At 43.4% G+C, this 144179-nt stretch overlaps 1 protein-coding gene across 1 annotated transcript; it reads right to left on the reverse strand.

The window, feature by feature from the left end:
• Positions 1-31136: 31136 nt before the first annotated feature.
• LOC135884230 (A-kinase anchor protein 13-like) lies at positions 31137-78071 on the reverse strand. Its single transcript, XM_065411486.1, has 3 exons — positions 78035-78071; positions 48529-48676; positions 31137-31444 (listed from the first exon to the last, which is right to left on the reverse strand). The coding sequence occupies exons 1-3, from the start codon at positions 78065-78067 to the stop codon at positions 31137-31139; spliced, it is 489 nt and encodes a 162-aa protein (XP_065267558.1). The 5' UTR covers positions 78068-78071.
• Between the last annotated feature and the right edge of the window lie 66108 nt (positions 78072-144179).

Here is a 144179-nt window from a genome sequence, read left to right on the forward strand (position 1 = left end):
AATGCTGACCGCAGCAATGCCAATACTTCCAAAATTCTGGGCCCCGGTGATTATAAAAGCCCAGCAAGTAGCCCAGTCAGGCAGAGAGATGTCAGGAGCAGGGAGGCTCTGGCAAAAAGCCCCTAGGTCAAAGGGGAAGAACTACAGGAAGCAGGCTGGCTCCACTGGCAGGCCCTGGAGCAGGGTGACTCTCTCAGGCAAACAGCCAGTAGAGCAGAAACCTGTAGGGACTAGCTCCCCGCAGGAGACTCAAGGTTCAGGGGAAGGGACAATGGATGTACTGTACTAGTTTTATGTGGAAGAACCAAAGCAGAAGCCTTGAGGAAACAGGACTGAATCAGAATCTGCACATGATGTCACTCTTTCCTGGGCTGGAGAGACAGGCCAGCAGCCTACAGGCTGCTGTTCTGGAAAGTAAGAACCTTGGTTAAACAGCTAGCCCTGATCCCACAAACACTTATACAAGTGCTTCGTTTTAGTCATGTGATTAGTCTCAGTAACCTCAATGGGACTACCCACATGCTTAAAGTTAAGCATTAGAGTTAAGCATGGGTACATTTGCATTAAAGTTAAGCATGGGTACATTTGTAGGATCGAGGCCTTAGTCTGCAGTTCACTTTGGGGTTTTTTGCCCTCTGTCAAGTTTCATTTTGAACCAGAAACGAGTTCCGGGAACTGATGAGACATTGGCCTGTCAGCGAGAAGCACTTTCCATTAATGGCCAGATTTTGGCTCATCTTGTCACAGTGGCATATGGTGGCCATGCTGGCTAATCACCCTCTGGGTAATCGTATCACTTTCACAATAGAGAAAACAGCCACTGTGGGGCTGATACTTTCCCCTTCGGTGCATGTGGGTGGGAGTGGACAGGCAGGAGTGGAGCCTTGACTTTGTCACATTGTGTGCCATCTAGGCCAGCTGCACTGATGTGCTGGGGACATATGATGTGCCAGGTATACGGCTCTGCAGGGTACATCCCTGCCTGAGCAAGTGTGTCAGGGGGACTGGGAGGCGGGCAGCTGAGGCAGTTTTCTTCACTCGGAAAAAAGATGTGTAGTTAAGTTGAGTCAGAAGCACAAGTTAAAATCCTAGAAGAGACAAGGCCATTTGTAGTTCTCACACAAGTTATCAGGTGAAGTTCAAGGCTGTGGTGGAGCTTAGGGTGTGCCTCAACCTGCTAACTCATGTAAAAACAAACTGCTTTAACTTCATAAGGATTTTATCTTGTATTAGGCCTGGCCTACACTACACAGTTAGGTCGACATAAGGTAACTTACGTCGACCTCATTATGTCAGTGTCTACACAACAGTCTTGTCCCACCGATGTAAGTGCCCTACTGCAACGACATAACTCCACCTCCACAAGGGGCACAAGGCTTATGCCAGTGTAGTTAGGGCTATGCAGTGTCCATATAGACACTGTTATTTACATGGGCTGTTCACTCTCTTATCAATTTCATGGCTCCAGCTGCGCTGTGAAAATTGACAAGAAAGCAGGCAGCTAGAGCCCAACTGCCCCCCCCCATACCCCTGGAGAGCTGGAATGCCTGGACCCCACTCCCATCTGGGAGGGTAAGAATGGATCCCACTCCTAGCTGGGAGCCGTGGGCAGCAAAACCCCACTCCCAATGGGGAATGGGGTGGGGGCAGCTGGGCTCCCGGCAGGGAGCTGCCAGAGCAGCTGAGAGACCGGGCTCTCCGCTCCCCACACTGCCCCTCTTAGGTCAGTGGAAGCGCTCCTGGTGAGGACACACATCACTGACTCATGGAGGGTAGTGTGGACATGCACCATCACAGAAATTACTGTGGTGGCTGTAAATTGACTTAAGTTTTTAATGTAGACGTACCCTTAGTTAACTGAAGTTAACACCACACCCTTCTTCCCTAGCGAAGACAAGGCCTGAGCCACACTCTGATTCCCAAGTTTCTTCGGGGGCAGTGAAATTACAAACTACTTCATACGTCAGATGCATGGCAAAGCTATGGTTGAGCCCTAAATGATGAAGGATTTCAAATACTAGAACTAACGCATTCTATTGAGAAGTATGTCCATTAGGCCTCATAAAATTACAGGTACGTTTACGAACACATGCCACTTTGAGTCCTTATGATAAAAACAGTAACTCTTTTACCAGGTTAATGAGTACCCAAGGAAACTACTCGAGGAAAGCAAGTCCACTGGATACTGTTATATAAGTTACCATGCAATTTAAAAGAAACACCTACGTCTTTGAAGTGGAGCAGTATTGAAGAAATGGATCTCTATCAACATTGGTAGTAGATAGTGGGCATGGTCGGGTGGGGCTACCCTGAGACAGTTTTATACACTATATATATTGCAAAGAACAATCCTGTACTGACAGTGGCTGATGGACTAGCTGCCCTAACAGATTTTTTCTAATTTCTATGACTCACTTCAAATTAATCTATGATTCATCCAAATCAAACCCAGTCTAAATGGACCTGATTCTCCTCCCTATTTCCACAGTGTAACTCAATTGACTTCAATGGAATTGCTCCTGATTTATTCAGAATCAGAATCAATATTTCAATAAAGAAAGAGAAGGTAATGTACGGTTTTCTATTATAAATGGCTGTTTCAACTTCTGTAAAACCAACCATCAAACCCCTGCAATCTAAGTTATTTTATGCTTTTAATAGCTCAGTTAACTGAATAAATGGCCCTTCTTTATCAAGGAAACACAGACATTTCTGTCGGAGCTATTTTTCTTTGCAGCTGTCATATATGAGAAATCACTGTACTTAGAGCAGCTTTCGGAACACAATGAAGCAGTCATGGTGAAAAGCCCATTCACCAATTCATGAGAGCAACATCAGCGAGATTAAAGAGAACTAAGCGCAGCAGCCTTTGTCAATTTCCCATCAGCTTCAAGTATATTTGCAAGCATCTTCAAACAGGCATCCACAAAGCAATCTGCAGAATTCAGGATTATGAATGACTTCACAAACATCAAAATTCAGAAATGAATTACAGAGTAACTACGCCTACCTGTTTGCCTCTAATGAAATTCACCACCTTCACAGAAGTATGCCAGATTTAGTCGAATAATTACTTCCACATACAAAGAAAAAAATGTCTTTCATATACAAATTTCATGCCGAGTGTTAAACTGAACATTTCTATAATGGTGCGTAAACCTTGTTAAGTAGCAAATTACATCTCACATCCAGGCAGTCGCAGGGGACTATTGGCTCAGTATGCAATAACAGTCATCTGTACCATGCCCAAATGAAACAAAGATATAACTGATGGCCTGCATCTACCACCCTTACTCCACGAGTTGTCCCATTGAGGACCGTGATGAGTCTTCAGCGAATGGGACTCCTCCCAGAGGAAGGTATTGCCACAGTTCAGGGCAGGGGCGGCTCCAGGCACCAGCGCACCAAGCGTGTGCCTGGGGCGGCAAGCCGCGGGGGGCGACCTGCCGGTCGCCGTGAGGGTGGCAGTCAGGTTGCCTTGGGCGGCATGCCTGCGGGAGGTCCGCCAGTCCCGCGGCAATTCGGCAGGCATGTCGCCAAAGGCTGCCTGACTGCCGTGCTTGGGGTGGCAAAATACATAGAGCCGCCCCTGGTTCAGGGCAACTGCACTTGTAGTTCCCCTTTATAGTCCAGCAAAGGCAACCATTCTTAGGCTTCCAGCTCCCCAGCTGTCCCTCTCTTGAGCAGAGACCTGCATCTCACTCCCTGCTGACGGGGGTTTTTCCAGGCTGCGAGTTCCCCAGCAAGTCAGACTCCCTAAGCAGGCCTGCTTTGCTTTCTCCTCAGAGGCTATAAACAGAGTAACTGCCCATAGGCATAAGGTACCCATAGCTTTTCCTAAGCAAGCAAATTTATTCTCAAGGTGAGAGCATTACAGAGAAAGAAAGAAAAAAAAAACAAAACCCAAAACCTATGCACATGCTAAGAAGCTTACCGGAGATCACCCCAACTCTGACAAGGGCTCTGGGAGGAGTTAGTCCTTCAACCCCACTAAAGGGTTTTTTCTGTGGTCACAAGTTCATAAAACCTTTTGCTCAGAACCAGAATGCCTATGAATCTGAGAGTCACTTTTTATATAGTTTGGGCCTCTGATCTTGCCCTCATGTAACAAGTGATCAAATTACAAAGGTTCCCCCCCCCCCAGGGCAAAGCTTCAAAAGGCTGGTTTCTTGCAACCAGATAGGGTACATTTGCACACCTTTCCTCCCTAGAGACTTCCTGGGAAACCAACTTAACTTTGAAAGCTCATTTTTTGTCTGGCACATTGCTTCATATAAAAACATAATCCCCTCTTTCCACTCAGTGTGTAACTATAAAGTAGACAACACTAGCAATGGGGGGAAAAGTTTAAATTTACTGTGCTAGTCTCTTCCTCATCTTGGAATTCCTCATCTTGGAATTTTCATTTTTATACAGAATCTTTAGTTTTTACATTTTGTGAAAAAATAAAAACGTATATTAACTATTAACTAAATTTTACTGAAAGTACCAGTGTCACTCATTCAATGTGCATAACCTCTCCACCTGTGGTGGATATCTGAATGTGCTTTAAATTTACATAGCTAAACATACTCTAATAAACCATTTCTGGGGTATAAAAATTATTCAACGGTGTACAGGGGTTAGTGTTTTAATGCATCTCAAATTTTACTTCAGCCTCCAGATATGAGTAATTAAAGTTATGAAGGATGCCGAAAACCTTATAAATCACTCCTAAAGATGGTGTCACTGAGTTTGGCAAGGACAAATTTGACGGTAATGTGCTGTTCAGTACTGTAGGAGCAAGGCTGTAGATACAAATGGCAATTTATTTTATTTTATTAGAATGATTGATGGCACTGGTAGGCTTTGAACTTGTTAAAAAATTGTAAGTAGATCAATAAAACATTGTGTTCAACTGAATATGGTGGCTATGGATTTTTATGTTTTTTTAATCAGAGAATTTTGTGTTTTTTTTTAATCATGGAAAACTAGGATCCCTGTTGATCAGATCTACGCTGTGAGAGTATCCACACAGCACTGAATAAAGTTCCAGGATAAAAACTGGGATGAATTCTCTGCTCTCAGTCCCTGTTTTGGTTTGTCCAAAATCCTAGTCAGAAAAAAAATATTCCTGGAGGGAAGAAATTTGTTTCTTTAGGGATGAACAGTGTTTGCACCTAAGCAGGAAAAATATTTACCAGGCCATCCTGCAGCTACAGAAACATCTCAGATTAGGATGCAAGCCCAAAAAGGAGTGATAGCCAAAGCAAATAACCCAAATCATTGCTACCACCAAAGTAATTCAGGCCATGACCATGACGTACTGAATCCAAGAAACTAATTAGACTGGTCACACCCTAGTGCAGTTAGTACATTTGAAATGTAAAACAGCACAATATATTTTCATGTCCAAAGGCTGCCCAAGTAGATCATTTGCTCTTCCCTGGTGAAGAGCACTTAAACAAAATAACAGATTTAACGCAGCAGAGCAAATAGGATGGCTCTGCGTCACTATCTTGCAACGGAAAGAGATAGAAATCTGCAGCTATACAGCAAGTCTTAGAACTTCCTGCAACTACTGATGAGATATTTTTAAAAAGAGGGAAGAAGAATGAAAAGAGGAAAACAAAATCTGTTTCAAAAACAGAGAGATGCATTTGCAATTGGACTCTGAGGTCCTAAGTGCAAAGTTTCGGATACTGATTTGCACAGGTTTGAAAATCATATGGAGTCCTGTCAGGGTGCAGGGGTGTGGATAGGGGTCGGGGCAGTGAGGGGACAGGGAGCAGGGGGGGTTGGATGCAGGTGGGGGTCCCGGAAGGGGGGGGTAGTTAGGGGCGGGGAGTCCCAGGAGAGGGCGGTCAGGGGGACAAGAAGCTGGGGGGGTTGGATGAGTTGGCGGTTCTGAGGGGAGTAGGCAGGGGGCAGGAAGTGGGAGGGGGCGGATGGGGGCGGGGACCAGACTGTTTGGGGAGGCACAGCCTTCCCTACCTGGCCCTCCATACAGTTTCGGAATCCCGATGTGGCCCTCGGGCCAAAAAGTTTGCCCACCCCCGTACTAGACAATCTATTCAGATTTTAGTGAGTGCTCTGTGACAGAACAGTGCAAACAACTTCAATAAAGGTCACAGTTAGATCCTTCACTATTGAAATTTAATGACACTGATGACAGGGTCGCCATTAAAAAGTCAACATTTCCCCAAAGTTACCACAGTGGTATATCAGATCCCAGAGTATTTCCCTAGTCCTAGAAGGGAATTCTATTATGTGGTTGCTTTAATGGTAAGAACCATAGTTACTGTGTTACCTTATTCTTGCAAATACTATCACTGCTGAGAGGACACAATGACCTCACAGCTGAAATGGTATTCACTACCATCGTGCAGAGGCAATGCAAAGTAATCTGGAAATATAGCCTCTCAGAACTACAATAAAACAGAACTTTAATACTCACCAGTGACATTTTCAAATAAGTTGTATGGGTTAAGGCAGTGTTTCCCAAACTTGGGCCGCCGCTTGTGTAGGGAAAGCCACTGGCCGGTTTGTTTACCTGCCGCGTCCACAGGTTCGGCCGATCGCGGCTCCCACTGGCCGTGGTTCGCTGCTCCAGGCCAATGGGGGCAGCGGGAAGTGGCGGCCAGTACGTCCCTTGGCCCGCTTCCAGCAGCTCCCATTGGCCTGGAGCAGCGAACTGCAGCCAGTGGGAGCCGCGATCGGCCGAACCTGCGGACCCGGCAGGTAAACAAACTGGCCCGGCCGGCCAGGGGCTTTCCCTACACAAGCGGCGGCCCAAGTTTGGGAAACACTGGGTTAAGGGATCTACCGCAACACGCTCAGGTGATTAACTTTTCACCAACTACCACACCTGACTCTGTGTGGGTGTGGGTATGCGAGAGTTTGTGTATGAGGGAGAGATTTTCACATTTTAGGTGCCTCCAGAAATATGCAGGAAAGCAGCAACGAATACATTTGTTAGCGCCGTAAGAATATGTTATGGGCCACTCGCTAATTTGAATGTTTTCTGAGGTGGCAACAAAGAGTTAAAAATTTACTTGTGTAATAGTGACTAATTCCTTACCATACTGCATATGGAAGTGAACAGAAGCAGGGTAGAAGATTAGGACACTAATAATTCTGGATTGTGTAACCAGCGCTCCCCAGTAAAAGGTGAAATGTTCAACAAATGGTTTCAAAATGCCTTCCACTGTAATTTGGGAAATGTTCAGACCACTGATCAAATACCAGACAATATAAAATTCCTGTCAGAAAGGTGGTTTAATTTGCATCCCTTCTTTAATAAATGTTTACAGATTTTCATATCCTCAGATAGTATGAAAAATTATTCTCAGTGCAATTCAAACTATACTTCTTCCCACAAAGGGACTACACTCTTTTAAACCAAGCATTTTTCAGGCTTCAATGCGGGCTGTAAAATAAGAAATCAAAACAGCAACACTGATATTATATATACTTGCAGGCAAAGCAGTTCACATACTATAAATTCCATAAGACATAATTGCCTGTTATTAAATTAATTCTTCCTTTTGGTTTATATTCACACCAACTATCTTGAATTCAAAAAGATTGGTACCTCTTGGCATTCACCTCTAGAGATCCAATACTGTAGCACTCAACATTACTTAAGGAACCAAAATAGCCTATTAAAGGTAATTAGTGAAGAAAAGGGATGGCCGAATTTTGCATCGCTGATGGTCTCATTGAAAACTTAGGGTAAGTCTGGGAGCTGCAAGTATTTAGGATAAAATGGAGCAGATTCACCCACCCTCATCTTTAATACACAGGTGTGGCCAATGGAAACTGCCTCAGCATGCAATGTTCTACCTGTATCCAAACAAAGGTTTCTCTGGTCAAGATGAGCGTTGCATAATGGGACATGTTGTCTCTGCAGGACACAGCTACATAATGAACATGCGCATGATTACAGGCTATGTTAGAACTCTATGGAAGGCTGCATTTTGCCTGTAAGCCACCCCTTCGACTATATCTTATTCTTACTCTTGCGCGCCCCCAGCCCTCTCCTTTTCCTTGCGGAAAGTAGGAGATCTTCCTCTCACAGTCTTTTTCGGCTTCTTGACTGGAGCCATGGAGGGAGACCAGTGCTGGCTTGTGGACGGCACTGGCGGAGCACTGCGCACGGAGGCCACAGTGTTCGGTGCGGAGTCAGACCGCTGCTCTGGTGCTGGAGTGAGTGTCAACTCCATTAGGAGTGCTTTTAGAGGGATATTGCGCTACTTCTTCATCTTAGGTTTGAAGGACTTGCAGATACAACACTTGTCGCTTATGTGTCCCTCGCCGAAGCACCTTAGGCAGCAGTTATTTGGATCGCTGATGGGCATAGGCCATTTGCAGCGATCGCAGAGCTTAAAGTCTGGGGACTGGGGCATGCCCTGTCCCCCGGCTGAGTCCCATTTGGGACTACGAGAACTTCAAGAACTACTACTAAGGGTAACTAACTGTAACAACGATTATCTACAACTATACTACAAGTTCTACGAACAGAGAACGAGACAATGCTAGCCGAAGCAGACGACGTTCCAGCACCGCCACTGGCGGCAAGAAGGAACTGAGGGTGGGGGGAGCTGGCGGCACCCCTTATACCATGGCACGTGTGCACCGCTCCAGGGGGCACCAGAGCCAGTCCCCTATGGATACTGCTGAGGGAAAAACTTCCAGCACCGGTGCATGTGGCAAGCTCACACACCTAATATGGAATGGACATGAGCAAGCACTCGAAAGAGAACTGCTCTTCTTGTATATTGGTTAAGAACCTGTAACGAACTTGTTTTCTATCTACAAGGTAGCCTTTTGCTGGACTAAATGGAATCCTGTGCAGACAAAACTTTGATGGTACACTGGAATGCCTATTCCTAAGTTATTCCATACCCACAACCCAAAAAATCTTATTAACTCTATAACAGATAAATATTCAGAGGGTAATAGGTAACAGTGTTACCAGCTTAAAATAAGGAAGTTTTGCACAATAAATCAAACGACACGGAAAGCACTATCATAGCCTGTATAAATTCTAGTACAATATGAAAACCAAAAGAGAGGGTGGCAATCAAAGCTATTAAACAGCTGAGTGAGAGTGGGCATTCAAGGGGATATATCTATCCAATAGGACACAAGGGAATATGAGCTACCCGATAGGACACCAAGTTTCGTCTGTTGTGCATTACATTTTAACAGGATAGTTTCCGAGCCATAATTGGGTTTGACGTAATGTTTATCCATTAACTGGAAGAAATGCTGAGAAGCTGAGGTGCTATGTTAGTTGCAAACATAGGGGTTCAGGGCAAGGAGTAGACTGGAAGTTTGGGGAGAGGGAAGGTTTGAGTGCAAACAGGGGGGGACATCATTTCCCCCACTCTTCCCATTTTTCTTACGATCCTGGTGCCTCCCTCAATGTGAATGCTTTAAAATGGTTACTCTGAATCAGCCCAGTCTAGTAGGGACAAAAAGATGTTCCCAAATGAAAGACCTTCAGTGACCCATATGGAATAAGATAGTACTCTGCATCAAGTTTCTAGCAGACAGCTACACACCTCACAAAAATAACTTCCTATAATTATCCCTCGTTAGCATGCTCAGCAGAAATACTAAAGAATGAATGGGCCATAGAGACCACACCCCCACTAGGTTAGGGCTGTGACAAAGGAGATGTCGTGTTCCAGATTTGTCAATCTGGCGCCTCTTGCAAACAGTATATTTAATAAAAATAGATTTTAAAAATATTTTAAAAAGTGTTACTTTCTGATGCTGAACATTCTGTGGATTCAAGCTATCTGCCTAATTAATTAATCATTCTCTCTCTTCTAGATAACAATGAAATTAATACCCCAATTAACCACTGTCTGTGTAACCTCTACATTCTAGGTGTCACAATGGCAAAAAGCCAGCCATCACCTACAATTACGGAGCTTTGAGGGCACCATCAATACTGCTACTATAGAAATAAGCACCTAAACACTCACAAATCTATTAAAGGAGCATTTCCAGGTCAAATTAAGCCGAAAATTCAGTTTGTAAAAGCCTTTCGACATATTCTCCACTGTTTTGCACCTTGTGTCATCATATATACCTGTGCAAACTGAGTGCAAAATGCCATAAAATGCTACTACCCTGATTCAGCAGTGTTATATAACCACTCTGCACTCACTATACACAGTTGTAAATGACAGCTAAAGATACAAGAGAGACAAGGCGGGCGAGGTCATATCTTTTATTGGGCCAATTTCTGTTGGTGAGAGAGAAGCTTTTGAGCCACGCAGAGCTCTGCTTCAGATAAAAGATATGAGACAGAGGAGACTCAAGCCCAAATCATGATAATTATGATGATTTTTTGGTTTGTTTTTTTAAACCTCTGATCATATATAAATGTTTCCATGACTCCACTTTTTTAAATTGCAACTTAAAAAAAAAATTACTGTGTAGTGTTGCAAACACAAATACTCCAGCATTGTATTAGGGCACAAGACCAGGAAAGTTTCACTGGCTAGGAAGAAAAACTATGACTAAAAGTTAGACTGATCAGCCTGCCCAAGCTAAGTGAAGTGCAAAATAGGAAACAAACAGCAAAAAGGGTTAAAAGTATATTCTTATTCTTTCTTGCCATGTCTCTATTTGGGGTCTTTTATAGCCCTCTTCCAAAACTCATGATAGTACACCTGGCTGTCATGCAAATTGGTCTCTCTAAGGCCCAGTAATATCCAGCTCACATACCGAGTCTTTGGTTTCCCCCTTGAATGTCTTCTATCCACAATCATTGCAATGGCCATCCTACCAATATAACTCTCAGGTCTCCACTAGACGTGCCCTTACCAACGTAGCCTTGTCTTCAATTGGGGCAACCTGCATCAGGCCCCTCACAATCTCATTTCTTTTTGTCCAACCATTTGACCATCCCAACAGAAGTATTGGTGGATGGACTGATTTCTTTTTTTGTGGCTGGCCAAGTCTTTGTCCCATACGTTAGGAGGAGCCAAATTACAGTTTTATGCACTCTAGCCTTTAACTTTATTGCCATATTTTTATAAAGGAGAGGGTCAGCTCCTACAATTTGCTCCACGTAGCTTTGGTACAATGCCGAGCATCACTCAGGAGGACACCACTGTCAACAACCACTAATCCTAGGTATTTAAATTTTTACTCTCTTCTAAGCTCTCTGCCTGTAATATCGTTAGGGGGTGGGTCCTCCTCCCGCAGTCAGCACAGCCTCAATCTTATCAACATTCACTCTAAGTGCTGCCTACTCAAAACTGTGCTGCCAATGTTCAAAACAATGTTTTGTGCATGCCACTAAGCCATCAACAAACAGGATTTCCAACGTGGCTCCGTTTGTACACTCTCACTTAGCACATCTAAGACAACTGTAAACAAAAAACGCTGACTCCTGGTGCAGGACAACATTTACTGGAAATTCTCTGCGTAGCCCCATTTGGTTTTGACTACGGTAGTCACGCCATCACACGTAACCCAGATAAAATGAATATACCCTTCTAGCACATCACAAACTCTAATTATCTTGGTACATGATCATATGCCTTCTCTAAGACCACAAAGACTATGCCCAGTTGCCATCTCTTTTTGCTGAACTTCTCCATGAGGATTTGAAGAGCAAATATGGCATCAATTTTATTTCTTCCTGGCCTAAGTCCATATTGACCCTTCCAAATTTTAACTGTTCCATGCAAATACTTTTCAATAATCTTCTCCCATACTTTCAAAGCATGTGATGTCAGCTGAACTGAGTAATAATTAGCATACAGTGTAATATCTCCTTCATCTTTAAAAATGGGCACCATGAAGCTTTTATGCCTTTCATTAGGCATTTTCCTCTTTCTTAAGAATATAATTCAACAGACTTGTAAAATACATGACACCTTCCCTTCCCAATGACTTCAGTCCATCCACCAATACTTCTTCTGGCCCAGCTTCCTCCTTTTTCATTCTCCTATGTGCCTCTCAAGCCTCTTCCTCCTGCATGTAATCTTTCATGCCCAAGTTTGGCTTATGTGTTCTTAGTTCCTCCCTTCATCACTCTTTCAAAATAATCACCCCAGACTTTATTGATTGATTCACCATTTGTCTGCAATATACCATGTTCATTTCTAATATACACAAACTGGTTCACATCCCTCATCATTTTCTCTCTTGCTTTAATGAGTTTGCAGATTGTCTTTTCTCCCTCGTATCCTCATAGTCAGTTATCACAAGCCTAAATGTTATCTGTCGTAACACTTCTTTTAGCTTCCTTTTTTGCCTTCATATACACCATCTCATCACTGTTCAAGCCACTGGCCTGCTGTTTTTTAAAGGTTACCTTTTTCTTTTCAACGGATTCTTTATTTTGATGATTCCATCACAAAAAGTGTTCCTTCTTATCCTTTTCAGCACTGATTCCATCACTCCTAGGACTCCTTGTGCCATGTCCAGCAATATTAACTTTAGTTTGTACCAGTTATCTTCCACACATCCCTGTGTGTAGTCCGGAAGCCTATACATTACTGCTTGTTCAAAGATTTTTTTTCATTCCCATCTTTAAGTTTCCACCACTTCGGCCTTTCCAGTGCCCAACAGTTCAGATGTTTCTGAGGTCTCTGCATTCTGAAGTCCATAATAAGTCTGTGCTGGTTCACAATGCACTTGCCAGGTATTACCTTACAATTGATTATTCATGAGCTATTGCTGCTTCTTGTCAACAAGAAATCAATTTGGGACTTGTGTCTGTCACTGGCATACCTTATAATGTTACTTTCCCTCTTCTGAAAGCGTGTGTTAGCAATCACCAGACAAGTCTGTAGGGCCATTTCCCCCTTGGAGTTTCTGGTTCCAATGCCGGGCCTTTCATGGACTGTTTCATACCCAGTCTTTGCGGTTATAACATGTGTACTTAGATCTGCTTGATAATTATCTTCTCATTGGGTAATATGTTTTCAGTAAGGCACAACAACTGATCCAAAAACTCCACTTTTACCTTTTGATCCTCTCCTAACTGTGGTGCATATCCACTTAATATATGGACATGTACGTCAGCTCAGTTTAATATTCAACTCATCAGCCAGTCTGACATTATGGTAAACTCTACCAAATGCCTCTGCATGGTTTCATCCAGAATAAGATTTTAGATTTTAAAAATTCTTTTGAATTTAATAATATAAGGTGATATTAATACAAAGAGACAATTACTTTTTAGTATTTTTTTAAAACTGGACAGTGTCCCTGTAATATCAAATCTACTGAGAAAACTTTAGGAGAGGGAAAGAAAATCAGTAGTCGTCTAGTGAAAGAAGACAACACTGGGAGGGAAAGAAATTTGATATTCTTATCAGAAGGAGGAAGCATTTCATGAGCTTTGGAGAAGGGCATGAGTCTCAAAGCAACCCCCACTCTTTTCCAATTATGGTCGCTCTTAGCCATTGGTAATTGAGATGCTTTGCATTCTCCTGTCCACGTGCTTAATATTTATGCATTTCACTCTGCCACCATCCTTCCTCCTAGTTGAAGGATCAATAAGAGACAACCTTAGGAGAACATGGCACCTTTCATCTCGAAGTTATCAGTTCACATCTGGCTGAGGACAAGCATGTAGGCAAAGATATTTCAGCCTGTCAGAGAAGAAGTACCTGCTTACATATAACAGCCACAAACCTGGAGCTGATATGAAGCCAGGTACTTACATCAGTACATGCGTATAAATGGTGATTCTGGGAGTGCATTTACATAGTAGGCAATTTTCCTGCTAGGAATAGGTTAAGTTTAATAAAACTACCTAGCCATGAAAATAAATGAAAATGTCAAGTGACTTATCCTCCTTTTTGTTATTGTTGTTATTATATTTGGAGATGAGAGAGGGGAAGAGAATGTCTTCAGCTTCTACCCTGACCACAGTTAAAGCCCTTAATCAGCAAAGTATTTAAACATATGCCTACCTTTAAACCCACACTTAAATCCTTTGCTAAATAGGAATGGGATTTAAAATTAAGCATGTACTCAAGTACAGATACTTAGAAGAGTACCCATCTCAGAGGCACTACTGAAAGCATCTCATTGGGAAACAGCACAGACCTCATCACTTACGTATTTTAGATCAAGGATTGCAAAATGCTCACAAAACAACTGTTTATGTTAGTTGGGTCTGGGTCAGTATGAACTTGGAAATTACATCCATTTTCTGATAAGAACCACACTTTGTCCTGCCTCTCTGTGCACTGATTTACATCTTCACATGCTGAGCCACCTGGCTATTATCAGAACATTTTAAGGAAGGGTAATACTCTCCCTATGATCCCTTAGCTGCACTGATGACTTTATTAATAATAGAGAAGGAAAGAAACCCACCAGACAGTTATAATGCCACAGACGCAGAACTGACTCAAATGAAAATCCTGCAAAGTTTTCTAGGAGAAATTAGTGACTGCTTAAGCTTTGAATCTCTCCTTTCTCTCGTAGGCGTCCAAAAATAAGAGCCAGACAGAAAAAGAAGTGTTTTCCTTGTGGGTCTTTTCATCCTTCTCACCTACTTCTTTCTTTATGGTGCCACACTCATGATTGACTGCTGAGAGATTCCACATGTGTAGCTCACTGAAGATTTTTGCACTTTTCAGTCATTAGACTAAGAGATTTAGGCTACTACGAAGCAAATCAGATTATGAAGGTGGCATTGTTAGGTTGTTTATAGACACATACACACAACAGTATTGCAGATTTTAAAAATAATCAACAACAATTGTGTTGCATTACCGAACATATTCAAGGAGAATAAAAGAAGTGGAGATGATACAATGAGAAGTCCTGCAAAGTGGCCTGGGTGATCTTCCCCTTGCTCTAGTCTTTGCCAGTCACAATCTCAGCTGCTAAATTTTAAACATGTTTATATGTTTTCTTCCCCAATTCCTCCCCCACCCCCCAAAAGGGAGGAGGGGCTTTCAATCAACTGGCAAACTGAATATCAGACAGTCCTTGGAATCTCCTCCTATACCTGCTTCACAAAGCAATGAAGAACATGGACCTGGATTACTACACTACATTCTATTTGGAAACATCAGCTAGTGCAAAATGCAGCTGTCCTCTTACACTGCCAAGTTACTGCCAGGAAGCAGGCGACCCCTATGTTCCAGAGTGAACTGGCTCTTAGTGTATAATCTACACAGCAACTGGGAGCCTGCCTCCCAGCATGGGTAGACAAACACACGCTAGCTGTGCTCGAGGCAGCTTGCTAAAAACAGCAGTACGGCCAAGGTGGCACAGACCGCTGCTTGAGCTAGCCACCCGCCTACCTACTCAGGGGGTTGGGCAGATTCATACTCCCGCAGCTAGCCCAAGGAGCTGCCTGTGCCACCCCAGCCACACTGCTATTTTTAGCGCACTAGGTTGAGCAAAGCTAGCATGTTTGTTTACCCATAGTGGGAAGCACATTCCTTTAGAGGTCATCTCTCCCTTTGCATGATAACATGGTCACTTAGGTTAGCTGAGGCTCTAAGCTAACAATGGCCAGAATTAAACATGAAAGGGCTACTGGCAAACCATTCTCAATGAAGGGACCTTGAATCTGGAATTCACTCCCACCACTGCTCTAAGAGACAGCTGGCTTTCAAGGCCGACCTATTTTCCTAGCTGTTTTCAGAAGAGGATGGATGATTATTTGGTCACTGATTTGTACCCTGCAAATTAGAGAGATGCATTTAAAATGTCTAGTAAATAGATAGATACTTAGCAAATGTGGATGAGCTCCAGTAACGGAGGATCCTGATGGGATGTTTTGGAAAATATCACTGCCTCAGGCAATAGATTATTCCATTTTCACTAGGAGAGAGGCAAGGTTTATTTTGCAAACCTTATTTATAGATAAAACAAAGGTGCACAGGGGTGATTTATGACTTATTCATCACACTCCCAGTAAGATCCCACTTCATTTTAGTGTGCTGTCTGGTTCTAATCCAGTTCTGTCTTTCACTCTTGAAGAATCTGTGCTTACACCTCTCATATCAAGAGAGATGATGCAGGGACCAGTTAACATAAGAAAGCAACAACTCTCCAGGAATCCAGGGGTTATAAGAAAGAAAATGTTAAGGCTGTTTTCATGAAGAACTGCAACAGCTTAAAAAGGAAAAGCTTTTTTCATAAACAGGGAGGAATCAAGGGACGGAGAGAGAGGAATCATGGGATTTTTTTAAAATTTGACTACGTCCCAGAATTCCACTGGCTTCCGCTATGCATCTCAACACGCAGTGAGAAAAATCTGAGAACACACACAGCTCAGCAGCAAAGCAAAAAGGACCAAGGGATAACAACAGAGAATACAACACACTTAGTACACGTCAAGCCCACGCCATGAACCCAATGGATATGTCTACACAGCAAGCGGCAGTGAGTCTCCAAGCCCAGGTCAACAGACTCAGGCTGATAGGACTTGTGCTACCTCACTAAAAATAGCTGTGCGGATGCTGGGGCTGGAGCTTGGACTCTGAAGCCTATCCCCCTCTCTAGGCTCCAAAGCCCAAGTCGCAACATCTACACAGCTATTTTTAATCACAGTAACATGAGCCCAAGTCTGTTGACCTGTGTGCACGTTATTCGTATGGCTTACATATTGCATGCCAAGTAGTGTCAATTCAGTGCAAACTAACCCCTCCATGTACACAAGGCCTGAATTCTCTTTGGGGCAGGGACTGTCTTTTTTGTATTATTTGTTTTAACACAAAGGGGTCCTGGTCCACAACTAAGGTTCGTAGGCACTACGGTAGTACACATAATAATATATCCACAGGTGTTATGTCCTCACTAGTCAGGCTAAGAGGGGGATTCAGTATCTTGTTGCGGAAGCTAAGTAATGCTTTGAGGAAATAATATGGATAACAGGAATTCAGATCATATTGGTAGCATAATTGAAATTTGGTCTTTTATTTTCACAGGTGAACTACAAGGCCATCACAAAGCCTCTTGTCTTAGGTCAGAATCACTTTCCAGGGAAAAACAGTAACACTAGGGGGATACTTCCAGAAATCCAAGGACTCAGAACTTTTAGTTTTCACTCCAACAGAGATCTGACACTCCAATACTTGAACCGATTGTGAAATATTCGTCAAGTACACTGCGCAGCTGTTGTAATAGCTTTATTTCCCCATTTTTACTAAATTACCAGCTCTACTCCTATTTGGGTATAACAGTACTTACGGTACTTGCTGCAAGCTATACAACCGAGTTTTGAGTGATGTAATTTTCTTGACTGCATCCTTTCTTTCTTGACTATCCTGTTATGTTGCTAACCATCTAAACATTTAGGAAAGTTTCACCTTATTTCATGGTTAACTAACCACATTATAGGATTGATCCATTTATTCCAACTTTAATTCAGTATACAGGCACGGGTGTGTGGGTATCAGAGAATTATGGGGATTGAACATTGTCACAGAATGATTCATATATCAAAAGATCACTTGGGAAAGCGGGTGTAACGCCTACCACCATGACTCCATATTATTCCCAGATGATGGGTATTAAATGAAAGCTTAATGCAGAGTTTCTTTTCCCCCTCTCTCTCTACTTTAACATGGTGTTGATAGAAAATTTTGAAACTTGTGAGATGGAAGATTAATTTCAACGACTTCAGCAACATATATCACAAGACTGACTTTCAGCTTTGAGAATTATTCTCCCCCATCTCCTAAAACAACAACAACAACAACAGTAGTAGTAGCAGTAATAATAATGGAGAACAAAGACATTACGCCCAATAACATGCACTGGTGTTTAATAACATTAGCACAATACATGGCATTGGGCAACTGAATGCAGATTTAAAAGGAGTCTAAAAATTCAGAGCAGAAAAGGAAAGTTAATGACAGAAGAGTTTAAGATGACAAGATATCAAGATAATAAAAATGGATAACAATATAGATTAAGTGTGCAACCGGTTAAAACTTTTTCTCCTGCTTTGACAAACATTCCACTCAAAGCAAACAGATTAAATAAGTGTTATCAGCCTTGGCTTTCAAAACTAGATCTCTCAATATACTGTTATTTTTGATAACTTCTAGTTCTCCAAAACATTCTTGTAAAGCACTTCAATAAAGAAAATAATGTGAAAACACATACATGATTGGTCACTTGGGACTAGTCAGTATGTCTTCACAAACCTCTCATTTTGTTTTTAAACACACAAGTTAATTTCAACCCAGACCTTCAGGGTTAAATATCTTTTCCATAAATGATGATATTTTATTCTATAGAATCAGCATGGCTTGTTTTAAGCAAAAACTGGTAGAGAATATTATTTAATAGAAAGAAAAACAAAAAACCTCACCCAAACTCCCAATATCAGCTTTCCACTGGGGGATCTGGCACTTGTGCAAGGAAAAACTTCTTCACTTGTGTTTGCATAAGGTTTAACTCTAACACTGTTACAAAAAATGACGTGACAGCTGTAAACAGAAGACTGTGCAACAAAAACAGAAATGAGAATATAACATGACTATTGCATTTCCCATAAATCTTGAGGTCCTGCCCAACCCTTTCCAGCAACAAAGGCAAAAATAAAGAGTTAACGACAAAAACTGCACCTAATTGCAAAGAACAGTACTTGGATTCGTGTTATTCAAATAACTATGCACAATACAGGCAAGGATGCTGCAGGGGATGGAAAGCCAACACAGGAACTCAGAAAAATTATTCTTACTCTGTCAAAAGCTGATGCAGCTTCTGATAGCCCCGCTCCAAGGCCAAGCTCACAGGTGTAGCCCCTTCGTTGTTGTGGATGCAAAGAGCTCCTCTTCCGCCTGGCTGCTGTAGCAGAAACCATGTCAACCTCAGAAGGCCCAGCCTCACTGCAAAATGCAACAACGTCTCCCGGGGGCTACTCTCTGGGAAGAAAGAAAAAAGAAACTGAAACGTGCAGATTATGGATTAGATGAATGCCACTTCCCCACATCCTAGCTACTGGAGTTGAGCCACACTGATGCAAAATACAGTACAATGGTTGGCACAAAACTAGCAGTCTCTCAGAGCCAAAAAGCCAGGCAACCCAAACACTGAAGCACCTGGAAAAACATATGCAAAGGCTGGCTGTTCACATTCAGGGGAGGCTGGCACTTCAGAGCGAGGGGATCACCACAGTGTAGGGCCCTACCAAATTCACGGCCATAAAAAAGGCATTACGGACTGTGAAATCTGGTCTCCCCCTGTGAAATCTGGTCTTTTGTGTGCTTTTACCCTATACTATACAGATTTTACGGGAGAGACCAGCATTTCTCAAATTGGGGGTCCTGACCGAAAAGGGAATTGCAGGGGTGTTGCAAGGTTATTTTAGGGGGGGAGTCACAGTATTGCCACCCTTACTTCTGCACTGCCTTCAGAGCTGGGCAGCTGGAGAGGGGCGGCTGTGGGTTGGGCACCCAGCTCTGAAGGCAATGCCCCGCCAGGAGCAGTGCAGAAGTAAGGGTGGCAATACCATACCGTGCCACCCTTACTTCTGCACTGCTGCCTTCAGAACTGGGTGGCTGGAGAGTGGCGGCTGCTGACCAAGGGCTCAGCTCTGCAGGCAGCAATGCAGAAGCAAGGGTGGCAATACCATTCTATGCCATCCTTATTTCTGCACTGCTGCTGGCAGCGACTCTGCCTTCAGAGCTGGGTTCCTGGACCGCAGCTGCCGCTCTCCAGCTGCCCCGCTCTGAAGGCAGCGCCGCCACCAGCAGCAGCGCAAGAGTATGGGCAGCAGTATCGCAACCCCTCTACAATAACTTTGCGATCCACTCACAACTCCTTTATAGGTCAGGAACCCTACAATTACAACACCATGAAATTTCAGATTTAAATAGCTGAAATCATGAAATTTACGATTTTTAAATTCCTATGACTGAAATTGACCAAAATGGGCCATGAATTTGGTAGGGCCCTACCACAGTAATTTTAATGGAAGTTGTGAGTGCTCAGGACCTCTCAGGATCAGACCTACTGCAGAAGCAAATGAGAAAGGGTGCAGTTCCTAGATGGACTTGATATGTAGACTATTTAACTACCTCTAAATAGAAGCTCAGTAAGTTCAAGCAGGCTGTGTTTGTCTGTACGTACTGGTACTTTTCTCCCACATAAGACTGAATTAACTTTTTGGCACTGCCAAATTTGGTGTTTAATAACACAGATTCCTCCCTGGGCACAGCAAAAATTCTAAACTGAAGACATAAATCTGGAGCAGCTATAAAAAGAGGACAGTCTACACTTTCTCAAAGAAAGTAAAAAGTGAGGACTTTCTTTTTCTAATTTGATTAGGGCTTAGACCAGCTTTTACAGTGCCCATCTCAGCAGACACAGCATTACACAGAAGCTGTATAATTCTGAGTAGCAGCATTTGTAAGATGGGTGTACTCCCTCCCCCCGCCTTTTACATTTAACAATCATGGTCTTATAATTTGATTTAAAAAACCACTGTCTAAAAGCTTTCGTCTCTGAAAGATAAACCCTTATTCAAAGAACTGAAGCCCTAGAACAGGGGTCGGCAACGTTCGGCACACGGCTCGCCAGGGTAAGCACCCTGGCGGGCCAGGCCAGTTTTATTTACCCGCTGACGCGGCAGGTTCGGCCGATCGCGGCCCCCACTGGCCGCGGTTCGCCGTCCCGGGCCAATGGGGGCGGCGAGAAGCCGCGGCCAGCACATTGCTCGTCCGCGCCGCTTCTCGCCGCCCCCAATGGCCCGGGATGGCGAACCGCGGCCAGTGGGAGCCACGATAGGCCGGACCTGCAGACGCGGGAGGTAAACAAACCAGCCCGGCCCACAAGGGGCTTTCCCTACACAAGCGGCGTCCCAAGTTTGGGAAACACTGAAATACAGTATTTGGAGATCAAAGCATTTGTGATATCTGTACCCAGAACATGGACATTTGGATTTTAAAATCTGCAAGAAGAGGTAAAAAAAAAAAACCCTAAAGATTTGTTCTTGAAAATTAACAAAGGGTTTCAGCATTGACTGGTGTAGCTTTAAAAGGCACCCTTTACACTGCAGTAAACAATCGCGTGAATAGATTCAGCGAAACACCCTGAATATTGTAGTAAAAATTTATACGCTTATTATTTGGTCGACAACCAAACCAACAGATCAGGTTATAACGTGAGTGCATAATGCTTCTAAGATTTAATCAGGTAATTTCTCTCAAGCACATTTTTGAAGGATGCCACAGTACAAACTGCTAATTCCTTTGTTCAGCTGGGTTTTAAGGGACATCATTAAGGCGTTTAGTCAAAAAACAAAACAGTGATTTCTCTGCTTTTTGCCATGTAGCTTTTGCTGAGTTTCTTGGCTGGCTCAGCTCCTGCAGAGCCTAATCTGTATTCAAGTACCAAAAGCTTCCTGGCACAGTCTAGCATACAACTCCGAATTAGGGCTTTGCCAACCTGCTTTCTCCCTCCTCCCCTTCCCCCCCCCCCCACCCACTACACACTACCCCAATCCCAGCCTCCTCCTGATTAGAGTAAAGGAAAATCACACCCTGCCGAATATATGACCATGTGTGAATGGTGGTTCCAGCTGATTAGAGGAAGGACATAACCGAGCTTGCTCAGACAAAATATTTGTAGCCTGTGAAAGAGCGAAGAGAGGGACATTAGTAGAACATGCTACAGCATGGCACTTTATAGATGAATGAGAAGACAAGGTATCTTAAAGATGGCCGACTGTATGGGAAGGGAAATGGGGCCTGAGGAGACAACAGAAAAGTTGCTGTAGGAGGAACTTTTCCAGAGAGGAGAACAGTAGATTCAAAAATGATCTTCCTAGGGGCTTGTCTACACATAAATATTGTACCACTTTAACTGCACTAGTATAATAAAGCAAAACAACCCTCCTATTGTGGATGCAGTTACAGTGGTATAAAATCATACGAGTATAGCTTATTCCTGTACTGAATTGGGGCATCTATGCTACTTCTCTGAAGACAGTTTTTATCAGTTTTTTTTTAAATGGGTACAATTTTCAAACACCTAAGTGATTTAGGAGCCCAAGTCCCATTTTTAAAAATGACAGTCTTCTTCCATACTTAAGTCTTTTTTGAAAATTGTACCCAACTTATTACAATACAAACCGTCTTCCAAGCAGCAAGTCACATAGAAGAACTTGGATTTGTGTGTTTCCTGTGTTTGGATACTACCCTTACATGCAAGGATCCATATACTGTATGCTACACTAATGCTTCTGAGTACCAACATGAGGGAGTGCAGTCTTTTACCAGAAGAGATGGCACTTGCCGTGTCGAGCACATTAAACAAAAAAACTCACCATCCAGCCTCAGAGCCTGAGGATCTGACTACCGTGTGAACTGGCATCAAGCCATCCTAAGAGAGACAAGTATGAATGATGGCAGCCAAGAGACAAAGTACTGTACACGCAACAACTGTGAGTGCTCAGGGCAGGAGTCTGAGCTGAACACATTTTCAGCGACAGACGATACAGAACTTACATGGCTTGTGTTAAAAGGGATGTGCCATCTGTGAACTGGATTAACTTTCCAAAATAAAAACGCATCTGTCACTGTGACGGCTGCTTAAAGCAAGTTTATAGCCTGTTTGCATCAGACCTTGGGAGGAATGGGGAAAAAGGGGAAAGGCAAAAAAATGAAGCTATTTCTAACTTTTTTTTTTTTTTTTTTTTTTTTTTGCCTACCAACAAGGGAATCTTAGGGCACTGGACTTTAGAAATTCAGGCAGAGGTTTGTTTGAACAGGTTGGCATGGTGCAGAATGACCATCCCAAGCATGGAAGAGTTACACAACCTTTAGCATGGATTAGCTGTAGCTGTTTTCCATCATAAATGGCTGAAAGCAGAAATTTAGCAGGGGTCTGCAGAATCACCAAGCAGCCCATAAAGTGGTAACACAAAGCCCTTTGCAATTAGAGAATTACAGAAATAAAGTACATGCAATACTGGGAGGTCAAGGCTATTTTGTTCCTTCTATGTTTCCTAGTAATAGGCAAGGTTCAAAACATATGATTAGTGCCCCATAATGAAAGAGCACTTTAATCCAGCTGGCAAGGAATGCAAGATTTTAGAGTGCTGAGGGTTTTTTTGTTTTTTGCAGTTGTGGCAGATAAATAAGCAGGCAGTTAAGCTGGGTAACTAAGGATCAACTTTCCACGGAAAACTGTCAAACTCACTTTGCTAACTGACAGGATTAAGGTTTAAGGTACTTTTAACCAGTAACAAATACCCACTGAGGAAGAAAATGCTTGAATATGACAGATCTGAGAACATACACGGTGTTCCCTGAGCCAGGAGCTTCATTTTTAATTAACTTGATTGAAAGAAGGGGAAAAAAACCACCCACGCTTCCCATGAAGAGGTACAGAGTGAGTGATTGTGGAACTCCCCATCAAATCTGGCTTCCACCCCTGCACCCCTCCCTCTGTGGGAAACTGCCCTCTCACCTAGCTCAAACCTCACGTCAGTGGGACAGGGAAATGGAAACATGTTATCATCACAGATCAATAAGTCCCAGATGACCACCTGAACCGGAAACGTTAGAAGAGGAGGGTCAAGACAGAGGGACGTTGTGCCTTAAAGTGTTGAGAGATGAAACACCAACTCAGCTGAAAATAATTGATTTGTGGGTAATTTTTTTAATCTTATAAACTGTGATTTTCAAAGCAGCGTAGGGGACTGAAATGCCTCAATTCCTACTTATTTTAAAAGGAATTAGGAGTGGCTTTGATATCTCAGTCACAGAATCTTTTATTGAGCAGTAGATTTGGGATGGATGGACTAGGGGGCAAAGACCACTTGTACAAAAAATAATTTTATTTTGCTTGCAACTTTCCAGTTCCCCGCTTTCTCCTCCCATTGCTGAAGGTATCTTGCATTTTGTTCTGAAAAAGGTTTTCCTTCACTGTCCAGGTTCTCACTGGTTTGAACTGATAAGACCATGTGCACAATGCTATGCTGTTGATACAGGAAAGATGATATATTCCACACAGTTATTTTACTGCAACATACAACAAAAGGTGAATGTGAGGGAGTGGACTGCAAATTAATATGAAAGTCTGTAGTTAAAGCTCAAGCATTACTGGTAGCCACTCCAAAGAAAGGGGTCAAGGGAAACTATCAAAACATGTGGAAGATGGATAGATTTAAGCCTCTGAACCTGAAAGAACCCAATTACAATATGAACAACGACCACTGATCCAGAAAGCCCACCGTCCCTTTCAACCACTAACCACGTCTGTTTTACTGCTGCCACAATATTCTGTCTTCTGTAGCGTAGTGGTATCACCAGAGAGACTTCTCTTGTCTCAGCTTGAGAATTGATTGTACAGGCACAATCAAGACAAGCATCTCAGTAAGACCCCTTCCTTTTTTGTGGGAATAAGGTTAGGATGATTTCAGCCCATCAATTCCCATCCCAATTTCTGCCCCTAATCCACGATTGCTTCTTGCTTCGAATCAGGCAATGCCACCAGCAAATACTTTGCTGATGCAAATGTAACAGTAGAGAGGTACACTGTGTTTGCATATTATCTCCTTTTAATTTTTTACTGATGGCTGTATTTATTCTTATCAGGACAATGCCATTCATACAGCAATAGGTATAATCTATTCTGGAAATAGCTATATTCAAAATGTTTGCTTTTGCATAATCTAACAAAGGACATTTAAATCTGGTAACCTTTTATTAGAGCTTTACTTTGAGTACATTCACACAGATGATTGACTCAACGAGTCCTATAAAATTTATCTTGCTGGTCATATTAACCACACCTCTTTTATGCACTTGGACAAGGGTCAGTTGCTTCTAAATGATTCTCATTATTCTAGCCTTGTAACATTCCCCTCTCTCTTTTCCCCATATCATCTTCATACTCATCTCTTCTGATTTTCTTTCCCTCTAGTATTTAAAAACAAAAGCTTTTAAAGGGGTATCTCCTTGCCACTCTGACACTAATGTTGCATTATGCGCTTACGTGATTTAGGACAGTCATATACTGGTGAATTTGTATGCTTGGTTATTAAAAGCTTAATGCAATTCTAGTCAAACAAATTATTTGGATAATTTCAGATGACGCAGAGAATGAATAAAAGTTAAAGTATCTTGTTGTAGACTTTCCCCTCCTTCCTGGCTATCTCACAGCATCAGTCTGTGCATTTTTCTTAAGAAAATATTGCAAATGAACGTTTATCATGCAGAGTTCCTGGAAAGTGATACACATTCTTGAAGTCAATGGGACTTAAGCACGTGCTTACAGTTAAAACATGTTCAAGTGTTTTGTCAAATAAGTACAGGCTTTGAGTCAGCAGTCCACAACCAGGGTCCAGTGTTCTGTAGTTTATAAAGAGGAACGTTGTCTGGCTCTCAGAATGGTTTCCCCTTATCCTCTCAGTGAGGAGTTACCTTGTCTCAATGCTGTTCAGTAACCACAAGGAATCTCCAGAAGTATTACGAATCTATTGAAGGTACTACTGAAGGTACTACCTTGAAAGAAGTCAATATGCAAAATATCCCTCATTTCTCAGACTTTACCTATAGGGTTGGATCTTTGTCATTAGTTTACTACCCATCAGAATGGAAAGAAAACCTTTAATATTGTGAAAAATCTTTGCACATATAGCTTACAAGAAATGTATTTGATAGAAACAAGAATCAAACATACAAGGCTGCACCTAAATTGCTTGTAAACCTCCCGAATCAAGCCGAGTGCAGGAAGAAGGGGAGGGAATCAATTCATTTATTGATCTACTCAATGTCAGAAGGTCTGGTTGTGAGTCTGTTTCTTTGCACTTCCTTCACTACCAGAAAGCAGGCTGTCTAGTGCTTACACAACTCTTACCAATTAGCAGCTGGCAAGGCTGATGTCAGGAGAAGAGTTTGCATTCTGAGATGGAAGCCCATTTGGTGGGGGGCAGAAGTAGAATAGTGATTGCAAAAATAAACCATTTTGCAAAAACATGATCAACTCATGCTCAAAACTTACACAGGACTGTGCATTAACAGTCCCTCTCCTACTTTCTAATTGGTTCTGCAGGCTATAGCTTAGTGGCAAGTTATTGTGCCACCTTTTCTCAAGAATATAGTACTGACTTGAAGAGCATGAAACATGATTACACCTTTTAAGAGCATTTATCATGAGGAAAGGCTAAAGAGATTGAGTTTTTATAAATGCTAGAGAGAAAAATATTTTTCAGGTGATCAAACCGTAGCATTCAAAATTACTGAAAGGATTATTGCTAAATATCTCGCCCTGGTGAAGCAGGATCAGAAATAAGAGGAGAAAATTAGGAACAAATCAGAAATTTGGACAGGAACACTGCCTTAAATAAGAGTGGACATTAGGAATATGTTACAAGATAAGGCCATTGATAAACAATTTAGAGTTGCACTGAAAACCTTTGTTATTAGGAAGACTTCAGAGCTGGGTTCCCCTGTTTCTCCTACAACTGCTATTGATATAATTAATGATACTTAGTTATACCACAGTATCTACAGTTCCCAATCAGGTTCCATGGTCCATTGTGCGAGGTGCTGAACAAAACATATGAAGACATAATCCCTGCCCCCCCCCAAAGGTTTTACAATCAAAGGCCTTAATCCTGCAAAGACTTGACTCCCCCTCCCCCTGGAGCAGCTTTATGCACTGTGAATAGTGCCCCACTGAAGCAGTGAGGCTACTCATGGTGCATAAAGCTAAACATGTGCAGGATCAGGGGCTAATCCATAGCCTACTGAAGTCAAAGCCAGTCTTTTCATTCACTTCAATGGGCATTGGATCAGGGCCTAAGTGAGCTTGTAACTGCGGGTTGGGTTTTTGGGATTTCGTATTAGTGATGTGCTAGATCAGGGATCAGCAACCTTTGGCACGCAGCCCGTCAGGAAAAGCTCCTGGCAAGCTGGGACAGTTTGTTTACCTGCCGCGTCCGCAGGTTCGGCCGATCACAGCTCCCACTGGCCGCACTTCGCCGTCCCAGGCCAATGGGGGCTGCGGGAAGCGGCACGGGCCGAGGGATGTGCTGTCCGCCGCTTCCCACAGCCCCCATTGGCCTGGGACAGCAAACAACGGCCAGTGGGTGCTGCGATCGGCTGAACCTGCGGACACTGCAGGTAAACAAACCGGCCCGGCCCGCCAGCGGATTTCCCTGGCAGGCTGCGTGCCAAAGGTTGCCGATCCCTGTGCTAGATGTACATAACATTCTAAAAAACTCAATTAATTAAAAAAACCCAACATTTTATTTAAGTGTTTCTTTAACCTAATGTCTGGAATACTGATTGATGTATTAAATTAAATTGTGTATTTGTTTTGGGGCTGTAGGGTTTTTTAATTTTATCATATAGTTTGGGGGGGGTTGTATTTTAAAAAACTAATACAGCATTTTTTTAAAAATAAGAATGGGTTAATTTGCAATATTTTCAGATGACATGCATAATTTATGTATAATTAATGTGTAATCTTTTTTAATGAAACTTTTAAGTTAACCTATGGTGGAGAAAGATAGAAAAAGTGATCAAAAGAAAGGTGAGTGAGGGATAAAAGAGAGGAGAGGAGAGAGGCAAGGTTGAAATAAATTAAAATTACTTTCTTTTTTGGGCTAAATGAATTTCTCCAGTGCAACAATTTGAGATAAAATGGGTACATATTCCATCTTTAAAAAAAAAATCTTCCACTGGAACAGTTTCAAATCTCCTATGGCCGCTGCAAAATTCATACTTTAAATAATCCTATTAGAGGTGTTTGTTACCTGCAACTGAGAAAGATTTTTTTTTTTTTTTTTTTTTAAAGATCTGGTTATTTGGGAAAGCACCCCTTTGGCCTTGAATAATGGGAAGCTCCCAGAGAATGAAGAATCTAACTTGGCAAAAATGTAAGACCAGTGGGAAAACCATTAACACTAATCCTTAAAAAGTCCCATGGCGTGCTCTGTCTCTTTCTCATATTTAAGTAGTCAAACATGCTGACATACTAGGGAAAAGAAAAGGAAGAAAAGAAACTACCAAAATACAGGAAAGAAAAATAATGTAAGATTATGAAGCACTTTAGAATGTGTACATAATTACTGCTCAGTTTGTTGAATGTGCATATACTTTTTTAAGATCACACAGAATGTAAATGCTATGGTGTCTCATCACTGCTGGGGAGGGTGATCCAAGTTTAAGCACTAACACAGGGGTAGGCAACCTATGGCACGCGTGCCAAAGGCGGTACGCGAGCTGATTTTCAGTGGCACCCACACTGCCCAGGTCCTGGCCACCGGTCCGGGGGGCTCTGCATTTTAATTTAATTTTAAATGAAACTTCTTAAACATTTTAAAAACCTTATTTACTTTACATACAACAATCGTTTAGTTATATATTGTAGACTTATAGAAAGAGATCTTCTAAAAACGTTAACATGCATGACTGGCACGCGAAACCATAAATTAGACTGAATAAAAGAAGACTCGGCACACCGCTTCTGAAAGGTTGCTGACCCCTGCACTAACGTATACTGATGCAACAGATTAGCTGGAAAATTTTGACCAGCTATAATTGGACATCACTCTTCAGTGACTTTTCTGTCTCCTCTGGGAGTGGTGGTGATGAGCTCCATGACACTCTCCTCAGTTCCAAAGACAGTTGCACCTCAGGCCAATGAAAGAGGGAGGAGCACAGTGAAGAGAAGAGATGAAATAGGGAATTCTCCACAGACAACCCTACCATCTAAAAACAAGCAAAGAACTTTACTGGATTGAGAGGCCAATATCCAAATTCTGCCTCTATAGAAATGCTGAGTTACTGCATCACTTCCTTAATTGCTCTTAGTAGGAAGTATGAGTCATTTCATTCTCTTGTCTATCTTTAGACACCATCAGGAAGGGTCAGATTATAGAATCATCTCTGAATTAGAGACATGTCCTCTTAAACGGCTACAGTTAAGAGCTGGTTGATGCTTTTATCAGTCCTGCTTTTCAGGAGCTTAAGCAAACAAACAAACAAAAACCAACAACACTGGTAGCATCCAACAACCACTAGTCCAAATTCACATAAAAAAAATCCTTTTTCTTTTGTACTGCATCTATGTTAAAGGCACAGCTTCTTAGACGAAAGGCTAGTTACGCAAGGATCAAAGACAGGAAAGCAAGCAATAAACTGCCTTTAAACAGTTAAGTGCAGGAGGACTCATCACAAGGGAATGCTTGTGTGGCTGCTAAACACATTTAATCCCATTACATAAAACTCATTTATTCATCTATATTATCTCAGGTTAACAAACATCATTCCCACCCACTTCCCAGCAGACACCTCTCAGAAAGGTCCCATTACACTGATGGCCACCAGGAGCGCCTCTCTTTTTACTGGAGGTTGTAACAGGCACTCCACAGGTGCCATTCAGCCATGAAAGTTCATGGCTTTCTGACACAATCGTTTTTCTTAAGCAGAACAATTTAAATGCTATGGGCCTGATTTTCACAAGTGCTGAACTCTCACGAATGCAACTGAAGTCGAAGAGAGAGACTGGTTGCCAGTATGTCTGAAAATTAGGCCCTAAGTCACCAATGATTCAAACATGATTTTCGACTGTCTGGCTAAGACCACTGTTAGTCTGTTAAATGTACTTCGTTATTTACACAGCAGCATGTAAATGCACGTGTTAGCATTATCTTTAAACTGAGAGGGGGATAAAAAAAAATCTCACAAAACCACAACAAGAATGTAGGAGCTATGCAAGTAGAGGAAAGAAATGGCAGCATTGCTTGTTTAGCTACCTGTAAGCGAATGACTCAATGGTTGAATTTTAATGCGGAAACCACCAAATATGTACAAAACTGTGAACATTTACTAACCTTGGTTCAATTGCCTGCCCAGGCATACATGTTTATAATAAAACCAAACAGCGGTCAGCTATTCACTGAAAGACACGAGAGCAGCAACCGCAAAACACTACAGAAAACCATGCTGTATGAGAACAAAGTTGCCATGCTAGTCTGCACAGAACAATTCATGTTCCACCACACGCAAAGTGTTCATTGCCTCCCCCAACCTCTCCCCCCCTTTTTTTTTTTTATAAAGAGAAGGGAATTCATGTAGTAATATAGTACAGATCTCACAATCACATTCTCTGTGTGCAGGCATATGCCATAAATCACTACAAAAAATATAATGCACCGTGAATCTGTATGTGTTCTCCCAATTCCCATGTGACACCCAATGAGCACAGGGCTCCAAGCAGGTGTACTTGTCGTAAACATGTAGGTCTTCGTAGTTCTGTTTCAATATTTGGCAAGGACTCTATAGCTCTGTCTATGCTGCATGCTCTCTGCAGATGAAGGTGTGCAGAAGTGCCTATACCCTCCATCGTCCACACTCAAAGCCATTAAACCCACACCTAGTAAGCAACTACATTCCGAGCTGGTGAGCTTGTCTAGGGTGTGGATGGGTGCGTGGGTTGAGCGATGACCTGCCCACCTACAAGCCTGCTTTGCAGTGTAGAGGTAGCAAAGGTGCGAATACCTGGGCTCAAGCCTTACCAGTCCTCTACTGTCATTGCTATAATTCCCCATGCCCTTATCTTCTGGGCCTTCTACACTTGCCCTCTATGCACTGGAAGCTGCCTCAGCATTTAACCCTTCATTTCCCAGGTACCATGTTCCACTTTCTTATCACTCTCTGAACAGCGGAGCACAGCATGGAATATGCCTTGCACCCTGCATGCTGCTAGCTAGCCAGAGGATCATACCAGGGTACCAGTTACACTGAGTACTCCCAGGAGTATGTTTTAACAGGACTTTGGACCAGGCTTGATATTTATGTATAAGCCTTCCAGTCATCACTGTAATACTGGTACACACGCTCCCCATATAAAAAAAGAACTCTCCACGCATGATATTAAAACACTGGATCACTGAAGCCAATTTGTGCTCTTGTATTACAAAGGAGGTAGAGAAAAGCACTAGACTGTGTGCCAAGAAAAGAAGACACGACCCTGCTCCAAACTCTGTGGATATGCATGGGGTGTTGGGGAAAGTTGCACCAGGGCATCTTCAGCCTGGCTAAAGCTCAAAGCACAGGTCCTTGATCTATCTGCTGGAGAATCTCCTCACACATCAGAGGAGCTCTCCACAACAGAAACATTGCAACACATGCAGTGATCCTCTCTCTCTCAGACATACACACATTACTCAGTTGCTACTAGTTCTCACCATTAAGCGTCTGGTCTGTTCCCAACACATTCCATTCTGCTGGCAGTTTCAGATGCCGAAATGCCAAAACCACTTTCTCATCCAGAAAATCCACATCCCCAGAGGGAGGCCTTGACCGGTCCAGGAATCTTGTGAAGTTCAGTGCTTGCTGGTTTCCAGCGCAGGTTGCTAGGAACTGAGCTGCATCATAGGCCTCATCCTGAATGAACTGAAAACTTTCCTCTGCCACCACTAGAACAGGAAGCCCTTCCTTGGCAGCGCAAAGTGCCACCTTCACTGTCTCACAGCAGTCATGGCCTGTAAAATAAAACCAAGAAAATGAACATAATTGTAATGGAGAAGAGAAATGACTAAGCTAAAGCAACATGGGTCTGGACATTGATCACCCCATAGTATATACACACCCACACGTGGCATCCCTTTACACATTATTTTTTGCGTATAAAGGAAAACACCGTATGGCAAAAAGTTCTCAGTGATGCCTCCTGCATGAGAACCCACTCACTCTCTTATCTAGTGATCACATTACAGCCTTCTTGTTCGTGGGCTAACTTCAGCCACCAAGAGACAAATTCAGGACCGCTAATCGACTCAGGGGAAGGTTTTCAGAATCAAAAAGGGGAGTAAGGCTCTTCACTCTCATTGAAAGTCAAGAGGAGTTTGACACTTAACTCCCATTTGGCCTTTGAAAATCTCCCCCTTAGTTCATAGAGCCATATTTTAAAGAATACTGTGAGACCATGGCAGCCCATCAGAAATAAAGCACAGGTGTCAGCATTCGGAGCACCTTGCCAGTGAAGACAATGAACTAATTGCACTTAAGCAACCAAAAAGCAACAATTAATACTGGAACATAACATGCTTCAGACATGTTCTATGTGTGCGGTTACACCTCTTTTGTTCAATGCTGCACCTGCCATTTGGATTTGATTTCACATGACAGAACTAAGCTTGCTGCATTCCAGAGAACAGGGAAATTGCTGCTTTTCATAGTTTCCAAAAAAGAGAGAGTGAGAGAAGCTTATTTTCACAGCTCTGCTGACTTTTCATTTACTTATTTTAATGAAAGGCCAGTGCAACAGGGCAGCAGTTCCCTAGACCCAGAAAATGCAAGATAAACTCCCCTGCAATTTAAAAGGTGGGAAAAAAAATCTCATCTTTTTAGCATGACCGACACTTAAAATTGTCTGACAAGCCCCTTTAATAATAAGGTTTATGTTTCAAGTTCAATGTTCTCTGCAGTCTCAGTCTCTCGCTCCAATGGTAGACTGACGTCATTGCTGTTTTTGCCAGAACAAGCACAGACCCTTCACTAATTACTGGAAAAGCTGCTCTCTCTACCCATGACCTCAGCATCTTACTACGTTGATCAAACCCTGTTTATTTATTTATTTTATCAAATAAAAGAGATGACGGATTTTTCACAATTGGGCTTGAACATTTCATTTTCCCACAGACATGGATGATGAGTGGGTAGCCTTCCCTTGTGTTTGGGAGTGGGTCTCAGTAATCACTTTTATTTATAAAGAAAAAAAGTTTCTAGCCCTTATGGTCAGGAAGAAAACCTTCCAGATATAACCAAATGCAGGTTTGTCTTCCCAGTCTGAAGACAGACTGCTCCAATGCCTCTGCTGTTGCTCCTTGATTTGTCAAGCATCAGCCAAATAGTCAGTTTCAGTAAAAAGGTCAGTTTCATCAGTGCTATTCAGGACTCTGTAGTCAGCAAATTGTCAAGTATCAGGTTAATGTCATGCTGCTTCTGGAGAAAAACATGTGCAACAGGGGCAGGCAACAGAGGCTTCCACAGGAGAGGAGGACACACAAAAACAGAGGCTAGGGGAGAAAGAGTAGCGGAGACCTCTCCCTGCAACCTGAAGGCTCTGGAATTAGCAGATGAAACACAAAACTCCTTCTCCCTTCCAGCAGCTAGAATGGAGTGGAGATTCAAATGTATCCAACACCTACTGATGTGAAAGATGAAGCAGTGGGTGTGGCAGAACCAGTGCTAAAATTGCTTAACTGCAAGAGAAGACAAAACCAATTTCAACACCATTTCTGAAACCTGTGGCTGAGCTCTGCTCAGAGCCAGGTCTGGAACCTGGTTTCTGAAATGGTGCAAATTCTGGATTTGCAGTTTAACCATCCTTGCCACCAGTCTATGGCACCTGTTGTCAGCAATAAGTACATTACTAATATAGACAAGTCTCCCACTCTGCCTTTCATTTATTCCTCGGGCTGCAGGCTTAGTCCTCTGGACAGCAGGCATCTGGTAAGCTTTTCAATCCCTATTACCCAAAAATATTGATACAATGTACATAATACAGTAATGACATGGCATCATCCCATGGAAACCAGCTCAGGTGCTGCACGCTTTCTGTTTTCACCAACACAGACACTGTTAGAAACCTGCGGTGGCTGTTTACTAGGCTGTAAGGTTAAAAATAATTCATAATGAAAGACTCTCCATGACATACAGGACAAGTATGGCTTTCGCTGCTGCTATTTTTTAAACTCTAATTTTCTCTTTATTTCCAGAAGCGTCTCATCTGCAAAATGTGCCTATAATACCCCTGTGATGCTGACAGGCCAGCTCAGGTCAGAGCAATAGGTCAATTCACTTGTGTGAGAATATCAAAGAAATGTTACGTGTACTAATTCACTCAAGTTTTAATTTAGTTCAAAGGAAATGTGAATGCTATTGCCTTCACTTATCTATTACTTGCTGATTACTATCGCATTACATCATTATGTATACCTTGTAATTGGATAACCTAGACCAAAGTGTGTGTGAGTGCTAAGATGAGATGATGTTTGAGTGTAAACTGCATGAAAACTAATGAAATGTTACTTGTATTGTTTTCACTTATCTATCCCAATTAGAATTGAATTTTGTACATCACTGTAACTAAATTACTTGTGAATACAATAGAAGCAAAATGCTAACTTCAAAGCAAGGGCTGTTGTGTTCAAGAATGGAAATTCACAAACTAAGTTTTACAATTGCTACTCATCAAAACCCACGTGGGTGAAGACACTGGTCAGATTGTCCTCTGAGAGCTGGATCTATAAATACTTGTCTAAGGGAATGATCCTGCATCTCTGAACTTTTTGGACACTCACAGGAAAGCATTCCAGACGCAAGACAGATCCCCCAAGTTACTTTGTGTAACCAAGAGAGACTTATGAAAACTAGCAGATTACTACATCTCTGATATCATTTTGGACTTACAAATTTTGACTCACCTGTTAATGTATTTTACCTGATTTAACCTCTCAATAACTCATTTATTTTTCTTACCCAATAAACCTTTAGTTCGTTTACTAGAGAAATCGGCTGCTTGCTTTTGAGATCGAGAGTATCCACTGATGTGGGGTAAGCGACCAACCCTTTGGGATTGGGAGTAACCTGAGGTGGTGTGATTTTTTATTTTAATAACTTTTATCACTAAGTTCAGTTTGTCTGCATGGCAAGACAGGCTGGAGAGTCTAAGGGGACCGTCTGTGACTCCATGTAATACTGGTATAGTAATCCAGGAGTGCATATTTGTTATTGGCTTGGTGAAATCTAATTATAAAATATACCACCAGTTTGGGGTGTCTGCCCTATTTTCTGACAGTCTGATCTGAGATTGGCACTTAGATAGTTGTGAGCCTCTCCAGACAGTGTGACAACCCCTACTCTAACAGCCTGCCGTCACTCAGAATTCAGTCTGAACTCCCCCAAGCAACGCCAAGTAATAGTTAAGGGAGTGAGGTAATGCACGGACAAATAGTTCAGGTCATTCACTTCTTACAATTCCTCTGCCTATCTGACACTAGTACAGGCTTTTCAGTTAGGAGAGTAGCAAGAGAAATCCCAGGTGTGATATTTGGACTCCCGTTGTCAGATAAACTGGCACTGCACTCATGTTCTCATAGCAGACATCCATTAGCCATGCTGAACTGAGTTCCCATGAACAGAACAGGGAGAGAGAGAGAGAGAGAGAGAAAGCCCAAACATCAGAGTTTCTGCACCCAATTTAAAGCAAAACCAGATGGGTGTTCAGTGCAGTGTACTGCAAACACTTTATGCACTGATCTGCAGACAGTAAAGGCCTCTCAGAACTCACACATAAAATAGCCAGTACAGCTTTCAGAGAAGCAAGGGAAGTGACAATTCATTTATATCTAATGGGATCAAACATGTGTTCTGCTAACCTAAGGGGCATGTTCTCCTAAAGGGTAACCGTATTCTATCCCCTCAAATGCTCTGATGTTCTCCTTCCCTCCATCTGACAAAACATCAGATTCAGGGGTGAGTGTCTGGGACAGGTTCTGACTTTGGCAATCAGTTCAAAAGAAAGAGGAGCAATTAAGTAACAAGCATGACAAATGCTAAGATTGCTCAAGAGGACCCTGCCCCCTGCTTTGAAATGTCTTCAGGAATGGTGCGTGCGAGTATGCTTCAAAACATGAATGCACACATACGGCCTTCTGAAGGGACCGTCTCCAGTGGGGTAACATTTCTCTCAGCTTCAAAGAGCCCCTTACAATAATATCTGGACTGCAACAACTCCTTCCCCAGAGCATGTCAAATAGCATTAGAAATGTTAGCTGAGTTTCCCAACATTTCTATGAAATAAGTGATAGTTAATGCGATTATGCTCATTTTACAGGTTGCAGAGCAAGGTTAAGTGATTTGCCCAAGATCAAACAATCAGTGACACTGATGGCATACTCAATTACTCCTGGTCACCTGTTCCCTGCTCTAACGACTACGCTGCAGGGATTTCCTTTACGTATGATAAGTACCAACTCATTTACTCTGAAAAACACGAACATGCTTGGTGTATGGAACAGTTCCCCTATGCTTACTACCGGGAATACTTACAACACTGCAGCCAGCCATTTGGTTATCTGAGGCACCCAGGGCCAGCTCCACGCACCAGCAAAGGAAGCAGGTGCTTGGGGCAGCCAATGGAAAGGGGGGGCACATCTGGGTCTTTGGCGGCGGGTCCCTCAGTCCCTCTCAGAGCGAAGGACTCGCTGCCAAATTGCTGCTGAAGAATGAAGCGGCGCGGTAGAGCTGCTGCCAAAGTGCCGCCGATCGCGGCTTTATCTTTTTTTTTTTTTTTTCTTTTCCCCACTTCGCCGCTTGGGGCGGCAAAAAAGCTGGAGCCGGCCCTGGAGGCACCATCTCAAAGCAGTCTCGCTCAATCTTTTCAGGTTCATCATCAACATCCAGCATGCATAGACTACTGAGGACCATTGTGCCAGCCAGAATGACCACAGCTGATGGCATCGCACCAGGCATTGTATACTGACTGAAGTTCCCAAATCTGAGTCAATACTGCAAATCCAAGAATCAATGGGGTAGCCCAGTGAGCAGTGCCAGGTAGGGTCAGGGCATGTACCCCTTTGCTCATCAATGGAGAGTTTGAGAGCACAGTGTGCCGGGGTGTTTTTATCCATCCTGGTGACATGGCCAAAAAGCATGCAATATGGCTTTTGAATATAGTGAGCAATTGAAGGAAGGCCAGATCTCTGTGAGATGTCGTAATTTTGCAGAGATCTGGCTCTCCTTTCAGGTTGACAACTGTCACAGATCAGGAAAACTGTACCTGTATTCCCCCTCCATGGCCCATCACCGGCACCTACTTTTAGGCCAGCCATTACCTTTCTTGGGCAGAAACCTGTATCTCTCCCCGTCCTGACTGCTGTTTTTCTCAGACTACATTGTGATATTCCCAGCAAACGAGACTTCCTAAACAAGCTAGCATCTGCACTTCGGTTCTCTCTGATGGGTTATGAACAGCATAATTGAAAGCAGTTATAAATTAATGCACAGACCCTTATAAGCAAGCACATTTATTCTTAAGGTGAAAGCAATACAGAGAAAACATATAAAAACAAAAAAAGATCCTACATGCATTCTAGACGTTTACCAGATGTCATCCATCACTCTTACAGGGCCTCAGTAGGTCAAAGTCCTTCCAATCCTTCCCAGGAAGGATTGGGGTCCCCCTTGGACACAAGGTTCTGACCATTTGCTGGCTGTGAAACATAGCCCTGCGACAGTAAGACTATTTATCCAAAAGTCCTTTCTTTGTCTGTTGGTCTCTGGAGAATCCAGTTTGAACAACTATATGCCTCTCTAGATGGTGGAACTTCTCTGGAGGTATCACAACCTGAGTCAATTAACCTAATCTTAGTTCCTGGAAGACCTGTGGTCATCCTTCCCCATGGAATTACATACAATTCCTGACCCCAACGATACATAAACTTAACACTGTAAGATCTCCAGGAAATTGCAATATCAGCCACAACAACTCCTTATTGGAAATCAAAAAACTTCACGACTCCCATTCACTTTTTACTCTTACTGCTTTATTAAAGTATCAGTAACAACAACAATACGCCTATATAATTTGAGTGTGTTTCAAGAGGTCAAGAATACTTGTCCTTGAAGGGAAAGGGTGGGCAGGGAGTGGAAGAGAGTGCATTTAATTGTAGTAAAATGTTCAATGTCTTGTGACCCCTTGATTGCCTTTCATGTCACCCTGGGGAGTCATGACCTAAGGGTTGAGAAACAACGATCTAAGGCAAACGATAAATCGTTAAGCATGACCACTGTATAAAACCAAATAATAGTCTAATAGGAATTTTAGCTGCGCTGCCAATGACACCAGCCTTCATACCACATTTGCCCACTACTTTCGCAAACGGTTTTGTGCTTTCCTCCCTGCTATTCCTCTGCTTGGAACGCCTTTCCCACTTAGAACCATCAACACACATTTATGACACAATATCCACATGACGTTAGCCAATGAACACACTCATTAACCCTGTGAAAACTCATATACACCAAGCATTACTCCATCAGACCATCCAATAGCTCTTGCTGAGTTACCGTATTGTCCCTCTCACATTTCTCTCTCCCCTGTCTCAATTAGGGTTGATTTAGTCTGTGCACTCCTCAGGGCAGCAAGAAGGTCTGCCTTCTCTTTTGAGAGGTACCAAGCACAACACTGGGCACATTATAAATACATTAACAGATTGAAAAGCAGTTTTATTTATCGGTGCACATGGGGTATGACTGAATTTGAGCTATGGCAAACTTCTACACATTGCCCTCTCTTTGTAAGCAAATTCCAAAATCCACAATATTAAGAGCATATAAAGTGAAACTAGAAACAACTTTTCATCAACTTTACCTATCCACGAACTACCCTAACAACTTGAACTCTGCCCACCGTCAGTTCAGTGTGGATTGGTACATTTCTTCCCAAGATTCCATACCAAAATCTGTGTTAAGAGACGGTCAGCGCTGATAAGAAACCAATGTTTGCCCAGGAGCAGGCAAACGTTAAAAACATTTTTAGAAAGTGAAATGCCATCCATTTTTCAGTCTCATAACTAAATTGGCTTCTCTGATTAACCTCCAGCTTTTTTTTAAAAAACGGCCTCTCTGGGCAGGGACTCAACATGAAAAAATGTATGCAGAAAGCAGGTTTTTTTTGTTTAAAACAGAAATTGGAAGTGAAGCCAAAGTGAGTTTACAATGGAAACGGTCCTACAACGTAAACTATGGAGTCTTTATTGCAACTCCTTTATACAGGTAAATTGTCAGAATGGTAAAACTTTATCCCCCACACTTTAAAAAGACATGTCTGATCTATATAGAATCACAGAAGATTAGGGTTGGAAGAGACCTCAGGAGGTCATCTAGTCCAACCCCCTGCTCAAAGCAGGACCAACCCCAACTAAATCATCCCAGCCAGGGCTTTGTCAAGCTGGGCCTTAAAAACCTCTAAGGAAAGAGATTCCACCACCTCCCTAGGTAACCCATTCCAGTGCTTCACCACCCTCCTAGAGAAATAGTTTTTCCTAATATCAAACCTAAACCTCCCCCACTGCATCTTGAGACCATTACTCCTTGTTCTATACTAGCTGTAATGCTGCATTACACTCTCCTAGCTAGAAGCTGAATTTGCTTCAGGCAACAGCACGATATATAAACACAAAAAATTAAAATTAACACAGGCTTCTCGTCCACCTGCACTTATGCACGCAGAACTGAAGAAAACTGACAAAACTGCCTTTTATTTTTTTCTGTGGAGACACCCTGTGAGATAATACACAGAAAAAATATGGAAACCTGGAAGTTACTTGTGCTTGACTAAAACTGAGGGTGTGTTTAAAAGGGTGGTATCATTTCCTGCAGGCTCCTTATCATTAAACAAAGCATACATGGAGACAAAACACTGTTGTAGCTAAACAAAGCCAATGAATGCCTTAAAACATGACTTCACTTCCTACCCAGCTGAAAGTGGAAATCCTGTCCAAGCCTCCTATTTTGAGGATTCATATTTAATACACCAAACAATAGGTTCTTGGCCTCGGCAGCTATTTAAAGTTACATTGGAAGAGCGTGCTAGGTTTGCTTTAGTAGGTGACTCGGGATTCCTGTGCTAATTGTATCCTCTATCATGACTCTGTCATGGTGACTTGAACTGCAGAGTAGGGGAAGCTGCCACTGCTGCTGCGCAATGTGCTTTTCCTAGCCTATAGCACCTTCGGCCTCCTTGTCAGCCTCCTTGTCTCCAATGCCAGTGGGCTGTGCCTGGGTGGGATAAGGCGGGGCACCTCCCAACTATAGTATTGTACTGTACTGTACGGCAAAATTTTTTTCCCCTGGAACCTAATCCCCCCCATTTACATTCATTCTTATGGGGAAATTGGATTCGCTTAACATCGTTTCACTTAAAGTCACATTTTTCAGGAACATAACTACAACGTTAAGTGAGGAGTTACTGTACTGCTAACAGATAAAGGAGTTCTTTTGCTCAAGGAGTTTAGCACTCTGCTTTTGAAATTTAAGGGCCCTGTGTGTGATTTAGTGTGTGCACATGAGATACCCACTGTTTGCAACACATGGATTTACTACAGGCTGAAATAAATAGATATTGCAACAACAATGGAGAGAGGCCACATTCAAAGTTTTAAACCTTCAACACTGAAATCTATTTCCTAGCCAAAATCTTTCCACCTCTTCCATACACACTCAGTGGCTTGTTAATGTAGGGTTGTCATAAAATCTATGGCACTATATACCTTCCAAACACGCTGTCATAGATACTCTCTATACAGTATTCACCAGTTTTTTCCTATGACGTATGTCATTTAGCTGGCTTCATCTCCTTTTAATAAGTCTGCATAATGCACCAAAGTATACCAGAGAAGCTGCAGTATATAACTGTTTTTGGTTATATCATCTGTCTCTATTTTAGCTTTGTAGAGATTTCATTGTTAAGAATATTTTAAAACAAGTCCACATGACTATTATTGCCAAGTGATCATTTGTTACATAACTTGTTTACTCTTTTGGTCTTCCAGAACAAAGATTATTTAATAAAATCGAGAGGGCAGCCTTTTCTATTAACAGTAGTTTCCTAGGTTGGAAACATATACATTGGTGGAGGAGAATAAGCATGAACATACATTTAAAAAATGCAAAATCAAGTATATATTTTAAATGAAGATATTCATTTAATAGCAATTTATTTCACTTTAAACAGCAGCTGTCAAGTAGAAAAAAATCCTAAAAATTAAAGGAATTACAAAAAATTTAGTCAGAACCTCCCCATATGAACATAATTAAGGACAAATATAGTGAACAACATTAAAAAGTCAACATTTTCTGAAAGTTATGGAACCATGCAGTAGTAATGGAAATATGTAGAAATATTATAAGAGGAAATAATTGGGGTACCCCAAATGCATGGTAACTTTTGGCAAATGGCAACCACCACAAAGAGACACACACGATGCTTAAGAGCCTAATTCTGCTCCCACTGAAACCAGTGCAAAACTTCCATTGACTTCAGCGTTACAGCAGTAGACCCTAATCAATTAGATACTTCACACAGGACAACTTCTGAAAATGATAAATGATAAAACACTATAGTGAACATGGAGTCAATGGTATGGCATGTAATCGCCTTCTTTATTGTTTTAATGACATCGTTCACCAACATGACATTTCTTACCCTACCAGTATGTTAAGAGTGAAGTTTTGTTTGCCTGCAGCCAACTAGTGTTACTGCAACAGAACAATTAAGGGCCTGTTCCTACTCTCATTTAAGTCCTAACTTCCTAAACTACAGTTAAAAGGAAAGAGAGAGAAATGAAGCCTTAGACAGATTAATAGGAATGTTAAATCATGTAACCCACTTAAAATGTGCTTGCACGTAGCAGTTCAAGGCCCAGTGGGTAAATCCCCACCTCACAAACTTACACAATGGGGCTTAGGAGACTCAGGTTCAATTTCCTGTCCCACCACAAACTTCCTGCATGACTTTGTGCAACTCACTTAGCCTCTCTGTGATGCAGTTCGCCATCTGTAAAACGGGGAGACTAGCACTTTCCTATTTCACAGGAGTGTTGTGAGGACAAATGCATTGAAACCTGTGGGGCTCTCAGATACAATGGAAATGAAGACTATATAAGAACCTAAGATAAATAAACATCACCACAAAGTACCAGACAAGATGTAAAGCTCCAACTACTCTGCAGCATCAGCATTTACTTCTGGCACAAAGGAAAACATTTCAAATGATGGGTTATAAATATGAGCTCAACTAGGAAAACAAAAAGCCAGCAGTTTGGTGAAATGCTTCATTTTAGAAAGCAAAAGGAAAGCAGTAACACAAACAAAATAAATGTTCAGTTTAACAAAATGGTTTAACTGCATTATACCACTTAATGCGTCCGCAGGTTGGTAAAAATGCTGCTGAAAGCATGTAAGACATCATGAACTGAACAGTTTTCATGACTCTTTAGTTCAGTGGTTCTCAAACTGAGGCCACCGCTTGTGTAGGGAAAGCCCCTGGCGGGCCGGGCTGGTTTGTTTACCTGCCGGGTCCGCAGGTTCAGCTTCTGCTTTAGTTCATAGGAGCATTAGATCCACCCACAATTCTGTTCCACTAATAGGGGAGCTTCAGCAATAATCATCTAATCTTCCAATAAGGGACTAAGGCCTAGTCTACACTGCCACTTACAGTGCTGAAACTTTCTTCGCTCAGGAGTGTGGGAAACAAACAAACAAACATGAGCGATGCACGTTTCAGCACTGTAAAGTGGCAGTGTAGATAGTGCTGCTGCGCTCCCAGAGCTTGTAGCTATTCCCCTGGTTTATTACAGTGCTGGGAGAGCTCTCTCCCAGCGCTGGAGCCGCGACTACACAGCCACGTTAAAGCGCCGTCAGCAGTGTAGACATACCCTTAATCTATATTATGCGCTTTTGAACCCTCCATTACTGGGACCTGGTAAACGTTCCTGCTGATATGCAGGCTACATAACAAGTCAAGTCCCTTTTATGATACCTGTTGGATCCCCATCTGCTATTGGATTATCATAATGCTTCCTTTTACTCCTGTAGCTTCCGAATAGCAAATAATTGTAGAACAGTCAGGGCACCTAGTATCTAGTTTAGAAAGGAAGGTCCGTAAAAGGCTGTCAATGGAGAGGTGAAATAGAAAATGGTCAACAAAAGGGCAAAACAAGGTCCCACTGCAATAACTTATATATATCAGGTAATTTCATAGTGGTGTACACATTATTAGTCATTATTATTTTAACAGTTATAAATAACTGGGAGGCTTCTGAGTTGCACATTTGAGGAAACATGTTGTGGAAGCTGCAAGGACCAGCAAGAGCATCGCCATAAGAACATAAGAATGGCCATCCTGGGGTCAGACCAAAGGTCCATCTAGCCCAGTATCCGGTCTTCCAAAGGTGGCCAATGTCAGGTGCCCCAGAGGGAATGAACAGGTAATCATCAAGTGATCCATTCCCTGTCGCTCATTCCCAGCTTCTGGCAAACAGAGGCTAGGGACACCATCCCTGCCCATCCTGGCTAAAAGCCATTGATGGACATATCCTCCATGAATTTATCTAGTTCTTTTTTGAACCCTGTTATAGTCTTGCCCTTCACAACATCCTCTGGCAAAGAGTTCCGCAGGTTGACTGTGCATTGTGAGAAGAAATACTTCCTTTTATTTGTTTTAAACCTGCTGCCTATTAATTTCATTTGGTGACCCCTAGTTCTTGTGTTATGAGAAGGAGTAAATAACACTTCCTTATTTACATTCTACGCACCAGTCATGATTTTATAGACCTCAATCATATCTCCCCTTAGTCGTCTCTTTTCCAAGCTGAGAAGTCCCAGTCTTCTTAATCCCTCCTCATACAGAAGCCCCTAATCATTTTTGTTGCCCTTTTCTGAACCTTTTCCAATTCCAATATATCTTTTTTGAGATGGGGTGACCACATCTGCACACAGTTTTCAAGATGTGGGCGTACCATGGATTTATATAGCGGCAATATGATATTTTCTGCCTTATTATCTATCCCTTTCTTAATGATTCCCAACATTCTGTTTGCTTTTATGACTGTCGCTACACATTGAGTGGATATTTTCAGAGAACTATCCACAATGACTCCAAGGCCTCTTTCTTGAGTGGTAACAGCTAATTTAGACCCCATCACTTTATATGTATAGTTGGGATTATGTTTTCCAATGTGCATTTATCAACATTGAATTTCATCTGCCATTTTTTTGCCCAGTCACCCAGTTATGAAAGAGCCTTTTGTAGCTCTTTGCAGTCTGCCTGGGACTTAACTATCTTGAGTAGTTTTGTATTATCTGCAAATTTTGCCACCTCACTGTTTACCCCTTTTTCCAACCTAAAGGCCTTCAGATTGTAAACTAAGTGATAATTATAATTGCCCAAGTATGGTATTGACTCTGAGACCGAGTTTAATCTTGGAGCATGGGAACTATCCTGCTTTGGCAATGGGAGGAGGAAGAGGACGGACCCTGTTAAATTTATTCTAGCACAGGGGTCGGCAACGTTCGGCACGCGGCTCGCCAGGGTAAGCACCCTGGCGGGCCGGGCCAGTTTTATTTACCTGCGGACGCGGCAGGTTCGGCCGATCACGGCCCCCACTGGCCGCGGTTCGCCGTCCCGGGCCAATGGGGGCGGCAAGAAGCAGCGCGGGCGAGCGATGTGCTGGCCGTGGCTTCTCGCCGCCCCCATTGGCCCAGGACGGCGAACCGCGGCCAGTGGGGGCCGTGATCGGCCGAACCTGCCGCGTCCGCAGGTAAATAAAACTGGCCCGGCCCGCCAGGGTGCTTACCCTGGCGAGCCGCGTGCCGAACGTTGCCGACCCCTGTTCTAGCATATAAAAGGTGTTTGTGTTGAAAATGTGCTTTCTCTTCAATTATTCTTTGTTACAGCTTTTGTGCTTTAGGCATAGGCACACCCCATCTCTGCCAATTGGATGTGGTTTGTAATCCAATGGGGGTAATAAACATTTTATATACGTGCACACAGATCAAAAGGTAAAATATGGGGTGACCTCTCCTAAGCATCTCAAAATCAATAAGTTTGCAGAAGTGCAAATTCTTACTAATCTCCTTCGCAGCAGTAAGCAAAGGAAACAGAGCTTGTATAAAAACAATACTAATTACCACCACCCAATAGAGAGACAAGTGACATTCTGTTAATTATGCAACACTCCTGGTACAAATCTAGACAGTGATTTTCCCACTTCTGTTCCTCTTCTTGGCTGAGGTGATCATTACTTCAGAACGAAACCCACTCCAGTTCTGGCCCACCCTGCCTTCCCCAACACTAACTAGCAATGGGAATGCAAGATGGAACAATTTTATAATCAGGCGCTTTTAACAAACTGCCACTTCCGGTATTCAACACTTCGTAGGAACTTTTCAGACCTAACCCACCAACAAATCCTAAAACAAAGAACCCTCAGAAGTCTCACTGTAATACATTCCAAAACTGTACTACACATATGAACATGTGTATGTGTTTAAAGGAGACTGTGGGTTTTCATGGTCCAAACACTAAGCTATTCCTTCTATGAACCCATGACGCGTGAAATGACCCACAGGAAAATGAAGCCTGATCCATTTCTGCTTACAAATTTGTATGATAATTTTACTGGGTTATTGGCTATTTCCACTGTGTCACTGGAGGAGGAGGACTGTCAAGTCCTGAATATTTGCAAGACATCACAGCTGATGATCTAATTTGATGTACAATTCAGCCCAGTAATATAGTCTATTCAGAATCTAATATTTCAATTAAAAATGATCCCTCTGTAAATAACAATCTTGCCCTATCTTCAACCTCTGGTTATAAATTTAAATCCTTTCTTCAGTTTTGTCATGTACAGAAGTAAAGGCTTGTATTTGAATAGTCAAAAGATTTCTTTTAAAGATTAGTTATCATATGACCAACAATGAAAACACACAGTAAAAGAGCAGATTACTCATAGTAAGATGAAATGTAGCAGGCTTTGGACTCTGCCCTTAACAACTTTTGTTTAAAGTAAGACATTCAGACTATGGAATATTTTTATGTATAATGAGAATTGAAAGGGTTACAGTCATGTGTTCAAAAAATTATTTGCCTAATGCTACCTTATGTTGTTCAGTCTAATCAAATGCTCTCCCTTTATGGGAGTTTGTTTTAAACATTTTCTTTAGCTTAGACAGCAGAACCTCACCTGGTCAGTTCCCCTTTTTGGTTCGCATGTACTAGCAGAGCGCTGGTATGTTTTCAAACCAGAACTGCCAGAAAAAGTTCAGAAACAAAATGGCAATGTTTCTTTTGCATATTAGGTTTAAAGGAGTTTTAAAACTTTTCTCTTTAAACCTCCTTCTTCCCTGCTCCACCCCTACACAAAAAAACCCAAACAAGCCAACAACTTCTCAGTCTTGGGCTTATGTTATATAATATCGGGGCAGTCCCAATAATATCTGAACGTCTGGTCACCCTACCTTGTATGCTACGCAGAGAACCTGCACTCCTAGTTCTATCATGTGATGACTGGCCAAAAGTCATCCACTTTGCTTAGGGTTTTCTTAATTTGTGTAATCATGAAGGACTTGTTAATTACCCCGGCTATGATGTTTCAACAAGGGCTGGTCTCCCACACACTGCCTCTTGCTCATAGTTAATCCTCCAGTGAGGTCAAATAATACTTGGCTATGAGTCATCATAACCATTTCCAAGGTAACTGGCTGAATACAAAAGGTAAGCACATGATTGCAGATTCACTGTGGAGTCCAGCAGGAGGAGAAGCTGAGCTAAGAGAGATCATTCTCCTACTAGAATCAGCATCTTCAATAAAAACGAGGAGCCCTTTTGGCACCTTAGAGACTAACACATTTATTTGGGCATAAGTTTTCATGAAGTGGGTTATAGCCCACAAAAGCTTATGCCCAAATAAATTTGTTAGTCTCTAAGGTGCCACAAGGACTCCTCATTGTTTTTGCTAATACAGACTAACCCTCTGAAACCCATCTTCAATAAGAGAGACTGAACCAAGGAACGATACTGGCTAAATAGATTTTTTTCTGGATACAAGTATGATAAAAAAGACTCTCTCTTCACCTTCCCCCACCACCACCCCTCACCAACAACTGGTCCAATACTGAAGTCCTCCCTTCTGTGACAATATCTTCCAACATGAAATACACATATTAAACCCAAGTTACTAGAGGTAACTGCCATCCAGCACCACTGCAGATACAATCATTAAAGTCAAACAGAAGCTCAAGTGGTGTCCTTTGTTGCATACAGGGATGTTAGGATAACAACAATAGGAATGGATTGCTTTTGTAATGAAATCCTGTGAGGTATTCTGGCTCCTTTTCAAGCTGAAACGGAACACAATCGTTTCAGTTCCTTTCTGGGCAATTCTGCTATTTGGGTCCCAAGAGAGATGAGGTCCCGGCACCCAATACTGTCACAGAATTACTGTATGCCTTGTACACACAACACAAAAACAGTCTAAGAGTTACCAGTTCTGTATCGCTTCCATGAGAAAATGAATCAATCTCACTGACTGCACTGGGTTCCAGTAATCAGTAATCGTACTAGATTGTTCTTTCCAAGTAACTTTAATTACCCTGACAGTGCAAACAGAGACTGTACAGAGTGAATAATATGGCCAACTTTGCTTTAATCACTACATTTACCAGGAGGAAACAAAGAGACCACAGCAACATACAGAAGCACGCTGTCATTGGCAAATTCCATTGAACATGCGTCTCTCCTATAACATTACCTGCCACATAGATAAAAAGCAGGAAATACACTAAATTACATAAGCTATACTGTTGTATATAGTTGAAAATAATAGACTGTTTTTTCCTCACACTCATATCAATGCGCTGTATAGCAACAGTCAGGAAAAAAGGTTAATAGTAAAGAATGCCATCTGGAAAATTTTCATTCCCATGGTGTTGAAGCCACTGAAGGAAATTGCTGCCCTTCTTTAATTGCATGAAGCCTGGGCCAAAGAGACTCCAGGAATGACTCTTCCTGAGCACTATATACCATAGGAGTGGGAAAGTCACCAAGGACCAAGCACATTTATTGGAGAGAGATCACACCCTGCAACAACTTCAGAAACTATGTCACTGTGTTTAAGTGCATGAAGGTGTTTTAGGTTTAAGGCAGGGGCTTGTTTCAATACGGCTACATTCATAGGAGCCGATGCTATGGGTGCTCCGGGGCTAGAGTACCCACGAAAAAAAAAATAGTGGATGCTTAGCATCCACCAGCAGTCAGTTCCTCCCCATCCCACCCCCAGTGCCTCCCGCCCACTGGCAGCCATGCTGATCAGTTCCTCCCCCTCCCTCTCAGTGGCTCCCGCCTGCCACGATCAGCTATTCCGCAGCATGTAGGAGGCGCTGGGGGGGGGGGGGGGGGGGACTAATGGGGGGGGCAAACTCGGGGCAGGGGCAGGAAGAGGCGGGGTGGGGGTGGGGCCAGGGCCTTGGGGGAAGGGGTGGAGTGGGAGCTGGGCCTGGGGTGGAACACCCCCCAGGAAAGGAGGAAGCCTGTACCTGTGGCTACATTAATGAGCCTCTGTTCAACTCAACCCTAGCAACCTAAATGCAGCCAGTTCCTTACTGCGCTGCAAATCCCCTTGAACAAATGGCATTTCTAGACATTTGTAAAGGCAACTGTGTCCTCTTCTGTCTGGCCTTTACTCAAAGTCTTAACATGCATAAGCAAAACTTTGTGTTTTCTTTTGTACAGCGTAACAGTTATGCATTCAATAACTATGCTACCATACTGATGCGATTCCACTATAAACCTCTGTTTGCCTCTGGATCATTTTTAAAAAACCCATCCAGTCAAAGCCTGGTTTAAAATGATCATTCCAGATACATATTTTTTTATTCTAAAAGTTTGTGCAAGTAGGGGAAAATAATATTCTCAACATTACATGAGGTTTAAATAAACTTCGATGGATCCGTTTTCACAAATTGTTTTAGGCTGTGTTTTGCAAAGAAAGCTTACCAGGAGCAATGGTCTCCAAGGTCCCACGATTAATTTTTCTAGTGCTTGTGCAGTGTTGGACAGCGGAGCCAGTAAACACCAAGTAAAAAACTACATCATCTTCAAGTTCAGCTTCTTCTGTCAGCCGTACTGTAATAACACAGTCACCCTAAGAAAAGGGCAAAAAAAGCCAGAGGTCAAGTTCACATTCTCAATAATTTTATTATATAAAAGACCCTCTCGGTCTCCAAGGCTCCTGGTTTCTTCTCTGTCCTTTTTCACATCACTCTAAGAGTCCTGCTCCCATCTTCAGATATACAGGTAGATTTCAGCATGCATTTTGACCAGATCATCAAGCACAGCAGTCAGCTTCAAAAAGATATGCAGAGGCACGGCTATTAGATCCTGACAGGAAACAGTTTTCCCATCCCATGAAAATTTTCAAGGTTTGAGGAAAAAAAATAAACTCCCACATTGCACTGGGATGAAACGAAGACTTTTACAAAATTTTACCCCTCACCCACCCCCCTCCAAAAAAGAGAGCAAGAGAGAGCCCTCACCCCAGAACAGCCAACACAGTCTGGTCTGTAGGGCACTCACCTGAAACGTGGGAGGACCTGGTTCAAGTTTCTGCTCTCAGTCAGGCAGAGCAGATTCTTGAACCTGGACCTCCCACATCCCAGGTGCATGCCCTACCCACTGGCTCCTCTCTCTCACCAGAAATCCCATACCGGACCTGAGAATCCTGCCTGATTCAAGTTTTTTCCAAAACTGGTATGGTTTCACGAAAAGTTTCGGTTTCGACAATGTGTTATTTTCTGATGAAAAACTGTTTATGTAAAAACAACAAGGAGTCTGGTGGCACCTTAAAGACTAACTAATTTTTATGTAAAAAAATTCCCAAACCCTGCTCAAATGGCCATGGTAGGCGACAACATCTGGAAACGTCGGCACAAGATCAAAATCAGCACCGTGATATCACGATGGTACTGTAGCATCTCATTGGTGTTTGACACACACAAGGAAGCATGGAGAGCAACCAAAAATTGCTCAAGTATCCAAAGTATCCCAGCCTAAATTCTCTTTGATCCCTCTCTGTGCCAAGGTAACTACCTACTGATACCTGCAAGGTAACTAACTCAAGCACTGACCACTCCTCTCCTCAACACACAAACACAGAAACCTAGGGAAGCATCAAATTCAATAGGGTTTTCTCTTGCTACAAAGAGAGGGGGACAGAAACATGATCGTAAGGAACCAAGGACAGTGTTATTGCAAAATTATACTCAATAGACCTACCCTTCCTGGAACAACAACTCCAGACAGGAGAATAGGCATTATATTTTCAGGACTCAAATCTGACTCCCTTTGTAACCCAATAGCTATGTACTGGCACATATCAATATTGCCTAGAAGTAAGATTTATTGTCATGCCTTCATGGTCATGTGCAATTACACTTTTACCAAACTATAACAATTTGAAAATATCCACTGCCTTGTTGCAAGGTATGCATTACCTCCTCGTTTGCCACATTCTCTAGCAGATCATGCTTTGATGAGGCTGCAAAACCTTATTTAGATCAAATACACTAGTCCATGAAACCAGAATATACCCTGAATAAGTGGCAGATTTTCTCCTCTATCTCTTGCTGTCTCAGGTGACACTCCTATGCTCAGTCTGCACAACCTAGATTTTTAGAACTACTGTTTGCAAAAAAGTATACATAAATGAGACATGCAGTATAATTGTAGCTGTGTTGGTCCCAATATATTAGAGAGACAAAGTGGGGGATGTAATGAAATCTTTTATTGGACCAACTTCTGTCCGTGAGACAGGCTTTCGAGCCCTTCTTATCTCTGCATAAATGATATGCAGTTATCATAAGTAACTCTGCATGTAACTGAAGTAATTGTATGTGCAAATTATACACATTCTTTTGGACATACAACTCTAAAAATCTGGTTTCAAGGTGTATAAATACCTATGAAAGATTAAAAATCCACTCTCCTGCAGCCTCGGAGATACATTCATTGCAAGGGAAGGAAAGTACATACAGAAATAACAAGGGTGAAGGGTGTTTTGTATGACTTTGCTCTCCTTCATAATTTGCCTACAATTAATTGCTTAAGACACACATCACTGGGAACAGTAGGCTGAAATGTCTGGTCCTTTTCTAGCCCACTAATCTACTAAAATCAAAACCAGTTTGATGCCTCAGGTTTTAAAATTTAAGCCGTATTAACTAGCCCTGTGTCACCACTCCACTTAGCATACATTAATGTTTTAAGTTTGGAAAAGGCTCCATGCAGATTATGCAAAATCTAATTTGAATATTCAAACAACAAGCACTGTCTCATTATATAACCTTGACTCTAAAATCCTTCAATTCATTGCTTCTCCTCCTCCCTCTCAAATTAACTTTCTCCCAAACAAATCCACCAGATTCCCATTCAGTTTCCACTCCATCCTCCTTTCTGCTCACTCACCCTCCCACCCTGGGTTCCCCACCCCCACCCCCTCTTCTACCTCTGGATCCCCACAGCTCCTCCACACTCCGCTTCACATTCTGGCTCCCTCACTTGAATTGCCCCTCCATCACCCTGGCCTGGCTCCCCCAAACTCATCTCTGGTTCCTCATGTCCATCTTTGGATTTGCCTCATTCCTCTCACCAAGAAAGTAGTCCCCCAACGTACCCTTCGACACAGCACAGCACCCTACATCACTCCACATAGTGTTACTCTTGCCTTCTCTCTGTATCTGCAGCTGGTTGGGTGATGCTGTGTGTGGAGTTTCTATGGTTACAGACCACCCATGGCCTCCCTAGAGGATGCTAACCACAGAGAATCTGCCTTAGAGGAGACTAACTGAACAGAAACCGCCTCAAGTACCTCTCCCTCCAGTCTTCCACTCCAACCCCATTCACTTTCCATGGGACTCTATAGTAAAGGTACACCACTGAAAGAAAGAGAAAACAAAAGAAAAAACGAACGAAAGAAAAAGAAAATGAAAACGAAAGAAAGAACGAGGGAAAATGAAAGGGAAACCAGCAAAACAAAAGGAAAGAGAAACCAGCAAAACAAAAGGAAAGAGAAACAAACGAAAAGGGGGTGGGGGAAGGAAAAAATAAAATAGAATGTCACATAATTTCATGACTCTAGGAGCTGGGGCTTTAAGAAAAACATCAAATATCATGAGAGTTGACACTACTGCCAACTAGTCATATGCCAGATGTGGACCGTATGGTAGTAAATCTAAGCAGGTTTTGGATGAGAAAACCACAAGGGTGACATAACTATGTGTGGTAATGTGGTTTCAGCAGATAGGCTCCTGCGGGCTTGTCAACATACAAAGTTGCCCTAGTGTCATTACACTAGTGGAAAACCCTGAGGGAAAACACTGATATCATCAACCTAAAACTAGTTTTATCGATTAAGCTTTCCCCTGTTTTCAGGAACAAGCTAACCAGATATCAACCAGATTTAAATCCATTTAAGAGTGCCCACACACAAAGATGCATCAATTTAAATAAATCAGTATAAAAGTACACCATTAGTTAAACAAGTGTGTACAGATCATGCGGAGAGTTAAACCTATCACTAGTCCTCGTATCATGGCTCACAGGTTAGTCCATCATCACTGCTCATAAAAGTAATGCTTACAATTAAACAATTAGCATATTACCCACTTTTTGTTTTTGCTGCAATTCATCTTGACAAAAATTATTTCACCAGTGGCAGAAAGGCACTAGAAGAAGTGCTTCTGCAGTCTATCAGGAGATAATACCAGAGCAGAGTTCCAGAGCAGGGATCGGCAAACCTTGGCACGTGGCCAGCCAGGGTAAGCCCCTTGGCGGGCCAGGTCAGTTTGTTTACCTGCCGCCTCCGCCGGTTCGGCCGATCGCAGCTCCCACTGGCCGCGGTTTGCCGCTCCAGGCCAATGGAGGCTGTGGGAAGCAGCGTGGGCCAACGGAGCCGCAATCGGCCGAACCTGCAGAGGCGGTAGGTAAACAAACAGGTCCGGCCCGTCCAGGGACTTACCCTGGTGTGCCGCGTACCCTGTTCTAGAGGATACAAAAGTAATAATACACAGAAGAGGTAGAAATATAATGTGTGTGTTTTCAATGATACCAAAAAAAAGATGGAAAAAAGTCTCAGATTTGAAATTCAAACATTACTAATTCACATGTAGAACTAAAAGATTCCATTCCAACAAATATGTCTGGTTTTGAAGCAACTATTCAAAACCCACACTTTTTAACCTACAAATCTCTCCCTTTGCTTTGATTTTTGTTTCTTCATCCTTGCTCAACCTGTTCCGCCCCCATGGCATCCACATGCAAATACTTAAATGGACCTAAAGTCCTGCTAAAGTTTAAGACAACCCCATCAACAGAGCTGATTGTTTAAACAAATATCAGCTAAGGCTCATATTTTTAAACCCAGAACCTGTAAATATGGCTCATCACTTTCCTTTGGAACAAAAGTAATCAGCACAGAGTACATGAGAAGGGGAAGGATAGCTCAGTGGTTTGAGCATTGGCCTGCTAAACCCCAGGGCTGCGAGTTCAATCTTTGAGGGGGCCACTTAGGGATCTGGGGCAAAATCAGTACTTAGTCTTGCTAGTGAAGGCAGGGGGCTGGACTCGATGACTTTGCAAGGTCCCTTCCAGTTCTAGGAGATAGGATATCTCCATTAATTTATTTTATTTATTTAACCATGTATTGATGGGTTTATACACACATGGACTAAACAAAGGCCATCAGGGTAATAATTTATTTTAACAAGCTGAGGAGATACAGGTTAACTCACAAATATTAGAGCAAAAAACTATAGATACATGCACCTAGTTGTTAAAACAAGCAGGATAAAGGACTAACACAGAACAAGTTGCAGATGTGGACAAATACTAGAACCCCTCAGGCCCTCTATATAGGTTCGTCTAGACTAGGATTTAAAGGAGTGATGTTAGATCAAGTTAGCTAACTCTACTTTACATCTTCTAAAACTCTAGTCAACGCAAAGCAACTGTACTTCAGAATATGCTAAACTGGTTGAGTTAACGTCTAGAGAGAAGCCTAGGTTACGACAAAATCAGCTAGCATGATTGTAAAGGTCTACACTGGACTGCAGTGTAGACTACGGGGGCTGTGAACTGTAGAGCGCACCAAAATGTTGCACTCCCCGGTGGATGATGCTGACAGAAACTAAACATTACCTAGTTTGTGTTAGTACAGTCCTGTTTGAAAGAGGACTACGTTAACGCAAACTAAGTACCTTTTAGTTCGCACCAACAGCGTCTACATTGGGCAATTAGAGCACATCATTTTGGTCACACCCCCGCAGTCCACATTGTGCCACAAAACTGTGTCTACACAGGTGCTAAAGGGGTATTCCAGTGATGCTAAGCTAACTTACTGAACTAACACAATTGAAAAATGCTCCATTTTCTGCTACATAGACAGGGCCTACATAGACAGGGCCTTACTTGACTGTAAACCACACTTTATGGGTCTACCCTGGAACTCTATTTCAAACTAAGGTTGGTAAACTGCGTCTACACTGGTGTTCAGTGGGGTTCGGAATCAAATTAAGTTAACTAATTCTGTTGAAACAAGGTACCTTTGTACCTAAGCAAGGCCTAAGAATAAGCATCTCCTGCCACCTCAGTTAGCAACCTGGGAGCTGCAGCTCAGGTGTCAGTTTCATGTGACATCACCATCCAGATCTCTCCAAACCCTGCCAAAGTCTTTTAATAAAAAGCGGGAAGTCAATACCCAATATTCCTAATATAAAAGACAAGCATAGACTTTTTTTTTTTTTTTTTTTTTTTTTTTAAACAAACTGACATTCTCTTTGTGGGTCATTAGCAAGATGGAAAGGATGCCATTCATTCATTCATTTATTGTGCGTTGCAGTTCACCTTTGTGCGCGCCTTCTGAACTGCCATCTGCTATTGTGTACGGCATAATTAACTGTTTGTAATCTACTTTGAGACCCCTGGATGAAGGAGATATACAAGTTCTAATTATCATGATTAAGAAAGTGGGTGGCCTTTAATATCTCTCATTAAAATCGGTAACAGACAGCAAAACTCTGTCATCTTCATCATAAAAAAATCCATATCCAAAAGTTACTTTAAAAAAAAAATTTTTTTTTTAAAAATATGAATTAACAGTTTACAGTACAAGGTTCTCTCTTTCCAACAACTTCAGAGTTAAAGCAAACCAGTTACAAATGTGGCCAAATTCCTTAAACCCACATAGAAGAGTTTCCAATAGCACTATTGCACTTTGCCTGCAAAAACATTTTAATTGAATCATGTTTACCTTTATTCATTTAATATTACCCAAATAATGTCATCTGTTCAATATCACTGCCACACAAGGTGGCTATTATAACCCCTTTCATCCTGAATGGCTACAAATGGAAAGCCAGGCTGCCAATACCCCTTTGGTGAAAGTACAGATAGATCAAAGCAATTCTCCGGCACATGCCAACAAATAAGAATAATTTAATTTCAAACCTAGTTTGGATTGAGTAATATTTACTTAGCTTAAAGCCCATTGGAAATGAAAACATTCCATTTTATGTCCATTCACACAAAAGGTCACCATTTCTTTCAACTCCCAAATTTCGATTCAAGATGTATGAAATAAACATTTCAGAGATGTGACCTGTATGAATTAAGCCTATTATTGATACATTCAGTATCTCCAGCTGGGGAGGGAATGTTGTTTAGTGGTCACAGCACATGACTAAAGATAAGGGACTTGGCCACAGATTCACTGAGGGCTGATCTACACACAATTTTTGTACCACTATATCAATTTAGAAACTGATTTTAACTGAAGTGGTACAATGTCTAGAGTTGACACCGTTACACCAGTATAATGGTGGCTATATCGATATAAGCACCCTTACAGCAATATAATTGTGTCAACACTAGAGCACTATACCACTTTGTATCAATTTCTAAACCATTACAGTAATGGGAGTACAAAAACTGTGTGTAGATGAGCCCTGAGTGATCATGGCTAAACCATTTCTTTTCTGTGTTTCACTTTCTCCATCTGTAAAAGGGGAATGACCTGCCCTTGTAGGGCTTTTATATGAGCTTACTTCATCAGCGTTCGTAAATTTCTATGATGTTATTAGACAAGAGCCACTATACAAGAGCCAAATATTACTAATTTATTTGTTGTTTCTTAAAAATGTATCTGCATTCTAAAAAGAGACTACCTTAATCTCTTAAATGTTTGCACAGTTTAATTATACAGCAAAAGCTCAAATTTCCAATTGAGTTATTGACCATCTTTGTCTGTCTGCTTCTGTAAGTGCTGGGGAACCATCAATCTTATCGGACTCTATACTGCAAATGATACCGAATCATAAGGATTCCCCTGTAACGTGCACCATTTGGGATCACATGAGGACTCAATAAGAAATGGCAGAAGCAAGACCCACAGTAATCCATTCATCCCCAAAGCAAAACTATATCATTTTACAGGTTTCCTATACGCTTGTGTTTGTCCAGATTAGGGCCGGAAAAGGATTTTTTTTTAAATGTGCTAGCTAACGTATTTTAAAATTCCACTATAAACAGTTTAAGTTGTATTTTAATGTGAACCATATTCACCTCAAGCAGTTAGCACATTTTAAAATACCACTTATCCTTATACCACTTATCCTATTGTGGTGTTTTAAAGTATGTAAGCAAACATATCAAAAACTCATCTTTTTTCGCCTAACCCAGACAAAGCCTAGGCCTATTTAAATAAATGTAAACTCCAGTATGATGTGTTAGAAGTTTTATTAAAAGCAGAATGGTAAATGGACAGAATATATCAGCACTTGGTAATCCTGCATTTATTTCTAATGCAAGCATGAGATTGCTGATGTTAATCAGTACAATCTCTGGTTACATTTTTCATCATGGTAGCACCTACTACAGTACACTGATGCTGGGCACAAAAGCATGTATTAGATGACTAGGAAAAATTTACTAAGTGGATGCAAAAAATAGGTCTGATACCTTTCAGCACTTTTCTTTCCAAACAGCCTTTGCCAAGAAGAGTTCTGCTGTTTTATTGAAGAGTTTGGCTTGGAGTGTTAGATTAGACAAGTGAGAATAATATGCCCTTTTAACAGGTTTAATTCTGTTTCCATTCATAACAGAACTGACTTGTTCTTGGGTCAACTTCCTATTACATTATGCCTTTTGGTATCATAGCAATTTATACTTTCAAACTGGTAACTTCTTTATTAATGGAAAGCTGTTCACACAGTTTCAATGTGGATCTTCTTTTATGGGCACAGAAAATTGAAATCCTTTGATTGTTTTCCTCCTTGAACTGATTCAGGCTCAACTTTTTTTTTTTTTTTTTAAATGAAGTAGGCATGTTGTCATCTAACCTCCAAGCCAGAAGCGTTATCTACTGCTATGGGCACACAAAGAGAAGTCAGATTTCACTCCAGAGTCACTGTGAGTACGTCTACACTGTGAGTCACTGTGCAGCAGCTGCAGTGTAGACATATCCTGTATGACTTTGGGTAAGAGTAATGGGTTTATAAACACCACGTGAGCACAGGCAGGAAAGGAATCTTCCCTGCTTACTGGCAACTAGGCTGACCACACCCCAGCACAGCTGCCAGAACTGCCAATCATGGAGGAATGCACCCACAGCTGGGACCAATAAGGAAAACAAGCCAAGCCATAAAAAAGGAAAACAGAGCGCAATGAGGAGGCAGAAAGACCTAGGGGAGCAGAGGGCTAACAGTCCCATGCCACTCTGCCTATAACAAACTGACAGGGAGACAAAGGAAGATGGCAAATTCTGGAGTTTAAGGGCTGATTGACTCATTGTAGGTCAAGTTGATGGGACTGGGCTAATTTGAGATGAATAGAAATACAGAGAGACCAGTTTAGAGAAAGCTGGGACCTGTAGAGGGGCTGCCCCAAGAACAGTTCTCAGCGAATCATTTCACTTCTCTGTGCCTCAAGTTTTCTCATCTGTAAATAGGGTTGCCAACTCTGACTGAAGCTATTCTGGGAGATTCCCCCTCCCCCACATGACATTTTCTTAAAATATCCTATTAAAATCTCCCAGGTTGCTTTCAATAGGCACCGGGAGATCGGTGCCGATTCTGGGAGACTCCAGGCCAATCCTGGAGGATTGGCAACCCTATCTGTAAAATGGAAATAATCATTAGGGGTGGATGAAAATTCTCCATGGAAAGTGTCTAGTAGAGAGAATAAATGGCAGCTCAAAACCAAGGGGAAGGTGAGTACCCCACAATCCCATTCAAGATTTCAAATCACCATGACATTCATTAGTGACTCACCCTCTAATCAAGGGGTTAGCAACCTTTGGCACACGACTAGCCAGTGCCCTTCCCCACAGCCCCACCACAACTACACAGTGCCCCACACAGACCCCCACTGCCCAGCACCCCAACACACACAGACCTCCCCCACTGCCCAGCACCCTCCACCGCCTCACAGCCCAGCACCCACCACAGACCTCCCAGACACTCCCTCCCTCATGCCCTGCCCCCTCCCCTGGCCGCACTCACCAGCCCTGCTGGGAGGTGAGGTGAGTGTCAGCTGGGCTGAGCCAGCAGCATGGCTGGGGCCAGTCCTGGGAATCACTCCAGCCCCTTGAGAGCAGCGCTATCAGTCATGCCAGGGCCTGCCCCCGCCCCAGCCAGGCTCCCTCAGGACCCACTTGCCTGGAGGGGCCCAGCCAAGCCCCCTCCACGCTGACCCCCACCCCCCACTGGCCGAGAGTGGACCCACTTCTGCACCGATCCCAGGCGGCTCAGATCTGGGGAGGCAGGCGGGGCCCCACAGGTGGCGGGCATCAGAGACTGTCCGGAGCTGGAGCTGCACTGGGGTCTGGCCAGGGCAGGGGGTGGAGAGGAGCCAAACAAAACCACCACACAGATGGACAGTTCCGGGAAGGAGCCCCAGCCCACTCCGCTGTCCTCACAATGACACCAGCCTATGTCCAGGGGAAGAAATAGGTCAGGGAGGAATAAAGCCTAGGGGGAGGGAAGAAGAGCTCCAAGAGGGGACAGTGTGAAAAGCACAGACCCCCTGAATGGGGGCAGGGGATCCCCAGGGGCCCAGCAAGCGGAGAATGGAGCCCAGGAGGGGGAGTCCTCGGAGGGGGAGGGGCGCTGGAGCCCATGAATGTAGGGCGCTGGAGCCCACAAAAATGGAGGTCCCACAGGGGGCACTTCACAGGGTGGAAGGAGCCATTGGGGTGGAGGCCGCTGGAGCCCATGAAGCAGGGGGCAGAGCCCATGTGAAGCTGGGTCCACGGGGCGCTGGCTGGGTGAGAGGGACAGCCCTCCCCCAACATGGACTGCTGCTGGGTTCGAAGCTCCCAGGCTCACGCCTTTCGCCGGCGGAGTCTCATTCGCTCCGAGAGGGGGGAGGCTGCCTGCTGTGTGCCCATTTGAACCCCACCCCCTCCTCGGCACGCGCCCCCACACTGCCGCCAAGGGCCTTGCGCCAGCACTTGGGAGTGTGCACGCACCGGCAGTGTGGCACCATGCTCAGGCTACTGCAAGGGTAGAAGTGGGCTCTGCAATGAGTGTCCCGGTGCCCACTGTAAACCCAGTACTGGAAAGAGCTGCCCTTTCCATGAGGCTGGGAACAAAAGTCACGCTTCGATTCAGCTGTCACCTGCCGGCTCTCTGTGACCAGGATTAGCGCTGCGCCCGATCCAAACCCGCTCTTGGCGAACAAGCTTTGGGATTGGACCGATCCAAAGTGAACTGAAGTCGCCCATTTATTTTAACGGGGGGTAGCGACAACAGAGAGGAAAACCCACCTCAGCCAATTGAGCCCGGGCAGCTGCTGACCCCCAGGGCTGGAGTGTTCCAATGGCTCTCAGCACCCAGGGCTGAGTGACAGCCCTGGAGCAGAACCCCTCTACGCTCAGGGTGCCCCTAAGGAGGGCTGGGCAAGGCAGCTTGCAGGGAGCCCTGGCTCGCAGAGCCAGGCAGGGAGTCCCCCACAGCTGGCTCCGTGGATGCAGCGGAAGGGCTAGAACTGCTAGCTCTGAAATGAGACACGTCTCCTTGTTCGATGGGGGAGGCGGGGGCAGGTGTAATAGCTGCATCCTCCCCCCAGCACAGTGTGTGCAGACCAGCCCACCTAGCTCATGGCAGAGCAAGGGAAAGGAAGCACCTAGCCATGCCGGGGGCGGGGCTGCAGAGGCTGCTGCTGGAGCACTGCACATGCTGATTCCGCCCCAGGGCTGAGCACTGCTAAGCTGCTGCCCAGGTCACTTACCTACACTGGCATGCAGGGGCTGCACCTGGGGGGGTGCACCTGATTGATGTACGATTGGGATGCCATTTGTCCGGATATTCAGGTAAAATTTAAAACTTGGTAGTGAAATAGAAAATTAGTCAATTGGGGATGTCCTGTTTGTTAAACTTGATTGCACACTATGTTATCTGCTGGCAATTTTGGTTTTTCAGGTGTAACACAATTTACAGTAGGGATATGTAGTTTACAGTTCTGAACCACAGTGCATACCGTAGCACAAACTACAGTGGGCACTTAGTAACACGTAAGAAGCACAGAGACTGTGTGGTTCTTTTCAGTTGCTAGCTCTCTAGTTAATGGTCTTCAGCCGAAAACCCCGCCCGAAATGGCAACAGCAAGTAAGGAGCTAACTACCAAAACACAAAAAAGACAGTGCAGATACAGGACAGAATGGGAAAACACTTACACCTGGATTCGGAAATCCTACGAGTGTGATTCAAAAGCCTTTTGTAAAGCATGCAGGAAGGAATTTAGCATTTGCCATGACGGTGAGTCCAATGTTAAGCATCATGCTGATTCAAAAAATCATGAACAAAACACCGACACTCACAAGAGCAAATACCCTGGTCTCATTTTTTTTCAGCAGGTCAAATGAATCCTTCAATAACAAGGTTATTGCTGCTTAGCTAACAAGTTTACCACACAGTAGTCCATCAACACTCCTATCGCTCGTGTGACTGTGAACTTAAACTGGCGCCCACCTTGTATCCAGATTCAACGATTGTGAAGCATGCCAGCTGTGGCCGAACTAAAGCAGAGGCATTGATCAAAAACGTGCTGTCACCGCTCTCGACAAGATTTTCAAAAGATCCAGACGGTCCCTATTTCTCAGTTGCCACAGATGCATCTAACAAGGGCAATGTGAAATCTTTCCCCTTATCGCTGAGATACTGGACACCCGAACGTGGGGTCCAAAATAAACTGTTAGACTTCTATGAGCAAAGCAAAGAGACTGCAGAGGCAATAAGCAACACATTACTTGAAAAACTTGCAACACACAAACTAGACCTGAACAAAGTGTCTTTCTACTGTGCTGATAATGCGAACGTGAATTATGGAAAGCGACAATCAGTGTACCAGAATTTAAAAAAATAAGACGAAAATATCTTGCCTGCAAACTGCCCTCCCCATGTTGTGCACAACACTGTGAAACATGCTAGCAATACCCTGCAAGTTGACATTGAGACTCTGGTGATTAAGACATTCAATCATTTCAGCAGTTCTGCTAAAAGAGTAGCAGCACTGAAGGATGTTTGACTTTGTGGATATGGAGTATGCCACTTTACTGCGCCACGTTCCGACACGCTGGTTGAGTCTTTTCCCAGCTGTAAACAAGCTTGTAAATACTGGCAGGTTGTTAAGTGCTACTTTGTTTCTCTGGGCAGTGACGAGTGCCCAAAATCTCTATGGACGCTGTTCTCTGACATGGAAAATGGTGAACAAAGTGAGGGGCCTAGCAAAGTTGAGATTCATCTGGTTTTTCTCCAGAATGTCCTGAAAATCTTCAATGATACTATACTTTGTTTGGAAAATGACAGTGTGACGGCATGTGAAGTGTATGCCATAATGAATAATCTGAGAATTAAACTTCAGCAATGGAAGAATGACAAATTCTTCGGCTCCAAAGTTGAAAATGCATTAACTGAGATGCTGCCTGTCACTGCTGAATGTCTCCGGAAAGACTTCATGAAATTTTACCATGTGTCGGTCCTATATCTGGAGAAATTGTTTGATTTTTCAACAACTGGCTACTTGTTCAATACCCAGTGCTTGAACATCAAAGTTAATAAGGAATTTGAATACAGGGATCTGTCTGCAGCTGTGACAGCTGTAAACCTACAGAAAACAGTGGATCCTGATCAGCTCTATGATGAGTACTGTATCATCAAAGACATCAACTCCAATTTGGAGCCTGGCACATACTCAGTTGGGGAACCCTGGTCTCAAGTGCTGAGAAACAAGGACGGTGGCACTGAATTCCTGAACATGACAAAGCTGGTTTCATACATGCTCAATATACCAGTAAGCAACACATACACAGAGCGTGTATTTTCAATCATGAAAGGTACATGGACTGATGTTCGGAATCGAAGCAACAGAGACTTGGTGCCATCTGAAACCCTTGTCAAAATGACTTTCTGGATCAGTTGCAAGGACTTCTACAACTTTGTGATTGCCCAGAAGCAAGTCATGATTATGGCAAAGTCATCCAAGAAGTACAAACTTCTGGTAAATCTAAGAGGTATGCAAATTTTGAAGTTGATTTATTGACTGAATAAAAAACCCCACTCTTTACCCGTTTGTTTAGTGTACAAATAAATCTGTATGTTTAAATATGGATTATAACTAATTCTACGATTTAGTCAGGGAGGGCACGGCAGTCACTGATTCTGGACCTCCCTGATTTAGTTAGTTTCAGCTGTCAGCAGCTGAAGCTGGGGCTGAAGGCAGGACTGTGGGCCTCCCTTCCGTGACTGCGGCTGGAGCCGGAGCCAGGGCTAGAACTGGGACCCTTCGCTCCCCTGCCCTGCAACTGGGGCTGCAACCAGGATCCTGTGCCCCCGACCTGTGGCTTGTGGCGGGGGCTGCAGCAGGGGCCGTACGCCCCCCTCGCAGCTTTCTAGGGCTGTGCACCCCCCGCCCCATGGCTCCGGTCAGGGCTGTGTGCCTGTGGCTGCCTCCCCCGCCCCCAATGTGTTCTGATATTTTACTCTTGCCAACTGGTCACCCTAAAAGAGCCTGATTTTGCAACATGAACTCCTATCCACTAGAGTGAATTCAGAGATCCCAACTCATTTCACAATAGGCCATCAAATAGCTGAAAGATTATGTATGTTTTTTAATCCACACTACAATAATGACTGAACCAGGCACTTAGAGATGACACCCCTTATACCTCATTAACAGTGCACTGAGCCAGCCAGCCCATTTCAGTGTTAAAAGAGGACCACAAAGCCAAAACTGAAACAGATTCATATACTAAATCAGTGGTTCTCAACCAGGGGTCCAGGACCCCCTGGGGGGCCACAAGCAGGTTTCAGGGGGTCCTTCAAGCAGGGCCAGCATCAGACTCACTGGGGCCCAGTGCAGAAAGCCGAAGCCCCACTGCATGGGGCTGAAGCCCGAGGCCCTGAGCCCCACCTCCCAGGGCTGAAGCCAAAGCCCGAGCAGCTTAGCTTCATGAGGCTCCTTGTAGTATGGGGCCCCAAACAACTGCTACCCCCTAACGCTGGCCCTGGCTTTTAGATGCAGAAAATCAGTTGTTGTGACACAGGTGGGCTGTGGAGGTTTTATAGCATGCGGGGGGGGGGGGGGGACAGCAAAAAGAAAAAGGTTGAGAACCCCTGCGCTAAATGACTCCCACTGCCAAGTCCGTGAGGAAGTATTTGGTCCAGAAATATGTTGTTAACTGACCATTTTGAGGGAGGAAGGATAGTTGTGTGCTGAAAGCATGGGACACAGAGTCAGGAGTTCTATGATAATAGGGACATGTGAGAAACTTAAGGGATCTATAGTAAATACAGTGAAGTAAAATATATATATATATATATAGATAGATATATATAGATATAAAGATCACTAAGGTGATCAATACTGAAACCCCCACACCAATGGATACACTCAGGAAGACACATGGTAAGATAATATGCATCTTGCAGGACTAGTGAAGCCTACACTACTTGACAATGTACGTCTATCTCCAAAATAGCTATAGCATGAGGTGTACTTCAACAAGCTACTATGGGCAATCTGAAAGGGAGATACCCATAGGGGAAATCAGCAAAATACCTGTGTCTCAGTGGTGATAAAAGGAAGACACATATTGTGACTTGATATGAAAATGTTCAAGAAGTGTTCCAACTAATTCCCAATACCTAAGAGGACATGTTAGAATTAACTCTGAAATGGCGAAATTAAACCTAACTAATAAAAAAAATGGAAAAAACCTTCAAATGTATATATGTTATACACAACACCTCCAGAGAATTGCTGGGATTATCATCAGAAAAGTAGCTGGGACTAGTAGTTTACTGCCTGGGCGTTATTTCACAATCAAGGTAACTATTCCAAAAGTAACACAGCTACAGCTACAGCTACAGCTACAGCTACGGGGGGAAACGGATAGCTCAGTGGTTTGAGCACTGGCCTAATAAACCCAGGGTTGTGAGTTCAATCCTTGAGGGGGCCATTTAGGGATCTGGGGCAAAAATCTATCTGGGAATTGGTCCTGCTTTGAGCAGGGGTTGGACTAGATGACCTCCTGAGGTCCCTTCCAACCCTGTTATTTTATGATACAGCTTGAAAAAAATCAATGTTGTTGTATTACTTTAGTTTTTTTAATATTAGAATGGTTTATTCTAATATTACGCATTATTATCATCTAATAGTCTAATCTAATATTAGATTAGAGTAGAGTAGATTATCTAACAGTCTAATAATCAAATAGTCTAATCATCTAATATTAACTAATAGTATATATTGTCTCTCCATACTACTCTGGCTGTATGCAAGCCCTGATGTAATGGCCCCAAGTAAGCTACTTCAGCCATTAAGCAAAGCAGCACCAGGGAGCAGCTCCAAAATTGTTCTGCTGTTAGTTGGGGGGTGTGCGCGTGGGGGGCAAATCTCCCCAATATGTGGCCCCAGAATGTCAGTGAAAGACCCCAAAGCCTGTACCCTTACCACTTACGCTATCCAATAGTTCAGGGGTTCTCAAACTTCATTGCACCATGACCCCCATCTGACCACAACAATTACTATATGACTCCGGAAGGGGGGACTGAAGTTTGAGTCCGCCCAAGCCCCACATGCGGTGGCCAAAGCCTGAGCCCCAACACTCTGGGCAGGGGGGTGGGAAGAGTTGAAGCCTAAGGGCTTCAACCCCAGGCGGGAGCCTGTAATGTGAGCCCCGCCGCGCAGGGCTGAAGCCCTCGAGCTTTGGCTTCAGCCCCAGGCCCCAGCAAGTCTAAGCCAGTCCTGGTGACCCCATTAAAATGGGGTCAGGACCCACAGTTTGAGAACTGCTGCAATAGTTCATGGCATTAGTGCCAATCATACCACCCTGGGGTCCACAGGAATCCTGAAAGCTATTGTGATGGAATTATAGTATCTTGCAAGCCAACTTTAACTTGCTCAGGGTTCCTTGTCCCTGCCCCTCTCTCCAAGCCTTAGGTCAAGATCCTCAAAGGTATTTTGGGCTCCTAACTTCCATTGAAATCAATGGAAGTGAAGAGTCTAATACCTTTCAAGATCTGAGCCTTTTTGGCTACACTGATAAAGTATTCAACCATATAATTGTATTAGTAGCTGCCTGAGTGATCAACACCACTTTCAACCAATTACAAGCAACAAAATGGGCCTTTTATTTAAACATGGGAAAGGGAAAATAGCAGGCCGTGTTAATGCATCTGCTGCCTGAGAAATGGAAAGTCAGCCCTGGCACCATGGAGTTAAAAGGAGAGATTCAGAATTCCTGGAGGCTAAGTACATATGACCGTATTTTTTATTAGACTGTTTCCTATCAATGGTTATGGTATAATTTCTAAAGCAGAGCAGCTGTATCTAAAGTCATAGGTTTTAAGCCTTTCCCCGATTTAAAGGCACATGGCAGCAGAAGGGCTCTCCTCACTCTACTCTCCTCCTCTCTCCAGCAACACACTCCAAAAGATGCAGCTCAGACCGTGACTTGAAGTGTCAATTTCCCTACCAGCTGCAAAACAGCCTCTCCCACTTAAAAATATTTCACAACTACAGTACTGAGAGCTACAGTAATAATCAAGCCAAGTTTTAAAGTGACATTGTACATTTTTGCAACTAGGAATGCAATACATTGTATCTATATTTTACTAAGGACGAGTATTTTTCCTCTTGCCCTAGACAACCTTCTTTTACTCCTTAACAAACAATCATTTGCAACAAGTAACACTGACTTGAAAGCAGAACCTCAGCATTAAAATCTTTGTCCTGTAACGCAGTTGCCACTGGGTGGCAGTACACAGCACTGATCTCAACAAGAAACTAATAATTGCTTCTCTATTTTATTTTCCATTTATAAATAAAAACATATTGGTTTATTTAGACAGCTATATGTCACATAGCATCTTTCCTACAAACTGTCTCCCAACACACTTTACAGAGCCACGTAAGAAACAATAGCAGAATGAGGGGGAGAGAAAGATGTGACAAGCAAAGGAGAGCAGATATGTTTTTCTGATGAGATTTGAAAGCTTATAGTGATTTGAAAACGTACACTACCATTCTCTCTCTCACAGTTTCAGGCCTGTCAGTATCCTCAACATAGCCCTGCTCTGGCCAAATTCCATAGAGGATTTAACCAGGTTGTAAAAATCAGCTCCAGGCAAAGCAAGCGTTGACATTTTGTTACAGAAACCAAAGGGGATAAGAGTTCTGGAGGAGTTGAGCGGGGACTTAATCAGGTCATTTTTAAAGATGAACTGAAATTTTTTTTTCAAAAGCTATTTAAGAACCCAAATGAGCTGCAGAATACATAGATTTAATTTTACATAAATAGTAATAGCTCACTCTTATATGGTGCTTTTCATCAGTACACCCCAAAGCACTTCACCATCTTTTTAATACATTTATCCTCAACAGTTCTGAGAGTTAGGGAAGTGATGATCTCCTCATTTACAGATGGGGAACTAAGGTACAGAGAGGTTAAAGCATCTTTGCCCAAGGTCACACAAAAAGTCTGTAGTGGAGCAGAGAACTCAATATCTTACGCTAGTGCCCTAACCACCCGATTGTCCTTCCCCCACGTACTTCACCGAAAAGAACAGCTGAAGTCTCTAAGTCCTGGGATCTGCGTTTTTCCTGTGACAGCTGGTGGTGACATTATCACCCAACGTGCGGTAAGGGATGCAACCCTCTCCACTGTTCCTGCTGCTGGCGAGCTCACCAGCCACTGTGGGAGATAGAGAACCCTGAACTCAGGGCCTGGCAGCTATATGCTATCTTAACAGATTAGTTTACTGTGCATTGCATAGTAGCTACTTTTCCAATGAAGAAGTTTGTGACGCTTTTTAGTACTCGGGGTTTAAAGTAACCAACTTCACGATCAAGATGTTACAGCTCAGAACAATAATGGTGCCTTCAGCAGGGGGTAGAGGGGGCTCCGGGAAGGCACAAATTATTTCAATATCACGTAGACTATAATACTTCAAGATAATGGTGACTTAAGGGCTGAATGTCCGACAATAAATGCCTTGGGTTTGTTTGTTTAAGCCAATCCATTTATGTTATTTCACCATAAGACTGACATACACAGACAAGCCCCATTTATACCGACCTAGCAGAAAAGATGGAATACAGGGTGGGGGAAGTAGGAGGGGCTGTTTCAAACTAAATTAAGTAAACTGTGTGTCAGTGTTTGGAACGTGTGAGAAATAGGGGAGGAAGGCTGAGAAGGGATTTACCAACTGCAACTCACCCCGTGACCAGTCTGGAAGGAGTATGGTCTTTAAGCAGGAAAGCTCTCAATTGATGGTCATTTCATTTCATGAGGCTGCTCTAGATAAGACTGCTTTAAATATGTGAATGAACATTATATTAAATACATGATTGATGTGCGAAGGTGTTTACATTGGTATTCAGCGGGGCTCATGGGTTAATGCAGCTCCTAGTGTGAGAGTTATTCAAAGTGGCTCTTAAATTGTGGGGACCTGTGAGGTCAGACCTAAGAGGCAACAATACATTGCAAGTCCAGGATTCAGCTGTACAGCTAAGAAGCAGCATATTGGTTTGCAGGAACACAGCATTGTGCTTCATCAGCAGTGGTGGGCTCTACAGTTCAACAGAATAGGAGACAAACTATCCTAGCATGACGTGGACAAGAATTTGGGGAGCTGGGAATGGAAGGATCACAGATCAAAGGCCAGGATAGGGATCAAACATCATCATTTGGTGCATAGTTGAATAAGGACAATGTTGCAGGAAAGTATATGTAAGGATATCTTGCATTTCCATCTGGGAGGCAAAAAATAAAGATACAAAGGGAAAGCTGCACATTGTTCTTTAGAGCTGCCAAATATGTGTTACTCTGAAAGGTCAGAATTTACCCGAGCATGATGCTTTCTGTAAGACTTTCTAAAAAGTCTCCTTAGATTGTCAGGTCCCCCTTTAAATAACTCTGACTAATGTGTTCTTTGTTCCTCGTTTAAAAGGCCTTCTCATATTGTGGAAGTCAAAGGCTTTGGGGGTGAAGGAACAGAAAATCACCTTGTCATTAAGAGAAAATTCAAGTGCCCAACTAATACATGACAGAAGAGATTATCAGAGTCTCCTGCCTTTATAACTACAAAACTCAAGATCAAAGCGTCTTTTCTTCTTGCCTGAGGATCCCAAGAGAAAGTCACACAAGGCTACTATGTTGCTCAGAATAATGTTCATGGACTACTCCCATGTTAAAAGAAGACCAAGATACATTCTGCTTCCTGCCTGTCATTATCAGATACCCTCAAATCCCAAGTGGCCTGTATCACCCTGGCTCTTTCCAAGAAAGCAGTTTTATTGCCTTTAGGTAAGTGATTAAAACGTATCTGTCCATCCAATGGCTTCAGAGACAAACTTCATTAACAGGTAGCATCACACACAGCAAAGACATTTCACTTGGGCCTCATCCCTCTGGATAAATATTTTAAAAGATCACTAATTATAGTACACAATGGTGCACAAGTTGCACACTTTGAGACTCCGTTTCAGACATGGTAATTATTCTGCTGTCAAACACTGACTGCTTTGACTCCTCTTTGTGTTTTCACTCACCACAATCTCGTTATTTAAATTTGATTTTAATCAGCCATTGTCCACCTACCCAGCAGGAAGTAATTACTTTCTAACCCATTTCAAAAAGCTCAGTTCCTCCATCCACACTGGCAACTTTGGTACCTCGCCGTCGCTCATAACGACTGTTAGTGTTTAAATGCAGACAATGTGCTTGGAACTGTACTAGACACACAGATGAAGACAGTTGCTGCTCTGGGCAGATTACAATCTAAACAGGAGACATGAAGAAGGCAGGACACATTGAGGAACCGAGAAGAATTTCCTTGGTTTTATTAATGCCTCTCTCTTCCTTCTGTACGCAATGTTGTGGTGGCGAAGGCACTAGTGGGTTTGTGGGCCTTAAACAACAGTCTCAGAACAAACAATTGAAAAAGTTCTAAGCGGATCTCTTTCCTGTGGGGTAGAACGTATAAACGTGGGTCGAGCAGCATGAATTAAGCTTAGGCTGTCTGCTAGGGAAGTGAACGTCGCTCTCAACATGTGAAGGAAAGATAGGAGTATGGTTCCATGAGGAGCTCTTTAATGACATGAATATCAAAAAGAAATCCTACCAGAAAAGGGAAACATGGCCAAATTACTAAGGCGGAGTGCAAAAGAATACCACAAGCATGTAGGGACAAAATCAGAAAGACTAAGGCACTAAATGAGTTACACCTAGCAAGGGACATAAAAGACAATAAGAGGTTCTTTAAATACATTAGGGGCAAGGAGAATGTAGGTCCTCTACTTAGCAGGGAAGGAGAGCTAGTACCTGACAACATCAAGAAGGCTGAGGTGTTTAATGCCTATTTTGCTTCAGTCTTCACTAAAAAGGTCAATGGTGTCCAGATACTCAACACAATTAATATTGACAACAAAGGGGAAGGAACACAAGCCAAAATAAGGAAAGAACAGGTTAAAGAATATTTAGATAAATTGGATGTTTTCAAGTCAGCAGAACCTGATCAAATTCATCCTATGGTTCTTAGAAAACTAGCTGCAATAATCTCGGAATCATTAGCAATTATTTTTGAGCACTCACAGGGGAACGGGTGAGGTCCCAGAGGACTGGAGAAAGCTAAACATAGTACCTATCTTAAAAAAGGGGAACAAGGTCCTCGGGAATTACAGACCAGTCAGCTTAAGTCTGATATCTGGAAAGATACTGGAACAAATTATTAAACTATCAGTTTGTAAGCACGTAGAGGATAATAGGATTACAAGGAACAGCCAGCATGGATTAGTCAAAAACAAATCATGTCCAACCAACCTAATTTCCTTCTTTGACAGCGTTACTAGCCTGGGAATGGGGGGAAGCAATAGATGCAACGTATCTTGGTTTTAGTAAGGCTTTGACACTGTCCCACATGACATTCTCATAAATAAACTAAGACAATGTGGTATAGATGAAATTATACACTACAAGGTGGGTATACAACTGGTTGAAAGACCATACTCAAAGAGTACGGTAGTCAAACAGAGAGTATATCTAGTGGGATCCCACAGGAGTAAGTCCTGGGTCCTGTACTATACAATCTTTTCATTAGTAATTTGGATAATGGAGTGGAGAGTATGCTTATAAAATATGCAGATGACCGGGGGGAAAGCGGGGAGAGGCGAGGGTTGCATGCACTTTAGAGGACAGGATTAGAATTCAAAATGACCTGGACAAATTGAATAACTGGTCTGAATTCATCAAGATTAAATTCAATAAAAACAAGTACTTCACTTAGGAAGGAAAAATCAAATACACAACTAGAAAATGGGGAATACCTGGCTAAGTTTTAGTACTGCAGAAAAGGATCTGGGGGTTATAGTGGATCACAAATAGAATATGAATCAACAATGTGAAGCAGTTGCAGAAAAGGCTAATATTCTGGGGTGTATTAACAGGAGTGTTGTATGTAAGGCATGAGAGGTAATTATCTTGCTCTACTCAGCACTGGTAAGGCCTCAGCTGGAGTACTGTGTACAGTTCTGGGTGCCACTCTTTAGGAAAGATGTGGACAAATTGGAGAGAGTCCTGAGGAGAGCAACAAAAATTACAGAAGGTTTAGATCTGATTTCTAAGGAAAGGTTAAAAAAACTGGGCCTGATTGCGGAGCCATTGGCCATCATCTTTGAAAACTCATGGCGATTGGGGGAGGTCCCAGATGACTGGAAAAAGGCTAATGTAGTGCCCATCTTTAAAAAAAGGAAGGAGGATCTGGGGAACTACAGGCCAGTCAGCCTCACCTCAGTCCCTGGAAAAATCATGGAGCAGGTCCTCAAGAAATCAATTCTGAAACACTTAGAGAAGAGGAAAGTGATCAGGAATAGTCAGCATGGATTCACCAAGGGAAAGTCGTGCCTGACTAACCTAATTGCCTTCTATGAGGAGATAACTGGCTCTGTGGATGAGGGGAAAGCAGTGGATGTGTTATTCCTTGACTTTAGCAAAGCTTTTGATACGGTCTCCCACGGTATTCTTGCCGCCAAGTTAAAGAAGTATGGGCTGGATGAATGGACTGTAAGGTGGATAGAAAGCTGGCTAGATCGTCGGGCTCAACGGGTAGTGATCAATGGCTCCATGTCTAGTTGGCAGCCGGTTTCAAGCGGAGTGCCCCAAGGGTCGGTCCTGGGGCTGGTTTTGTTTAATATCTTTATTAATGATCTGGAGGATGGCGTGGACTGCACTCTCAGCAAGTTTGCAGATGACACTAAACTGGGAGGCGTGGTAGATACACTGGAGGGTAGGGATCGGATACAGAGGGACCTGGACAAATTAGAGGATTGGGCCAAAAAAAAAAACCTGATGAGGTTCAACAAGGACAAGTGCAGAGTCCTGCACTTAGGACGGAAGAATCCCATGCACAGCTACAGACTAGGGACCGAATGGCTAGGTAGCAGTTCTGCAGAAAAGGACCTAGGGGTCACAGTGGACGAGAAGCTGGATATGAGTCAACAGTGTGCTCTTGTTGCCAAGAAGGCTAACGGCATTTTGGGCTGTATAAGTAGGGGCATTGCCAGCAGATCGAGAAACGTGATCGTTCCCCTTTATTCGACATTGGTGAGGCCTCATCTGGAGTACTGTGTCCAGTTTTGGGCCCCACACTACAAGAAGGATGTAGAAAAATTGGAAAGAGTCCAGCGGAGGGCAACAAAAATGATTAGGGGTCTGGAGCACATGACTTATGAGGAGAGGCTGAGGGAACTGGGATTGTTTAGTCTCCAGAAGAGAAGAATGAGGGGGGATTTGATAGCTGCTTTCAACTACCTGAAGGGGGGTTCCAAAGAGGATGGAGCTCAGCTGTTCTCAGTGGTGGCAGATGACAGAACAAGGAGCAATGGTCTCAAGTTGCAGTGGGGGAGGTCTAGGTTGGATATTAGGAAACACTATTTCACTAGCAGGGTGGTGAAGCACTGGAATGCGTTACCTAGGGAGGTGGTGGAATCTCCTTCCTTGGAGGTTTTTAAGGCCCGGCTTGACAAAGCCCTGGCTGGGATGATTTAGTTGAGAATTGGTCCTGCTTTGAGAAGGGGGTTGGACTAGATGACCTCCTGAGGTCCCTCCCAACCCTGATATTCTATGATTCTATGAACCATAAAAAAGCAAAATACTGCCTATATAAAACTTGTTCATATTTCCTTTCTAGTTGTTTAAATTGGTAGCAATTCCATTCAGCCCAAAGAACTGACTAAAACTGAATTTCACTTATAGACAAAGGTGCTTCTTTAACTCAGTCAGAAATCAAAGATCACTTTAAAAAAGTCTAAGTGCTAAGGAAACTGAGGGCTTGTCTTCACTACAGGGGCAAGTCAACCTAAGTTACACTACTCCAGCTATGTGAATAATGTAGCTGGAATCGACATAGCTTAGGTCGACTTACCCCAGTGTCTTCATGGTGCTGCGTCAATGGGAGATGCTGTCCGGTCAACTTCTCTTACTCTTTTCAGTGCTGGAGTACTGGGGTTAACTGGAGACCATTCTGCCATCGATTTAGCGGGTCTTCACTAGACCCGCTAAATCAATCCCTGCTTCATCGATTGCAGCAGCCTGTATCTCCCTGTAGTGGAGACCAGCCCTGAGAGACTAACCTTGCGCTACCAATGTGTCTCAACCCTCACCTGCAATAGAACTGGCTATTCCAGTTCAAAGTCCCCAAATGCAATACTGGCAATAATCTCCTGATATTCTAGGTCTAGTTGCAAGTTCTCTGAGTGAAAAAAAAAGTCTATGACATAGTTAAGATGAGAGATTTCACTGTAAGACCTTCAGAAAACTATGTCTGGTTGTGATCATATCCCTCCCTTCATTAATAAAATGTTTGTCACCTCCCAACTCCACACCCACCTTTACACTCACCAACGGAAGGGACAAAATAACTTTTAAAGTCTGACTTGAACATACAAAATCCATCACAGAGTCAAAGCTAAGATTGAAACTCCCATTCTTAATCCACTTCACTGCTTAGGAGATCCCTGAAATGATGGAATGGTGTTGCAATCTGAAATGATAATGGCGAGGAGTTAAAGGCCTTTTCTAGATTTAATTCTGTGCCTTTGCTTTAACATAGGAGTTCCCCTATGATGAGGTGAGGTAGATAACTGGATAACTATGGTGGTCCATGGAGAATTGTCCAGTCACGTAGCTTTGGTTCCTCTTTCCTATATCCTGCTTCTACAATGCACTAGAAGGCCAATAGGGCACAATGAATGTTCTCCTAATGCCATTTTCCATGTAATTGCTGTAGAGGTCCCAAAAAGATTACGCAATTGTGAACAAGATGAGAGATGGTCCTTACAATTGCAAATTGGAGGGGAAGAGGTCCATTATAGCAGTATACACAGGAGGCTCTGGATACTGATCCCAGTCATGTGACATAAACCTTTTGTAACCCTGACCCATGTCACGGGACTGTGGCCAAGATATAAAGTGCATTCTCTGACCGGCACTATTGCACCCCACAACTTGATTATAGTGCACAAGATCATCTCTGTGTTAAAGTGTGGTCCATATCATAAGTTTTTGAAAGCCCCAGGTTAGTAGTGGCAATTCATCTGTTATGGGGATATAGATAATCCTTGTCAATGACTTCCCAACTCAGAGTTACTTGTTATCAATAAGACTGCAGCTGATATAACAGCACCTCCCACGTTAGGGAGGGGAAAAGTGGGTTTAAACTTATTTGCCTTAAATTTACACTATAACAACACACTAGACTTTAAAATAGAATACCACCTTTTATACAGTAACTAAGTGTTGACAGCTACACTGAGGTGATAGTTGCTTGGCCTGGAGCCTGATTAAATATTGGCATTAATTATATCACACTCTGCTGATGTTTCACGGTGCTATATTGAGGAACACTTGACTGCCCTGCCTCTTCTGACATCAGTTGCAAGGCCTTGTGACTGAATCACTGTGTACACTGGGAGCTGAGCCAAATCAAGGAGCTAAGAACGAACACATTAAAAAGTATTGTTATAAAGTGTAGGTAACTTACTCAGAGATTAAAGGAGAGATACAATTGTCACAGGGGAGCCAAATACAACAAGGGCCAGTTGTTTTCAGCACGAAGTGTGAGCCCACTTTCACACAGATGCTAAAAGAATAGACTGACTTCATCGCTACCTGCTGATTATTTTTTTTTCCAGAGCAGTTGCATCACACCTGCAGTTTACAGTTCTTGGCTTTAATTCTCACTCACCAGAGAATGCTGAAATGGAATGCTGACATTTCATTTTAAACATGGATTTGAGCGGCTCTCTTTTGGTCTTCAAATAAGCTCTCTCAAAGGCCTGTAGCCATATCATCTCAGGCTGTGACTTCACCAGATCTCACAAACTAAGCAGAGACAGGATGGGTCAGCTCTTATGGAACTGGAGAATGAAAATCCAGGTGATTTAGGAAGTAGTAGTGGTGATTCAGTAGGTGGCTCTCTTTCCTTCCAACTCAGTGTAATGAATCAATTACCCAGTATGGAGCTAAAGGATATTGTTTTATTGGAAATACCCTTTTTTCTATTATATACAAAATCTAAGTCCTAAGCACATGTAACCTCTTAGGTTCCCACAACACTTTTCACAATTATAAGAGCATTAACCTAGTTGTCTCAGTCAAGTATCTGCTAGGGTAAATTGCATTCTGCCTCTCTAACTAGACCTTGAAGTTCAACTGAAGATGTTATTTTTCACTTTCTCCCTCTAAAAGTGGCAGGACAGTGCTGTTGGTGCAGAGTGGTTGTCAAAAAAAGAAGCAGTTTGGTGTATGGAGAATGGATCCCTAAATATATTTTTACTTACACACACACACCCCTTCCCCGCTTTCAGGATAAAAGTTGCTAGAGAAATAGCAACTGCTACTCATATTTAAAACTTTATTTTCTTAGTCAAAAAAAGGCCACACCAGAAAGACCTCCTAAAAATCACACCAAAACAAAAAACTTTTCCTGGAAGCAATCACTGGTGTATGTGGCTCCCTCCAGATAATCACTACGTTCATTTCCAATAATTTGCTTCGTAGATGGCATATTCCTTATTAACAAATGAATGTCTTGTTTTGAATGCAATTCTTAGCTTTCAGAAATGCAGCCCCCAACCAAGCCTATGTATGGGATGTCTAATAAATGTCAATCTGAAAAAGAACACAAATTCCAAGAACTTTTAGTGCTGTTTGATAGTAATGCCCACTGCTGACTGGTCCTGGAAATTATTCTGTCTCCCCCTTTTGAACAAAAAAAAAATAAAAAAAAATCAGAAAGTGGTTGATCTGTTTTTGGTATTAATCTTTTTTCCCTTCCTCTCACATGGAACAATCCACTCAACCGATGGAGAGAGATCAGTTGTCCATTAGTGGTAGGTGGAACATGAAACTGATCCAAAAAACTATGCAGTCCATAAATTGAAAGCAAACATATTTATTTTCCTGGATTGTTTGCATCTACTGAAACTGGCTCTTGATTTCAGTAGAAGCAGATTAACTTTTATAGCTACTGAGGGGGGTGGGGGAAATCACCAGAGCAGTAACAGTCATGTCATGCTCATATCAACATACACAAAGAAAAACTATAGAGTATGCCAGTATTATCATCATTTTGTTCATTACTGTGCTAAACTAAACTTCCATTTAATCCTTCCTGCCTCCACACATGGAAAAAGAGACCTCGTAAATATGTCCAATACATGAATTTATTATCTATAAAATGCAAAACAATCAAAATGATAGGGGGGAAATAAACTTAGCTTGAGTGCAGCATTAGGACTGAGAAATCAAGCACTCAAGAACAGGAAATTCATAAAGTTACACACTCAAATTTAATTCTGTCTGGTGTTTACATCAAATATATGTACATAACCTGCAATTTCTTGTAATCGCTCTCTGGTGGTTCCTAACTTTAAAACGAAGTTTCTTCTAAATTGACGTGGCTATAATCTGCTTGTGATTTACCAACTTTTATGTTAAAAATTGTTACAAGATTATACACAATGCAGCTGTGGATTTCAATAAACTATTTTTACAGTCACTTTTCAGAGGAGAATCACAGTCTAGTGCTGCTATGTGAAAGAGAAGGTGGCAGTCTGGGAGTAAAAAATTAAGCCATTGACAGAACAAAGGTGCAGAATTAAAAATGACAAGAGATTAAAGACCAGTATAGTCCACTATGTCAAACACCCAGTGCTTCACAAAAAACTCCCCACCACACCTGCCCACTTAGCTCTGACTTCTACGGCTGTCTGCACAAGCACTTTTCTTCCACTAGAACAAGTGGAGCTCTATCAATGGTAGCAATGGTGGGACTATAAATGCAGACTGACCACTAGAGTTTCACCCACCATCTTGGCTAACTCTGCTCAGAGTAAGCATAGACAACATGGAGGCTAAAACATTACTGACTGCCAGTGGCCTGCCGACACTCGAACGCCCAACATTGCTACCAATAGAAGGTGTTGGTGGAGCTGTACCCAGAAGTAGCAAGTGACAGATTTTCCAAAACAGCTTAGCATGGATAAGATATTTGAAGGCCATCCTGCTGTGGTTGAAGTCCCATTGACTTCAATAGGAACAGGATCAGACGTTGTGTCATCAGAAGACTCTTTCCCTTCCAACCCTGATATTCTATGATTTTATCAGGAGAGAAGGATAAGGTCATTAATAAAGCAGACAATCTACAAAATATCATTTAAGGAATCTCTGTTTTGAAACAACAGATTGAAGTCTATTTAAGGGGTTTCCAGATTGGAAAAGCTGGTGAGAGGAGCCTTATAAAATATGCATTGCTAATTGTTCAGTGCACATGGCAAAGGTCCCTAGGAAGAGAAAAGTAGCTTACCTAGAGTAGGACAGTGGTTACTTAGGCTACGTCTTCACTACGGGGGGAGGGGTCGATTTAAGATATGCAAATTCAGCTACGCGAATAGCGTAGCTGAATTCGACATATCCGAGCCGACTTACCCCGCCATGAGGACGGCGGCAAATCGACCTCCGCGGCTCCCCCGTCGACGGCGCTTACTCCTACCTGCGCTGGTGGAGTGCAAGCGTCGATTCGGGGATCGATTGTCGCGTCCCGACGAGATGCGATAATTCGATCCCCGAGAGATGGATTTCTACCCGCCGATTCAGGCGGGTAGTGAAGACGTAGCCTTATTTTTAAAACTGGCACAGTACATTTACGTTCCCTTCCAAACAATACAAGGATTCCACAGGCAAACCACTAACATGATGCACATCTGTGGTGCTATATACAGTAAAACAGTTAAGCCGCCTGCCACTGATTCCAAAACATATTTGAACAATTTATATACATGTGTGTCTAGCTCTTGTTTGGCAGTTCCTATCATGCTGCAACAGGGCTTCTATACAGAAGAAAAAGCTATCCTGTTCTTTATTATCTTGGTCATCCATGTCACCAGCTTCTAGAGAGACTGATTTAAAACATAACGTACTAAAGAAACCTTAGAGAGCTCTCATGCCAGCTCCATTTCTGTCCTATCTAAGGTCTGACAAAAAATGATACCCTTGGGTGAACATTAAGGTTTCTTGTTTCGCACACAAACTGACTTGCAAGACCTCTCAATACTCCCTGAGTTCCAACAGCACTTACGTTCACCCAGAAATGTTCTCCAAAAAGGAAGGGGGTATTTCCATGCTTTTAAGCTTATGGATGGTGCAGAACAGTGTTATGCATTACAGCATTCCACGAGTGAGACCCTTAAACTTTCTACTTAAAAGGTATTACCCGGATTAGCTAAAAAGCTTCCTTTTTACTGCAGTACTAGATCTTTAATTTGATTTATTTGGGGAGCAAAGGATAAAACAAGATAACCAAGATCCCTGGGACAGAACAAAACCGCATCAAATAGGTACAATTTGTGACACAAAAAAAGATAAAACAAGTAGTTTAAATGTTGGTCTACTCACATATAACGGAGCTTGCTGTGGATTAAGTTTCATGACCCGAACACTGGAATGGAAGAGAAAAGAGGTGTTAAAAACATTCATTTATCCTCTCTAAAATTGACTCTTTTTTTGGTAAACTGCAGAATCCTAAATAAAGAATATACAAATCCACACAAGGCCACAGCTTGAGAAAAATTTCTCTCTAACTATAGTTTCACACTACTTTACCTTATGGGTCCAGCTGATCTACATAATACAAGAACCAAATTCTTCCATCCTTGCTCATACTGGGCAGCATTGAGTAAGGGTGGCAGAGTCTGGCCCAAAGAGAATAGATAGTTGATATCCTTTATGTCACACATGGCACTGCCCATTTCGGGCTAGACCTTACAACCTGTCCTGAATGAGGGGTGGCATGTAACTGCACCAACCTAAAAGCAGAGCAGTGGTCCCATTTTGCTCTTAGCGAAGGGGAGGTTACTTCACCCATTTCAGGCAGAATTTTACTCCTTCCCCCAACCAGCTGCTTTGGCCAGAGTGCAGGGAAGGCAGTGCCAGGACTCCTCCCAGTCAGGGACAGAAGAGCCAGCAGCTATCTCCCGCATTGATAATAGTTAGTGGAGATGGAACTCACTCCCCTGTACCTTCATGTCAGTTCACCTCTCTTCATTCCCCAAACACATCTTAAAAACCACCTGTTTCCAAATGTGTTCTTTAGTGTTGTAACCCTTCCACACATCTGACAACCCACTGATATTTGCCTCCTTCTATTTTTTTTGTTGGGTCCTTTATAGGACTGTCTTTTAATCTCCATGAATTTGCTGAGTTCTCTGCAATGTTGCAGAATTCCCTAAAAGTCTCTGCATGCTGCATGTTAATAATTATTATTATTCCATTATACATTGCCAATAATTCCCCCACCCCTTTTAGCACAAAACTGTTTTATTTATTGTAGTTGTTCTCCCTCAAGTCACAATTACAGTACTGATGGCTTGTTCCAGAATGAAGTGGTAAAATCCATTAGTCTGGCAAATGTATCTTCCAAAGGAATCTGGTCCCTGTGCTTGCTGGAGTGGGGTCTTTCAGGAAAGATTCCAAGAAAATGCAGTACACTGAAAAATCATTCTTTATGAAATTCAGGAATGTTCTTCAGAGAAAGCAATATACAGTGTCCAAGCATTTTTTCAGTGATAGCCTAGCCAGGAAACATCAGTCCTTGTCCCAATCGTTTCCTATTCCAGTCTGGGAATCCTTAGAGGGTAAACCACACATAGATGAAAAAGTTTTTTGAAATATTTAGCCGCTGTTGGAGGTAGGTGCAGTTTTAATTCTGTGCTGTGACAATCACGCTGCTTTCTAGAGCCTTTAAACTAACGTTCTGTTAATTCTGATATGTAACAAAAGAGAATTTGGATATTTAAATGCTTTTGGGTCAATTTAGCACTCCTGAAATATAAGGGATTGCCCTTATATTGCCAGGAGATTAAAGTCTCTTGTGTACCCAAAGGGCAGGTGCAACATGCGCATTGGCAATGCAAGCCCTCTTTTCATAGGTCCTCTGAAGACATGCCTCAAACTTGACTGAGAAGGATCAATTACTTGAGAGGCGAGAAGGAAATTCAAGCTCTACACCCACACAATCCTTGGCTTCTATGCTTACACTGCCAACCGAAGTATCAGTTAGTGAAAACTGTGTTGATAGCTTTAGCTTCTATCCCGGGGTGGGCAAACTTTTTGGCCTGAGGGCCACATTGGGGTTGCGAAATGGTATGGAGGGCCGGGTAGGAAAGGCTGTGCCCCCCCCCCCCAAAAACTTCCTGCCCCCTGCCCGCCCCCTCACACTTCCCGCCCCGACTGCCCCCCTCAGAACCCCCGACCCATCCAACCCCCCCCCCCCCGCTCCTTGTCCTCTGACCGCCCCCTCCCGGGACCCCCTGCCCCTAACCGTTCCCCTGGGACCCCCCCCCCCCCACAGCCCCTTTTGGAATGTGGCCCTGCGAACATGGGCGGAGGACTCAGGAGGAGCAGGGGCAGCCATGCAGCCGGAGAGAAGCGGCGGTTTCACCTTCAAAGCGCCGCTTCTCTCCGGCCGGCTGCGCGGCCACCCGGTGCTCCTCCTGAGTCCTCCGCCCACGTTCCCGCCACCCACCTTCTCCCCTGCCCCCGCAGTGCAGCCCCTCCCCCCTGCGGGGGGTGCGCTGGTGCTGAGATGCCCGAGTGCCCAGCCCTGGGTCGCCCTGTTGTTGGGGGGCCCGTGCCAGGGCACCCTGTGTTCACTTGTAAATCTGCCCCTGAGCCGCGCCGCCCGGCCAGAGCCAGCCATGCCGTCGCACTGCCAGCACGGCGAGCTGAGGCTGCGGGGGAGGGGGGACAGCAGAGGAGGGGCCGGGGCCGGCTGCTCACTGGCCGGGCAGGACTGCCCCGCGGGCCGTAGTTTGCCCACCTCTGTTCTATCCACTAGTACTTGTTCTGAGACCCACCAGCTCATTTCCCATAGGCCGACAAAGAGTCAAGAGATAGTAATGACTTTCCATCACTACTAACATGGACCACAGTACCCATAGTCCGTTTCAGTACCCAACCCCCTCTACCTTCCATATCGCTCCTTCCTATCGTGGTTGTGTCCCGTAGATTTCCCCACAGAGAACTGCATTTCTTTAAACATAACTTCCATTTCCTTTTCTTCTGGAGTTGTGAAAATAAAAGGCACCTCTGTAGAAAACAATCTAGTGTTAGGAGAATTGTACTATAGCAGTGGTTCTCAAACTTTTGTACAGGTGACCTCTTTCACATAACAAGCCTCTGAGTGTGACCCCCAAAATAAATTAAAAACACATTTTTATATTTTTAACACCATTATAAATGCTGGAGGCAAAGCGGGGTCAGAGGTGGAGGCTGACAGCTCACGACCCACCACCCATGTAATAACCTCACGACCCCCTGAGGGTTCCCGACCCCCAGTTTGAGAACCCCTGTACTATAGGTATGGGGGGGGGGGAAGCATCTCTATGTAAAGCCAATGGCAAAAAGCGTGCAAGCTTTTCTTTCAACTTCCCAAATGTTCACTTTGCTTGAAAAGAGCTATGAGGAGAAATTAGTAGCTGATTCTGGTATGCCTGTATTCAAAGGTTTCCAGGAGCTAGGCACTAGATTTCTAACTGCACATGGTGAGAATGTACATCTCAGTCCGGGAGAGCCTGAATTAAGGTACAGGATATTTAAAGCAGATTTTGTTCTCTTTTTTTATAAAGCACCGTACAACATAGAAACAGAAATCAAATGTGGCCTTAGAGATAAGAATAGATTTTTACTTCACCCTCCTGGTGAGTTCATAAATCCCTTGCAGTTTGGTTTTGTGATTTGTTGCATCATCAAATCTTTCCAAGGAAGCTGAAGCCTTGGCGCCTATTCATCATCCTAGGATCATAGGTATTATTGTGACTGTCAGTACATCTAATCTCCCAGGACCAACCTAGAAGGGAAGGATGACATTGCAGCTCAAGTTTTGGGAACGGAAGTCAGGAAAACTGGTTTCTGTTCCCAGCTCCACCATGGATATTCTGTATGACCTGGGGAAAAGATCTCTGGGTTAAATTTTGGGCCCACTGAAGTCAGTGGGAGTTTTGACATTCGTTTCAGTGGGGACAGGATTTCACTTATTAATAACCGCAACGTGCTTTGAGATCCACAGATAGAGGAGAGCAAAGCTTTAGTCTTCTAATAGGACTTTTCAATTGTGCTTATTTCCTTCAGTAGTGATGGGAGCAAATCTCTAAGTACTTAAGGCCCCCGGTAAACAGGGTGAAAATGCCCACCTGCACCTAACTCACATACTTTGAATATCTGGTCCAAACCTACCCCCTCCCTGGTGTTTGCCTTCATTGTTAAACAGCAAACCAAAATAAACCTCAGCCTAAACTTTCTCCAGAGCTTAGCAATTCCTACGCTCTTTCCCCTGAAGGATACCCTCTAATTCCTTTTGCCTTACAGTCAAATCTTTTTGTACACCTTGGTAAGACTAATTATTTAGACATGCCTGGACAAGGAGGAATCACCAAAATCACTTTGTATTTCTGTGCAGGGTCCTAGTACCTGACATCTTATTATATACACCCTTATTCTGTAACAGCTTCTAAAACTGGTCATAACATCACGTCCAATTTCAGTCACAACATTCTCTTCCACGAGTCACAATAAAAGTTTTACAAAATAGCTGCGTTCGAAAGACTTGTTTTGCCTTTTTCATGCCTTTCAGCTTGTAAGACATTGTATTACTTGTGAAAATGAGGGACCAATAACATTGGCTTGAGCGTGGCATGCTTTTGCGAGGTGCAGAGCAAGCTTCCTGCACACAGCTCGGTCAATAAACCTCACTCCTGATCTACAATAGCCCCTGCTCTTCCAGTCCTATTCCCCGCTCGAATCACACATCTCTCTCTGCCAATTCTCCTCAGTCTGAACTACAAGAGCCCCAGATATTCTGGAGCTGGGACTCTTGAACAGACACCCAGAGTGTTGTCCAACTGGGTGCCTTTTCTTGTGTGTCATGAAAACTAGGTTGAGTCCGAACAGTTTTTCATTTTGATATAGACCACTGTTTCAACCTACCTTCCCCATGAAGTGCCAACTAATGATTCAGATTTTCATGAGAGAGAGGCCCATTTCTGATGGGCTTCTCCCGTGTCCTGGAATTAAATCCTGTAATCTCTGGCTTGAGAATTTAATGACATTTGCATAATGACATGATGATGCAAACATTATGACATCAAACCACCACACTTCTGTCTCACATCAGGGTGTTTGAGGGAGCAAAATCTGTGTCTAAGACTAGATTCTTCTTTAATATTCAGTTCCTTCATTGCCATGGAAATATTCTGCACCATACAGGAAAACATCTTTTTCTTTATTGTAAACTAGAATGGCTAATTTGTACTTTTATAGTATTTAATCAGCTGAGTTCACAAACAATCACATTTTACACTCAGACTAAAGATAAAACCTGCATAATCATCTCATTGTATAGCGTCTATCTTAACAAGGAAGCTGAAAATGTTTTATATACTAGCAGAAAATACTTCACCTGCCCCTGAAATTCCACCACACAGCAGCCATTCTACACCAGCAACATTACATTACAGGGTTATTGCATATGAAAGTACAAAGTTACTCAATTCAAGGGATATCACATGAGGAATTTAAAAAGTGACCAGATCTTGGATCTGAGCAAGACAACACAAGTAACACCCTTACTCTTACTCTCTTAGGGCTTTTTCTGAAGATCTAATTTATTCTTTATTAATTTTTCAAGAGCTATTTAGTTTTTAGTTTCTCAGAAAGAACTCTGCTGAGAGGAAGGAATCCTAATCAGTGCTTTCCCACTCCTCCTCCCATTTTAAAATAGGATTTCTCTTTCATGCTGGAAACTCCCAGTAAAGTGCGTCAGGCTCCGAGGTATTTGCAGTCACCCTGCTTATATCATTGTTTGACTTCTGTGGTTTGAAGGTGGATACATTCTCATGCTTTCAGAATCCAAAAGGTACATAAGCATGCACACTCTGAATGAGGTCAAGTATCAGAGGGGTAGCCGTGTTAGTCTGTATCCACAAAAACAACGAGGAGTCTGGTGGCACCTTAAAGACTAGCACATTTATTTGGGCATAAGCTTTCGTGGGTAAAAAACCCCACTTCTTCAGATGCATGGAGTAAAAATTACAGATGCAGGCATTAATATACACATTATACACAGTATAATAATGCCTGCATCTGTAATGTTCACTCCATGCATCTGAAGAAGTGGGGTTTTTTTAACCCACGAAAGCTTATGCCCAAATAAATGTGCTAGTCTTTAAGGTGCCACCAGACTCCTCGTTGTTTTTACTCTGAATGAGGTTATGCCTCGATTTCAGAGTTCCAGTTGTCTTGTTTGTGCACACAAACCTGCAGAGAATGTGTGTTCCTTATTACACTACTCACGGTCATTTGAGTCTCCTCTCTCACAGCAGCCACCTGTCGTCTCTTGGCAGGTAAAGGTCTGATCCAAAGCCTACAGAAGTCAATGACCACTTCCACAAGCAATGGGCTTTAAATCAGCTCTCAGGGTGTAAGCATTCTGGGGCAGGGACTGTTTTTATTATTATATGCTAGTACATCACCTAGCACATTGGGGCTCCATCCCTACCTGGGCCTCTCGGCACTACTGCAACACAGGTACTGCTCTAGCAGATTTTTTAGTTGATTTGCAGCAGGTGTGTGTGTTTGTGCTTGGGAGGTGGGGGGCGCTAGAGAGGTACTGACAGAAGTACCAGGTATCTGAGAAAAACCTCTCCCTCTGCTCATGCATGTTTCATAGATGCCTTTACCGCCCCAAAAACAGGAATTTCAAGATGAAGGCTCTTTCAAATGGGAGCAATGGTGTTTTTCACACAGCCCCTAAGCAACCATGCTTCTATCACAGAATCCCTCTCTCTAAGCCACCACTGGCCTGTGGTCTGCAGCGCCTTGTGATACACTACAGATCAATTCCTGGGTCCTCACTTGGGTAGGCGGGACTTGGAGTGTTAAGAAGGGAGCCCACTCAGCTTGTGCAGGCAAGAGGCGAAGCCAATGAGTGCCAGACAATACTCAATAACAATCTCTCTAGACAATTAAATGACATTGACTGGCTTCTAGGAACGATCCTGGCTACAATACAAGGAAAACTTGGGGTGGGGGAGCCCCCGCAAAGAGCGAAGCAGAAATGTGAAGCTCTCTCCAGCAATGAAATATTGCTCTCTCGGGTTTTCACAAAATAGTCTACATATGTTTAGTGTTTGTGCTACAGTCCTTTATAACCTGAAGGCTGCCTTATCAATATTGTGTGTCGCCAATAAAAGCTAAAAGCAACACATTTCTTGAATTCCTGGGATTTTGCACTGCCTGCAAGCATTCTGCAGCAGCTCAGTCAACCCGGACAAGGAATGCAGACTACTTTAGAAAACAAGCATTCTTTACAGAACCCTGTGAGCACAGGGTGGACTGCCCAACTCTGATCAGTTACAAATAGGTTACTCTTCAAAACTAAAATTATTGTCATGGATGGGCATGTTGGATCAGTGACAGCCTTGCCAAGCTAGCATATTTTGCCACCAGTCCTGCTTATCCAGGAGTCTGTCCTGAAAGCTTAACTTACCTGATGGCAGCTTAACTGAGTTTACCACAGGGAACTTTTAACAGGATGGAGCACTTCCACATTGCAATGCAAAAGGAACGGCAACCATACACAGGAAGCTCTGTAGCACTGATTCTGATACACGTGAGAATTCTTTAGTCCAGAAGTTATATGTAGGCAGAGCAGCAGGGGAGGAGGCAACTAGTGAGGAGGCAAATTGGGGGCTTAGTAGATAGCTCTGCATGTACTATACAATACAGTTTCTGCAGCATAAGCAATGGAGGGGGGTCTGCTTTGACAGCATGTCTTTTGGTATTGCACTTGCCCTGCACTCAGCACCTCATGTCATTTGATTAAACAAAAGTGACATGATCTGATACTAAGTAGGCTGTGCTTTTTCCCTTAAAATATCCCACTTCTGCTATCGTCATTTATAGAAATGGTGGACACTCTGGTGTATGCTGGGCTCCCATAACTACTGTTATTTTTACCACCGTGTTATCTAGCGCTGTTCAGAGCAGGTCACTGTGATGACAGTGCTGCACACTGTCAGATCAGGGCTCCTACCTAGCCACACTGGGAAATTTGGAAGGGAAAAAGGCTAGTGGAGGCAAGGCCATAGAGACAAAGCAGACAGCTGTTGTAGACACTTCATCATCAGTGACGTTTTACTGGAGAGGAGGTTGTGAAACTGATTACTGTGAATAGCTATATAACTTAATTGCAATGCAGGTGTAGACGATATTGCAATTTGGTCTGCAGCCTCAATCTAGTTCCTGGAAGAGAAGCAACCCCACAACTAAAAGGACAGCACTGATCTATCTGGTTCCCCTAGTGGCAATCCCAGCAGAAACTGGGTGGGCAAAAAAGAACAAAATCCCTTCAGAACCAGTTTGAAGCACGTTACATGGGAGTGTGAGGAAAGAGGCTTGCCACTGCCCCTACTATAGCTGTTTCAGAGAGAGGAAAGATGCAACTGTCAAGAGTTGGCATTCCACATCTTTCACTAGCGCTAACTGTGCTTTTTAAAAGAAAATAAGATACTGTCTCTGCTTTGAACTTCTTCCTAAGGCCCGTTCTGCCACCCCAAAGCAAACTAATAAAAGAGAGTTCTTTTACACTTTCAGCGAACACATGCAAGCCATTTTAGCTCCAAGTGATCATTCTCTCTCTCTCACACACAAACAAACATGCATGCTCTCAAGGAAGATATTAAAATAGGCATTGCTATTTACAGAAAACCAATTTTAAGCAGCAGAATACGTATGTATAAAAAAAAAACTTCCTCTTGACATGACTACCATGAGCAGACAGAGAAATTTCCTGTATTGTCTGGTATTAGACAGAGAGCAGCGTTGCAGATTACAAAGATCTAGGCCAAATGCTACACCAGAATGGTACCCAATTAGTAGTGTGTTTGGGGCTCGGAGATCTAAGTAACAAGGTGGAGCTGAATCCTCTCTCTCTACCTCTGGTAAAGAAACACAGACAGGGCTGCACCACTCAGGCCTGGTCTACCCCTAAAAAAATCCACGCCCCTAAACACCTTAGCTATGCTGACCTACCACCCAGTGTAGACACAGCTAGGTCGATGGAAGAATGCTTCCGTCAATCTAGCTAGAATTAGAGAATTAACAAAATTAAGGAAGGTGAAGCTAGATTTCTTCACAAAACTAGTCGCTCAGAAAAAAAGAGCAGGCCAGTCACTCGCCAGGGAACCATCTTGCTGCCACAGGTGGGAACAAGGAACTGGGGGAGAGTCATGGCCACTCCACCCTTCACACCTTTGCACGAGAAGGCATAGTGCACATGTGCAGCCCCAGACACTGCTATTAAAAAAAAATCCAATCTCATACGGCACATGTGCTCTGCCAGTAGGATCCACACCGACACTGACTCAAAGAACAATTGTTACACGCACTCAGTTCAAAAGGATGTTTACAGAGCCAAAAATAAGGCTCTAGCAATAGCCACAGCTTACAGCAAGCTCGGAAGTGTCTGATTCCCTTCCCTAGGGCAGCTTGTTGACTAAAAGGAATAAATAATGTAAACAGTTGGAATTCACAATGGTCTCTTTAAAATGTCTCCACAGCTGTGGTTGCAAACAGACCGAGCCAAGCCAGTCCATGCTATCTTTTGCAATGGGAACATGAGCCCTGCCTCACTCTAGTCCTGGCCACAATGAAAAGCTCAAGCCCTGTTGCAACGAGCGTGTGGCATCTGCCTTCAGGCATATCCCAATGGTGGCCGTGCCATCACCCAGCTGTGATCCAAGCACATCCCATGTCACAACAAGGCTGTGACAATCCTATCTCCACCAATGGGCCACAATCCGATACCCTTGCTCCCAATGAGTAGCATCTTGCTCCACAAGTAGTTTCACTGACTTCGGTGCAAGTAAGTATCAGAAACTGAATCGGTGTCAACAACATTCAAGCTTCCTTCCCCCAGACTCAATGCAAGCACGGCTCCTGATGCTCACCCAAAAGCAACGTGATGCATCCTATTGCACCAGAGTATTTCCTTGCTCCACCCCCACATTACCCTAGGGTAGTGTGAGCACAGCCCAGCATACTGTGACCAAGTGCCACTTCCCCTCCGTTGCACTGTGAGCAAACGCGCCCATCACTGAGAACATGGCACCTGACGCCCCACCCGTGATGCAATGGAATCAAAATTGTCTTCAATGCCCTCATCACAATGCAGGTGTAATAGACTGCTCTAGTACATGTGATTAGGCCTCACTAAGGGCTAGCTCACTGAGAGCAGGAGACTTACTGACACCTCACAAATGCACTCCTTTAGCTCAAATGTAACAGGAGTACTTGTGGCACCTTAGAGACTAACAAATTTATTAGAGCATAAGCTTTCGTGGGCTACAACCCACTTCTTCGGATGCATAAAGAGTGAACCATATATTGAGGAGATATATATACACACACATACAGAGAGCATGAACAGGTGGGAGTTGTCTTACCAACTCTGAGAGGCCAATTAAGTAAGAGAAAAAAAAAAAAAAAAAAACTTTTGAAGTGATAATCAAGATGGTTCAGTACAGACAGTTTGATAAGAAGCAAGTGTGAAAATACTTACAAGGGGAGATAGATTCAATGTTTGTAATGGCTCATTAATGGACACAAATCCGACATCAGGAATCATAATACTCAAAAACCAGTGGGAGAACACTTTAACCTGTCTGGCCATTCTTTGACAGACCTGCGGGTGGCTATCTTAAAACAGAAAAACTTCAAAAACAGACTCCAACGAGAGACTGCTGAGCTGGAATTGATATGCAAACTAGACACAATCAACTCAGGGCTAAATAGGGATTGGGAATGGCTGAGCCATTACAAACATTGAATCTATCTCCCCTTGTAAGTATTTTCACACTTGCTTCTTATCAAACTGTCTGTACTGAACCATCTTGATTATCACTTCAAAAGTTTTTTTTTTTTTTTTTTTTTTTCTCTTACTTAATTGGCCTCTCAGAGTTGGTAAGACAACTCCCACCTGTTCATGCTCTCTGTATGTGTTTCAGAGTAGCAGCCGTGTTAGTCTGTATCCGCAAAAAGAACAGGAGTTCTTGTGGCACCTTAGAGACTAACAAATTTATTAGAGCATAAGCTTTCGTGGGCTACAACCCACTTCTTCGGATGCATATAGAGTGAACCATATATTGAGACTGTATGTGTGTGTATATATATCTCCTCAATATATGGTTCACTCTTTATGCATCCGAAGAAGTGGGTTGTAGCCCACGAAAGCTTATGCTCTAATAAATTTGTTAGTCTCTAAGGTGCCACAAGTACTCCTGTTATTTTTGCGGATACAGACTAACACGGCTGCTACTCTGAAACCTGTCCTTTAGCTCAGAGGTGGGGGTTTGGGCTTGACAAGGAAAGTCCTGGGTTAAATCCCTACACAGGGTAAATATTTAAAGTGCCCAACTCTCAATTTCAAATATGACTTGGGTGCTTTGAATAAAAATGGTACCCCACAATGCCATTTTTAAGCAGTCACTTTTCAGAGTACGACCACTCAAACTCAGAACGTCTTCTGTGGGCCTCTATGAGACGTAATATTCTGAATATATACACATACACATATACATACACACACACACACACACACACGAGAGAGAAAATATATGAATGAATGTGTGTTTGTAAAGTTTTGCTACAAACTTGGCCAAGTCATTTATGCCAATAGGAATAAACTAAATGCTCAGATTAAATAAAAAGAAGTTGAGATCCCAAAATGCTTGAAGAATAGTTCAAGCATTGGTAACAGAATACATAACTGCATCTTACGTAACCCTCTGACAACGGGCATAGTTCAAATATCTGCAGCCAAAACATTCAGTTAACATCAGGCTGTATATTACTCCATCAGCACTCCACACTTACTAGGCTACCTACTGTGCATGTGTTATTAAAATCTTATATGGGGAAATCACAGCAGAATTTGAATTCCACTATTTGCCTTTTAAACGCAAAATGGATTTTAGCCTTTTCGGATGAAGGAATTCTGGAGGGCAAACATTTGTGGATGAACATTTTCATTATGTTGTTTATAACGAGTGCTGTGGGTTAACCTTTGTAGTTACTTGTCATCAACCTGTCTCTGTACATTTCCTCAGATTGCTCTTTGCAAATCTGTTGTCTGCATTGTAAAACAAGATAAAAAGATTTTATACAGACTAGAAGAATTGCTGCCTGTTGGTAGAAGTCTGCCAATTACTCGTCTCTTGGGATTTGGGGTGTATGCACAGGGAATATAGTGTTTTAAAATGTTTGTGTTGTGTGAGGGGACTCGTTAATGAACGGTCTGTTGAATATGCACCCTGCCACCCCCCAAACACGCTCATTATCCTACCCCTCTAATTACATTTTAAATTACTAAATTGAACAGACACACCACAAAGTTGATGATGCCTACATCATGCATTAATTAAAAGGAGACCCATTTTGAAGCGAGTGATCTTAAAATTAAAACCCCTGTAGATGATGTTTGGTACATAGACACATTTACACCCTCTGCTCCTCTCCACTCTCATGTGTGCAGAATATTGAGCCTTACAAGCCTCCTGGCATTGTGTCCTGGGCACATTCATGAGAGGAGTAGGATATGGGCTATGTGGGATCACAGCTTTGGCCCATTTCCGTGCACATGTTCAAATACTGAGATTAAAATATGCCATTTCCATTAACACTGTCTAGGTACTTCTATGTGTCCCCATCTCAGCAAACAAGGAGCTAGAGTCCTTCCTGTAACTTCATTCACTAGAATATTCATGGAAAATGAACCTAAGACATGAATGCCGCTGAAGCAAATTCAATTGGTTTTTTATTTGAACAAATATTCATGAACACAGTTGCAGCACTCAAATGTTCAAACCGTTTCTTTTAAATTCATGTTTGGTTTGTCACACATTTTGTAGCAATTCCGAACACTCAGCTTGCGATTTTTCTGGAGTTCTATTTTGTCTCTCCCCTTAAAATAACACAGTAAAATTCCTTGCCTTTTCAAATTTGAAAATAGGGCATGAAGTAACAATTCCAGGTTGAAGCACTTAAAAAAGCAACAGTGGTTTCAAACAATGAAAACATCAGCAGGAGTCAGAAAAAACAAGATCTGAAACCACCATTTTCTCATAATAGAAAAAATATCCTTCTGCCCCCTTAAACATTAAAAACTGAATTAATATGGTGCATCTGTTATTGAAATCTGTCCAGGATTCTCTTATGTGCTATTTACATTTAGATTCACTGGGGAAGTGGTGAAGGGCAATTAAATGCATAGTTAATGTCTGCTAGGCAAGGGACTTCTTTGTCTCGCTGTAGCACTCAAAGGTCCCAATGAGACTTTGTGCTAAGCACATATGATGGGGCTTAACCCCTTGCCTGACAGGTGATGGGAGTAAGAGCAAATTAGTGCACCTGTAGTTGATGGACTGACTGCTCCTCCCTCTCTGGTGAGGAGGCAAAGTAAGCATCATTAGGTACCTGCCCTTTAGAGGAACCAGAGGAAACTCACTAGGGAGGAGACTGCAGAGAACACAGTATTCTCCTCGGGAGAGAAACCCACAGTGGGGGTAGCAAGAAGCCAGGCAGAAGGATTCTCAAGGAGCAGGGTAGGCCCCTGGTGGGGGAGGGCGCTGTTGTAGGGCCAGTTAAACGGACTTCAGAGGAGCCTAAGAGGTGCACGAGTGGTTAGTTCTGTAGGGAACCAAAGAGCTGGGAGGTCCACGGAGAAGCCAGCGGCCTGAGAACCAAAGGGAAGGTGTATTAAACACAGGCTGTGGGGGAGCAGCACAAGGGGGCTCAGAGGTAGGAAGAGGCCCAGGGAAACAGAAGCACGCTTGAAGAAGCAGACCTATCTGCTTAATATAGGGTCCCAGGGCAAGAGCCCAGAGTAGAGGGTGGGGGCCTGAGTTCCCCTACCAGCCCTGGATAAGGAGGCATGCAAGCCCTACAGAAGAAATACTGAGCCCAGGTTGGGGCTGAAGACTGACCCCAAAAGACAGGCTGAGGAATCACCGGGGGGGGGGGGGAGAGTTCTTTTGTGTTGGGATGTTTTGTGAACTTTCAGTTGGACCTTTCTGTTACTGTGGACGGGGACTGAGCTTTATGTAACTTGGCCGGAGGGCTGAGCCAGAGAAGACCCAGGGAGAGGCAGATGGCCTGCAAGAGGTGCTGGTGATAAGGTCCCCTTGCAGCATCGTACCCTGACACAAGGGGGAGTTACGGATTGTGAGTACAGTAATGTACAGAACTGCACAAACACAAGAAAATATGGTCCCTACCCTGAAGAAGTTACAGACCAGGAAGGGTGAGGGACAGGGATACAACCATCATGTGCATGTATATTTATAAGATTGTGTTTTTGTAACAAATACACATCATCATCTATGTCCACGTACCCCTCGATCTAACATGATATCAGTTGGCTGGATTCTTGTACATGTCCCAGAAAAAGTGGGCCCAACAGAGAGATCTGAAGAAGAGCCTAGTGACGTAAGGGGTCAGTTCATGTGTAAGGGGCAGTGTGGACAAACAGCTGTCTATCCTGTTCCAGATGGGGCCTGCTGAGTTGGATAAATGGCTCTTAGGGACCCACAATAGCAAGTGCCATTCTGACTATATCTAACCTTCTCTTTCAAAAGAGTACGTGTAAATTAAATGCCTGCCTCAGTAGCATCATCTGGATCCTTCTTGATGGCCACGAATGCACAACTGAGAAGCTCTGGAGACAAAGTGGCATGTAAGGATGAAGAACCATCCTTCTTCTGGACACCTGTACTGTATGCTAGCCCTTTACAGAAATGTCTTAGGGTGCTTCATAGGTGAAAACAATGGCTACAGGATTTTTAGAAACAGGAAAATGGCAGTGCTTGGCTCCAGCAGCTTATAACAACTATGTGAATTGGGAGGAATGCGGGTATTTGAACATCTACTCAGACCCACCCGCTCCAAGGCCTTGGGAACACTATAAGCTACATGAGGGGATACTTCAGGTGTATCCAGCTTCAAACTTTGCTGGCTCAAAAAAGACGGAGTTGGATCTAAACACTTGGAAGTCTGGCATAGATTTTCTATTTACATTTTTTTTGGTTAACACTATTGAATATTTGTTACGCTCTAAACAGTGTGCGCAGTGCTATACAAGACAGTTGTTGCCATAAGAAGCTCACGGTCTAAAGGGACAAAGCTCAGGCACACAAGGGAATCCAGAGGGAGGTTTTGTAGGCCTCCTGGAAGGAGTTTTAGAATATGGGTCTGAATGAAGAGAGGTCAGGAGAGAGAGTTCAAGCTGTAAAGGGCAACACATGAAGGCACACAAAGGCTCAAAGCTGGCAGTGGAAGAAGGAATTGAAGGGTTATTTGAATATGATGCAACGTGGGGTGATTTACATAAAGCTAGTCTGAAAAATGGAAGACAGATATGGGTGATCATGGGAATTGGCTGGCATGCCTTACCGGGGTTTAGCCTTATGTTACTTCACAAGATTATAGGAATAACATTTCAAAGGGTAGTACAAGCTACGAATTCTCTCTTCTCAATTAGAATTGCTCTACCTGTGCAGAATACCTGACACATGTGAAGTCACAGACTGACTTTCTTCGTGTTGTGAGAGAGATTTTGGATAACACGCTTAAAACGCCCAAGTAAAGTATTCCACAGCAAAATGCCCATAGCAATTCTCGGATCGTCAGCCTTAGGCAAATGGCCTATAATTCTCCAAGAAAAGTTTAAACAAATTCAGGGATTAACAGAACACAAAAATGGGGCTCCTGGGATCTGACAAATATCCACTGAAGCCAATGGGAGTCCTTCTTTTGACTTGAATGAGCACTGGATTAGATCCTCTCTACATTCTTAAATGTAGCCAAAAAATGTATTGGGTGGGAGCAAATCTACCTACCTTGACTAGTTGGCATGATTTGATTTTTGCATTACTCATTACAAAAAAGAAATCAAGCTCCTAAAAAACACAAACTCCTCATTCATCAAAATATAGAAGATGGCCCTGAGGGCACTCCCACACTCACACATTATAATAAAACTCTGTCAATCTATGCATAATTACAAACATTGGTAAGACAGGTTCCCTGCCCCAAAGTATTTATGCTCTAAACTACCCAAGATAAACAAAGACAAGACATAGGGCAAGAGTAGAGGACAGGGAGGGTGTGGGTTCATGAGAAGGACAACAGATCGGCAATTTGGTGCTTAAGTCCCTTTTCAGGAAATTGTACCATCGATATTCATTTCATGATTATTTATTGTAGTTCTTCTAAATAAACCTCAGTGTCATGAGAAATAACAAGTTGGAGCTGTCTCCTTTCCTTTTGAGCTGTGCATGATGCTGTTAAAAAAACTAAGGTAAGAAAATTCAACTTATCACTTAATGCTGTGATGGAAAAGAGAAAAAAAAAAATCTTTGTAGTCACCCTAGACTTAAAAGCAAAATACTAATCAAATAGAAGTTAACTTGAGATTCCAGCAGATCGAAACTCTAGGTTCCCAAAGAAGAGAGGATACAGCGCAAAAGGCAATGTCCATCTCTGCCTTAATTCTGAAAGTCAATTTATTTTCACAGCATGGGACTGGGTTTAGGAGGGATTTAGCTGGTTTTTAGGCTTTGGGTTGACCCCTCTGTGCTTTGAATGTCACCCATATTCAATAAATAGCACAAATACATGATAATATAATGAACGAGCACTAGGTGTACCTCAATGCCCTCTACTGGATTACCATGTGAGAGGAGATTAAAAAGACCGGTACCATTTACTTTAGAAAAGAGACATAACTACAGAAATGATCAATATGTGCATGAAGAAACTCAATCAGGTACTATTTATTGACTCATGTAATAAAGGGAACAAAATTAATTAAATGAGAAGAGAACAAAGTAAACAATAGAAATGCTTTACATAGTTAACCTGTAGGACACTCTGCCAAAATATATTATAAGGCAAAAAGTTTAGTAGCATTCCTAAAAAGGCTTAGATGTTTCTATGAATAAGAAGAGAGCTGCATTTATATGAGTTCAGGATAAATATCTATCTAGAAGATCAACCCACATGCTTCGAGACAGAAGCCAACCACAAACTGCAAGAGGTTAGAAAGACTCTCCCCCACCCGCCTCCTCCAGCCATGTTAATATATAATTGTCCATTATGGGGGTTTGAACCTTCCTGGTTGGGGACAGGATGTTGGAGGACAGATGCTGTGATAAAAACAAGTATGACCAGAGAAGATTTTTGCAAACACATAAAGGACATGTCACCACCATTAAGAGTCATTGACCACAGTGGTAAAGAGCTGAGGGAGTGGGAACTAAGACTGACACTTTAAAAACAACATGGCAGAACACTTTAAGCTATGATAATGCAGCATGCAGATAACAACAAGGCTGAGTTGCAAAGTACAGAATTTTAAGAAGATGTGTTTGTGAACTTCAATGTTTAAACAACTTGCTGTGGTTTACGGTTTCCTGCTAAAATGATCACTTTAAAAAAAAGTTTCATGTGCAGCATTTCCTCAGGTGATGCTTGCTTCCCAGCTGTATCCGGTCTCAAGCATAACAGAACCACATGCTGCCACTAGAATGCAAACACTGGGACGTTCATTCAGCAGCAGCAGACATGAGACTCTTTCTGCAATGAGAGCAGATTCATATTTTGAAGATTTTGTTGGGATTTTCAAAAGCACTCAGTCCAGGCCTACTTCTACTTCCACTGACTTCAAAAGGAACAGTTAGGGCAATACTGAACCACAGTTGAGTGTAAAACAGACAAATTTAAAATTATAAGCATAATAAGAATGGAGATGATAAAATTGATGGAGTTTTACCTTTTTTCCAACTCTATGGGGGAAAATGTCAAAACAGTTAACGTGAAAATGACTTTAAAAACAAAACTCCGCTTCCTGAATTTTTTTCAGAATCCTCAGATCCTAGGCCATTAGGCTCAACAGCCCCGCAGTGGGACCCAAGGGGTTGCTACAGCAACAATCTTAAAAAGATCAGGTTATCCTGCTCATTGCACTACACCAAAGAAAAAGAAAAAACACAATGGGTGATGAAAGTCAACCGAGTGTCACTGATTTCATTGACTGATGATTAAATAAAATGCTCTGGATACAGATTAATATGAAGCAAAGCAAGTTAATTATTTCATGCCCCTGGAACTGGGAACTGAAATTGCTTTGTTAGATTGAAATCTGGTTTCGTTTCACTGGATCGTTCAAAAGTGCCCCCACTGAAGCGCAGAGCTGTGCAGAACCAACCAGTTTCAGTCCACCCAAGTTTCAACCAACATTGTCAGCTGGCTCTAGTTCCATCGGATGTGCATCCCCAAGTTTCCAGTTCACCCCCAGGACAATGCAACTCTACAGGAAACTGGGGAAAGAGGGGGCGAGAGATACACCTCTACCCCGACATAACGCGACCCGATATAACACGAATTCGGATATAACGCAGTAAAGCAGTGCGGGGGGTGGAGCGGGGCTGCGCACTCCAGTGGATCAAAGCAAGTTCGATATAATGAGGTTTCACCTATAACACGGTAAGATTTTTTGGCTCCCGAGGACAGCATTATATTGAGGTAGAGGTATATAGGAAATTCACTCTACTCCTTCCTGCTGCTACAGATCCCGTGTTATGTCTCCCTTACCTGGTGCTATGATTTGGGGGAAGTCCCCATCACACCACCATCTATAAGGGGTTCTTGGGGTTCTTCAGGAAGGGCGAACAGCTGTTTCAGTCTGTGTCTTTGAAGGGCAGTCACTGAGAAGGCTGGTGCACCAGTATCTTCTGGGTGATACCTCTCTGCGGTGGAATTCTTTAGAATGCACTGTACATTCCCTATTAATGCCGTCCTCACAACACCCCAGTGAGGTAGGCCAGAGCTATTATACCCACTTTACAGATAGGGAACTGAGGCATAGACAGACTAAATCACTGGCCCAAAGCCAGGAGGAGCAGAGAATCGAACTTAGGTCTCCAGCATTCCAGGCTAGCACCCTAACCACTGGACTATCCTTCCTTTCTGGGCTTTGTGTAGGGCCCGGGAATGGCAAAGCCAAAGTAACACAGTCACCTGTGGCCTTTGGCATATTCCTCAGTGCCTTCTTTTAACCTGCAGTACATTTGGGTGAGTGTGAGTGATTGCCATGAGGTCAAAAACCCCATTGCCATGGTACCGAGGTGAATATTTAGTTCACCATGCCGATGCAGGAAACAAGCTATATGACAGGGTGGCCAAACTGCAGCTTGCGAGCCACATGCAGCTCTTTTACAATTAAAGTGCAATTCGCAGAGCCCCACCCCACCCCACCTACCAGACTGGGGAGGGGCAGCTCAGGGCTTCTGTCCTGCAGTGGAGCGGTGGGGCTAGAGGCTTCTGCCCAACGGAGATGGGGGTCTCGGCACTTCTGTCCCATGGGAGGCACCTGCCGGGACTCAGGGCAGAATTCCCTAGCCCCACCACAGGGCAGGAACCCCGGCAGGTGCACCCCACAGGTGTGAAGCCCCGGCAGACACTCCTGGCGCCTGAACTTCTGACGATTATCGTATGCACCTCGGACGGTCAGTAAGTTTGGCCACCTCGGCTATATGACTAAAGTGGGAAAACCCTCAACTTCTGAGTCTGCCTGGCTACTGACAATCAGGCTAATCACTTTGAACTAGGAGGTAGGTGCAGACCCCTTGCTCTCCTTCCAAGTACCTCTGCCAGTCCTCTTGGACTGAGTAAGGTTTGCCTGGGGATGGGCACCAATCAGTGTTCCTGTTTCACCAGTGTCCTAGGTCAGCAGGTGACTGAGAGCTTCTGGACACCATGCGGCAGGGTGGACTATGGGAGTGTGAATTGCAGAGCGTTGTGCTCCAGTTGCCCCGTGTGGAGGCTGCCAATGACAACCACCTTTGATGAATTCTGCAATTCTTTCCCCCATAGTCCATGCTGCGGCACAGCATAGCCACAGCAGATACAGGAAGTGCACAGGCAGTGAGGAACTTCCCAGTACCTAAGACAGGGCTGAAGAAAAGCTAATGAGGCTTACGTACATTCTTAGGATGTTCAGGAGAGAACTGTGCATGCAACAACAACAAAACCATGAAAAACCCAATAGCAATACTGCTACTACAAGTAACATCCTAAAAAGTATCTTTCCCTGCCCCCATTTTTAAATTCTTCTTTCTGCAACATTCCTGTTCAAAATTGCAAAGATTGTCAACTGATTACTCCCTTCCCAATTAAAATGCTGGAGTGAGATAAAACAGTGACCAAGGTTAATAAAGCCAACAATACTCCCCACACTTGGGAAAGGAAAGTAGCAGCAGCCTCTCTCTTTAAAATGGTTGTTTGGGTTCTTCTCTGCCATCCCCACCCATCCATCTCTATTCCCTGTAAAGAAACATAGTATTAAAGAGCCAGAATACAAACATGCACCACTCTACAGCCCACGTGCCCAATTTCAAATAAATAGAAGTACTGTAAATGTTGAAATGAGAGAGAGTAAAAGGATTATCAGCTGGCTCTAATTATACCAACTGATCTCATCCTCTTGCCATAAGCCTCTTTCACATGTCCGGAATCTATTTGTGTAACACAAAGACAAGCTTCTTTTAATGTACACTGTACATAACGAGGAGGGGTGTGCATAATCACTGGCTTGGTATTAGCATACTTAATGTTTTACATCATCATTTACTATGGATGGACTCACTTGCATCAAGCTATTATCTAGTCCCTCACCTGCCTATTTTTATTTCTAAATATCCACCATCACTGATGGTAAATGCTTTTAAAAATAAATATTTTTACTAACATTATCTTATTGAATACTAACACAAATGTCAATCACCAAGAGTTGGCCTATGTAGAAGCTATGAAACATCTATTTGCAGAATGCACCAACCAACAACTGAGGAGCTATGATGTCATTAAAGACAAAATAGAAATAATTTCAGACCGAGTTTTTTGGTTTAGGTTAGGGCAAGAAGCCGCGGCCAGCACATCGCTCGCCCGCGCCGCTTCTCCCCGCCCCCATTGGCCCGGGACGGCGAACCCCTCGGCCAGTGGGGGCCGCGATCGGCCGAACCTGCCGCGTCAGCAGGTAAATAAAACTGGCCCGGCCCGCCAGGGTGCTTACCCTGGCGAGCCGCGTGCCGAACGTTGCCGACCCCTGGGTTAGGGATTTAACTAGGACGTTACTATCTAGCAGTTAGCTAAACGAATGGAAGAGTCCCCCAGCAAGTGCAGAAAACGAGACTATGTGCTTATGAAAGCATGTTTGTGCATGCGTTCAAATTATATCTTCCAACAGGTTCTGAGGCAGCTGTTGTTTCTTCCCCATATGTGCAAGGCAGCTACCCACAGGCTGAAATTCCATTTTTGGAAGGCTTCAGCAGCCAGTCTAGTCAGCTGAAGAGTTTGGGTAAAGATTTAAACTTTAATTTTTTTATACAAAATTTGTTTTTTGGCATCGAATTCCTGAAAACTGTGCAAGGATAACGGTCCTAAAATTGCAAGAGTTACTAGTAATTTTGGGTGCTCAACTTGAGACTTCTTAAAGGGCCCCAATTTCTAAGGGATAAGTAACAGAACTTTCTGAATAACCAGGCTGTTTACAAGGTGTTTCAAGTGTGGTATCAGAAAAATTGAGGCAACCAGAATCATTAGACATTTTTGAAAGTTTAGATGAATCCTCGGTTTATTTTGTAGTCTCTATCATCTGCTGCTCTTTTTTGATGGAAAAAAGGCCTTGTGGAGTATTTTGCCAAATGCAATCAACAGACATTTTGTGCAGATAAAAGAAGAGGGACAAAGAACACTTTCAGCTGGAAAGCTGTCATTAACGGAGGAGTGCATGCAAAATCTTGCAAGCAGTGGGATTTCTTGACCTACGGATTCCATGATCCCAGGCCACACCAGATGGCTCAGTCTGACTCCAGCTCGGTCTTGCTACTGTGCAGATTCTGACTCGTGTGGTATTGTAAGCATGTACATTCAGCAGTAGTAGCATTTGGGTTTCGCTGTTACGTTTGATGGCTTACAACAGTGAATGAAAAAAAACAAAGCTCCAAAATAATCAACAGGTCCCACTTAGGGTTGCCAGGCGTCCAGTTTTCAACTGAAATGCCCAGTCGAAAAGGGACCCTGGCAGCTCCGGCTGCTAAAAGTCTGGTTGGCCGCAGCAGGGCAGGCAGGCTTAGTGCGGCTCCCAGGAAGCAACCTACACAGAGGAGTAGCCGGGGGCTGCACGCGCCTCCCCCACCCACAGGTGCCATCCCGAGTGCCGGGTCCCCAGCTTCCATTGTCCGGGAACCACTGCCAATGGGAGCTGTGGGGTTGGTGCCTGTGGGCAGGGGCAGCACGCTGAGCCCCCTGGCTGCCCCTCCGCCAAGGAGCCGGAGGGACATGCCACCGCATCCCTGGAGCTGTGCGGACATCCTCCATCCCTGAGAAATGCTGGGGCCGCCTGAGGTCCGCACCACATGGAGCCTTCACCTGAACCCCCTGCTCCAGCCCCCCTGCCCTCCCGCACTCTGAATCCCTTGGCCCCAGCCCAGAGCCCCCTCCTACACCCCAAACCCCGCATCCCCAACCCCACCCCCATCAGAGCCCTCACCCCCTCCTGCACCCTAATCTCCTGCCCCAGCCTGGTGAAAATGAGCAAGTGAACGAGGGTGGGGGAGAGCGAGCGACGGAGGGAGGGGGATGGAGTGAGCAGGGCCTTGGAGAAGGGGCGGAGCCTCGGAGAAGGGGTGGGGCAGGGCAAGGGTGTTTGGTTTTCTGCAATTAGAAAGTTGGCAACCCTAGCCCCCGTCCCTACTTCCTCCCTCCCTCATTCACTTCAAGCTGAGAATGAACAATAAATTTGGAGTGGAACCACAAAAAGGTTGCTTTGCACCTCAGACTCGCATGAAGTACCACAAATGCCTCAGAAACAGCATCATAATTTGACAAGGATAATCATTTGTATGTGTTGACTGGTACGCACATGTGCAAATCAGGTAATTAGCCAAGCAACACATGCAGGCAAATATGTATTCCGACAAATCAATACACCAACTTTGCATTTGCAGCTAAGGCAGATGTCTTAAAATGTGATATTGACTCTAGATTCTCTCTAGGAGCTCAGAGAAGCCTCCCTCTCCCTCTCCCTTCCCTCCCCCCATCCCCCACTTTTTTCTAGATCCAGGTAACTCCACTAGCTCTGAGTCCCTAACTTCTGTGAGCATCTCCTTTCTCTCTGCAGAATCTGGAGACAGCCAAAACATTTCCCGGAGGCCATGCCCATTCCCAGTCATTTTCCTTGCAGAAACTGAAAAACCTCCCACTCTCCAAAATTTAAATTCACGTGTTTTTTTTTTTTTCTTCAGTATTTGTGAACAGAGTGAGCATTCAGGTAAGGTTTGGCCTTTGCCACAGGAGCAAACCTTACTCAGGAACCTTCTAAGGTTCCCTCTTTGGAATACTCCTGTTACGTCCACTCCCACACTACTTCAAAACTCAAAACCATCCCCTGCCTCAAAAGAGAGAAATGCTCCATCTGTAATGCTCCTCTATTGCACAATTGTTCTCAGTGCACAGCCCCCTGGAAAACCAAGGAAATAGGCTCACACACATAAGTGGTAGAGATTCTTCGGCAAAAAGCTTTTGTTACAGGTACCTAGAAGGTTGGAACTTGAGCAGGAATGTAGCAATTGTGATCTTTCCCCAGGGTAAGTGTCAAACCCTCCATATCTCTAAGACCAACTCCCCTTAAAGCAAGTTCTGCCAAATTTCTTGCAGCCCCTAACAGGCATCTTCTGGGATTTGTGTGCAAACAAGTGAGGATATTTAAAGACATGCCTCCATGTTATCTGTAAGGCATCTTACATCTGGGCAGGTCTACACTTACTTCCTGGTCCGGCCGTAAGCAATCGATCTTCTGGGATCGATTTATCGCGTCTTGTCTAGACGCGATAAATCGATCCCGGATCGATCCCGGAAGTGCTCGCCGTCGACGTCGGTACTCCAGCTCGGCGAGAGGAGTACGCGGCATCGACGGGGGAGCCTGCCTGCTGCGTCTGGACCCGCGGTAAGTTCGAACTAAGGTACTTCGAATTCAGCTACGTTATTAACGTAGCTGAATTTGTGTACCTTAGTTCGAAGTGGGGGGTTAGTGTGGACCAGGCCAGAGGCAGAACAGGAAGTAAAGCTAGTTTGCACCAACCTTAAATCCTCTATAAGGAGCTCCACTCACAAATGCAAGTTGGAAAGCCAGTGCTTCCTCGCCAAAAGATCAAGAAACAAAGAAACAAAGAAATCTGAAAAAGTACAAGACATTCCACTCATCATCCATACAAATAGAAACACACTCTACATCACAGCACAAAAATTAGGATCAGGATATCCAGGAAGGATTTTGCCCCACTATTCTCTGATTTACATGATACTATGGGCAGAAGGAGAACAATGTAGGACAGCCAGCTAAATAAAAAAGGAAATATGGGGAAGGTAAATGACCTGCCTTCTAACTGGAAACCTGATATAGTCCTGACCCTTTGGGATTCGGGGGGTGGGGGGAGGACTGGTTACATTAGAACTGGAATTTCCTGATAAAGTGACACATTTCTTACTGAAAGACCACACAGATAGGGAAAATGGAAAGCACATTCTGAAGAGACTATAGGGCCTACATCTCATTTAACCAAACAGCCACAGAAAACATTTTTTTGCAGGGACATCCCTATCGTGGCATGGTCTTAAAAGCATGTCACCCATCTATACTCATTCCTGGACAATATATTGAAATCTCTCCAGGTGTCCAGGGAGCAACAGCTCAAGCTCTAATGCTGCTCCAAGAAAACAGTTATGTCACAAATCTGAAGTATATGAAACCCAAAACAGAATATCCCTCCTGGGAGTGGAAATAGACACAAAGCAGGGCAGGAGAAGGATCAGAACACATAAATCCTATAAAGCTTAGATCCTACCCCATCCCCACCCCAGAGAAGTTAGTTTTGCCTCCAATTTATGGGATCAATGCTATTCTGCATCAGGATTACAACTTGACAAGGTGAGCTTGGCAAACATTTATTCTCAGAGCCTGGAATCATTCTCCTCAATAGTGATCTTAGCAATAAACTGATCCCTTAGGAATGAAATACCATAAGGTACCCACAGGTTCCCCTCCTTCCACACCCCAATCACTTTGCAATCTGGGATCCCAACAGACAAGCGTAAAAAGTTGAGGAGCCCTTGTCATGTAGCAACATGCAACCCAGGGAACTTGTGCACCTATAGTACAATGTAAAATTAATCTGGGGAGCGGGGTTGGTGTCAGTCTTACAGTTATACGGTTATTTTAAATGTTCCATCCAAGTTCATAAAGGTAAACATCTTTAACAAAATTACCAAGTTATGAATGAAGCAACTTGGATTAATTTAAATCACCAATTTTAATCAGGATTGAAATGAGCAAGCAAGAGACCTAGATTTAAATTCTCAGCTTTAATTGTTTTGCATTTTGCCTTTTTAGTTATTTTCCCAAAACCAGGGTGACTTTCATTGGTTAATAACCATTAAAAAATGTTGATTTGCAACTAAATATAGCTTTTACACGAAATTTGGTACTTCTTTTTGCTAATGGGGAGGGTACACCATATCAATAGACATTTATTTAAGCAATTACATACTGTGATAGACCCAGACCAGTTGGGAACAGCAGAGTAGCAGAAGGGAGATATACTGGCCACTGGATAAGTAGTTTTCTGTTCCCTGAATGACCAGAGCAGGGGCTGCTCCAGGCTAATAGACCATTTGACTCCAATTAACCTGCTAAGAGTCAGGTGAGGCAATTAAGCACCTGACTCTAATTAAGGCCCCTCTGATGCTATAAAAGGGCTCACTCCAGTCAAGCCAGGGGGAGCCAGAGGAGAGGAAGGGGGAGTAAGAGGTGTGCAAGAAGCTGAGAGGGAGTAGGCGTACTGCTGGAGGACTGAGAAGTACAAGCGTTATCAGACATCAGGAGGAAGGTCCGGTGGTGAGGACAAAGAAGGTTTTGGGAGGAGGCCATGGGGAAGTAGCCCAGGGAGTTATAGGTGTCGTGCAACTGTACCAGAAGGCACTCTAAACAGCTGCAGTCCACAGGACCCTGGGCTGGAACCCGGGGTAGAGGGCGGGCCCGGGTTCCCCCCATACCTCCCAACTCCTGATCAAACACAGGAGGAATTGACCTGGACTATAGCTTCTACCAGAGGGGAAGATCTCTGGACTGTTTCCTGACCCACAGGGTGAATCTGTGAAGCGAGCAAATCCGTCAATAAGCTCAGGACCCACCAAGGTAGAGGAGGAACTTTGTCACAATACCTTAGTTTACATATATTCAGATTCTTAATTTTTACATTTTTATTATGTTAGAAAATGGTAAATGATGCATTTCTTATTTAGTAAATGACTATTCATTTTTTACTTGTGATTTATTTCAAGTGCTATTTGGATGGAAATTCAAATAAATTAAAATACACAAACAGCATTTTAATTTTTTATTATATAAAACTATCTTAAATGTATTGGATACATAAAAAAGTTTATCAGAATGTTTTGGATTGAAAACTAACTGATTTATTTAACAAAGTATTAGTAGATAATTAACTGGATTGTTTCTGGTCTCCATGTTCTTCAAGATTTTAGAACTAGTAGATCTCATCCTCTCCCAACCTCATTTTTATTCACAGATTGGAAGAGGAAAACTAGCCTTCCTGCTTTTTCAGTTGCTTTGCCTATGAATGAATAGTAATGGAACTGAACCAGCTTATTCAACTGAAATGAAAAAAACATTCCCTCTGCACCTGCAGAAGAGGTTATTGCAGTCAGAAGCTAGTTTAGCACTTGAACAAACTCTGGTTCCAGAAGCTGAACCAGCTAATTCCACCAGTTGGGTGCTCTGACCTGTAAAATTTGGCAGCAAACATGTACTGTTTCATATTAATTTTTGTATTTAAATTATTTTAATAGATTCTAAGTTTGCACCTTAACATAGGTTGTCAATTTCAAACAGGTTTATTTTTAAAAAACTAATTTTAATTTAAAAAGCCAATTAAAAAATTAAAAAAATTTTTTTTTAATTTAAATTAAATTTTTATCCACCCTGCAAGGAAGTTATTTTAAAAGCTTTTCATTGTATGTACAGTTTTGCCCTGGTTCATGAGCCAAAAAGGAAGAGGCATGATCTAAAGATATGGTTACTGGGTAACAAGTTTAACTGTCTACAGAGTCTGCATAGGAGACACGCCTAAAAGTCAGGTTTTCCAGAAAGGCAATTAGGTGAGCAGTTTTCCATTGCCTATCCACTGGTTCTCTGGTGATCAGTCTACTTCCACCTTCCCATATAAGGACGCCACATTACTCCCTTGCTGAGTCACTCTCTCGGGAAGAGAGTCACAGATGCTTCAGAACAATGAACAGTGCACAAAATCCAGGCTTGTTATGCCCCAGAAAAAATAATCTTCTAAAGCACCTCAAGGAGTTCACTATATTAGCATCTGAAACAGATCTGATATTTCTTCCTCATGAATACAAAACTATTGGGTATTCACAGGTGATTTAGTCTCATCCTTTCCATATTGTTTCTCTGATTAGTTTATGTGATAAAGACCTAGCCATTCTCCTTCATATGTGCAAGGATTCATTAGGTTGGTTGGGGTTCAGGATGAAGCAAGGTTTTTAGCCATACATATCTTCATTTTTTCCCCCCCTGTTCAATTAGGTGTCATTTCTAGTACAGCCAAATAAGGATTCATTTCCTACTCTACATGCTATCAAGGGTTAAAAGATGTATAGTTCCCCAGTTCCTCAACTGTGCAAAAGAAAAGTTAAATCAAAATAATTACAATAGTAAATGCTAGTCTTTGTAGACTAACAGCAGATTATGATTAATCCATTCAGCTGCTGCTAACGTTCAGTTGTGCCAAATGATTTGGGCCAAAAAATTGTTATATGCTGTGTCTAAAGCGCTAGTTTTCTTGGGTAGGTCCATGGAAAATCTGAGACACTGCACACAGTAAACAGGCTAGACAGAGTAGTAGAAAATGATAAGTTTGAGGGGGAGGGCTCTTTCTCTTCTGGCAGAGCTTAAGAAGTGCTTGAGAGATCCCCTTTCCAAGCAAGGCTCTCTCGGCCTCTGCACAGGGCTAAGCAGGTTTTGCAAATTCAAGCTCGGTCTGAGAAAATGGGTGTATTCCATCTGTCAGCACTCCCAACAGAACATTGGAGGTAGTGCACTAACACTCTGCGTTACAAGATGTTAACAGCTGGCTGAAGGAACTCCGTCACCTCCCTCAACTGTATAGGGCTCCCCTAAGGGAGAAAGGAGGGAAAAGGTCCAGACCAAAATAATCAGTGCAACTGAAAGCACAGTATTCTGGAACACATTGGTTCGTCATACTTGCCAGGACTGCAAAAATCTTATGATTTCTCTACTCTTTCTTTAGGCAAAACAATTACTACAGCTTTTATGACGGTCTTGAGTTTGGGTACTATAACTGGGTGGCAGGACATATGACCCTGACATATGGATGCAGGACTCTTTGTTGACCAGAACTGTTAGCAAGAGTTAGCCTGAATAAAGCTATTGAGCCAATTCTGCTGATGTACAGCAGCAACTATGACCGGTTACCTCCATCAAGATATAAGACAGGTAGGTGTGACATCCTGATTGGAAGGTGCTATGGTTGTGTAGCAGTCATAGGGGAATGTCAGGGTTAATTTACCTCTGTTCTGTCCCTTTATGGGTTTGAAGCACTGTTGACGGGGTACAAGGAAACATAGTGGGGAAGCAAGGAGGTGGTTGTTAGTTCTGGTGAAACTAAGCTGGTGTGAGGCTTATGCAGGCTGTCTTTGCTTGCTTTTTTATATTTTGTTTAATAAAACCTCAATCTTAAACCCATCCCTGGCCTGGGACTGCAACATTTGGCAAGCACAAGCAGGAGAGGCTGAACTGCAGTGATCTAACCTCTCTGAGAGATGGATCTACCTAGAAGCTGCTGCAGGCTGTTCCAGGAAAATCTGCCAGAAGATAATGGAAGCAGAAAAGTGACTGTCCACAAAGTTTTCCCAGGAAGCAGAGGGGAAAACTGTTTGCAAGCACTACCATTGGGAGAGAGTTAGAGAACATTGTTATGGAGGTAGGAGGACTCTTATACCAGCTAAAAGATGAGCATTTAAGAGAAGCCTGTGACTGGATATTCCTGGGAAAGATAGCAGTAAAACTGCATCAAAAAGCCATTTGGCTTTAGTCAAACTTATAACAAGCCACTTAGGCCTGGTCTACACTACACCTTTAATTCAGATTTAGTGGCTTTAATTCGAATTAACTCTGGAACCGTCCACACAACGAAGCCATTTAATTCGAATTAAAGGGCCCGTTAGTGTGGCCGCAATTCGATGTTATTGGCCTCCAGGAGCTATCCCACAGTGCACCATTGTGACCGCTCTGGCCAGCAATCTGAACTCGCATGCACTGGCCAGGTGGACAGGAAAAGCCCCGGGAACATTTGAATTTCATTTCCTGTTTGCACAGCGTGGAGAGCACAGGTGACCACAGAGAGCTCATCAGCACAGGTAACCATGCAGGCTGATAATCGAAAAAGAGCACCAGCATGGACCGTACAGGAGGTACTGGATTTGATCTCTATATGGGGAGAGGATTCAGTGCTAGCTGAACTGCGTTCGAAAAGACGAAATGCCAAAACTTATGAAAAAATTTCCAAGGGCATGATGGAGAGAGGCCACAATAGGGACACAGATCAGTGCCGCGTGAAAGTCAAGGAGCTCAGACAAGCCTATCAAAAAGCAAAGGAGGCAAACGGTCGCTCCGGGTCAGAGCCGCGGACATGCCGCTTCTACGCTGAGCTAAATGCATTTCTAGGGGGGGCCGCCACCACTACCCCACCTCTGACTGTGGATTCCGAGCTGGGGATAATCTCATCAGGGACACCTGATGATTCCGCGGAAGGGGAAGAGGAGGAGGAGGAGGACGAGCTGGCAGAGAGCACCCAGCTCTCCATTCTCCCCAACAGCCAGGAACTGTTTCTCACCCTGACTGAAGTACCCTCCCAAGCCTCCCAAGCCAGCACCCAAGACCATGACCCCATGGAAGGGACCTCAGGTGAGTTTACCTTTTAAAATATAAAACATGGTTTAAAAGCAAGCATTTTTAATGATTAATTTGCCCTGAGCACTTGGGATGCATTCGCAGCCAGTACAGCTACTGGAAAAGTCTGTTAACATGTCTGGGGATGGAGCGGAAATCCTCCAGGGACATCTCCATGAAGCTCTCCTGGAGGTACTCCAAAAGCCTTGCCACAAGGTTTCTGGGCAGTGCAGCCTTATTCCGTCCTCCATGGTAGGACACTTGACCACGCCATGCTAGTAGCAAGTAATCTGGTATCATTGCCTGACAGAGCCTGGCAGCGTATGGTCCCGGTGTTTGCTGGCATTCAAGCAACATCCGTTCTTTATCTTGCTGTGTAATCCTCAGGAGAGTGATATCGCTTAGGGTAACCTGGTTGAAATAAGGGAATTTAATTAAGGGGACTGAGGTGGCCGTTCCTACTGGGCTGTTTGCCTGTGGCTGAAAAGAAATCCTTCCCTGCATTTAGCCAAGTGCAAGGGGGGGGGGGGAGGATTGGCCCAGAGCTTTTCGCGTTTTGCTAGCAGGGATCTTCCCTGATACCAGCCAGGCGGTGGGGGGAGGGATAAAGCACTCATCCCAGAGAATTCATGGCGGGTGGGGGGGGGGTGTTAGTTTGGTTCCTGCAGGGATCTTCCCTGATACCAGCCACGCGGTGGGGGGAGGGAGAAAGCACTCATCCCAGAGAATTCATGGCGGGTGGGGGGGGGGTGTTAGTTTGGTTCCTGCAGGGATGTTCCCTGATACCAGCCACGCGGTGGGGGGAGGGATAAAGCACTCATCCCAGAGAATTCATGGCGGGTGGGGGGGGGGTGTTAGTTTGGTTCCTGCAGGGATCTTCCCTGATACCAGCCACGCGGTGGGGGGAGGGATAAAGCACTCATCCCAGAGAATTCATGGCGGGTGGGGGGGGGGGTGTTAGTTTGGTTCCTGCTGGGATCTTCCCTGATACCAGCCAGGCGGTGGGGGGAGGGATAAAGCACTCATCCCAGAGAATTCATGGCGGGTGGGGGGGGGGGTGTTAGTTTGGTTCCTGCAGGGATCTTCCCTGATACCAGCCAGGCGGTGGGGGGAGGGATAAAGCACTCATCCCAGAGAATTGGATGGGGGGGGGGGGGGGTGTTAACCTTCAGCAGCAGAAAACAAGCTAACAGGAAAACTGCAGCACAACGGGCTTTGCTTGGTATGTGGGAAAGCAGGGCGCAGAAGCCTAAAGACAGTGGCTTACCATGGCAGCATGCAAGGTGAATTCTGTTGCCCCGACCTGCGTCTGTGATCTCTAGCAGCAAAGCCACAGGCACTCAATATTAAGAGGCAAAATGCGACCTTGCACAGAAATCACATGTGCTATGTAATGTGAATAGTATACACCGTGAAAGAGTATAAGCATTGTTCTGAAAAATGTATCTTTTAAAAAAATTCTCTCCTTTTTTCACTCCCTCCAGCAGGTGCAAATGTTTCAAGCCTCCCTCCTCCTTCCCGAAGGCTATCCCAGATAAGGCGTCGTAAAAAAAAAACGAGAGAAGAGATGTTTTCCGAAATCATGCAATCCACCAGGAATGAAAGAGCTCATCTGAATGAGTGGAAGGAGACGGTTTGCAAGTATAGGAAAGAAGCCAGTGACCGTGAGGACAGGAGGGACCAACGTGAGGACATGAGGGACCAACGTGAGGACATGAGGGACCAACGTGAGGACAGAAGGGACCAACGTGAGGAGAGGAGAGACGCTCGAGATGAGAGGTGGCGGCAGGAAGATCAGAGGAGTCGGGAAGCAACGCTGGGGCTGCTGCGTGAGCAAACAGACATGCTCCGGCGTCTGGTGGAGCTTCAGGAACGGCTGCTGGAGAACCGAGTGCCGCTACAGCCCCTGTATAACCCCCCTACCTCCTCACCATGTTCCATAGCCTCCACACCCAGACGTGTAAGAACACGGGGGGGGGAGGCTCCGTACACCCTCCCATTCCACCCCAGTGGACAGCCCAAGCAAAAGGCTGCCATTTTTTTAACCTTTTTTTACTGGGCTTTTCCTTCCCGCTGATCCTCCTCCCAAACCCCACTCAGGTTCTGTGCCGCTACAGCCCCTGTATAACCCCCCTACCTCCTCACCATTTTCCATAGCCTCCCCACCCAGATGTGTAAGAACACGGGGGGGGAGGCTCCGTACACCCTCCCATTCCACCCCAGTGGACAGCCCAAGCAAAAGGCTGCCATTTTCTTAACCTTTTTTTACTGGGCTTTTCCTTCCCGCTGATCCTCCTCCCAAACCCCACTCAGGTTCTCTCCCTCTTTTTATAATCAATTCATAAAGAATAAATGATTTTTAAACAATGGTGACTTTATTTCCTTTGAAAGCAAGCTGGGGGAAGGGGGAGGGTGGGTTCCTTACAGAGAATGAGTCAATAAAGGGGGCGGGTTTTCAGGAAGGATAAACAAACATAAATTTCACACTGTAGCCTGGCCAGTCATGAAACTGGTTTTCAAAGCTTCCCTAATGCGCAGCGCTTCATCGTGTGCTCTTCTAATCGCCCTGGTGTCTGGCTGCGAGTAATCAGCAGCCAGGCGATTTGCCTCAGCCTCCCACCCTGCCATAAAGGTCTCCCCCTTGCTCTCACAGAGATTGTGAAGCACACAGCAAGCAGTAATAACAATGGGGATATTGGTTTGGCTGAGGTCTGAGCGAGTCAATAAGGATCGCCAGCGACCTTTTAAACGGCCAAATGCACATTCTACCACCATTCTGCACTTGCTCAGCCTGTAGTTGAACAACTCCTGACTCCTGTCCAGGCTGCCTGTGTATGGCTTCATGAGCCATGGCATTAAGGGGTAGGCTGGGTCCCCAAGAATAACAATTGGCATTTCAACATCCCCCACGGTTATTTTCTGGTCCGGAAAGTAAGTCCCTTGCTGCAGCCGTTTAAACAGATTGGTGTTCCTGAAGACGCGAGCGTCATGAACCCTTCCCGGCCAGCCCACATGGATGTTGGTGAAACGTCCCTTGTGATCCACAAGTGCTTGCAGCACCATTGAGAAGTACCCCTTGCGGTTTATGTACTGGGTACCCTGGTGCTCCGGTGCCAAGATAGGAATATGGGTTCCATCTATTGCCCCACCACAGTTAGGGAATCCCATTGCAGCAAAGCCATCCACTATGACCTGCACATTTCCCAGAGTCACTACCTTTCGTAGCAGCACCTCCGTGATTGCTTTGGCTACTTGCATCACAGCAGCCCCCACAGTAGATTTGCCCACTCCAAATTGATTCCCGACTGACCGGTAGCTGTCTGGCGTTGCAAGCTTCCACAGGGCTATCGCCACTCGCTTCTCAACTGTGAGGGCTGCTCTCATCTTGGTATTCTGGCGCTTCAGGGCAGGGGAAAGCAAGTCACAAAGTTCCATGAAAGTGCCCTTACGCATGCGAAAGTTTCTCAGCCACTGGGAATCGTCCCACACCTGCAACACTATGCGGTCCCACCAGTCTGTGCTTGTTTCCCGGGCCCAGAATCGGCGTTCAAAGCCTATAACCTGGCCCATTAACATCATAATCTCCAAAGCACCGGGGCCCGCGGTCTCAGAGAATTCTGTGTCCGTGTCCATGTCCTCATCACGCTGGTCGCTGCGCTGCAATCGCCGCCTCCTCCTCCTCCTCGCCTCTTTTTTCTGGTCCTGTGTAAGCATAAACTCCACGAGAAAGCGCGAGGTGTTTATAATGTTCAAGACTGCGTTCTGGAGCACAACGGGATCCATGCTTGATGCAGAATGGAGTCTGCAGAGTTCACTCAGGAAAAAAGGCGCGAAATGGTTGTCTGCCGTTGCTTTCAGGGAGGGAGGGGGAGGCTGTACCCAGAACTACCTGCGACAATGTTTTTTGCCCCATCATGCACTGGGGTCTCAACCCAGAATTCCAAGGGGGGTGGAGACTGCGGGAACTATGGGATAGCTATGTAAAAGCTACCCACAATGCAACGCTCTGGAAATCGATGCTACTATGGTAGCTTGGACGCACACCACCGAATTAATGGTGCCTAGTGTGGCCGAATACATTCGAATTTATAAAATCGGTTTTATATAAATTCGAATTAATCCTGTAGTGTAGACATACCCTTATAGTGAAGAGTTGGGAGAGCAGGGACTGTCTACATTACTGGGGCTCAGAGAAGATTTTACAACTCATTGCTACAGCAATCTGAAGCTCCTAAACTAGAGGCAATTCAGAAATAGTATGCTGAAAAATGACAGTTGCTTGAAATACAGTTTCGGGAAAGCAAGAAGGAAATTAAATCCAAACCTTGCAAAAGTGTGGTCATCCCCACTCCAGAAAACACAACCAGTTTAAAATAAAAAAATTAAAATAGCAGGAAAGATTGGCAACCCCCATCTAAAAGGATAGCTTAAGTTTTAGTATTCTGGCATTCTGCATTCAATTCTGGAAGACAAAGTGGGATTCAAAAGTAGTATACTGAAGAGAAGATCATGGAGGCTCTAATCAGAGCAGAATTCCCAGAACTGAACCTCAGAAGGGGAAAACTGATCTGAATTTGCCAAAACTAAGACTCTACGGTCCTATTATGAGGGAAAAAATACAACTGAACTTTACCAGCAGCTCACAAGAGCTAAAGGAGTGACTGCAGGATTTCGTAGACAGAACTCTGAAAGCTGACTCTAACCTAAGGTACGATCCTCTCCTCACACATGCATGTTCCTCCACTCAGTCCTGACAGGATCTCAAAATAACATGTGAATAGCAATACCACCCTATTTTTAAAAGATAACCAGGATGCAGATGAGACCTTATTAGAGAAACCACCAGTGCTGAAAGTGAGGAGGTAAAAGAAAACAGAAACTGAGGAACCCATACTAAGGCAGTAACATGTACTTCTGTGAAACCAGTGCCTACACAACAGGGGCTGGAGGGGGAAGCAGCACCTCCATCTATGGGAAAAGAGATCTCTAAAGATAACCCACTGATGAAGCTAGGGAACTAAAGGCCTGTATTGATTAAATTAAATAAATGAAAGCCAAAATTAACATAGTAAGACAAGCTGTCTAGACACAAGATAAAAGCAGTGATTGATACTGGACGAGGACACCTGCAGACAGGTAATGCCAGAAAAGAGAACGTGTGTGAGAGCTGCAGGCAATCTGGCAGAGGCAGTACTTATAACCATTGTTTCAGATGTGAGAGTGGAGAACACTACCAGTCGGGATGCCGTGCAGGGAGGATCACTTGAGGGACTGGCCGAGGGTCACCCCAACAAAACCAGGAGTGCTTGGTGGAACTTCAAAGTCCCAAAGTCAGCTTCAGCATCAGGCAGGACAATCACAAGAGAGCAGAGACAAAGCTGACAGCCCTGTGTCTGATTTACCAGGAGTGACCCATGTCTGCCATCTAATGCCCGAACTGCAAACCAGAGTGACTAACTCAATTGGAAAGAGATGTTTGGTGTGGTGTTTCCTCAATAAAGCGAAAACTATGAGACACTAGTGTGCATGGTCTTCTTGAGCCAGTGGATGTAAGATAATCGCCCAAGGACACGCCATAGGAAGCTTGAAGAGTTACTGAAAATAGAAGATGGGCTTGATCTTAAAGCTGCCAATGGAACTCAAATCCCTTATGAAGGATGGATTGAAGTCCAGTTCCAATTAAGCAAAGATGACAACATCTTAACTGTTCCTGTGCTGGAGAACTCTATCACTGGCCACAGTGTTATTGCCCATCTCCTCGAACACCACTGCTGCAATTTACCTGACGAGGCACCAGCACTTAGCTTTATTAACAATACAAAACATCTATTTCCTCATTTGGGCATGGCCAAAGTAGCAACTCTTGTGAACTCCATCAGAAATAAACAATTCTGACACATTGTGAATGCTTAAAGTGGGGGGAAAGGGGTATATGTTATCCCCAAAGGAACAGCCACTAATGCAGCATGTTGGCTTCTTACAGGCCTGGATACTGAAAGTTGAATAGCAATATTTGAGTCAGATGCTGCAGCTCAATGGCCTAAGGATTTGGACATGAGACACACTAGCCAAAATACCTAAAGGATCACCTTGCTGGATAAATATCCCTGTGAGTAACCCTTCAAAACATGACGTAACGCTGAAAGGATGAACTGTGCTGGGAAGTTTACTGTGAATTAAATCTGAAATTTAGGTGGATGGATACTCAACAGATAAAACCTTTCCAGGTGGTATCAGTGCTTAAAAAGAGATGGTCATACCAGGAAAGAGAACAGTCTCTAAGCAGAAGAGATGACCGATCTGTTTAAACCAATAGCGAACCTGAGCCATTTGTCAGAGATGCGAAGGAAAATGCCCCAGCAGCTATTGAAAGAGGAGCCCAAAGCTTTTTCCAAAGATGACAGAGACATGGAATAGATCTCTAGTCCGCAGATGACATTACCAGCAACCCATACAGAAGACTTACATCTCAGTGCCTCATCCACTATATAAAGAGGTAAAGGAATATCTACAAGAGCTCCTAAACAGGGGCTGTGTTACAAAATCAGTCATCCTATCCATCATCAGTGGTACGTGTCCGGAAAAAGGATGGTAGTCTAAGATTCTGCATTGACTATTGGGAATTGAATGGAAAAATCATAGCAGACAGAACTCATCCCTCAAATTCATGATGTTCTGACTGGATTAAGAGGTAAATCCAGTTCTTCATTTTGGATCAAGGGAAGGCCCACCATCAAAGTTTCATGGCTGAACAAAGCCATCACATCATGCCCTTGATTACCCCACGGGGCCTGTATGAACAGGTTAGAATCCCCTTCGGTTTAACAAATGCACTTGCTGACTTCTAGGGCGTATGGAAGAGTGCCTTGTGGACCTTAGGGATAAGGTATGTTTTACATGCTTACAGCAGTTCCTTTGAAGAATACATGGAGAATGTAAGGGGAGTACTGCAACAATTATAGAAACATGGAATTAAACTGAAAGCTTCTTAATGTGACCTCTTTAAGAGAGAGGTATGTTACGTGGGAGTGGGGGTGTCTGCTGAAGTTTATAAGATGGATCCAGTTGACACCATAGCTGTTTGTGCTGTTGCAGAGAAACCACCAAGCACAATAGGGGAATTTCAGAAGCTGCTAGGCTTCCTCTCCTACGATCAAAGGTACAATAGAAAAGCCATCGTATGGCTCATCCAGTCTTTACTTCATAAATTCTTAGGCCAGAATGGACCACTGTGACAATCTAATCTGACCTCCTGTATAACACAGGCCATAGGACTTCCCTAAAATAATTCCTAGAGCAGATCTTTTAGAAAAACATCCAATATTGATTTAAAATTTGTTAGTGACAGAGAATTCACCAAGCCCCTACGTAAATTGTTACAATGGTTCCTTACTCTCATTGTTGAAAGTTTACACCTTATTTCCAATCTGAATTTATCTAACGTCAACTTCCATCCATTGGATCATTTTATACCTTCTCTGCTAGACTGAAAAGCCCATCATGAAATATTTGTTCCAAGGTAGATACTTGTACACTGTAAAAAAGTCACTCCCTAACCTCCTCTTTGTTAAGATAAATAGATTGAGCTCCTTGAGTCTACCAATATAAGGCATGTTTTCTAGTCCTTTAATTATTCTTGTGGCTCTTCTCTGCACCCTCTCCAATTGATCAACATCCTTCTTGAACTTTGGGCACAAATGGACACAGCATTCCAGCAGCAGTTGCACCAATGCCAAATAGGAGGTAAAATAACCTCTCTACTTCTACTTCAAATTCCCCTATTTATGCATCCTAGTACTGCATTAGCTCTTTTGGCCACAGTGTCACACGGGGAACTCACGTCCAGCTGATTATCTCAAACGACCCCTGTAATGTGGGGTCTTGTAAATAAAATAGCAGGGGAAATGGCAAATCTACAGGGACAGAGCTAAATTCCCCACCTCCAAGAAAGAGAGACAGGGAGAGAAATGCATTTCACACTGTGTCAAATGGGGAACTCGGTGAGCTTAACAGTGAGACTGATAATTAACACACCATACTCCACGTATAATGCTAGTATTGCATTCTGTTCCAATAGCTTTATGAAATCTCTGTACCTGTTTTGTTGTTCTTCAATGTGATAGTTATGTTGTTTGACTTCTACTTCAAGTCAATTGTAAAAAATTAATTGTAGCAAAATAATAATCTGTTAAACCAATTTAAGAAATGTGCTTTGATATCAGCATCTTCCTGTGGTATCAGCAGAAAAGTCTGGGAGATAACATTACAAGAACATGTAATCTCAACTATTTCTATTCAGCACTGATCAATAAAAAGTGTTTAACCTTACTGTAACTGCATGCAGCAGCGTGCAGCTTCTTTCAAGACCTCCAAGTCAAGCACAAAGAATCGCAGCAGAAAGCGATATACGGGTCCTGGAAAAGAGAAAATTGGAATCATTTGACGCACCACTGGCATAGAGGGACCTTTAGAATTACGTATACAAAAGCGAGAGACAGAAAACAGTTGAAGTGGGACAAGCAGTTAATTTGAATACAAGCCAGTGATTGGTCCAGAAGGGAGGATGGAAGTCTCCATTAACCTGTGGAGCTTCACATTTCAAAAAGTAGTAACATTCTGAAGGTGGGAGTGAACAAACAGCTCTCTTACCCTTTACTCCTCCAAGTGACATGCAGATGAGGATGGCAAAGCCCCCCTTTCCATAGATGGTTCAATTATATTGAAGTGAAAGATACATCTTGTTCTAAATGGAACTCCTACAAAGATTAAATAAACTCGTTTCAGGTGGAAATCCATCTGGAGCAGGAGCACAAGCACATGCTGCTGGCAAGATCCACTCTCCAGGGAACTTAGTAAAAAACGACCAGCGCAGAAGGGGCAGAGGAGAGCCAGCCTAGCTGGAAGAAGCCTCCACTATCAGGGTTCTGTGGATCCCCAGCTAGAATGTAAAGCATACTCCTGCATACCCTTCCACAGGCAAATCCCCTGCTCCAGGGTATAACTTGCTTCCCATACTGCACCCAAAGGGATTAATCTGTCCCACTAAGTGCACATGGAAAGAGGACAGTTTAACAAAATAGGGAAGTTGGGTTCTTAACATACAATTCAGAATGGTGAGAGAAGAGAGTACAGTTAGTAGTTCAATTTATTAATGCTCTGTGGGAGATTTTATTAGTTAAAACAAAGTCAGCACCTCAGACCATCACTTGGTCACCACAGCAGGAAAAGTTCCTGTGTACACACAAGTCAGCTGAAACTAGAAAGCTCAACAGGTTGTCTCCTGCTATCCAAGGAAGGGGAGCATCGATCTTTGTTCTCTCCTGGCCAGGAAGGCATTTATAAGCAGAGATAGGTAGCTGCTCTCCCTCACACTGAAACAATATTCTTTAGTGGGCTCAGGATTAAAAGTGCATTTATGATCAGTAAAATGACAGTGGTAGAATTAGTGACTGGGAAACTCTTTACCCTGTGTGAATTAGCAAGTGAACACAGAATGCAAAAAGCAAAGACACACATCACAAAATATACCTTGTTCATCTATTCTCACAAATATAGTATGGCTTTAATTATAATGTTGCACAGTAGAACATTTCATTAAATGAATGAAGACCTATTAATAGCAAAAGCTGCAATGCAGTCTCTTATTGAGTCTTTGCTGAGAGGTCAGGAGACTTTTTGTGCAGTTTAGCAAGGTTCTATTGTATAGAAAATGGTATCATTTTACTACCCATGGGAAATAACTGATACTCGGGGAACAATGGTAGAGAATAGAGCTGTTTTTTAAAAAGTGTCTTTTTTCAAAATGTAATTGAAATTCCAAAATTCAAAAGTTTTCAACCAGCTCTTGTAGAGAATGTATGCCTCTTTCCATGTTTCTTTGTTGGCAAACCCAGATGGTTCACAAAGAGAGCTTACAAAAATCTGAAATCCACCCTTGAAATAATTTCCCTCCTGGTTGACAATACAATAGACATTAAAGTGGAAATTAATCCTCTAACAGCGTTACTTCTAGTACTGTGCATTTCTATCTGGTGCTCGCTTGCAGAGCCTGCTAGATAAAGAAACACACATCTTAATACTCATTTGGTTCAAAAAGGATGGTGTCTGGAAGATAGTGGTTTTGTTGTTTGATCTGATACAGCCTATCACTCAGGGTGAAGTTTTCCAATATGACTTGCAGAGGGTTTAGCCACACTGAAATTCTCTCACATGATGCTAAAAATTCACTCAAATTGTAATGCCACAGCACTGGATGTAAAAAGCCATTCCTTTGTCAAAATAAAGAAAATCTACAATCCATCCAGTGGATTTTCAGCTGTTATCTTCTCAAAGCCCAAAAATAATAAAGCAACTCTGGAACACCCACATAGCTCTGACAATGCCCCTTGATTTTGACCTGCAACACCTTCTACTATACCAGTCCTGTGATTCTCTTAAGAAGAGACGCTGTCAATCATGTTAAATTGTTGAGCAGTTGTGTGACGTGGAAAGAACATCTATAAGACACTGCAGTAAGAATTTGAAACTAACTTTCACTTGTGGTCAGAGAAAGGACAAACTCAGGTATCCAGAAGTTACAAAAACAAGAAGCTAAGATATAAAACCATTGCGTCGTGTTCATTCCTTGTGTGATGTCCAAATGAGGTCAATTCAGTGACACAACAGGTGAACTTTGCCCATATGTTCAAAAAGCATGAATTATACTCAAAAGGATTTCACAGTGAAAGACACAGAAGCCAAGCAAAGAAGGATAAATTATGTAGCAATAAGACAGCTGCAATGCTGAACTGAACAAATCGTATTCACCTTCAGAATCACCAGTTTAATGCATGTGAACACAATTAGGTATTAACTGACCACTGGTTACTATCTAAAGTATTTCTTGGAGGCTGTTCACCTTGATATCTCAGCACTATGGTATTTTACAGCACCTACAGTGATGTAGAACACAGAAGAATGAGGAAGTCTGAGATAGTCAAAGCGTCTATGACGCTAACTGTGATTACTATCTTGGCAAATAGCCTAAGCCAACATAAAGAGGATTTTTCCTTAAGCTTTTGGATTGGCACACTATTTAGAGATGTCTTCAAGAGTGGCTCATACAGCCCTCTGTGAATTTTTATTAGGGTTGCATAGGAACCCCAATCAGGATCCTATTGTGCTAGACCCTGGATAAGTATCAGAGAAGACAGTCATGGCCCCAGAGAGCTTGCAACAGGGATCGGCAACCTTTGGCACGCGGCCCGTCAGGGAAAGCCCCTGGCGGGCCAGGCCGGTTTGTTTACTTGCAGCGTCCGCAGGTTCGGCTGATCACGGCTCCCACTGGCCGCGGTTTGCCGCTCCAGGCCAATGGGGGCTGCGGGAAGCAGCGCGGGCCGAGGGACGTGCTAGCCACCACTTCCCGCAGCCCCCATTGGCCTGGAGCGGTGAACCGCGGCCAGTGGGAGCTGCGATCGGCAGAACCTGCAGACGCTGCAGGTAAACAAACCGGCCCGGCCCGCCGGGGCTTTCCCTGACGGGCCGCGTGCCAAAGATTCCCAATCCCTGGCTTACAATCTATGTGTGAGACAGAACACACAGTGGAACCAAACAGACAAGCAAGGTGATGGTGGTGTTAGTAAAAATGAAATAAACAGAGTTAAACAGAAGTCACAAATTTGCCACCAGCTAATCACCTAAACAGTCTACTTCTGATCTGAGAAATATCTTTGTCCCATCTGGCAAAATATGATCATTGGATGGCAGATCATTCTGTAGTCAAGTCTAAATGCAACCTTTCACGTTGAAAAGATTGGAGAACACTCTGCCCATATCACTGGTGAATTACTAAAGAGATTGAGGTTTGGGGGGCGGTCATGGGAATTTGCACAATTTTAAAGATACAATTCCAGTGCCAGGATTAGATTTGCACTTTGGCAGGGTTGGGAGTTACAAACGTAATTGCCACCATGTGCTTAAATGTGGGAGTGTGTCCCCCGAAGCCTGACTGCTTAGAATGAGACAACATCATACATTGCCTTTACAAGTGAACAACAATGTAGTTTAGTTTAGTACTGTCTTAAGAAAAGTGACTTATACTCCGTTAAAAAAAAAAGCTTAAAAACAATTTCAGGGCAAAGAGAAAGAACCAACCAGTGACAAGGAAGCACCTATTCTGATTTACAGGTGTCCTGTTGATTTCCCCTAAAGAGTCAAGTAAGCTGAACCATAGGCTTGCCTATCTTTCAGTTAAAACAAAACAAAAAAACCCAAATGAAACAAACATTAACAAAGCCAGAAGCCACATTTTTAAAGTTATTTCCTTTTTTAAAATAAGGATTTTTTTCCCTTTGAAAAATGTTATGTATTTTCCGCTTTGCAAGCTTCAATGGTTTTGACAGGTATCTCAGAATCTGTTTGTAATTGTAATAATTAAGCTTTCAACAAATCCAAATGGAGCACAAAAACTGGGCACCAATGAGCTACACGATAAACAATTGATTATTTTGAACTGTTTGTTGCAGCTGGGACCTCATAATAACCAAGACACCCAAATGAGGCCAATCCCACAGTAATGACTCCCTTCAAAAACCACAACAACCCCCGCTTTACAATTTAGTATCAAATTAAACGAATGAAAATGTTGCCTGCCCTCACTACATCCCCAAACTGCTGTCCCATCTACAAGATTCTGAACAGATTTTTTGCCCCCTTCTCTGATGGCTGTATTTGCATGCACATATTTATACATTGCCATAACATATATGCATAGCCTTTCTGGTTACAGAATATCCTCTTCAGTTTGTACTGGTCCTTCCGAAGATAAAACCAGCTCGTGGAAGGCTTTTGGAAGTTTGTCCCACTGTTTAGACAGAATTAGAAATGTGGCCCAATTTCTGTGCACAACCAGAATATTCAGAAATACATATTAATGAGAGCAGGATTGAGCCCAGAGACTCAGTCTTGCTTTTACTGGAATGTGTCACAACCTTCATACTACATGAGTATTATTAATATTTTTGTTTGTTAAAAAAAGTAAGCTCTTGGAGAACCATCTCAGGGTCTGTATCACCATATTCTAGTGTATTTGGGGGACAGTAAGAGTATTCTATGAACTTTTTATGGATTTTAAAAATACTGATTGATGATGTGCACTAATGTTATAAGCTTCATACTAAGACTCCGTTTCCATCTCCAGCCAAAGAACTGTATTTTTTTTTTAGGCAAATAACTCCAAGCAACATCAAGTGGCTATGACGACTCGAGCCTACAACCCTCTCCTCAAAAGAAGGACACCATGGATCCTCCTTCTGTGTGTTAGCGTTTCCCTTCCAGGAGGCACAGCCTCTGTCTGTTAGTACAAGACACAAAGGATGATGTCTCTTCTATGACGACATTCGGACTATAATCTAAACAAGTTATCCCCTCTGTTAACATGGGCCAGAGCCCAAAATAAACCCTCACCCGCAGACCAGGAAATGTGCAGGAAATGCAAGAACAGCAAGCTGAGCACTACAAGAACACTGTCGTTGCTAACCCACAGGCTGAGGCGCTGTTGATGGAGCATCTCAATGCTTATTTTACACATGTAAACCCTGTGCTCCATCCTAAAAGGATGGGTTTCTCTCCCTAGCTTGTGAGCACGTATTCACAAGTGGTCTTGCAAGAGGCAAAGTTTCAAGTGCACAACGCTTTGGGAAAAGCAAATACCATGCATTCTTTGAATGGATTCACTCCTATAAGCAGGTGTCCTTGGGCAAGAGGATTTTGTTGCTACTGGATGTGGTATTTTTCAGAGCAGAGAAGTAAACGTAAACAGAACCTAAACCTATTGCAACTCATTCCTAGGAAAGAAGCAGCTGACCCTGGAGAAAACTCCAAAATGGACGATAATACAGCAGTCCACCTGCCCTGCAATCCAGGGCATTTAGAGCCCATCACCTTCATGCCCTTTTCTCTGTGTTAGCTTCCTAAGGGGAACATTTCAATCCCAAGGTTTTGTCCTCAGTATTTCTAGATGGGTTGCCCTAGGTACGCAAGGCTCTACACCTCCATCTATATAACCATGACCTGCCAGCAGCTATATTCAAGTGGAACAGCTAGCTAAAATGATGAGGGTAGCAAGCACAGGGAATTGCGCTTTCTCAGCAACTGGCCTATGACTGCAGAACTTTCTCCTGGGGATGGCAGAATAACCAAGAATCTCACCTCCTTCAGAACTAAATGCAAAATTCAGAGAACAGATGGTCCAGTGGTTAGAGCAGCTACACCACTGTAGCATTTCAGTGTAGACACTTACTACAGAGGCTAGAGAGGTTCTCCCATAGCTGTAGTTAACCCACCTCCCCGAGAGGCAGTAGCTGGGTGGCCAGCTAGCACGGTCTATGCCAAGGGTTAGGTCGGCTTACCTACATCTCTCAGGGGTGCAAGTTTTTCTCGCCTCTGAGGGATGTAGCTACGCGGATGTAGCTTTTCAGTGTAGACCAGGACAGAGTCTCTCTGTGTCTCAGTTCCCATTTGCAAAATGGGGATAGTAGCACTTCCCTACTTCACAGGGGTATTGTGAAAATAAACACATTACAGATTGCGAGGTGCTCAAATATGGCAGTAATTGGGGTCATAGAAGTAATTAAATTAGAACTCATTTATTTAACTTTACTTTTCCACAAATCAACAACAAATCGGTCACACACACACAGACACACACACAGACACACACACAGAAAATATGTGGGAAGGAAGAGAAATATAAAATTAAAAAATCAGATACCACAGCGAGGAGTATGGAACAAAAGTTTAGCCATATCAGCTATTCATTAAAATGGATTCCATTGTACAGGATAAAACAAGGAAATAAACACTGCCTCAGTGATAGAGTTTATATTTTATATGGATATGAGATTCTTAACCTCAAAGAGCAAATTCCCCCCCTCAAATTATCATTTTTATGCCTAGAGGCTCCAACCAAGAGTGAGGCCGCATTGTGCTAGACACTTTGCCTATATATAGTAAGAGTCCCTATGTCACAGAGTTTACAGATTAAACAGACAAACTTTAAGAAGGGAAATGGAGACACAGAAAGGTGAAGTGACTTGCCTAAGGTCTCACACCAGATCACGGGCAGAGGGGTGGAAACAGAACCCTGATCCCGACCCCCAGGTCAGTGCCCTACCCCCTAGACCATGCTGCTTAGCATACAGAAAGGAGTTGGCAGCCAGAGAGGCTCTAAAAGTGGGCTACCAACTGCCTTTTTCTAGTGTTCTAATGCCTCACAAATATCTGCTTTTAATCTGGTGCTGATCTGATCAGATTTGCCAGACTGAACACCAAGTAGGCAACCTTAGAATTAAATTGCTTCACTGCTCAAAACAACACGTCACCGAGGGGATGTAGTATTTTAACATAATTACATTAATTAGGAGATCTATATAATGTTCCTAAACCAATAATGAAAGAGGAGGTCTAATGATGCAACAAAAAACTCCAACTGAATCTCAGATTACATACTGGGTTGCACAACAGCTCAAACAACTAAACACTGAGGCAGCTAGTAGAAATCTTACATATTACAGATCATTTTTCCCCACACGTTGATACTTTCCCACAACAACCACCTGATGTTAAACAAGCTATAACCTAGCTAAATATACCCCACTTCCATTCCATCAGGAGCTAAGGGGTAAACATCATAGAATTAAAGTGTTTTAGCAGCGCTGCCATCAGCAGTATCACCTAAAACAGAAAAAGCATCAAAATGGAAAAAAAGCATCACCGTGAGGCTGATCTGTGCCAAAATCTTCTCCAAATTCAATAATATATGCGGCAAGCTTGTCCTAGCTGCACTGCTCTCTTCTCCCAAGTGTGGAGAACTGCCCTTTTCAGCGAACAGCAAGAGGAGTCGTGTACACAGAAAAAGACCCCATTCCCAACAGATCATTGAATTGGTTTCACTGGGGTTAAGTTTACAAAAGTCACCGCAGTTGTACTGTATGTTTTAACTCCCAGCTGGACCCTGATCCAGGGGCAATGTCAGCATAGGGTCAATTTATACTGGAGTCATCCATAAACCACATTCGCAAGGCCTGGGGTTCTTTAGACATTGGTCGGATATGTGCAGCTAGGTTGGGATTGTGGGGAGGGGAGGTGGTCATGCCCAGAAGACTTCTACAAGGAGAGTTCTTTATTTTGTTGTTCCACTTCCTTCATTAAAACACTGCCAAACAGTAATGCTTTTTTAAAACTATGACATTATTTTGAAAGTGAAAAGGCATTTCATTCCAAATTCCTCTTTTTATGGTTGTTCAGCATTTTTAGTTACATTTTATACGCCAATAACTAAAAGTATCAGATTAGTAGTATTATTTTACCTTCCCTTTGTAAAGGGCTCAGAGATCTACAGATGAAAAGTGCTACACTGGTGTAAGAGCTAAGAAGTATTATTTAGATTTAGAAAAGGGGCCAGCCAATGCTATGGAAAATCAAGGTGTGCATAATCAATTAGAAAACAAGTGCGATTAGCCGAGGGGGAACAGTATCCATTTGCAAATTGTTTATTTACTAATACTTGCTAGTGATTGTTCATACGTTTGGTTTAATCGGGCATGGCAAAAGCCTCAATTTGATGTTCTGTAGTATCTGGAAATATACTTTGAAAAACAATACCATACATTTTATTTTTTTCTCAATAACAATGCTCATCCATTATGGAAACAACATATTAATATCACTCATTCACTTGGAAAACAAACTGTTCAAAATTCTCATACTAAACTCCAAACTGGGAACAATTCACTCCTGCAATGCATCCCCTTGCTCTCCTCCCTCCCCCGAACTCATTCAGCGATTACTTTTCCAAGGTAGCATTCAATAAGACTCCACATTCCATGAATCACAAGAGAACTTGATACTATGACAAGGTTAATGTTGAAAAATGGGGCAGAGCAAGACAACTAGGAGGGGAGAAAAATTCCATTTGGCTTTCAGAGGCAAAAGAAGGGTTTGGGTTGTGTTTTGTTTCCTTGTTTTAAATAAAGTCTCTAGCCCTGCTTTGAGCAGAAAAGTCAGTTTGTTCCTGGTTACATTAACACATGCAATGCAAGTTTAATATGCGTGTTGGAACACTCAATTCTTATCTTTCCAAGACCTTGGAAAACATTCTGTCCCAAGAAGCAGGCACTTTTATTATAAAAGTCGGAGTTGTTCACTGCGCAAATATCACTGAGCGCACAGCAGCAAAAGCCAGAGAGTTCATTTGTACTTTGCTTCATTTATCTACAGAATCATTTCTGTAGTAGAAGTAGAACTTATCTCTGGCTATTGTTGTTACAAATCTGGTGTGGGCTTAACCGCAGTAGGTCAAATAATTTACAATATTGTTGTAGAAGGCTGGAAGTTAACACACTGCAATTGTAGAGCACCTTTTACCTGAGGATCTCAAGCCCCGCACTGGCACTTCTTGATGGGCTCGCTACTTCGATTTGCTTATGATTAATATTTTTGAGAGAAACAAGGTTAGCAGTAGGCAACCTATAGCACGCATGCCAAAGGCGGCACGTGAGCCGATTTTCAGTGGCACTCACATTGCCCGGGTCTTGGCCACAGGTCCAGGGGGCTCTGCATTTAATTTTAAATGAAGCTTCTTAAACATTTTAAAAACCTTATTTACTTTACATACAACAATAGTTTAGTTATATATTATAGACTTATAGAAAGAGACCTTCTAAAAACGTTAAAATATATTACTGGCATGCGAAACCTTAAATTAGAGTGAATAAATGAAGACTTGGCACACCACTTCTGAAAGGTTGCTGACCCCTGAACTAGGTCAATGCAGCGGGCAGCATTGTTTTCACCCAGTTACTTTCCTGCTCCTCCAAAGGGAGACAGGAAGGATGCAACAATAATATCTTTAAGGAGATGCCTCATAATGATGCAGTGCAATGGTTTTCAACCTATGGTTCATGCACCCCTGGGGGTCGACAGACTATGTCTATGATTTCCAAAGGGGTCTACACCTCCATTTGAAATTTGTTATGGGTCCGCAAATGAAAAAAGGTTGAAAACCACTGATGTAGTGTATCACATGTAAACAACTAAAAGGATTTGTTAAATAGGATTAGTAAGTCACAGTGAGAGCCAGAGTGCACCCAACAACACAGAGCCACAAATGCCATGTACTTTAATGGCTCTAAGGGGAGGAAAAACAGGCTCAGGTTGCAAGTGAAATTAAAATGATTCCTAAGAGAGTCAGCGTATGGACGTAATTCACTTGTGCCTGGAGGCAGACATCAGCCTCATACTAGGTATCAGAACCTGCCACTGCTTTGCATTCTGGGGTAACAACAATTCAGGCAGCATCATTAAATCCTAGTTGCATCAGCAAACTCCTCCTGTAAAGTTTACAAGAAGACAAGGTGTGACATGAACGGGACTTTGAAAAGTGTGTCCCCCACTATACCAAAGCCAAGACTTACTGTGTGACACAAAACCAACTACACGACTTCACCAGCACTGTAAGATGTAGCGGGAAGAAAAACATCCCAAAAGCAAGTAAATCAATCTGAGTACTTTGCTGGCCATCAAGCCTACAGCAAGAATACTGTTGAACTACACAACACAGTAACGTATACCTTTGTGCCTCCCTTCGTGGCCTTGTGGTAGCCCCTCCTCCTAACCATCCCTTGAAGTCAGAAATCTTTGGTTAAAGCAAAGTGAAAGTCTTATTTCTAAAGGATGACCACAGATTCAAGCGGGTGCTCAAGTAATTTGTTGAACTACCCAAGATACATAGGGCTCAAATGTTGTAACATGGAACAACAGATGCACCTTCACTCATTGCACCTGTCAACTGTATTTCTGTATAATATGGCCCTCTCTCAGTGGGGCCTCTAGGCACTACTGTAATACAATAATATTGTATGAACTACCTGCATTTCCACGTGGGTATTGGGCAAGTGAAGGCACCACTACTCATCTAGACTAATACCCACAGGCAGTCACGTGTTGCAACAGGGTTTGTAAATGGGGCCTCAAATCTCTTGGATCTTCCCTCTACCAGTTCCTATAACTGCCAATAATCTTCCACCCCCATACCCCGCCTCTCTCAGCATTGCCATAAACAATCTAACACTAAGGCAAAAGCGGAGGGGTGGAAGGAGAAAACAGCTCTTTGAAACACAAAGCCTACAGGATATTTGTATTTGAACGGCCTCCCTGAAATCAAGGGGAGGACTCACATGGTTAGTTAAGCACATACAGTCTGTTACAGGATCAGGGCCTTCGACAATATGCACTCCAGGGCCGGGAATGGGGTTTGCTCTATATTTGTAAAGGCCTTTGGGTATCTGCAGCCCTATATGTATCATTTTATACCAACATAGTAACAAGTATGTTCTAAGCCTACTGTGCGTGCACACATCTCTCCACACATCAGTAGGCAACAGGATTCAAACACAGGACCGGCTCCCACAAGAGCACAGAACTTCTTATCGGAGACCCAAAAGAGCAGCTCCACCCAGAAAACCACACTGCTGCAGCTCACCTGCAGGCCTTTCGTGTTACCTGGGAGACAGATGTTCTCTCTGGTTTCATTTCAGAAACGTATCCAGATGCAAGTGCCTTGTCACGGACCAAAAATTGGGGGTAATGGCCTGGTTTTCTGAGGTACAGAATATCCATTGAAGTCAATAGGAGCTGCAGGTGCCCAGGACCTTCGGAAAGCCAGGCTATACGATTTTAAATGAGGGTTTTGCCTTATATTGGTCTCATGTATATCAGATGATTCCATTCTCCCGTCACCCGCTGATGCTTGAGTTGCCTTTTCTGGAGATAATGAGTCTGATAAGAAATGCTGGCCAGTAAGATACATTTTTTCTAATGCCCCCATTTCTCCCATCTTCTCCAAGTGCCCCTGGCATTAGACATTAGCAGCACTTCTAAATCTGGAAGTCTTCCTAAGCAGCGGACATCTTATGCTGTGTAGCATTTCTCTTGTTTACTAACCAGCACTCCCAAACATCCCTAATATTACAGCTTGTCCTGCTGCCACAGCAGTTTATAAACTGCATGGCAGCACATTCAGGATTACACACCTAGGGCACAATCCTGCTGCCTGAAATAAAACCCTGACACAGAGAGATCCGTTCATCACGGATACTCACATGTAGGATGTCACAGCGTTCCAGGAAGCAATGTGCCTCATGCCTCAGGAATTACCACTTTTAGAGGCACAAAAGGGTGGTATTTCTAGGAATGGTAAGTTGAAGCTTACAGAAGGTGGTATAATTCAACACCGGCCCACAGATCTGCGAACACGGGCAGAGTGGGTTAAAGGAGTGTTTCTGAAGAGTTAAAACGTTTTCCAGTTTCACCTCACCTGTTCCCTAGTGTATGCAACATGCGTATCTGCTATCAAGAGACATGTTGAACAAGTGCAGGTAGAAGGAGTAAGCAGACAGCAGGAGTTAGCAAGAGCAGAGATAACCCACAATATGCCTGGTGAGCAAGTTTTAGAAGAATAGAAAAACCACTTCTTTAATTATATAAGTTTATGGGCAATTTTTATTAAAAGCTACATTCTTACAAGGATTATTTTTAGAATTAATAGTCTGCTTTAAGAGAACAATAAATCCCAGAGCCTTCAGAGTCACCACCATAATGCCCAAGCTCTCAGATTTAAACTACTTACAGTAGGGAAGGTTAAGGGACTAGCTGTGCTCCTCTTCCACTAACCTGGGAACAGGCAGCCAGGGAGAGAAGAGGGGGAAAAAAAAAAAAAAAAAAAAGGCAGGGGAGCAAGAGAAGCAACACTGCTTCACCTGTAAATTAAAAGAAACTACTCCCCCTTCTACAGGCCATTTCATCTGCAGGCTGCCAGTAATGGATCCCTTGAGAATTTCAGGTGGGGAATAAGCAACAGAAGCAGATTAACTCCTAAGCAACAAGGATCCTATTTTCATGTAAATGTCCTAAGCGATTAAAAGAAAGTGAGAGGGAAGGAAGGAAGAGACCAAAAAATAAACCCGAGAAATGGTTTCTACACAGAAAGTTTTTCCAGTTTCTAGGAAGGGCCCACCTCTCCTTATGTTGGTTTTGTTTGTGGGGGTTTTATGGGGGGGGGGGGGAGAGGAGGCTAAAAAGGAGATTTTGATTAATAGCTTTTAGGGGCAGAAGGGACAATTATGATCATCTAAATTATGATCACCTAGTTTGACCTCCTGTACAGCACAAGCCAGAGAATTTAATAATAATTCCACCCCGCAATTCCAGACTCAAGATAACTACCAGCTGAGGTCTGTCTATGAATGCTCACACCTGCAATGGAAGATTGGGCTTTGCCTCCAGTAGCCCTGATGTGTATCTTGCCTTCGGTAATTTTTCAACAGCTTGAAGTGCGTATTTCTTCCTTTGCAATCTCCATCTCAAGCAAAAGGAAAAAAGAGTGAAGGTGCTTAGGGTTACCATACGTCCGGATTTTCCCGGACATGTCCGGCTTTTGGGGACTCAAATCCCCATCCGGGGGGAAATCCCAAAAAGCCAAACATGTCCGGGAAAATCCGGCGCCGCTGGGTGCTGGGCCGGGCGCCGGCGGTGCTGGGCCGGGGGCCGGGCCGGGCGCCGGCGGTGCTGGGCCGGGGGCCGGGCCAGGCGCCGGCGGTGCTGGGCCGGGGGCCGGGCCAGGCGCCGGCGGTGCTGGGCCGGGGGACGGGGCCGGGGGTGCGCTGGGCCGGTGCTGGGCCGGGGGTGCGCTGGGCCGGTGCTGGGCCGGGACTGCGCTGGGACGGGGGCCAGCAGTGCTGGGCCGGGGGTGCTCGGCCGGGGAATGGCCCGGGGGTGCTCGGCCGGGGGCTGGCCCGGGGCCGGCACCCCAGGGCCCGAGCCGAGCCAGGCTGGAGACGCTGGGGCCGGGGCCGGCCGCCGGAGGGGGCCAGACTGGGCCGCGCCTCCTCCCCCCACCCCCCGCAGCTTACCTGCTGCCTGCTTCAGGCTTCCCGCGAATCAAATGGTCGCGGGAAGCAGGGGAGGGGGCGGAGACTTTGGGGAAGGGGTGGAGTTGGGGCGGGGGCGGGGCCCCGTGGAGTGTCCTCTTTTTGGACACTCAAAATATGGTAACCCTAAAGGTGCTATGGCTGGAAAAGATAGCTTGGGACCAAGAAAGATCAACTCCCATTTGGTTGCCAGCACTCTCTCTGTCTCACTGAGTCCAATTCTTTCTGAGCTACACTGATCAGTCGGGGTCAGTGCATCTTGCGGGAGAGAGAGACTGCATGTGCGAGCGTCCACGCTCCAGGGATGCACGGGAAAGTTTTAAACTAGGCAGCACAGCCAGACCACCACCAGCACTTCAACTCTCTCTTGACCTACTGAGAAAGTATGTACATATCTACGGGGAGCGAAGAGCAAATTTGCTTTAAGCTTTGCATGCCTCACCTTTGACCCCTGTCCCCAGCTCCCACCTCTGCCATTCCTTAAACAACTGAGGAAATGAACTACACAATGTTAACACAATGCGAAGGGCCAGACTTAAACCAACAAAAACCAGGAAATTGCACGTTAAGCCGCTCGCTCTGCCCGTGATTCACCTTGCTGCATTTAGCTCCTGCTCTGCTCCAAGACCCTTCCATCCTCACATACACAAGAGCAATAAGGCAAAGCACTGAGAATGGCAATGTCTAACCTGGATTATGCTTGTTTTTATTCATTAAAGTGTGTGTTTTAATGTAGGCACATTTTCCTGATTGGAGCTTCAAAAATGCAGCCCATATATTTTATTCTCCTCCTCCTCTTGTGAGATTTGCAGTTATTTTAGGAAGTATTTCACTTACATTGTAAAGGGCATCCATTGTGTTCCCCCTTGGCAGCTAATTTCATTGCTCATGCTAGAATGTAGCTTTATTCATACAACTGTTCAATCATTCTGTTGTATTCCTCTCTGTCCTTGAGACGATGGAAACACTAGCCCAACAGAACCCTAACGGAAGTGTCAATTTTCTTAGCTGCCTGAATTGGTAATAATAATACTTGCTTTCACTAGCAACATAAGGCTCCTTTTCACCCTGTTCTCCCCCACCACCCTAATTACAGATCCTAATTGGAATGCAACACACCTAAGGCCCAATCCTGCTCACACTGAAAGCAACAGGAGCAAGATGCCTCTGGATCGGTCCCTTAACAAAGGGCCATGGAAGTAAATGCTCAGTGTCCAAGTGAGGAGTTGCACTTAATACTGTGAAGTGCTGACCACTTTCTTGAATTAGGGCCAAAGCATTTAAGCACATGCTTGGAGTTAAGGGGAGGACTCATATGCCTACAGTATGTGCTATAGTGCTTTGCTAGATCGGGCCCAGGGTGCTCAGCACTTTGAAGGATTGAGCCTCAAATAAAGGGAGAGGGAAGTGGGAAATGCTTGGTAGAAGCACAGCTCTTTCTATAGCATCTTTTGGTTTCGAGGAGTTTATGGGAAACTTATCTTCAGTTTTGTCCTGCACAGGGTTCACTGCACCCATGCAGGCTGTGCCTTAGAAAAGACTCAAACTGGGTGCACTGAGTTGTACGTCGTTTTGATGTGAAATCAGCCACAGTTTGCTAGAAGCTGAGAACAAGTCACTCAAACGTCTATGAAAGTTGTAACAACGCAGGCAAGCTCAGCGTTTGAAGTAAAGCAAGGATCTGGAAAACTTTCACAGGGGTGCAAATTTTTTGTTTTTTCTTTATTTATTATTTTAATGCAACAATAACTTACGCAGTAAATTGAAATGCAAAAAAAAAAAAAAAAAAAAAAACTCCTTAGTAATATTTACATTTAAGAACATCAGGAATATGATGCAGCAAAATGTCTTGATGCTGCATCTTTTACAGCACCAGCATTTGAAATCTTCTCATGAAACAACGATGCATCTCTATCAAACATTGTAAGAGGCACTAGCCTGCCCACATTAAAAACCACAGGGCATTAATACCACAGGCTTAGCAATTAACAGAAGAAAAGTTAATATACAGGAATTGGCTTTATAAACTTCCAAAGTCCAAATGTCACTGTCCCTCTTCCAAATTCAAAACACCATTCCTCCAATCCTCAACAATGAAGCAGTAAGAAGAGCTTTCCTGGAAGTGGAAATCTCTGCAGCAAAAATGCCAATAAGAGAGAAGGTTTAAGGGTTGTTTTGTTTTATTTTGTTGGTCACTTAAATCTCAATACAAACACATCTACTGGCTTCTTGTTTCCAACAAGGCTTCAATGGCAACAGTACAAGCAACTGATTAGAACAAGCCATGCTATTTGTCTGGTAGCTCAAATGTCTCCATTCCGAGCCCTGACCTTAAAAACGACTTTCTTTGACTTAACATTTCAAAAGGGAGGGAAGGGGGCAGAGATAGAAATAAAGATGAACTTCACATTCCAACATCTTAAGTAAATAGAAATACTAAATGGTGTACATCTATCTTCCACTGACAAGAAGGGCTGGAATGTAAATTGAAGAAGCACAGAAGTGACATTAAAAAAACCCAAGAGAAATCCTACAATCACTCGCCTCTGGCTTTGGAGTTGTGTTTTTTTGTTTTGTTTTGTTCACACTGCATGTATTAAACGCAATGTGCAAAGGGTGACATTCCAGATTGTTCTCATGTATATAATATAGTTTTCCATATATCTGTACAATGGTTAGCTGTAAAAGAAACGCTTAAATAGTGCATCAGACGTGTTCTGTACATTGCAAACAAAAATAAAAGAAATATGGACTAGGTATAGAACTTTAGAAGTAGGTTTTGATCTTGCTTTGTTTGATTATGGAATATTATCAATTAAAACCAATAGACTCTCATTCTGGTTATGTGTAAGTGGGTTACTATATAGGGACTTCTCCAAGTTTTAGGGTATGATGGAGTGAAAAGGCCATCAAATGATCCAAAGGTTCAGTTCAAAAATATTATTTTATCTTTTCTTATAAAGTGTATTTTAAATGGTTTATTTTTGCATCATCATAATGAATGGGGGGTTGACTAGGGTTACCATATTTCAACACTGAAAAAAAGAGGACACTCCACGGGCCCCGGCCCCGCCCCAACTCCGCCCCTTCCCCACCCCCATTCCAACCCCTTCCCCAAAGTCCCCACCCCAACTCCACCCCCTCACCTGAGCACCCTGCATTCCCCCTCCTCCCTCCTGCCCCCTGGGCTCCAGCTGCTGCTGCGCTGGGGAAGTGAAGCCGGTAGCGCTCGGGCAAAAGACGCTCGGGAGACACCGAGTGTGAGTGGCTGCAGCAAAACTAACAACTCCCCCAATCTGCGGAGGCACAGAGGCAGTGGGCGGCATCCGAGCGCGCAGTCACCTCCTCCCCGGGCTCCGGCTGCTGCTGCACTGGGGAAGTTGCTTCGGCCCCGGCGCGCGGTGGAGAGTGGCGGGAGCCGGGAAAGTTGGAGACGGGGAGGAGGCGGCTGCGTGCTCGGATGCCGCCCGCCGCCTCTGTGCCCCGGCAGATCACGGGAGTTGTAAGTTTTGCTGCAGCCACTCGCACTCGGGGTCCCCTTACCATGCCTCCCTATTTTCCTGGACATGTTCGGCTTTTTGGAAATTCCTCCCGGATGGGGATTTGAGGACCAAAAAGCCAGACATGTCCGGGAAAATCCAGACGTATGGTAACCCTAGGGTTGAGAAAAGAGAACATGAAGGAAGTAGAAAAATGTAAGAGGATCATCTTTCACCTTTCAATTTCATGCCTCAAGCATGGGGAAGAAAAAGTGGTCAATTATTACTTAGTAACACCTTTGGGTTTAGGGGTTGCACTCTCCTCCTTCTGAAAGAATTTGGTGGGGCCTTTTGTGTGAGTTTCTTTTCCCTATATACTTGCTCTCCTCTCGGACTACCTATTTCCAAATACTTCTAAAGTTGCACTTGAAATCTTCCCTCTTGTAATTGTATCTTGTTTTCCTAGGCACATCTCCCACTTGAGTTATTTGAAACAAGTTTTCCATCACGAACTGCTGGAGACATCCTTTATTATTGCTACTAGTCACCCAGGAGCTGAGGCATGGACATTTTATTCATAGCAGGGTATGTGCAGAAGGAAAGTAATGGATAGGAGGGTCGAGGGGTGAGAGAGAATGGTCAAGTTTTAACTTGCTGTGCAAGTTATCTTCAGCTTTCCATACAGACTTGTGGTAAGCAGGGTGGATAAAAATCAATGATTAAAAAAAAAAAAATCGAATTTTTTAATTTAAATTGGATTTTTTTGATAAAATGCTTTTTGAGGAAAAAACCTATCTAAAGATAGCTTTAATTACGATACATTATAGCTCAAAGATATCTCATCATGAAATAGGGATTATAAATTCTAATTCTATAGTATGAGAATATATTCATGTAATGTTTAAGAAAAGTTTTGTAAATGAGTTCCAATAGTTCATGGATTAGGGACCCAATCTTATGGGGTTCCAGGGGCTTCTGTATGGATTATTTAGGTTAATCTTTCTATCTACCCAATGGGACTCAGTGCTCAGTCTAGACCAGTGTTTCCCAAACTTGGGACGCCGCTTGTTTAGGGAAAGCCCGTCGGGCCAGGCCGGTTTGTTTACCTGCCGCGTCCGCAGGTCCGGCCGATCGCGGCTCCCACTGGTCGCGGTTCGCTGCTCCAGGCCAATGGGAGCTGCTGGAAGCGGCAGCCAGTACGTCCCTCGGCCCGCGCCGCTTCCTGCCGCCCCCATTGGCCAGGAACAGCGAACCGTGGTCAGTGGGAGCCGCGATCGGCCGGACCTGCGGACGCGGCAGGTAAACAAACCGGCCCGACCCGACAGGGGCTTTCCCTACACAAGCGGCGTCCCAAATTTGGGAAACACTGGTCTAGACAATACCATCAGAGATGCTTAGTTTTGCAGGTCTCAAACTGTGGATTTGTGTCTCCAGAGATAACATGCTTGTTAAAAGCAAAACTGCTTTTAAATAAATAAATAAGTAGAGGTGAGGAATATCAGACATCAACCCTATTGTCCCTCTGCAAATTTGTATACACAGAGTCAATCCCTTATCTCTCGCTAAAAGTGCAAAGTTTCAAAAAGTTAAATGAAAAGAAGATTGTTGGGGGCGGAATAGATCTGGACAAGGAGAAGAAGTCTGGAGATAAATGTGAGAAGGGAGGGACAGGAAGTAGAAACAAAAGTGAAACTGGATGAGCAGCATATTCCAGAAGTCTTGAGGTCTTTCTGAGGCCAGGTCTACACTACCGCGGTAGTTCGACAGCTGGCAATCGAACTTCCGGGTTCGATTTATCGCGTCTGGTCTGGACGCGATATATCGATCCCGGAAGCGCTCGCCGTCGACTGCGGTACTCCAGCTCGGCGAGAGGAGTACCGCGGAGTCGACGGGGAGCCTGCCTGCCGCGTGTGGACCGCGTCTGAACCGCGGTAAGTTCGAACTAAGGTATGTCGACTTCAGCTACGTTATTCACGTAGCTGAAGTTGCGTACCTTAGTTCGAATTTGGGGGCTAGTGTAGACCAGGCCTGAGTGTAGCCTTCATTGATTTGAGATCTACCATACCATTCTCTCACTAGAAGGGAAAACCTATAATGGCAGCAGGCCGTAAAAGAGCCCCAGTTTGGGAATATTTTAATGAAGTTCCTCTACCTGTGTGTAAGACAGGCATGCATGCAAAATGCAAACAGTGCAATAAAGAAATGCAAGGCCTGGTTGCCCCAATGAAACAACATCATGAGAAGTGTTCCTTCTCAGGAGCAAGTTGCATTGAAGGTGATGAAAGGAACAGGTCTGAACATGCAGGATCTTCAGGTTGGTAAACTTTTATTTCATACTTCTTTCTTAAGGACTGCCTGTCTTCCTTCTGGACTATTCTTGAATTCTCATGTTGGAGCAAAACATGTAGTTGTTACTCTATGGTACTATCATTTTAGATGCAGTTATGATAAAAAAAATAAATAGATGAAATAGGCAGATTTTCCTTTTACAATTTCACCTTTAGAGTAGTGCTGAGTGTCAGTGAATGCAATGAGTAATACTAAATGAGCAGTATGGTAATAATAATTAAATAACTGCATTGACTTATTTTGTTTAGGAGAATCCATCCTCAACATACAGGATTCTGAAGACTATCCACCTTCAAGATCACCATCATTTTCTATAGTTTCAGAGTTATCTGCCAATGATAGTGTTTCAGTCACATCATGTATGTCACATAGCCACAGTATGTCACCTGTAGCAAAAAAAGAAAAAAAAAATCTCCATCATCCAGAAACAACCATAGATAAGTTTGTGATAAGAACCAGTAGATTACAAAAAGAGATAATCGATGAAAAAATTGCCTGGTTTGTTTATGCAACGAACTCTCCTTTCCGTATGATTGAGAACCCACACTTCATTATCGTGGTTCAGTCAGGAAGACCAGGATACAGTCCACCCAACAGAGCAGATGTCGCAGGCAAATTGCTGGATCAAGTATATGAAAGAGAAACTGAGCAGTGTCCAAAAGGTCTAGAGGGTGAAATTGTTAACCTGAGTCTTGATGCGTGGAGAAATGTCCACAATGATCCTGCTGTATGTGCTTGTGTGACAAGAGAAGAAGGGAATGTCTTCCTTACAGAAACAACTGATACATCAGGAAATGCACACCCAGTAGACTACTTACAAGAAGTAGCAGTAAAAGCTATAACAAACTGTGAAAAAAATTCAAATGTCTAGTACGCAGCTTGGTCACAGACAATGCTGCAAAAGTATCCAAGATGAGAAGAAATTATTTAGAAGAGTCCCACGCTAGTAACATACAGTTGCAGTGCTCATTTGATGCACCACCTAGCCAAAGACTTCAGTGTTCCAGAAATAAAGACTAATGTGGTTGAAATTGCAAAATACTTCCGTAACAACCACTTTGCAGCGGCTGCTCTGAAAAACGTGGGAGGAACCAAGCTAACTCTCCCACAAGACATGCAATGGAACTCAGTAGTGGACTGTTTTGAGCACTATATCAAGAACTGGCCTAATCTGATGACAGTTTGTGAACAAAATCATGAAAAAAATAGATGGCACTGTCACAGCCAAAGTTCTCAACATTGGGTTTAAGAGAAATGTTGAACACATGCTGAGTACCCTGAAGCCTTTTTCTGTAGCCTTGAACAAAATGCAGGGAAATAGCTGTTTTATTGCTGAGGCTGTTGAAATTTGGAAGGAACTGAGTGAGATCTTAAAATGAGAAATATGCAATGACAGAGTTAAATTACAAGCATTAAAAAAACAAATGGGACAAGCACTATCTCCAGCTCATTTTCTTGTAAATATTCTCAATACTGAGTACCAGGGTCAAACCTTAACTGCTGAAGAAGAGGAGTTGGCTATGACATGGACATCCGGCAATCATCCCTCCATAATGCCAACTATAATAGACTTCAGAGCTAAGGGTGAACCATTCAAGAAATATATGTTTGCTGATGATGTTTTAAAGAAAGTCACACCAGTGAACTGGTGGAAGTCACTTAAGCCCTTGGATTCAGAGACTGTTGAAGTGATAATCTCACTTTTAACAGCAGTAGCTTCTTCTGCCGGTCTAGAAAGAATATTTTCTTCCTTTCGACTAATTTATTCCAAATTGAGAAATCGTTTGGGACCTGAAAAAGCAGGAAAGCTTGTTTTTCTTTTCCAGATTATGAAGAAACAGGAAAATGAAGGTGAAGATGACTGAGTTAGCTGCAGAAGCCAATATTTTAAGTTTCTCATGTTGACCTGGCTGACATAGTCGATTTAATTTTTTTTTTTTTATATTTCATTTAACTATTTTAGTTAAAAAACAATTTTAACAAAAACAAACCTGATTTTAAAAAACTTGAATGTTTAATTTCAAAAATTCATATGCTTATTTTGTTAAAAAATTATATGTTTGCTGTTGAAGAAAAAAAAAAAACCAGAATACACAAGGTTGTTGTTTTAATTAAATAAAACAATTTAAATGCCTGTCTGGTGATGTTCTCCTCCTAATACAGCATGGCAAGCAAATCCTCCAAATATTAATGATTAACCTGTTGAATTGGAGATAGTTCACCTCCCAATGACTTCATAAATATCTGCTTCAATTACCTTTGGTAAATGAAATAACCAATCATTCATTTTCTGATATAGCTGTAAAACTAATCTGAAAAGTTTTCAAAATAAATCACTTTAAAAATGTATAGTGTGTACCTTCTAAAAATGAAACCTACATCTATCTCTGAGTTGTGAAGAATATGTATTAAGGTTATAACAACCAACAAGAATGCACTTTTATGTAGAAATCCATGATTAAATCGAGTCTTCCTGACTAGTGATTTAAATCAATTTGATTTAAATCAAATCCACCCTGGTGGTAAGGTAAGTTGTATTATTCTCCTCTCTTTTTCCAACAGTTGCTATTAACGGACCTGGCAGGCAGCATGTGACATGGAAAAATGCAGATAAATTTTTGGCTTGGGTGCCTACGTTGCGGCCTCAGAGTCATGAGCCAATGGGCCCACATAAAAGCACTGGAGAAGAATGCAAATTCATTCTTCTTTTGATTATAAGCATGTGTTTTTTTATTGCATAGTCCTGATGTGCCTCCACACAAAGTTACTGACTGAGGAGGGAGGACGCATACCCAAACAGAACCCTTTCTGAAACGGTTAGACAAAAAACACTTGTTCAGCTAACAGCAGCGGTGTCCAGACTGTGTCCATCCAAGAAGCCCAGAGGTAAGGGGCATGAGAGCTACACCTAATACTCATATAATGGAGCAGACCACAGCAGCCTGTAATTAATCTCCACTCAGATCTAGAGGCAATGTTGCATGCTGGGACCTATATATTCTGCAGGCCACACTTGTTAGGAAGATGTGGTGGTGGCCATTTGTCACGCAGCAGAATTCTACAGGGTACACTCTGGACAACCTCAACTTGGGTGAGAGGAGAGAAGGAGAAGAGAGATCTATGCAAACTGTGCTAGTTCTACTGTGTATAGGACCAGGGATCCCAAGTCCATGGTGCTGAGCCTTCCCAATGATGTGGTTTTGTGGGGAATACAGTGGATGTTTGAGTACATTTGTGTGTAAATGCAGTTTACATTGAAATGATTCCATGGCCTCACATGTCCCAAGGAAATTATCCTGACAAAAACATAACCTGTGCTATGGAGAGAAAGTCTGAAAATATTCCTCAGTCTTAACCCTTGATGACTGATAAAGGACCTCTACATTCCCTGTAAACTAAACCAATCCAAACACAAGCCTTGTTACACTGCTTAGAGCCAATCTGGTAAACATAAGATAGGAGGGAGCGTGAGAGCGATTTGGACTGTGGTCTAAATAAGAATGTCTCAGGGCTCATCTTTATCGCAAGCTGGGGGATATTGTCAATGAGAAGCTGTTCCCACACTACATCATGTCGTCGGCCTACAAAGGCAGCCTGCAGGCAAAAAAGCCCCGTGCCAAGCAAGCTGAGAGAGAAGTAATGGAGGCATCAGGCATTACCCTTCTAGCAAGAGCAGTGGGCAGCAGCAGCTACAATTCCCGGCTCAGGAGACCCTTTGAAGGGAGTACATGGAGCGTGAGTGAGAAAAAAATAGAGGTCTGTAGAGCCAGAATAACCTAATGCTTAGGGCACCTGCAAAGAGCACTCTCTGGACTGAATCCAGCTGCTGTGTTAATTTCTAACCCACCTTGAGAAAGACCCTTTATGCCGTTTCCCCCGAAGTAAGGAAGCTGAGAAACTGACTGCTTTGTTTTAATGTTTCTCAAAGATCCCAGCAACAGGTAACTCTCTCAGCCATCTCCTTGTCTATAAAACTAGCATAATGCTTTGATCACCTTGTTGGCTAAGGGAAGATAAATAGTTCCACTTCACCATGGGGATTATTAACTGCAGTAGCAAGCCAGTGCCTTTGTTCTCAGGTACACCATGTTCCGGTAGAAGTCTTACAGCTAAAAGGCAGTCGGGGGATGGGGGAGAGACACCCTCCTAAAGAAAAGAGAAAATCTCATGCAACTTTGATGCGAATTCCCTAGCACTTTCCATACCCAAGTATATAGGAATAATTTCGAGGGAAATGGGTGGAAAATGTGAACCATTTGCTTTGGGAGGGGCCTTTAAGGACATGTGTGGTACTGCATACCATATTTCACTGGATGGAATAAACATCTAGATTTGATCGTTCAATTTTTTTAAAATTGCAAGAACGTTACATACTAAAGTATGACAGAAAAAAAAAAACACACAAAGGTTTTGTGCAGTAAATAAATGCATCAGAGAAACTGAGTCATATCCCAGGAAGCGCCCAGCTATTCAGGGATGCCCTCACGCGTGCTAGCAGGAAGCCTAGGAAAGGATATGCCACAGCAGCAAACTGGGACCCTGGCAGCTAACAGGGGTGGCAGGAAAGAGCATTAACAACTCATCTGGTCCTGCACACTGAGCTTTGGTTCAGTATGAACAAAAGGCCAAGTTTCAAATTAGGAGTAACATTTTCAAAAGCACCTATGTGACTTGGGAACCTACGTCCCACTGACTTGCAGTGAGACTTACCCTAGATCGTCATTTGGTTGAACTCTTTTCCCCATCCCACACCATCCATAATTGCAACTCAGGCAGGCGGCGTTACGGCTGATGTTGGATCTTACAAATGGCAGCTTGCTGGGCTGGTGAACTGAGACGTTTGTTTTTTTTGTGTTTGTTTGGTTTGGATTTTTTGGTGAAAGGCAAGATGAATTACATCACCTATAGCCCCAGTGCAGGCATTACAAGTATATTCCACCTCCTCACCATTATCATTTACTATTTGTTTTACAGTAACACCCAGTGGTGCCTCTCCTGTTCTATAGCTATACAAAAGCTATTCCCCTTGCTATTAAAATCACACTGTCACCCACACTGAAAACTCTTATTGGCCTAACTCTAGCACACACACGCACAAAAAACCCCAGATTCCATTATTTCTTAGCACCAACTCTAGCCTGAATGTATTTCTTCCAAGCCCTGGGCTATAGGCAGATGGGCCTTGTGCAATAAGACCAACTTCTTGCCTGGGCAAGTTCCTTCACTGTATGTTTTTATTCAAGAACACATAGGCCATAGCTCCTGCAAGCCATAATTGCCACAGTAGCTCAAAACATTAATCATAAAGGCTAAAGGCTTCCATGCAAGAAAACTCATTTCTGTACTGCTATCCTTAGGAGCGGTTACTGCAAACCTGCTGAAGCACAGGTAATACTAAAGAATATGCATCTGTATGCTCAAGTAATCCCTGATAGTGACAGGACTCATTTCCATGCTTGTGTGAAAAGAAGAGGACTCTTCACCTGGCAACAAGCCCCACTTAAAGTGCAAGGCACAGATGCAAAACTACAGTGTCACGCTGCACATATCAAAATTCCTCAAGTAGTCCAAGTATTGTATTGCATATGGGAGAGGAGCAGTCAGACACTGGCAGTCTCCCAAGACAAGGTCCATCTTAGGAATGCAGCTGTTCCTATTAACCCTTTCACTGGCATTTAGGATGGGTTTTTGGGGGGGGAGGGGAGAATATGAGCGAGATGAAATGATGATTGTTTATGGAAAACACAGCAGCACTTCTGTAGAGTTCTGTACTCTGGAACCACCAGCCTGCAAAGGGTTTAATTCAGTACTATTACTATGGCAATGGGATCAAGGGCCAAATTCATCCCTGAAATAACTTCAATGGGATTACACCATGGATGAACTCAGCCCCAAGAGGTTAAATTAGCCCTGGAAAAGTGCACAAAGAGTTAAAGCCTTTACATAACAGAGAGGGATTCAATGCCAAAGATCATGTCAGAGTGGGTCCTATAATTACAATATGCCAATGATTACAATATGCCCTTTACCTTTGTGCACTTAATTATAAGGTCATCATACCTAGCACCCACTTCAACCTGCCAAGGACTCAGACCTAAGAAGAGGGATCTAATTCGTAGATGCTTTTGAAGTATGCACTAGTAGAGCTAACCTTACACTAATTCTCTTCTTCCTTTTAAACATTATGTGTTTTGTTTAACAGGACTTTTAACTAATTGGTTTATTAATTAGGGCAAGGACAGTCTGTGTGTAAAGAAGGGGGCTGTGATTTTACTGAGTCACCCATTGAAATGACTCAAGCAATTTGTTTTAGTACAAAAATACTTGAATGTCATCACGGAGCTAGAGAGACAAGGTAGGTGAGGTAATATCTTTTACTGGACCAACTTCTGTTGGGGGAAGGAACAAGCACTTTTGAGCTTCCCAGAGCTCTTCTGTAGGTCTCTGAGCTAGTGATTAAATAAAAATTGTTACCAACTCACAAAATGTATCCCAGGATCCTGCAAACTAGCATGTAAACAAACAGCAGCACACATTTTTCTTTATCACTCCACATTTGGTTTTTGGAATGCTGTTTTACACACCCGTAGCCAAGGCTACCGTGCTGTGCCAAGGAGCTCAATGGCTTTTAGAAAGATTAACTTCTTAAATAGGCACAAACGGCAAAGATTCAGCTACAGCCAGTGACGGTGAACTGAAGCAGGCAACATCATGGAAGGGGGGAGGTGGCAGTAGCACAGGGAGATATCACATAACCTCCTCCTGAAGCTGATATAGCTGTCTGTAAGATCCCTCTCAAAGCAGGAAAGCACCGAATTTAATGGGCTACCCATGTTTTGTTTTGTTTAGTTTGAGTGATATTCTTCACATACCAAAGGGGGAAAAAAAAAAGAACTAAAGAAAAGACAACTGGCATTCCACTGTAAAGAAAACTGGCAAAAGACAATACCTGCAAGCGAGCGCCAAGAGTAAGCACAGAAAATATCTAAAACCAGAATCCTAGCTGCTGAGGAAGGAGTTAATGAAACCTATTGCCCTTCAAGAACTCTGGGAAGGATATAAGCTCACTGGGCCCTTTCTGGGCACTCAGCTCAGAATTTGACCCATCAATTCTCCAACAATTCTCATTAGGGTCAGAAACTCAACCCTGGACCCTCTTGTAAAAAAATGTTCATTTTATGAGTAGTCCCTAAACATCTTGGGGACACTGAGCTGGAATTAACATGAACCCCTGTATAATCACAGTAGAAGGGCATTTAACAATATCTGAACTAGTGCTACAGTAATTGTGCTACCAACTCTGCTCCCTCTTCCCCTTGTGAGGGGAACAAAACCAATCACCACCATCACCACGCATGTTAGAGAGCCAAGCCAACTGACACTTGAACATTCCTCATTATTTTATTTTTACACACTGAAATTCATTAAAGTGTTCCAGCATTATCAACATTTTTTTCTTAGTGAATGGAACAAGCATCTAGCCCAAGATAAAGTGCAGCTCTGAATGTACTTTACAGCATAAATATCCAGGAATGAGACATACTAGAATAAATAGCTGGCACTACATCACAACTAATAAGTACCTCACCACCGCCCACTAACTGCTAGCTGGGCTGAAAGAATTACTATGTAGCTAGATTCCTTTTCGTCACTCTGCGATACAGGCAAGCTGAACTGGAGTATTGATACACCAATCTCTGGCAGCTTGAGAAGAAAAACCCTGTGCTCTGTAACCCAGCTCTATTCTATTTCATTTAGTTCAAAGAGTGTGACACTAGCAGATCCGATCAAATTCCTCACTTTACTCAGGCCAGAATGAAGGACTCAGCCAAGCAGGGGAAAGTGAGACCAAGTTATATGATCCTTTTCTTTTTCAAAGGATGATTTAGATGAACATCTTTGTCACAAACCAGAGACGGTATCACTGGCACTAGACAGCGGCACCAGGAGGTTTCAGTTTGGTTATAGCAGAGGGTTTTGAGCTAGCTAGCTTTCACCAGAGTAAAAGATTTGATAGCACCACCTCTCTCGTGAGAATGCCCACTATTATTTTTTAAGTGTAGGTAATAATAGACTACAGCCTTTTAAAATCCTACTCATCAGCTTGTCCAGGGCAATTAGAAAATGTTCACAGGTAAGTGCAACCACTGTGATCAACTTCTGCAGATTACTGATGTTTGAGTTAAATTGTCTAGCACTGATGATTGGGGGAGGGGAGAACCCTTATAACATACTGCGTGTGGACTAAGCTGAACCAGCCAGGTCCTGAAAAGCAATTGTTACACTAGTGGGCCTGTAGAGGGAGCACCACACAATCTGCCTCAAGCCATAGACCAGCTCCTCCCCTCCCTGTATCCCTTTACCTGTGCAACGCACACTCTCACCTTACCCCCAGACAAGGTTAGGCCCAGAACACTCCTGCCTTGAAGCATCCTCGCACAGCCAGCCCCAAACGCTGCTGCCTCCTCCTATCCAGCTCCAGTGAGCCCCCTTCCTCAGGGCTAGGTAGTGGAACAGGACAGACCCAGTGCCTACCCCGCTCCAGGGAGGGCTCAAAATTTCCAGCAGCCTCATCT

Source organism: Emys orbicularis, chromosome 10 (assembly GCF_028017835.1).
Source record: "Emys orbicularis isolate rEmyOrb1 chromosome 10, rEmyOrb1.hap1, whole genome shotgun sequence".
Classification (NCBI taxonomy): Eukaryota; Metazoa; Chordata; order Testudines; family Emydidae; genus Emys; species Emys orbicularis.

Bases quoted from the DNA above. Each gene is read 5' to 3' on its own strand.
- LOC135884230 (XM_065411486.1), bottom strand. From the start codon at position 78,067: ATGAAACTTAATCCACAGCAAGCTCCGTTATAT. The intron at 48,677-78,034 runs GTGAGTAGACCA...CCCTTTTCTTAG, and splicing joins CACAGCAAGCTCCGTTATAT to GGTGACTGTGTTATTACAGT. The intron at 31,445-48,528 runs GTAAGCTTTCTT...TTTATTTTACAG, and splicing joins CTTGGAGACCATTGCTCCTG to GCCATGACTGCTGTGAGACA.